The following is a 139,601-nucleotide window of genomic DNA, read 5'->3' as shown; positions in this document are numbered from 1 at the left end:
GCAGAAAATCCCAACTTTGATTTCTGGTTAATGCTGAGTTAGATCATTTTAGTGGACTGGCAAGTTGAGGTGCTACAATCGGCACCTGGGCTGCAATGGGAAATTTAGCAGGGTTCCCTCTCCTGAAAAAGAAAGATACTTGTGTGGGGATGTCAGTTAACAAAAAGATCAGGCTCAGTCAGATAACCTGATGGCACTTGACTGTCTGGCTCACACATGAAGGCTGGCCACTTGTGCAATGTATGAGGGTATTATTGGTGCCCAGCAGACAGTATTCCAGCATGTCAATGCATCTGGGAAGGACAATAAAGATAGGATTTCTGAAAATCAAATAATTAGACAAATATAGAACTCACTGATGAAACTCTGGTGTGTGTTTGATAGAATGTGTGTACGCCCAAGTTTTATGCAATGTAAATAAGAGAAGAGGACGAGCCGTGGAGCTTAATGCATTTAAATCTGATTTCTTATGTGTGTTTTAAAATGTCAGGTGGGAGATGGTGTGGGTGCCTTCCACTTTTCACCTCTCAAGTGACTGCTGATAGTGTTTATTTTAAAAAGTGTTTTAGTCCCTGAGTGTTTTAAAGGTCAAATAAACAGACAAATGACAGGCTTCCTCATATGTTTAAAAAGGAAGATAACAATACCCGAAAATGTTTGCAACCTCACCCACTCACACAGGCACACACACAAGAAAAGATAGAGATTAGAGGATGGCATGCATTTAAGTCTGATTGTTGTAAAAACAGTACATTTTGAAACCTTCTTGGTTTTCCAGGAGAAATTCTTAACAGTGCTGCAGGCTTGGTGTTCCTTTTCTCGGTTCACTGACGTATTGCAGATTCCTTTGTTTAAAGCTCAATCAAAGATGGTGGACAATCTTGGTAAAATTTCTCAGGTGGGGAGTTTTTAAGGTCACGTTTTTCAGCTTCTGCCTTGGTGGTTTAAAGATGTTGCAGGCAGGGTCTAATTCTTGGCTGGAATGGATCTCTCAGCTGCTGGCTTTCTCTCTCTCTGTATTTTTCAGAGAAATCCCTTTCTTCAAGGAAAAACCTTATCAGGTTTGATTTCGGTCAGATGATCATAGATGCTCTCCCCTGGTGTGTTCATACAATATCTTTGAACGTGTGGCCATTGCTACACAATGGGATTTGAATCTGGCTTATCATGATAAAGTGGTGTTATGTCCCACCTATTATCTTGGCTTTGAATCCAGAGTCTCCCTGTCTGCTAAGGCCTCTGCAATCCAAATTCTTGAAGATAGGAGACATTTAGCATTGAATGGCCTGTTTAGCATTTTAATGTGCCTTCCCTAGAACAATCCCAGATGTGATGATGGGTTTAGTCTCCAATAATCATGATGTACATTTGCTGTACAGGAGAGGTCACCTGACCTCTTACTCTATCTTGTCTGCAGCAAAAGGTGCCCATTTTTGGAGTTTAATTCACCAGTTTATTTTTTACAGTTCATAATTGTTCCAGTTCACTTTAACTCATAACTGTCCCTTTTGTGAGCGTGACATGTCACTGGAAGAACATTGCGAGAATGGTTTCACTGTGTACAGAAAGACAAACTATCATATGGCAATGCTAATATGTAGCTGCTTTGAAAATGCAAGATAAATTAAAATAATTATGAAAAAATAATGAGCAGACAGAATATTATGATGCTAACAAGAATAGTTATTTCAAACTGATATGGAGGATGATCAGTAACCATGAGTTGAATAGGGCTATATTATTTTGTTGCAAAGCTTAGGTAAAGAGCCAAGGCTCCTAGGTCAGTCATACTGAGCATAAAGTAAGATGGTTGTGGTTGCTGGAGGCCAATCATCTCAGCCTCAGGAAAGCAATGCAGGAGTTACTCAGGGTAGTGTCCCGGGCCCAACTATCTTCAGCTGCTTTATCAATGACCTTCCCTCCAACATAAGGTCAGAAGTGGGGATGTTCACTGATGATTACATAGCATTCAATACTGTTCACAACTCATCAGATACTGAAGCAGCTCGTACCACCAGGACCAAGACCTGGACAATATTCAGGCTTGGGCTGTTATGTGGCAAGCAACATTCGCACCATACACATGCCAGGCAATAGCCATCTCCGACAAAAGAGAATCCTCTCCCCTTGACATTCAACTGTATTACCATCAGTGCATACCCCACCATCAACTTCCTGAGGGTTATCATTGACCAGAAACTGAACTGGACCAACCATATAAATACTGTGGCTACAAGAGCATGTCAGAGGCTGGGAATTCTGTGGTATGTTAGTCACCTTCTAACTCTCCAAAGCCTGTCCACCATCTACAAGGCACAAGTCAGGAGTGTGATGGAATACTCTCCACTTGCCTGGATGGGTGTAGCTCAACACTCAAGAAGCTCAACACCATCCAAGACAAAGCAGCCTACTTGATTGGCGCCCCATTCACAAGCTTAAACATTCACTCCCTTCACCACCGGCGCACAATGACAGCAGTGTATACCATCTACAATTCGCCAAGCCTCCTTCGACAACACATTCCAAACCTGCGACCTCTACTATCCAGAAGAGCAAGGACAGCAGACAGTTAGGAACATTATCACCTGCTAGTTCCCCTCCAAGTCACACACCATCTTGAGTTGGAACTATATCACCGTACCTTCCCCGCCACTGGGTCAATATCCTGGAACTCTCTCCCTAATAGCACTGTGGTTGTACCTACACCAGATGGACTGCAGGGGTTCAAGAAGGTGGCTCACCACCACTTTCTCAAGGGTAATTCGGGATGGTCAATAAATGGTGGCCTTGCCAGCGATGCCCGCATTCCATGAACAAATTATAAAAAGGGCTCAACCAATGCTGACAAGTCAGAGGAAAGGTGTGATCTGGTGATGATCAAAACCAAGTTTAGAAATTAATATCATATAAATTGTGTCAGGAAGGGAAGACTGAGGGAGAGAGATATTTCCACAGGTTTGAGGTGCTGGGAAAGAAGCAGTTAAAGAAGTAGACTGTGCACGGGTTTCGATTTCAAAACCGTTAGGGATCAGGAAGGAGAATGAAACAATAATTTGGGTGCTCAGGAAGAACACAGAGAGGAAATAGAGAGAAAGGTTTTCATCATGTGAAGGCTAAATGTTAGAAATGAACAGCAAAGTTATGGCTGCTTGGCGTGGTGCAAGGTGCTGCCTAAGAGAGGGGGAAAAACATCAAATCATAAATTGGTTGAAACTGCAAAGAGATACCAACTGTTGGTGTAAAATTTTATACTGTTCTCTTGAAAATTTAAGAATATGTATGCTTTGGTATAGTTGCTCAGTTTTTCAGAGACTCGTGATGCTTGGCAGGGTCTAGTTTATCAGGGCAAACATGCATTCTCCTTGCTGGCCTCCTAAGCTCCACCCATCACTAACTCCAGCAGCCACACCCTGTCCTGCACTAAGTCCCGCTCAGCCATCACCCTCACAATCGACAATTTCTGTGGGGTCCTTGTCATTGCTATGGCATATTGTAAAACCATGATTGGACTCATTAGACTCCCATTGAAGTGTCAGCTTGTTTCAATTAGTATCACCACTGAATCAGAAGGTTGTGGGTGCAAGACCCATTCCAGGAGCGGAGTTCATAATCTAGGCTTACTGCTCAGTGCAGAATGGAGGGAATGTTGCATTGTCAGAGGTGCTGTCATCAGATGAGAGTCCAGATGGATATTAAAGATCTCATGGCATTATTCAAAGAGAAGAGTTCACTCCGCATTCAGACTAGTATTTCTCCTTCAACCAACACCACCAAAAACATGTTAACTGGCTATTCATTTCACTGTTGCCTCTGGGATCTTGCTGTGTGTAAAATGGCTACTAGATTTACCTACAAAAAACAGTAAATGCATTTCAAAGTACTTCTTTGTGAAGTGCTTTAAGACATTTCTGAGACATGTGATGAGGTGCCATGCAAATGAAATCCTTTCTTTCTAAAATAGGTATATCATAAAGGTAAGTAGAAGGGCATGACTGGCAGATGGGCAAATGACCTGCTACCGGGGCTCTGCCAATACTGCCCTTGAACTGGTTGCTGCCTCACTGGATATCAATTAGGTGTAGGAACCCTGAATTTATTTTCCCTTCCATAGCTCTGTGTGCTGAAGGACCTTACAGAGACCAGCTAACTCAGCACAGACCAGGGAGTCAACACACTCAGGGAAACCAGTAGATAAATTCCAGCCAACTTACACATCATAAAAAGTTTTATTGTCAAATAAAAATTTGTATTTATATAGTGCCCTTCCAGTAGAAGAAGACCCAAGCACTTCACAGAATGACTGAAAGTATGGTTGATAAGGTAGACAGAGATAGCAAGAAGCGGTGAGGGATGGGGTTGCATGACAGAGTTCCAGATAGTAAAACCAAGATGGTGGACAGCCTTGCCACTGATAGTGGAGTGTGGGGGAGGGGGAGGGGAGAATCTGAGGGCTGAAGAGCATATACTAGGACAAAAGATGCTTGCAGAGACAGAGTGGGATGAGGCCACTGTAAATGCATTGAAGGACAGGAATCCCATGGAATTTTACAAGTATGATAAGTGAATGGGACTTTATGAAGGATAGGATGTGGGTTTTGGAATTTTGGACAAGTTGGAGATTGGTGGACCTCAGGTGGCCAGTAAGGACAGCACTGGAAAAGTTGTACCGAGAGATAATAGTCTTTCAGCAACAGTGGGAGTGAGGTAAGGACAGAGGTAGGTGATGCTGTCGAAGTGAAACAAAATGATGATGGTAATGGTTGGGATATAGAGTGAAGCCAAGATTTAAAATTGATAAAGAGGAAGTATTGGATAGGCTGTCTGTACATAAAGTGAATAAAGCACCAGGACCAAATGAGATGCATCCAAGGATACTGAGTGAAGTGAGAGCGGAAATCGCAGAGGCACTGGCCATAATTTTTCAGTCTTCCTTAGACGCGGGGGTGGTGCCAGAGGACAGGAGAATTGCAAACGTTACACCCTTATTCAAAAAAGGGTGTAAAGATAAGCCCAGCAACTACAGGCCAGTCAGTTTAAATTCGGTGGTGGGGAAACTTCTAGAAAAAGTAATTCTGGCCAAAATCAATAGTCACATGGATTTTTTTTTAGGGGAAAATCATGTTTAACTAACTTGCTGGAATTTATTAAGGAGGTAACAGAGAGGGTTGATGAGGACAATGCAGGTGTACATGGACTTTCAAAAGGTGTTTGATCCAGTGCCACACAACAGACTTGTGAGCAAACTTGTAGCTCATGGAATGAAAGGGATGGAAGCAACTTGGATACAAAATTGGCTGAGTGACAGGAAACAAAGTGAAGTGGTTAATGAATGATTTTCGGGCTGGAGGAAGGTTTGTAGTGGACTTCCCCAGGGGTCAGTGTTGGAACCCTTGCTTTTCCTGATATATATTAATGACCTAGACCTTGGTGTACAGGGCACAATTTCAAAGTTTGCAGATGATACAAAACTTGGAAGCATTGTGAACTGTGAGGAGGATAGTGTAGAACTTCAAAAGGACATAGACAAGTTGGTGGAATGGGCAGACAGGTGGCAGATGAAGTTCAATGAAGAGAAATGTGAAGTGATTCATTTTGGTAGGAAGAACATGGAGAGACAATATAAAATAAAGACTACAATTCTAAAGTGGGTGCAGGAGCAGAGGGGCCTAGGTGTATATGTGCATAAATCATTGAAGGGGGCAGGACAGGTTGAGTAAGCGGTTAATAAAGCATACAGTATCCTGGGCATTATTAATAGAGGCATAGAGTACAAGAGCAAGCAAGTTATGGTGAACTTGTATCGGACACTAGTTCAGCCTCAGCTGGAGTATTGCATTCAGTTCTGGGCATTGTACTTTAGGAAAGACGTGAGGGCATTGGGGAGAGTACAGAAAAGATTCACGAGAATGGTTCCAGGGATGAGAAAGTTCAGTTATGAAGATAGATTTGACAAGTTAGGACTGTTTTCCTTGGAGAAGGGAAGGCTAAGAGGTGATTTTATAGAGGTATTCAAAATCATGAGGGGTCTGGACAGAGTAGATAGAGAGAAACTGTTCCCACTCATGAAAGGATCAAGAATGAGAGGGCACAGATTTAAAGTATTTGGTAAGAGAAGTAAAAGTGACATGAGGAAAACTTTTTCATGCAGCGAGTGGTTAAGGTCTGGAATGCGCTGCCTGAGAACGTGGTGGAGGCAGGTTCAATTGAAGCATTCAAAAAGGAATTAGACAGTTGTATGAAAAGGAAGAATGGGCAGGGTTACTGGGAGCAGGCGGGGGAATGGAACTGAAGGAATTGCTCTTTCAGAGAGCCAGTGTAGACATGATGGGCCAAATGGCCTGTAACAATTCTGTGATTCAGTGCCATTATAGGTTAGCCTGAGAAACTAGGGAGAGCAATGAAATTGGTGGTTATGTATGGTATAAACACTAGCTAGATTCCATGAACTGTTAATATTATAGCATATGCAAACAGGTATATTTGTCTGCTTTTTTATTCGAGGTGTGGACCTATGAGTTCTAGAAACACTCTGATGCATTACCTTAGTGGCCACATGGTATGTTGTAAGCCTATAAATTGTAAGTTTGTGGTTAATTTCACCATGGGAAGGGACATCATCAAAAGCAGGTCTGGTCCAGTCCTCAACATATGTGCACATTCACATACTTTTAAGTAGGGATTTGGTTCAGGATCGTGAGCCAGATTCCTTGCTCGATTTTCCCCTTCCTAGTCAGAATTACTGAGCCAATTGCAGCAATCCTGCTAACATCAGTCAACTCATCATAGGCAAGGGATCCAACTTGTGACCATCTTAGTCTCTATATAACACTCCAGGCAGTGCACTTAGCAAATGGTTTATCTTGGAAGCTCTTGCTAAACGTTAATGATTAACTTAATAATGACTTTGAGAAATTGACAAATTTCCCAATCTTGATCATTAAACAAAAAATAAACCATGATTCAAAAACATCTGTTATTACAAAATTCAAGTTTCTGTTTAAGTGGTGCTGGATGGCACTGTCGATGACCCCTTCCATCACTTTGCTGATGATCAAGAGTAAACTGTTAGGGCGGTAATTGGCTGGATTGGATTTGTCCTGCTTTTTGTGGATAGGACATACCCCTGGGGAATTTTCCACATTGTCAGGTAGATGCCAGTGTAGTAGCTGTACTGGAACGGCTTGGCTAGGAGTGCGGCTAGTTTTGCAGCACAAGTCTTCGTACTACAGCCAGGATGTTGTCTGCATCCAGTGCCTTCAGCTATTTCTTGATATCACATCGAGTGAATTGAATTGGCTGAAGACTGGCAACTGTCATCTGTGATGTTGGGGACCTCAAGAGGAGGCTGAGATAGATCATCCACTCGGCACTTCTGGCTGAAGATAGTTTCAAATGCTTCAGCCTTTTCTTTTGCACTGATGTGCTGGGCTCCCCCATCATTGAGGATGGGGATATTTGTGGAGCCTCTTCCTTATGTTAGTTGTTTAATTGTCCATCACCATCCACAACTGGATGTGGCAGGACTGCAGAGCTTTGATCTGATCCACTGGTTGAGGGGTCGCTTAGCTCGGTGTCTATTGCATGCTGCTTCCGCTGTTTGGCACGCAGATAGTCCTATGTTGTAGCTTCATCGGATTGAAACCTCATTTTTAGGTATACTTGGTGCTGCTCCTAGCATGCTCTCCTGCACTCCTCATTGAACCAGGGTTGATCCCCCGGCTTGATGGTAATGGTAGAGTGAGGGATATGCTGAGCCATAAGGTTACAGATTGTGTTTGAATACAATTCTGCTGCTGCTAATGGTTCACGGCGCCTCATGGATGCCCAGTTTTGAGCTGGAAGATCTGTTCTGAATTTATCCCATTTAGCATGGTGGTAGTGCCACACAACACGATGAAGGGTATCCTCAGTTTGAAGACAGTACTTTGTTTTCCCAAGGATTGTGCAGTGGTCACTCCTACCAATACTGTCATGGACAGATGCATCTACAATAGGTAGATTGGTGAAGACATGGTCCAGTAGACTTTTCCCTCTTGTTGGTTCCCTCACCATCAGCCACAGGCCCAGTCTGGCAGATATGTCCTTCAGGACTCATCCCCTTTGGTCAGTTGTGGTGCTACCAAGCCACTCTTTGTGATGGACATTCAAGTTCCCCACCCAGACTACATTCTGTGCCCTTGCCACTCTCAGTAGTTCTTCCAAATGGTGTTCAACATGGAGGAGCACTGACTCTTCAGCTGAGGGAGGGTGGTAGGTGGTAATCAGCAGGAGGTTTCCTTGCCCATGTTTGACCTGATGCCATGAGACTTCATTGGGTCTGGAGTCAATGTTGAGGGCTCCCAGGGCAACTCCCTCTCAACTGTATACCACTGTGCCACCGCCACCTCTGTTGGGTCTGTCCTGCCAGTGAGACAGGACATAACCAGGAATGATGATGGTGGTGTCTGGGACATCGGATGTATGATATTTTCCGTGAGCATGACTATGTCAGGCTGCTGCTTGACTAGTCTGTGGGATAACTCTCTCAATTTTGCCTCAAGTCTCCACATGTTAGTAAGGAGGACTTTGCAGGGTCAACGGGTCTGGGTTTGGTGTTGTCATTTCCGGTGCCTAGGTTGATGCCGGGTGTTCCATCCTTTTTTATTCCTTTCCAACTTTTGTGTAGCTGTTTTCTACAAATGAATGGCTTGCTAGGCCATTTCAGAGGGCATTTAAGAGTCAAGGACATTGCTGTGGGTCTGGAGTCACATGTAGGTCAGACCAGGTAAGGATGAAATATTTTTTCCTTCAAGGACCTCTTGATAATACACAACAACTTATATTTATATAGCGCCTTTAATATATTAAAATGCCCCAAGGCACTTCACAGGAGCATTATGAAACATAATATGACCAGGAGCCACATAACAAGATATTTGGTCAGATGATTAAAAGCTTGGTTTTAATGGGTGCCTTAAGGAAAAAAGGGAGGTGGAGAGGCAAAGAGCTGTAGGGGGGGAATTCCAGAGCTTGGGGCCTAGACAACTGAAAGCACAGCCGCCAATGGTGGAGCAATTAAAATCGGGGATGCTCAAGAGGCCAGAATTAATGAAGCGCAGATATCTTGATGGGTTGTGAGGCTGAAAGAAATTACAGAGATAGAGAGGGGTGAGGCCATGGAGGGATTTGAAAACAAGGATGAGAATTTTAAAATCAAAACGTTGCTTGACTGGGGGTCAATGTAGGTCAGCGAGCACATGGGTGATAGGTGAGCAGGACTTAGTGTGAGTTAAGACATGGTGAGCAGAGTCTTGGATGACCTCTAGTTTATAAATGGTAGGATTTGGGAGACCAGCCAAGATTGCATTGGAATAGGCAAGTCTAAAGGTAACGAAGGCAAGAATGAGGGTTTCAGCAGCAGATGAGCTGAGACGGGGTGAAGTCAAGCGGTTACAGAGATGCAAATAGGTGGTCTTAGTGAAGGCGCGAATATGTGGTCGCAAGATCATCGCAGGGTCAATACTGGTAAAAGTTGGTGATAATGACAGGTTTTGAACAAGTAGAGACAGGGATAGGGTGGGGGTGGGAAAGAATAAAAACCAAGGTATGTGATAGGGTGGAAGGCAGGAAAGATTCAATGACAAAAGGGATAATGGTGCAAGGCAATCGGAGATGGTAGTGGGACAAGTGAAGAAACAAAAGATGGGCCTGCAGGAGGTGTAAATGAGAAAAGCAGAATCATCACCAACGGTTGCTATTCAAAAAAAAATGAGATCAGAGGTTATGAACTGAAATTATTGAGCTCAGTGTTGAGTCCAGAAGGCTGTAAAGTGCCTAATTGAAAGATGAGGTGTTGTTTCTTGAGGTTGCATTGAGTTTCATTGGAACAATGTAGGAGACCGAGGACAGCGAGGTCAAAGTGAGAGTGATACATAGAATCAAAATGACAGGCGACCGGAAGCTCGAGGTCATGCTTGTGGTCTGAATGATGGTGTTCTGCAAAGTGGTCACCCAATCTGTGTTTGGCCTCGCCAGTGTAGAGGAGACCACATCGTGAGCAGAAAATACAGTACACTAAATTGAAAGAAGTACAGTCAAATCACTGTTTTGCCTGTAAGGAGCGTTTGGGGCCTTGGAAGGTGGGAGGTAAAAGTGCACGTGTTGCATCTTGTGCGTTTGCTGTGGGAAGGACAGGTACTGGAAATGGCAGAGGATGATCCATTGAATGTGGAGACCGTTTGGGTAGAGGGTGAGGACAAGGTGAACCCTTTCTGAGTGAAACGCCATAGCATACAAGGTTACGGGCCAAGTGCTGGAAAATGGGATTAGAATAGTTAGGTGCTTGATGGCCGGCACAGACACGATGGGCCAAAGGGCCTGTTTCTGTGCTGTATAACTTTATGACTCTATGAGGGATGGAAAGGGGTGAGAGCAGAAGTGTGGGAAATGGAACAAATGAATTCTGGTAACTTCTCTTTCATTTGCTGCTCTATCTTTAGGTCCCCTGTAAAGTGCCATGGGATGTTTTGTTCGATGAAAGTTAATGTACATGAAATCTATCAAGGCAAGCAGGTAGAACTCACATTCAATGATGCTACTTATATGAATGCTTCGTGTGCTTGAATCAAGTTCCCCTCTCTAGCAGGGTTAGCTTCTCTGTTCCAGTATCTGGGAGAGGAATTTTTCCTTGAGCAGGTCAAGTGTTTGTTTGTATGTATGCACAGTAATTTCTAACTTCATGTGTTTATATAGTGACTCCGCATAAATAAGGTCAGTGTGCATCACTGTATTCAGTTAGTTGTTCAGAGGTGCTCCTGTTGTCTTGATTACTCATTGGGCCACCATGACACTTTGACCTCAACAAGAAACATTAACTTCAGAAGAAGATGGGTAACGAGAGAGAACTGGGCTTGGATTTAGTGGTCAGCGGTGAAGCAAGGGAACTCATCGCTGACTTCACAGAAAGCTGCCACAAAGCTCTTGTCATCTCTGTGGCCTGATTTTCCCCTTTCCCGACAGCCAAGACATGCAGCATCGGTGATGTAAGCAAACAGGTAAGCAGCCAAACAAATTGAAGTATTCACACACAGCAAGCCAGGAGTTAAAAGCATCTGGTACCCTTCACTTCTAATTTAAACTTTCAGATCAAAATTAAATGGCTATGATTGGATTAAGATAGAGGCGAAAATATAGATTAGAACACTTCTAAGAAAAAAATATGGATTTTTTATCATTGTGAAGAAATTTGATATTCTACAAATACAAAGTTAGCTTTTTGGGGCCAAAAGGGTGTTTAGCAGTAATTATGAAATTAGTACACTGTTGTCATGAAGACCCCAACTGCCAAGAATGAGGCATATTAATTTCGTCATCTAAACATTAATTTTAAACTGTTACTGGACTGAAGAGATCAGCAATGGCTGAAAAAAATTTGCATTCTAAGAAACAGTTGCCTAGGAACTGTTTTACCAATGGAACTGCTCCCTGATCCAATTAATCCAAATGGATTTTGATCACCAGATACTGAAGGTGGAACAAGCCAGCATTCCTCCCCCCCGCCCCCAACCTGACTGTGGGTGTCTGCTAAGATGAAAGGACCCCCAACCCGACTGCGGGTGTCTGCTAAGATGAAAGGACCCCCAACCCCGTGTGGGTGTCTGCTAAGATGAAAGGAATTCACAAAATGCTGGAGAGTTTGTTAAAAAACATGACTAACCTGCTGGCCCAGGGTTTTTGAATTGTATTCACAGGACAGTTTGAAGACAGAGACTGCTTTGAAGACAACAAAGAAGGAAGGTCACACTCCCTGGCCCTCTCTCTCTCACAAAATTCCAGATCCACTGATGTCACTTAAACCTCAAGAGAGAAGACTCCTACATCAAAACAAGTTTGAAAGCGTGCACTGGGCCCCAATGCAACACCAAGATTTAACTGCAATCAAAGACTCTACATTGAACTCAAAGGACAGTAAATGACCTCGAGCTATTGCTTCAAACTTTTCCCCTTTATTCTTGCTCCTTTTCTGTCTCTATCTGCATGTGTGTTTATCGCGTATGCATGCTAGTGTGGTTGCATTGCGTATTCGTAGTAGTTTTAACCGAATTAGAGTTTTAAGGTTAATAAACTTACACCTTTCTTGTTTAAATCTAAGAAAACCTGTTTGGTTGATTTCTTTGCCTTACAATTGGACAGCAGTGAACAAGGATTCACTGAGGGGGAGCTAAAAACATGGCATTTTAAAAATTAAACCCTGTTACGGTCAAACCAGTTAAAGGCTGAAAGGGAATCCCTCGACCCCTTTCTCACCTGGTCGTAACAGAAATTTGGGGGCTAGCATCCGGATTCAACCCACAGACAAATGAGAAATTGGAAGTGGGAAGTCAAATTGATCCCAATCAAAAAAAGATTTTGTGGATGGCACAGTGGTTAGCACTGTAGCCTCACAGCTCCAACGACCTGGGGTCAGTTCTGGGTACTGCCTGTGTGGAATTTGCAAGTTCTCCCTGTGACTGCATGGGTTTCCTCCCACATGCCAAAGACTTGTGGGTTGATAGGTAAATTGGCCATTGTAAAAAAAAATTGCCCCTAGTGTAGGTAGGTGGTAGGAGAATTGAGGGAAGGTGGGGATGTGAGAGGGAAAAATGGGATTAATGTAGAATTAGTATAAATGGGTGGTTGATGGTTGGCGTGGACTTGGTGAGCCGAAGGGCCTGTTTTGGTGCTGTATCTCTCTATGACTCTATTTCAATACAGGTTTTCTTGTGGTTGTGTGTGACAGAATGCTAACATGTCTGCGACTGAAGTAAGTAACTCCCCAAGCCAGCGTGAAGGAACTTGGAATAAGTTAAAAGCACTGTCTGTGGAAGAGTTGAGAAAAATGGCTGAGCAGTGTGGGATCACTGTCTGTGCCAAGGCCAGAAAGTCTGAACTCCGAAGACCAACCATTTTTCCCTTGAATCTGAAGAAGCAGAAACAGGGTTAGAAATAGACTCCGGCAGGGTATTGCTAACAAAGATACAATTTGAACAGAGGAAACTTGAATTTGAAGAAAGAGAAAGATAAAGACAGGAGAAAGAAAAAGAGAGACATGGAAGCATTTTTTGTATCTTTTGAAAAACTGGCAAGACAGTTAAAGTGGCCAGCTGAGACTTGGACTCTCCTGCTACAAAGCAAGCTAACAGGAAAAGCTCATGAGGTTTAATCCCTGTTGCCAGATGAAAGTTCATCCAATTATGAACTGGCAGAAAATGCTATCCTTGGGGCATATGAGCTAGTACTAGAAGCCTATCGCCAAAAGTTTAGAACCCTCAAGAAGCAAGCTGATCAAGCTTACCTGGAGTTTGAGAGAAGTAAGCAGCTGGCTTTTGACCAGTGGCTGAGGGCTCTTAAAGTGCAGCCCAGCTATGAAAATCTCAGAGACGTAATTATGCTTGATGAATTTAAAAACTCTTTCCCACTCTCCATAAAGACACATGGAGAGGAACAGAAAGTTCATAGAGCCCGGCAAGCCACAGTTCTGGCTGATGAGTTTGCTCTCGTTTATAAGTCAGGTCCCCAGGGGAAAACCTTTCCTAGTTAACCCCACAAATCCAAAAAGGACAAAGGGTGGGAAGGTGATAGAATCCCAAGCAGTCCTGGCAGAGAAAGAAAAGCAGGAGACACAGGGGGCCCTCCTCCAGCCAAAAAGGATAGTGCTGGAAGTAGGAGTGAGACCTGGAGACCTGTGTGCTTCCATTGTAATAAAGCAGGTCATTTAAGAGCTGACTGCTGGAAACTACAGGGAAAGCCTGTAGGGTTAATCAGGGCACACCAGCTCAGTGAAGGAGAAAGGACCCTGATGGAAAGCACAGCTGAACAAGCTGTGGCTTTAACTGAAGTAATAATGAGACCCAGGAAGCTTACTGCTGCAAGTGCAGGAAAATTTAATAGGTTCCTGAAGGTTATCAGGATTTTGTGTCTGAAGGGAGAGTAACCACATACTCCTCGTGTGGGGCAAGCAAGCCCATCGTAATCCTCAGAGACACAGGGGCCACTAGATCCCTTTTACTGGGAAAAGGCCTGACCTTTTCCCCAAAGAATGCAGTAAATACAAGAATGTGGTGACTAGTATTGGCGGGCAGCGTACGCCTGTACCTTTACACAGGTGCACTTGGAGTACGACCTAGTTTCGGGACCGGTGACTGTAGGGATCGTCCTTAGTTTGCCTATAGACTGGGTTGACCTGCTCCTAGGTAATGATCTGGTGGGGGTGAATGTGGTAGCTTCCCCAGTAGTGAAAGAGAGACCGCAGGTGGTCAGAGAGACCGGGTGGTGGCAGGACATGTTCCCCTGCAGTTTCCCTGCATGTGTAGTGAATCAGGCCATGATCAAACCAGCTCCCCCAGAGGAGACTGCATTGGCATTGCAGGCGGATGACCATGAGGTCTGTCTGTCTGAGACTTTCTTTGGAAAGTTAGAAGACCCAGGGAATGAATTAAATGAATCTTCCCTGGCTGAGGCTCAGTGAGCTGACCCAGTACTGAGAGAGTTAGCAGAGGTTGCCCAGTCTGATAGTGAAGCAGAGGGAGTCCCTGATTGCTACTATTTAAAGAATGAGGTACTGATGAGGAAGTGGAGTTCACCTCATAGACCTGAGGACAAAGAGTGGACAGTGGTTCACCGGTTAGTGGTGCCGCAGAGGTACCGGAGAGAAATATTAAGAATGGGCCATGAGATTACAGCGGCTGTACACGTCGGTGTATGAAGAACCAAAGCCTGCATAAGACTGCAGTTTGACTGGCCAAAACTCCACAAAGATGTGGTGGAGTACTGTAGGAATTGCCACATGTGCCAGGTTGACGTGAAACCCCAAACTGCAGTGAAATATACACCCCTAAGTCCTGTATCAGTGTTTGGAGGACCCTCCAGCAGAGGGCTGGTGAACTGCAAGGGACCCCTGCCAAGAACAAAAGGGGACAGGGGACAAGTTAAAGGAAGTCCAGGAGGAATCCCCGATGAAAACCCCTATTGCCCGGTCAGCCAACCCCAAAATGTTTGAAACGTTAGATCCCACATCCTCCTATGTAAATGCAGACACCATTTCAACAGCATTTATAGGAACCTGCAGAGCCAAAGAAAGTCCTCAAGAGGGCAGAGAAACTGTGAGGGTGATGCATCACCTCGTCAAAGTGCCACAGGGGAGTGCAGTAGAATCTGGACAAATACCTGGAAGCAGGAGTGTCCCAGAGGACAAAGGGAAGATTAGCAGAGAATTCTGCCCCACAGTCAGGAGAAAAGGGAGCTATCCATCCCCTAAGGTGAAAAGTCCTTGCATGACTCATCATAGCATTAAAAGAGAGTTCAGAGTGGTTCCACCCACTGCCGATGCCCATAAGCAGAACACCAAACTAGGGCTAATTAAATCTAACCCTCCCACTGCAGACCTCAACAAGAACGACACCCTAGGCAGTCATGGAAATGTGCAAACTGAAAAATTTCCCCAAAAATCACATGTTTATTGGGATGTTAAAAAGGGCAGATTAAAGCAGCAATGCTACTAAGAAAAGACAGGCTGTAACAATTTTTAGGATTTCTGAATGAATGAGAATGAATGAGAGAGGTGCATGTGCGTTTTCCTGTTTCTACTCTTCTCCCTAGTCCCTTTTAATAAAATGTTCTTCTAAAAATCGCATTTAATTCCAGTGGGTGTGGAGGTGTCATGAAGACCCCAACTGCCAAGAATGAGGCATATTAATTTCATCATATAAACATTAATTTTAAACTGTTGCTGGATTGATGGGATCAGCAGTGGCTGGGAAAATTTGCATTCTAAGAAACAGTTGCCTAGGAAAAGACAATGGAACTGCTCCCTGATCCAATTAACCCAAATAGATTTTGACCACCAGACACTGAAGGTGGAACAAGCCAGCATTCCATTTCACCCGCCTCCCTCCAACCCCACGTGGGTGTCTGCTAAGATGAAAGGAATCCACAAAATGCAGGACAGTTTGTTAAGAAAACTAATCACATGATTAACCTGCTGGCCCAGGGTTTCTGAATTGTGCTCATAGGACAGTTTGAAGACAAAGACTACTTTGAAGACAACAGAAAAGGAAGGTCTCACTCCCTGGCCCTCTCTCTCTCTCACAAAATTCAGATCCGCTGAAGTCACTTGAACCTCAAGAGAGAAGGCCCCTGCATCAAAACAAGTTTCAAAGCGTGCACTGGGTCCCAATGCAACACCAAGATTTAACTGCAATCAAAGACTGTACATTGAGCTCAAAGGACAGTAAATGACCTCCAGCTATTGCTTCAAAATTTTCCCTTTATTCTTGCTCTTTTTCTGCCTCTATCTGCGTGTGTGTTTATCGCGTATGCATGCTAGCGTGGTTGCATCGCGTATTCGCAGTAGTTTTAACCGAATTAGAGTTTTAAGGTTAATAAACTTACACCTTTCTTGTTTAAATCTAAGAAAACCTGTCTGGTTGATTTCTTTACCTTACAATTGGACGGCAGTGAACAAGGATTCACAGAGGGGGAGCTAAAAACACGGCATTTTAAAAATTAAACCCTGTTACGGTCAAATCAGGCAAAGGCTGAGAGGGAATCCCTAGACCCCTTTCTCACCTGGTCGTAACACTGTTAAAAACCCAGTTACACCTCATTCAACAACCTGTAACTTTTCAAGGGTTTTTACAATAAGATAGTGGTGTAAGAGTGGAAGTTCTCGTCAATTCAATTGATTTCCATTGATCGTAGTTTGTGGACGGGCTAGGATAGTTGGGAGATTCCTCAACAGTACACCCTCTAGAGAAGCATAGAACCACTGACAGCAGCTTCTGGTTTCTGCATTATTCTGAGCATGTGCAGACTCCTGAAATTGATGCCAATTTTAGTGGAGTAATGATGGTGAAGTCCTTGAAGCGGCCAACACCCCCAGCTTATACACACTACTGAGTCAGCGGCGCTTGAGATGGCTTGGCCATGTGAGCCGCATGGAAGATGGCAGGATCCCCAAAGACACATTGTACAGCGAGCTCGCCACTGGTATCAGACCCACCGGCCGTCCATGTCTCCGCTATAAAGACGTCTGCAAACGCGACATGAAATCGTGTGACATTGATCACAAGTCGTGGGAGTCAGTTGCCAGCATTCGCCAGAGCTGGCGGGCAGCCATAAAGACAGGGCTAAATTGTGGCGAGTCGAAGAGACTTAGTAGTTGGCAGGAAAAAAGACAGAGGCACAAGGGGAGAGCCAACTGTGCAACAGCCCCGACAAACAAATTTCTCTGCAGCACCTGTGGAAGAGCTTGTCACTCCAGAATTGGCCTTTATAGCCACTCCAGGCGCTGCTTCACAAACCACTGACCACCTCCAGGCACGTATCCATTGTCTCTCGAGATAAGGAGGCCCAAAAGAAAAAAAAGAAATGATGGTGAATATTGACAGTTTTGCTGTCATTACCGCGGTAACATCCAGACCATATATTGTTTGAGATTGCCATAAACTCTAAAACTTGGGGACACCAACTCAAGCTCAGACGAACTAAAGTGCACAGTTTAGATGTAACTACCTTCCACGGCAGGCAGTGATGTGTGGAATAGACTGCACAGGTAAAGGCCTGCTCGGGTCTGGAAAAAAAAGCCAGACCCAAACCCAACAGAACCACATCTGACTTGGGTCCAACCTGGCCCGAGTCCTTCTATTTTTTCCCGCGCCCAGCCCGACCACCGGAATGTTCACTTCCTCCAGTTGCCAGCACTCGTTTTACATCCATAGTGCACTCACTGTACTTACCACTTTTGGATGGATGGAATGGACAGCCTTTGTTATCCTACTGAGTGAAAACCATAAGTGTGAAACCCCTCCCACCCCCAAAAATAAAGTGCATAAGTTGATTGGTGGTTGTGGGAACAGATGTCTGACATCTCAAATGTTCAAAATAACATCTGTGATCACCAAAAATAACAGAGAGCAATCCCAGTTTCACTTCTTTCAATCTTAAAACAAATTCCTTTTGAAGCCAAAATGTCAGCTTGGCATTCCGAACGACAAAGCTACGTATTCGAGATGCTCCTAACCACTCAGCTGAACCTATCCTCGCCATCCCTGAGAGGGCGACCAAAGCGTTTGGCAGAAATAGCCAATCATTATGAAGAACAAGGAAAAGAGCCAATGAGATGAGCCAGGGCGAAAAGAAAGCGCCAATCATCATTGTCCAGTTTGCAACCATCCAATCGGTAAAGGCGATGAGAGGGGTACGTGGCATTGTAGCTGCCGCATGCGTAATACCGTGCTACTGCCCACCACTACGCATGCGTGATGGTTTTCCCGTGCCACAGGGCGGAAGGGAAAGCGCATGAGCATATTCTTCCTTCCTCGGCCGCCTGCGCAGGCGCAGTGTAGGTGTCTGAGTTAAGATGGCGGTCAGTGAATTATTCAGTTCGTTAGCATTGCTGCAGTTTGTGATCACATTATGTTCTGGCCTTTACTTTCACATTGGCGAGACAGAGAAGAAATGCTTTATCGAGGAGATACCGGATGAGACCATGGTCATAGGTAAATGAAAGGGAGAGTGACTGTTCGTGCCACTTTGATTTAACCTGATTGACACATAAACTCTTGGGGGCGGAAAACTGGTGAGGTGTGGGCCGCGGGCTGGAGTTGAGCTGAGCTCTGTTGCCCTGACCAGACTCTCATATGAACAGTGGTTAGGGGTGCTTGCCACGCTAGTAAACAGGCCACATCTTCAGAAGGGGAAAGTTTGCTACTTTTTCATAAAACAGTGAGTGTCTGTAGCAAACTAGGGACTGAATTGGATTTCAGGAATCGGTGAGGTTATTAGGTTTCCGCATTTAACTCCCTTGAATGAGTTGCTGTGTGCTAACGTTTTAAAAAGCGTTTCTTGCAATAGTTAACTTTTAACTTTGGTTAACTGTTTTCAAGTGTCAGTATTTGTTTAGTACCCTTTATGCCAAAAAGTTTGAAAACCAGTACTATACATCGTCACCCTTTTTGGTGGAGGTAAGAAGCAGCATGACGTGTCATAAAAATTATTGACCACCTAACAGTGAGAGTAATACTAGTTTTGGTCACGAAAACTTAAAGGTTTGACCCTGAGAAGTGATAGTCATTGGGGTTAACTTTGACATCAAGGGACTAAAATGGGAGAACTTGTTCAGATTCAAAGATGAGCTCAGTTATTTAGGATAACCCAGGATGTACTGCAACCGGGGGTTGCCAACTCTGGATGTATGTCTGCAGGTTTCATTACATGACTTTCTGTCTCCAACTACCCTGCTCAGGCAAAGAGCCCTTTTTCCCATCTTCAGTACTTTTCTATTTAAAACTGGAAGAGTTCAAAGGAAATGAAAAAACACAACGATTGACTGGTTTTCTTTTCCTGGGTTGGTCACATGAGATTCTTTTATTTCTGCAGACTCTAGGATAATACTGAAGTGTTGGCAACCATACTGTAGCTTCCAACTTAAGATTCAATTCTTCCCTCCTCCCCTAACTTGTCTACATGGCTTACTTTTTCCTTGCTCCCTCCCCACTCAATTCTTGACCGTTCAACTCTCCTTCCTGGCTCTTATGCCAACTAACATTGCCAATGGCTTCACCTCCTTGTGTGCTGTCCTCCTTTGTTTCAAAACTATTATCTGCCTCCCTTGACTTCTCTAAGTTTTCCGACAATTGCACCATTTATGACCTTTTTCATTCGAAGTTCTTTGAACATATTGGTAGTTCTGTGCTTGCATGTCTCATAACTTCCTGCTTGTATCCCTGCACTCTGGCTTCTGCCCTCCTTGCAACCCTGAAATGGCTTTATATAAAGTCATATACGACATCTGATTTGAAGTGCTTTAACTCCCCTCGGTGTCTCTGCATCTGTTTGACACAATGCTAATTTAGCACTGCAGAACTTTGCTGTTTGAATGTAGCTAGGCAATTCCAGCAATCACTACTTCCCTCCCCACACTCCTTTGAATTCCTCCATGGATCTCACCTTGGCCCTTTCCTGTTCCTCATTTGTGTGATGGTCCTGGTAACATCGACTTCCATATGTATGCTGATGGCACCCAGCTATACCTCTCTTCCACTTCTCTCGATCCCTGTTTGTTCAGTATCCTTTCTTGGATTTCTTAGACTTCCTCGTGTCCAGCACTAGGAAGATTGAAGACATAAACTTTAGACTCTGCCACAAACTCTGTTCTCTAGCTATTTACTCCATCCTCCTTCACAGTCGGACGCAGCTAGAATATTTATGGTTTTCGTGTTCCTTTAGGCCTTGAGCTGTTTTTCCAACTCTATCCTCACCATTACAAGGACTACTGAGGTAAAAGTAGGCAATTTAGTCTGCCTTTTCCTGTACCTCATTCCCATCACTGCTTAAACATATCTTTGGCACCTCCAGACATGATGACTCTAATATGCTCCTCCCATAAACTCCCAACTCATACAGAACTCTGCTGCATGTCCTTATTTTAAAATGCTAAGCCCCAGTTTCCACCAGGCGGGCACGGTTAAATTTTCCCATCTTGTCTTTAAATATCTCTGTGGTCTTGCTGTGTCTATCTCTGCAGTTTGTTCCAGCCTGCATCACTCAAGATGTCTCTTACTCTGACTCCAAAATCTTGATGCATTTCTTTGCCTCTACTAGGTTTTTAGCTGAACTTTCAACCATCAAGGTTCTGTTGTTTGGAATTCTGTCTCTCGCCTCGTCACCTCTTCAAAGATCTCAAAACCCAACTCTGAAGTCTCTTAATTTCTCCCTTCCTGGCTGTGACCATTTTCTCTACATCTTTCTGTGAAGCACAGACCTTTTTACATGAAAGGTGCTTTATAAACAAAAGCTGTACTGAATAGGATAAAAAGTTAAATGTGGAAAACTGTTTCAAACTGAACCATCACAGTAAGGTGGGGGTGGGGGGGGTGGGGGATGGTGGTGGTAGTAGTTGGGCTTGTTGAGTGCTGATTCAGACTGGTGAACGGCATACTTAGAAATGATTCCAGGAAGTTCTTTAAACAAGTGATCAATGGACCTACAAGTAGTAGTGGAATCCTAAAAGAAGCCATTAGATGGAAGAACTATCTGTTGTTTGTGAATGGGTGAGCCTAAATAGGCTAATTGACTTTCCTTTGCATCTTATCTTCAGGGCTGAGACTTTTATTTCTACTGTTGCAAATATGTTTCCCTCAACCCCATAATGTTTCTCTCTGCTTAATTTGGGTGGTTAATTTGCAGAATTCTTTGTTTGCAACCTGTTTTAAATGAAAATGTGAAGAGTAAGCAGGGCCCATTCAGAGATCATGTCCTTTCTTTTGTAAGTTGTGGCTCCACAGAAAACAGATGATATTTATTGAACAAGGAACTGATCGGCCCAAATGATGCTCATTTTCTGGTCAGCGAACTTCTTCCCCTTCAAACAAAAGAACATTGCAATGTGTGAAGTTCTGTGCTGGACTTTTCAACCTGTGCCTTTTGGAAAAAGTGTTGGCTTGTTTTAATGTGCTACATTCATCCCTCGATATAAACGTGTCCACAGCACTTGCCTTGGAGTCATCGGGAGCTGCAAATACTGCCAAGTTTACTCATTCATTGGTAGATTTTCCTGTTTTGACACATTTTTGAGTGGAAAATTGATCTGGTCATTCTTCAGTGTTTGGCTTTGGATATGCTGGAAAAGCTGGCCCTTTGATCCAGTTTGCAGTGAAATGCTCTTTTTGTTTGAATGGAAAGCAAATTCCAAACTGCGTAGGATTCGGATAGAAGAAACGACACGCTAGCAAACAATTTAAAGCTGGTTTTATTTTTGAGATAAATTTCTGTTTTTAAAAAACAATGAAGTGGGGAGAACAAATGAAAATTAAAACTTAAAAATAGAATTTGCAAGAGGTTGAGAGTGGAGGTCTTTGCCATGCGTGTCTTATTTCCTGTTGGAAATTCCACTTTTCAATAGTAGTCCTGCTGGTAGTGAATTCTGACTGGAGATTTGTGTGTAACAAATTTGCATGACTGTACTGATGGTGCTTCATTGTACTTTGTCACTTTGTAACCTTGCATTTTACAATCTTGTGTTTCGAAAGTGCCTCTGTTTTGTTAAATATATTGAATGAGGATTCATTTTTGAAAGATTGAAGAAATGTTAAATTTTGGAGTTTTCAAAGGGGGTCATGTAAAGGCCACTTGACTTTGAAAAACAGTCCCTGGAAATGTTTTTTTAAAAGGGTCACAGAGGTCTTGTGAGGAAAACAAGCCTTTCTGGGAAACTGCCTGACTTCCAGCATCGTCAAGCCTTTATGGGAAACCATCTTACTTCCAGCTTAGTAAACAACGGAACTTTCAAGGAGTGGGGCCGCAACCTAGCTCAGCTTTCCAGCACCCCTCTAAAAGACCCGGAGAAGTCCACGGTGTCAACTCGTCTTGTCTCCTGTCTTTGAAGAAAAGCCTGCTAAATTAATTCTCAATGCTGCCTGAAAAGAACTGTTCTAAAAGATCTCAGTGAGCCGTCTGTGTGTCAGTTTTGGAACACAATATATCTCATCTGTTGTTTCTTCAAGAATGAGCAAGTGTTCAGCCTGTGTTTGTTCTGCGATAGAGCTCCAAATACAAAAATCTCTATTTTATTTTTCTGGTTAGTCTGTATGTGTGTGTGGTTTTTATAAAAAGAGTGTGCTGGAAATACTCAGCAGGTCTGGCAGCATCTGTGGAGAGAGCAGCAGAGTTAACATTTCAGGTCTGTGGTCTTTCATCAGAACTGGGTTTGCCGCTGATTTTTTCTAGCACTTTCTGTTACATTTCAATCTGTGTTTTTGCTTTGCTTCATTACAGATTAAGACTTGTTTTATAATCTGATAATTTTGTTTATTGAAGAAACCTGGTTGGCGTGTTTTTTATTCTGGGATAAAAATAGTCTATGACCATATCGGTAAGTGGGGAAAAAATTTAAATATGTTGTGACCCGTGGAGAAATGGAACTAGAAGAAACAATGCACTCCTTCCGTCTCAGTTGTAACACTTGCAAAACATTAAAAAGAAAGACTTGCACTTGTATAGTGCCTTTTGCAACCTCATGTCACAATGTGCTTTACAATTAATGAAGGACCATTGAAGTGCAGTCACTGTTGTAATTTAGGGAATGCAGCCACCAATTTGCACACAGCAAGCTCTCAAACAGCAATGTGATAATGATGAGATAATCTGTTTCTTCAGCTGGACGTTAGCCTAATTGTGAGTGTTGCAACCCTGGACAACCATCTACTTTTGCTTCCCTCAGTAAACCACTTCCTTTTGCTACATGGCTTTCTGGTCTATTGAATAGTATCTTCCTGTAGTACAGGCTGCATGTTCTTTAAAGTGCATTTTGTCCTCCACATAGTCCCTGAAGTTTTGCAAAGTTAGGGAAATCTCACTTGGATAGAAAGTTCCAAATTTGTAGAACGTTTCACATACATACATACATACATACTCTCACACTCACTCACTCCCCCCCTCCCTCCCCCCCTCCCTCCCCCCCTCCCTCCCCCCCTCCCTCCCCCCCTCCCTCCCCCCCTCCCTCCCCCCCTCCCTCCCCCCCTCCCTCCCCCCACTCCCTCCCCCACTCCCCACTCAGTTTTTGTGCAGGTTTTAGGTCTGCTAAGGGAACAATACACAGAAGTGTAGCTCTAGAACTGATGCACAGCTCAAGTGTGTGTAATGGGTTTTAGTAACTGGAAGAAGTGAGCTTTGCAGATAAATTACAAACAGGAAAACTGGTGTATTTTCTGCTTTGTTTATACTTACAAGAGCTGTACTGCTGTTGGCCGAATGCTGGGAAAAGTGCTTGTGATTGCAGAAAATGTCTGGACATCCCCCAACAGAGATGCAAGCTGTCTATTCAGAATGAAAATGAAATTCTAACTCCTCCAGTGATGCAGAAGGTGAAACCACTGCCTGCTGTTGTGCTAAACTCTGCAGAGCAGGAAGGTCTTTGGTTCATAGAAACATAGAAAATAGGAGCAGGAGTAGGCCATTTGGCCCTTCGAGCCTGCTCCGCCATTCATTATGATCATGGCTGATCATCCAACTCAGTAACCTGTTCCTGCTTTCCCCCCATATCCTTTGATTCCTTTCGTCCCAAGAGCTATATCTAACTCCTTCTTGAAAACATGCAATGTTTTGGCCTCAACTACGGTGGTAGTGAATTCCACAGGCTCATCACTCTCTGGGTGAAATAATTTCTCCCCATCTCAGTCCTGAAAGGTTTACCCCGTATCCTTAGACTGTGACCCCTGGTTCTGGACTCCCCCACCATTGGGAACATCCTTCCTGCATCTACCCTGTCAAGTCCTGTTAGAATTTTATAGGTTTCTATGATATCCCCCCCTCACTCTTCTGAACTCCAGCGAATACAATCCTAACTGACTCAGTCTCTCCTCATACGTCAGTCCCGCCATCCCAGGAATCAGTCTAGTAAACCTTCGCTGCACTTTGTCTGTGCCCAGTTAGCTGATCTGAACAGTTTAAAAAAAAAAAAGTAATCAGTCTGGTTTTGTAAAGGGCCTGATTAATATCCCGTAATGCCTAGTGGAAAGGCATGTATGTGGACTTGTGCGGATCAGGTTCTTTTGTGATGCCTTCTGCCTCTCTCTGCCCCATCATGTTTGAATAGACTGTGTTTGCTAACAATGCAACCACTAGGTGGTGCAGTACTGGCACAGGCGCAAATGCAGCCTCATCCACTGAAACTTGGTTTGAATAACCTGTGGGATCGCTGATCAAGCTTGCGTGTGATGACTCGTCAACTTGGCAAGTTACTGGATTGATTAGATTAGAGATACAGCACTGAAACAGGCCCTTCGGCCCACCGAGTCTGTGCCGAACATCAACCACCCATTTATACTAATCCTACACTAATCCCATATTCCTACCAAACATCCCCACCTGTTCCTATATTTCCCTACCACCTACCTATACGAGTGACAATTTATAATGGCCAATTTACCTATCAACCTGCAAGTCTTTTGGCTTGTGGGAGGAAACCGGTGCACCCGGAGAAAACCCACGCAGACACAGGGAGAACTTGCAAACTCCACACAGGCAGTACCCGGAATCGAACCCGGGTCCCTGGAGCTGTGAGGCTGCGGTGCTAACCACTGCACCACTGTGCCGCCCTTGTCTGTAAAACTTCACCCCAGTAAAAGTATGAGCCTTCAGGAGAGGGGAGGAAAATGCTCTTGTAGTCTGAAATGACCATGCTCTGATTCTGCCTCCTTTTCACCCACTCTTTTGTGAGTCCACAGGTTTGAGTATTTTAAGAAGATGCAGTCAGAATATTGCTGGTTGAAAGCTAAAAATCATTTGCATATTGACTCAGTTTAATAGATATCAGTAATTCAGTTAAATTTATACACCCCTCCTCTCCCAAACATCCTTAGCATGGGACGGTGGTGCCAGGGTTTGCTTAGTAACTGCTTACATCAATATGATCATGAATTGGTCGGCAGGAGGCTTGTTTCAGCAATGAACAATGCCGTGGACCTTTAGTTTGCTCCTCCTGCCTGACGTGACAGCTGCTGCCCTTTGAAAGGTTGTTTTAATTTAGCAGCTGATGGAATTAAGTCAGTTTATTTCCATTGAATTTTTCAGGTAATTACAAAACTCTGATGTATGACAAACAGAGGGAGGAATACCTGCCTTCTCCTCCGGGACTAGGAATGTTTGTGGAAGTGAAGGATCCTGATGATAAGGTACAGAAGATTCAAGCTAAGAAAGCCAAACCTGTTTGCTTACTTCAAGAGCCCTATCTACTGGTTTTAAGACATTTTCTTTGTACTTGATTTTTTTTGTACTTGATTTCCTTGCAAGTCAGTTTTGATACAGCATTAAAAAAACTTATCTATTCTGGAGTGAGATTTCCATTTGCTATATAATTTTTGCAAGAGCAAGCTTAAACAAATGAAAAGAACTCCATGATTGTGATGTGCCATTAGATAATTAATGTTAAGATTCAGTAGTATAATTTTTCACTGACAGGCCACATGTGAGATTGTTAACAATAATACCCACATGAACATTACAGTGCATTTAGGGCCTCTGAAGCTATAGGAGCTCCTCAGCTGTGCTTTTTAGTAAAAGGACTGTGAAACTCTCTATATATCTGACTGTCTCCAGTACCCACAGCACTCTGCGATTATTACGCATTCGTCCAGAAATGATTCCAAAATCCTACAACCGTTTTTAGGTTTTATCAGCAGATCAAGATTTAAAAAGGGAGGAATGGAGTTAAAATCAAGTACAGAACTAAAGGTTTAATATCTTTCTATCTTTTTATAGGTCATTCTGTCAAGACAGTATGCTTCTGAGGGAAGGTTCACATTCACCTCCCATATTCCAGGAGAGCACCAGATTTGCCTGCACTCCAATTCCACCAAGCTCTCTCTGTTTGCATCAGGAATGCTGGTAAGGAGAAAAATTGTAAGGATAATGGCGATTCAGAGGGGAAGAGAAGGATAAAGTCAATAAATATTGATTTGAGGTACCTTTTACATAGAATATACAGCACAGAAACAGGTCTTTATGCCCAACCAATCTAAGCTGGACTTTATGCTCCATACAAGCCTCCTGCCATCCTACTTCATCTAACCCCATAACATATCCTTCTAATCCTTTCTCGCTCGAATGCATTTATGCTATTCGCTTCAACTAATCACTGTGGTACAAGTTCCACATACTAACCACTCTCTGGGTAAAGAAGCTTCTTCTGAATTCTATATTGGATTTATTAGTGACTATCTTATATTTTTGGCCTTTAGTTTTGGACTACTTCACAAGTGGAAATGTCTTTTCTACATTTACCCAATCAAACCCTGTCATAATTTAAAAACCTCTTTTGGGTCACCCTCAGCCTTTTTTTTTTCAGGGTCTTTCCTGATGGTTATAACCTCCCAGTTCTGGTATCCTTGTAAATCATTTTATACATGTTCTCCAGTGTGTGTCATCCTTTTTGTGATATGGAGACCAGAACTGAACACATTACTGCAAGTGTGGTCTTGTCAAGGTTCTATACAAGTTTAGTATAGCCTCCCTCCCTATAAGGTAAAGGCCATTTTGCTTATTTTTCCCTCCATCCTTTAATGGCTAAGATCTGTTCTGATTTCATTGTGATAATTGTGACAAAATGTTAGTGTGAGGTTGATGTCTCTGCTTGCCTTACCATGGAGACAAATCAAATGCATTCTCTAATGGTTAAAATTCAACAAAAATGTTACTGTTCATTTTAATCTATTAATTAGTTCTGTATCATTCTCACTGTGGAGAAATCGTTGGATTCTTTACTACAACTATAGGCCGGTCAGTTGAACCTCGGGTTGGGAAAGCTTTTAAAAATCATAATTTGGGACAAAAGTAAGTCCCTTGGACAAATGTGAATTAATAAAGGAGGGTCAGCACAGATTTGTTAAGAGAAAATCATGTTTAATTAACTTGAGTTTTTTTTTTGAGGTAACAGGGTTGTTAAGGGTAATGCGGTTGGGCCTCCAAAAGACATTTGAGAAATTGCCGTGTAACAGGCTTGTCAGCAAAGTTAGAGTCTGTGGAATTAAAGGGTCAGTGGCAGCATGGATACGAAATTGGTTGAGTGACGGGAAACAGTACCTGTGAACAGTTGTTTTTCGGAGTGGAGGAAGATATATAGTGAGGTTCTCCAGGGTTGATGTTAGGGCCCCTTTTTTTGATATATATGTTGACTTGAGTGTGCAGAACCATTTCAAAATTTGCAGATGACACAAAACTTGGAAGTATTGTGAACTGAGAAGGGTAGTGATAGACTTCAAAAGGACATAGGCTGGTGGAATTGGTTGGGGGGAGGGGGGTGCAAGTGAAAGATGAAACTTAATGCAGAGGAGTGTGAAGTGATTCATTTTAGTAGGAAGAACAAGGAGAGGCAATGTAAAATAAAGGGTACAATTCTAAAGGGGAAGCAGAGGGACCTGGGGGTGTATAGGCACAAATCATTGAAGGTTGCAGGCAGGTTGAGAAAGTGGCTAATAAAGCATATGGGATCCTGGACTTTTTAAACAGGGGCATAGTGTACAAAAGCAAGGAAGTTATGATAAACCAGTATAAAACACTGATTTGGCCTCAACTGGGGTCCAGTTCTGGGCACCACACTTTATGAACGATGTTAAGGCATTAGAGAGGGTCACATGGATATATTGGAGAAGTTGGGGATATTCTCCTTGGAGAAGAGACGATTAAGAGGAAATTTGATAGAGGTGTTCAAAATGATAGGGAGAAACTGCTCCCATTGGTGAAAGGATCAAGAACCACAGGACACCAATTTAAGGTGATTGGCAAAAGGAGCAAAGGTGACATGAAGAAACACTTTTCAACGCAGTGAGTGGTTAGGATCTGGAATGCATTGTCTGAGAGTGTGATGGAGGCAAATTCAAGGGTGGCTATTAAAAAGGAAGGGGAGTGGGACTAGTCGAATTTCTCTTGCAGAGAGCTGGCACGGACATGACTGACCGACTGGCTCCTCCTGTGCTGTAATGATTCTGATTCTATGATTCTGAGTTGGGGAGGGAGAATGGCTATGATTTTACTTCGGATACATGATCCATTGCCTTCAAATGTCACAAACAATGGGACAGAATGGCCTTGGAACTCTGGCTATGAAAATGTGGAAATATTTTGGTGACCATGTTTGATAAGCTACCTAGTTTAAAATAACTTTTATCAGCTTCATGCTTGCTGTCAGTATGAGCCATGATGAGTAGTTTTTTAAAATATAAAGTTTCCCCCTTGAGATGTTGGTCTGAGATTGCCAACGCATTTCTTATATTTTGTTTCTATGACTTGAAGGGAGAGGCCTGAAATTGAAGAGAAAAAGGTCAGTCACACAAAATTCAGGCTGATGCCCCCTAACTGAGCCTGGGATTTTGTGACCAGAGCTTGACATTTGCATTAAATATTGAAGTTTCATGTAATATTTCACCAGTAGGTTTTAGGGCCATTCCTCCTTTGTTAGCAAAATGCTAGTCGTCTTGCCTCTTCCCTCGGCCTACTCCCTTTCAATCCCAATCCACCTATCAATAAAATAACCAGAGCATTGTCGAATCATGTTACTTAAAGAAATGTTGAAAAGTAGCATTGGGGCCCGAAATGTCAGTCTAAATTCCTTCCCTTGTATGGGACTGACCCATACAGACCAGGATGCTCCCAGATTTAGTTGAATATCTGCTAGGTTATTTATTGTTGCATTGAGGGCACCTTGAGCAATGAGTTTTCTCCCTGCAGCGGGTTCACTTGGACATCCAAGTTGGCGAACATGCCAATGATTATGTTGAGATTGCAGCGAAGGACAAGCTTTCAGAGCTCCAACTCCGTGTGAGGCAACTAATTGAACAGGTGGAGCAAATCCAGAAAGAGCAGAACTACCAGCGGGTAAGTAAGGGTGGAGGCGGAGGTTGTCTAGGACATAACTATTGGCATAAGTGAAGGGGCAAGGACATAACTGTTGGGTTAAATGGGGGCAGGGGCAGGGACATAACTACTGGAGGGAAGGATAAGGGCAACCAAAGTAGAAAGTGAGGGCAGGAGTACAATGACTCCAAGGGAGGGAAATAAAACTCAAGTGTTAGGTTTGAAGAAAGAAATAAACCATATGTATGTGGATTAGAGGTAGCAATAAAACTGGGTAGAAAAGTAGTAATGTACATCACGGAAGTGGGTAGGGAGTCTATAAGCCTAGCTTAGTATAACACTGCACTTCTTAAATGTGGATGTGGGGCTCAGTAACGATCCCCTGCTTATTGTTTAACAAATATTCAAAAACGTTTAAGTTGTCTTTTTTTTGTTTAAATATTTTTATAAAGACACTGTTGATTCTCTTACAGATTCCCGTATTTTAATTATTGTATGATATATAGATTGGTGCCCTACTTTTGAAAAAGCTGTAGATGTATTTGTGTAGCTGTGAGGCTTTTTTTCTGGGGAGCAGGAATATTAAAATACCTGCCTAGAGCAAGCATTTATGTTCAGAGTGGTATAATGTAATGAGTGATGCAAGATACAGCCTCCTATGCTGTAAATATTTGTCTAACCTGAATTTTTTTCTGTTCCAGTATCGTGAGGAACGTTTCCGGGTGACTAGTGAGAGCACCAATCAGCGAGTCCTGTGGTGGTCAATCGTGCAAACGCTGATTCTCATTCTGACTGGAATCTGGCAAATGAGGCATTTGAAAAGTTTCTTTGAGGCCAAGAAATTGGTATAGGTCATGATTGCAGTGACCTGTATTCGATTGATTTAAATACAGTAACAAGGCTGATTGGTCAAAGGCACATTTTCAATTACACAATTCAAGTCATGGCTCATTGGATTTAGCCCAGTTTTACAGCACCCCCCTCGCAACCGCTATGATGTGCAGTGCTTCCTACATAAGTGATTACACTTCAAACGTACTTCCTTGGCTGTAAAATGTTTTGGGTTGTCCTGAGGTGGTGAAAGACGCTATATAAATGCAAGTCTTTTTTCCAAATGGATCCTGACAAGTAATGGATAGCATCTTTGTTAGGTGTATTTTTGGAAAGATGTCTTGACAGCCGAAAAGGTTTCTCTGTCCAACCTATGTCACAGTTGGACTTGACTGCTTTGTTGCCTCTGGGACCCCAGCATCTTGCTAAGCCATTGTAAATCTGTTTTGTTTTCATCTCACCAAAACTTTGAATGCTTCAATAATGGAGTATTCAAAGTGGAGTTTTGAAGTATTTAAATGTGCTAAAGTATGTATTCCTTTTCCCCATATTCTGTAGCACTGAGTTTGTTAAATCCATTGGCTTATCTTAACATTTTTGAAACTATTAAGCACCAAGCAATGTTCTGTGAACTTCTCAAGGTTTAAATAGTCTATATTTTGTGTGACTTTTTTTCATTTAAACTATCCCTATGTATCGTGCAGTGACAGCCTCTGTGATCAGGTGTGATCATGGAGGTATGCTTTGAAATGTTACCAGACTAGGCCTGTCTGTGTGACTAAACAGGAGATAATTATTTATAATTCGCTGGTTGGAACTGAATTTCTCTGACTTTGGAACAGCAACACTGCAGAGCAATTTAGTGCTCTGATTTTCACGTAATGTTCTCAAATATAATTTATTGAATTGCCATTTGTCTTTGTAATTGGAAACATTGGTTTTGGTCATGTCAATCATTGAGGGATAGGATGAAGGAACCACTGTGTACATGTTACTGGGGGATGTCCTGTTTGAACTTGGGTATGAAAAGGTTCGTGTCATATTTGCCGAGCTGCACTCTATTCTGATTGCGTATAGGCAGCTGTAAATATTTGTACCATGACTGTTGGCGATCAGGGATCCAGTAGCGCACTGGCAGGAGCAGAAGCTGGAGATGTTCCTCTCACTCTAACTGCCTTCAAATTGTTAACATTTCGAGCATTAACCCAATAAACATTTGTACTGTAGGCTTGTAAAATTTTGAACTTTGCTGCTTTTTGTGGATTGATAGAAGTTGGATGGAAATATCATTAGATTGGTCAGGACTTTTTTCTTTATGGGATGTTTTTTCTCTCTTTTTCCCCTCTTTATTAAGGTAGGTAAATGAGTGTGGTGGTTGCAACTTTCTGCTGTTGTCATCAGGTGGTGCTTTCACTGTTCGATGATCTGACCCCATTGGGTTGCATTCATCAGGTTTTCCAGTTTGAGCATCTGGCAGAATACCAGGCACGGTGTCTAGGTCTGTTCATATTAATCCAGTAGACCAAGGCTATCCATATGATATAGGACATCCTGCTGAGTCTCTGTGAATTGATGCAAACTTCATCGAACTGTTTGTGCTTGATGGGAAACCAAGTTGATTGCTGTTATCCAGATATATCCTGTCTTGCTTCTTTGGCAATTTACTTGGATGTCTGGACATTCATGATCCACTGATGCCGGTATCTTGGCAGATTGCTCAAGGGAAAGCATCAGAACTATGGCTTTCCAGATGCAAACTGCTCTAAAAGCTGAGGTAATGGCCCCATCTCCGAGCAGTTTCTTTAGATTGCTTACTGCTTCCAAGCAAATGCTGTGATTGCTGTATTATAAACCATGCCTAACTATGACTGATGAGTTTTAAGCCCTGTTTTTAGTTTAAATTGTTCCTACCCTCTGAACTTTCTCATCAGCTGTATTGATAGGTTGAAAAAATTAAGTTAACAAATCTATGTGATACCTTCCCTTTCAAGGAAATAACTTTTCATTCATTATTTCCCCTGGAAGCCATTTTTCCTGCTTGGGAATCTTTTTTTGAAAAATACCACAAAAGGTGGCCATATCAGTTCATATTAATCCAGTAGACCCAAGATACTCTAGATTATGTGGTGCCTGCTGCTGAATATTGACATGACCCATGGGAGGCATGATCATCTCTACAGGTCTTCAGTGCATGTTATCAAGCTTCATGCACCTGGTTTTCTCAGCTGCCTCGAGGCAGCACTATCAAGGCTGTGCCACTCCATGGCAACTTTAGTTTTATAGTGTAATCAGCAGTCCAGGAGAATGCAGCACATTGAGCTGATTGTGATAGTGCTTACCTGAGACATGGGGAATAAGCGAAGAAAAGGCTTAATCCCAGAGGTCTGGCTAGGTCTGAAACAGTGATGGGCTCACAATTGACTTGAACCAACTGTTGGATTGACAAGTGGGTTCTCGTGTGTTGCAGACTTTTAATCTGATTTGCCAGGAAAGATGCTGTTGTAGTTAATGACATTTCTTGCATGTTCTCTTCAAAAGCACCTGTAAAGAAGCTGTCTGGATTGTAAAGTGCATGTTACATGGGCACTGTTTTACTTAGTTATCTGAAGGATAGGAAAGAGGTAGTTTAATCCATTACTTGCACCCCTGATATCTTTTAGATAAGAATTTTTATTGTAAATAACACCACAGATTTAAGGACTGTTCTTGGTGTAGTGAACTAAAAGTGGAAATGCACAAGAGAGCCAAAGTGTGCGCTGCTTGGAAACTATCCTTCTAATCTGTTAATCAGATAAAGGGTTGGAATGTGGACTGGGGTGACTATTGCAGATGTAGATGTTGACCTCTATATATGTTGTAATAATGCACCAGAGCCAATTCATTGTTTATACAAGTGTTGAAGAAATAAATAGTGCCTCAGAATGTAAATTTCTGCTTGTTACTTTTTCTTTAGGTTAATGTTTTCCATTCTTTTATTACATACTCTTAATTTCTTTTTATTTTTTTGAACTTGGTGCATTTTATGCAGAGATTACATTGCTTAATGAGATTTTTTCCCTCTGTATGTTGCAGTAATTGACATGTACATGTTCTTAATTACTACTACCATGGACCATTTTCATAAGTTCTCATTTTTGAAATAAACTGTTTCCACCTTTTATTAAGTTTCTCATTCTTCACGCTGGCTATCTCTGAATCAGGCATACATAATCTGCGTTTTTAAAAACAAAATCTTTGGTTTGATAAATCTATGCATGGGATTAATCAAAAGTGCATTGTAGCCCAATGACTGCATTAAACCACTATTGCCTGTTGTTTCCCAGTGGCTGACTACATAAGTGTGGGGTGCGATACTGAACCATACAGACCAAGTACTCAGTCATATCCCCAATCAGAGTTGAATTAACTGACCTTGACTGAGATGTGGTCGTAAGTGACCTCAGCACCCCTGGGCAAGCGAGGAAGGAAAATGTAGCCATGATTTTTGACTCCTAGCCACTGATCCCTGCTGGATTACACGTGGTTGTTGAGAGAGCAGGATTGGGCTCAGCTTTAAGCTTTTTCAAGTAAAATAGCCATCTGACCCTTGCTGTCCTGGCTCACTAATGAAAAAAGACGACTTGGTTGAGGTAATGGCGTGCTTTGAGCCCTCGTGGATCCCCAGGGAGAGGTGGGTAGAAAACTAGGAAAGGAAATCTGTGACTGTGTTGAATTTAAAATCAGAAATTCATTGATTTTAATACACTGGAATTTAAAAAACAGGTATATGTGGATAATGTTCTGCTTTGGTTTATGTTTGGATGAGGGGTTCTACACAATGGGATGCAGTGAGACCCAGGTGGATATATAGAAATTGTCTGGATTTGATGCACATTTCTGGATCTGACTGCACTCTGATTTAGACGTCTGTTCAGTATTTAAACTCTACAGTCAGAATTTCTGTATGATATTTTTAAAAAGCAATAAGATGCATTTGTAAATCACTTTTAAACTGATTTTATTTTTCACTTGAAAGGTTTAATAAAAGTGTTCATATATCCATCCTCCATTGTCCTCTTTGTGCCTGCAGCGTCCAATTTTTCAGTGTTCCCTAGAAAGTTTGCTGACCTGAGCTGTCTACGATTGCAGTCATAAAGTTTGCATTGGATGAGCCCTCTGCACCAACCTTGTTCCCATCAGTAAACAATCATGGCTACCTCTGGGACTATTTTTCTTTTAACAGATGCTGGCAAAATATTTGCTTATTGTACAAGACCTAGTTTGGGGGAGAGTTGTGACTGAGCTGAAATTCAGCCCAATCCGAAGGGGAGAGTTTCCTGATCTCCTGTAATGGCTGGAATTTAATGCCCCGAAACCCTGGGAGTGGGCTAGGAGGGGGGGTGGGTGGGTTCTGTGCCTGTCACCTACTCGCCCCTGCTGCCATTTTACCAGTGGTGGGGGAAATGGCCAACGGCCTGCCTGCCTGCCCCAGGCCAATTAATTGCCACTTAAGGGCCTCCTCCTGCTGCTGCTGGTATTTTACAGGACACCACCTGAAGAGGCCTCCTCAGTAAAACTGTGGGTTGGGGGCTGGGCTCACCTGATGGGACACCCTGTACCCTATGGATGGCCCCTGAGCAGCATGGGCTGCCCCTGCTGCAACTACCTTCTCACCCCCCCCCCCCCAACACGTCCTGCTTTCTGACTCTCATCCCCTCGCCAGGGGCCCATTGTCCCCAGCAAGGCCCAAACTCCACTTACCTTTTTGGAGGCTGCCGTCCATCGTCCTGTTCTTGATGGGTGCAGTCCCAGCATAGCCACTGGAGTGGTGGTGCTGCTGGGACTGAAGAGCTGCCAGGCCTCTGGCTGTCAGCTCTTGGAGGCGGGACATCCTGCCTCGGGTAGAAGTCTCGACTGAAGCCAGTTAAGGGTCTGGTCCACACACAATTGTTGTGTGGCTTCCAGGCATGGCAGAGGTGGGCTCTTTTCCCAACTTTTCAGCCAGTGGGTGGGCTACTGACTCAACATTAAATTCCAGCCAATATCATTTACATAAAATAAAAGCAAAATACTGCGGATGCTAGAAATCTGAAATAAAAACAAGAAATGCTGGAAATACTCAGCAGGTCTGGCAGCATCTGTGGAGAGAGAAGCAGAGTTAACGTTTCAGGTCAGTGACCCTTCTTCAGAACTGGCAAATATTAGAAATGTGAAAGGTTATAAGCAAGTAAAGTGAGGGTGGGGCAAGAGATAACAAAGGAGAAGGTGTAGATAGCACAAGGTCACAGAATAGCTGGGCAGAAGGTCATGGAGCAAAGGCAAACAATATGTTAATGGTGTGTTGAAAGACAAAGCATTAGTACAGATAGGGCGTTAATGGACTGAAAATTGAACAGCCGCAAGTACAAACATGAAAGAAAATGTGGGTAAGCAAACTGAACAAACTAAGATAAAATAAAACAGACACAAAAAATAAGTAAAATGGTGGGTGGGTGGGGCCGTCATGCTCTGAAATTATTGAACTCAATGTTCAGTCCGGCAGGCTGTAGTGTGCCTAATTGGTAAATGGTCAGCAATTCTGTGACCTTGGCCTATCTACACCTTCTCCTTTGTTATCTCTTGCCCCATCCCCGCTTTACTTGCTTATAACCTTTCACATTTCTAATATTTGCCAGTTCTGAAGATGGGTCACTGACCTGAAACGTTAACTCTGCCTCTCTCTCCACAGATGCTGCCAGACCTGCTGAGTATTTCCAGCATTTTTCATTTACATAAAATCAGCCTCGTAATCCTAACCTGTTTCCTAATGTGTGTATTGTGCACAACACAGCTGATCCAAAATTAGCATTAAAATATCTGATTTGGGAAAGCTTAATAGTACTGAAGTTGAAATTGGAAATGTTTCATTCCTCAGTACTGACTGCTTGATCTTTTAAACCTTAAAATTTTTAAAATTGAGCACAGTTTTTTCTCATTCTTGAAATGTGGGCATCACTTGCAAGATCATCATTTGGTACCCATTCTTAATTTCCCTTGAGAAAGTGGTGGCAAGCTGCCCAGTAGCTTTCTATGCCATTTCACAGGACAGTCACTAGATGTGGGTCTGGAGTAACATTTAGGCCAGACTTCCTTCCCTAAAGAATATTCGTGAACCAGCTGGGTTTTTAAACACTGGTAGTTGCATAGTCACTGATCCTAGTTTTCTATTTTTATTTCCTAGCTGTTTGCTGAATTCAATTCACAAACTGACCATGGTGGGATTGGAACACATGACTCTAGATTACTAGTCCAGTAGCATAGCCGCTGTGCTACCAGGCTGAGGTTTTAAACTATTGGTGCTCATAATATAGCATAGGGGCCATTGTGGCCTGCTATTTCCTGTGAATCTTGGCAGATTTGCTGCTTCATGTATATTTTGGTCTTTCATTCATAGGCACTCCATCTGTGGGTTGTTGGTTGGATTTGGGTGTGGTGCACCTCACCCTCTTCCTTGCTTGCCAGTAAAAGGTTAAAGAAAGGCTATAAAGCAAGGTTATTCTAGCTTCAACATGCAAAGTAGCAACTTTGAAACTGAACTGTTGGACTTCTAATTTCTTTCCTGAAGAAGCACCAGACTGCCCACAATCGTATGGTTGAAATTCAGAGTTCACCATGTGAGGACTTGTAGTTCCAGACCCTCATCCCCTCAATTTGTTTCAGCTTTTGAGAGTGTCATCTAAGCAAGATATCAATTGGAATTGTGGTTTAATTTGGATTGGACTGGTTGATCTACAACCATTAAATCAACAGCTTCCCAGACAAACATTCTTAAATAATTGGCAGGTACAATTTATTATTATTTCTGAGACTAATCTAGAACAGTGGTTGCATTGATATGCAGGTTCATAATGGAAAGAGACTTGAGCTCCAAGTGTGAGGGTGGAACTCTGGTGTTCATATAAGGAATCCTGCAGTTGTGTCTTTTGAGAGGTCATCCTCAATGTATTTTCTTGATTCTCAAGGTGCGCAGGACAACAAAAATCCACCCAGTTCAAGAACTGAACCTGGAACCTTCTCTGTACTAGTATTAAAGCTGGTGGTGCAGTACGGGGAACTTGTATGTGAATACAAAATTTAAAACCGAGTAACAGGCTATTTGGCCCAATAGGTCCATGCTCCACACCAACTTTCATCTCGCCATATCAACATCAACTGTCAACAGCATTATTAGATGAAGTGATTTATGTATAGACAGATAAAATTCCACTTAAGTTGTCAATTATAAGCAAAAAGCAGGGCAGTTAATAACAGAAAGGTAATAACACAGAAAGGCAAAACAGCAAACAAATCTCTCATTTTGGATGATCCCTCAGACTTGATGCAGTTTTTGTAGCTTGTGTGATCGACATCTTTTATTGCACAAATGTGATCTGTCTGGCACCACTCGTTACACTCACCCAAGTCATAACTGACAGAATTATATTCATAATACTTCTGCAGGTAACTCCTGTCCTGGCTCAATTTATCCAGCACAGTCTGCATGGATTCAACTGTGCCATCAGGTACCTGGAATGCTTCTGTTAAGCGGTATTCCTTTTCCCAACGTGGAGCCCAGGTGTTAGCGAAGGTTAAGTTTAAACAATAGGTCACCATGTCCTATGATGGGAGGAGAGGAAAAAGAGAAGCACGATAAGACCAAATAGTCACTTTGAGTTACAAAAGCATATTCCATTTTGAGAGCAGGAATGTACCACAGCTGTCTTAATGAGTAAATGCAGCACTTCGTGCAGTGCTAAATGAAACATTGACCAGAAACTAACAAATGGCAAAGCAAATGTGGAGATTGGAAAATGGAGATTACAGGCAGAAGCTGATCTGGAGCGGATTACAACCTGCTTTAATAGATGTTGAATGGAAGTGCTGCTGCAAGAGAAAGGCTTCCCTGTTTGGGAACTCTTAGTACCCTGACCAGATGAAAAGCTGTGCAGCATGCCTGGCAGGAGAAGGTGACCATGATCAGTGCTTGTCAGACCTGCAGGATCCAGAAACAGGCATGGAAGGAAGTGAAAAATCTTAAAACTTTCATTTGTTAACCATGTGTACCTGTATTCCAGCAGCGCACATGCAAGTTGCAACTTATAACTGAAGTCTTTAGCAAACTGACAGCTTACATGGGTTGCAAGCAGCAAATCATTTTAACAATCTAGCTGTATGATCAGCTATTGACCCACAGGATGAGCTGCAGGTTAGGGTTATGTATGTCTGACTTCAATCTCAAGACTGCTTGAACGACAATGCAGAACCTAGTACAAATGAACAGACCCAAACTGGAGGAAGACCTACAAATTATTAAGCTTTACTCCCTTTCAGAGGGCCACTGTGACATCCTTTCTTATAAAAGCCCTAAGGGGGAAGGTGAATCTAAAAGCTCAGGGCTAGTACCATCCTGCTAGGAATCCATTTGTGATTATTCTTTGCACAGCTTCTAGGGCTTGAATGCTTCTCTTGTCCTTGGGTGACCAAAACTAGACAAAGCGCTCTGAACCACGTCATCGTACAGTTTCAGCATGCTTCTCTTCAAGTTGTACTCATTTTGTTTTGCTATGTAGTTCTTTATTCTATTTGTTGATAGTTGCTCTGTAGTCATACAACTTTGAATGTGGGATAGAGGAATACAGGATAAGAATCAGGAGTTTTAGACGGCAGAAGGCAATTACCTCCATCTAAAGACATCCAAGAATAACAGGTAAACATTTGTGAATATACTTCTAATACCTCTGACTCGGGGGGTCGCTTAGCTCAGTTGGCTAGACGGCTAGTGTAGGATACAGAAAGATGTCAACAGTGCAGGTTCAATCCCTGTACCAGCCGTTGTAGTTCATGGAGGCCTGCCTCCTTGCCCTGCCCTACACTTGTGGAGTGGTGACCCTCAAGCTATATATCACCAACTGTCTCTCTAATGGGAAGAAATGCCTTTAGTCCTTTGGGACTATGGCTAGAACAACCTTTGATTCAACTACTCTTCTAGACATTGATGGTTTACTCATCACCTTCCCCTGTCTCAGAATCACAGAATTGTTGCAGCACAGAAGGAGACCACTTGACCATTGTGTCTGCACTGGCTCTCCAAATGGGTAATTCACCTAGTGGGAATCCAGATTTGGATAATTCCATTTCTGATTAGTACATAAAAATTAGTATTAACACTGTTGTTGGGAATGTGGTTTCAATACATATTCACACAGGACATGTATACCTTTTGTGTGTTTGTTGGTAAAATGGAAAGACAAAATGCAGTGTGTGAATGTTTTTTGATTACTGAGTGCTTAACTTCCTAAGTTACCAAGTGCTGGTATAACTGAAGATATTTGTTAAGTAAATATACACATATGAAATACATTTACATGTCTTGTTTGAGTACATGTAAGGCTTTTTTCTACTAAAATTAATGCATACAGCTAAAATGCTGCTGCTGTAGCCACATCTGTAGCTTGTCAGCAATTTCTATTGTACCGTGCTGCTCTCTAGATAAAAAGTGGTACTATGGGAACCCACGTGGCACTGGATTGTTTTAAGACTCTTTGATTTAGTCCTATTTAGGTCCCCTACCAGATCTCCTTTTCCATTACATTGCTTGTGTGCCCACCACAAACTCTATTCCCCAGCCACCAAGTACTTCCGTCTCCTTGGTCACTCTTGGAGGCTTAACCAGACTGATCAAAACCTTGGAATCCTATTTGCTCCTAAGAGAAGCCTCCAAACCCCATCTACTTCCACTCCCGTAACACCATCTGTCTTCACCCCTGCCTCAGCTCATCTGCTACTGAAACTCTCATCCAAGCCTTTGTTATCTCTAGAATTGACAGTTTTACTGATTTCCAGACTTCCATCTTCCACCCTCTATAAACTTAAACTCACCCAAAACTCTATTGCCCATATCCTAACTCATATAAGTCTCTTTCTCATGGTAGGAAAAGAAGTGCCCTTGGAGACTGTCCCATTTTAACAGTACTCTGACAATGGCCCTGATTTTGCATTAATAATAATGGTAAGGCTAACAACGCATATAAAAAATAGGAGCAGGAGTAGACCATACAGCCTATTGAGCCTGCCATACCTCATTTAATACAATCATGGCTGATCATCGGCTTCAACTCTGCTTTTCTGCCTGCTCCCCATATCCCTTGATTCGCTGACAGACGAATAATCTGTCTATTTCAGCTTTACAAAATTCAACGATAGAGCATCCACAACCCTCTGGGGGAAAGAATTCCAAAGATTCACAACCCTTTGAGTGAAGTAATTTCTCCTCATCTCAGTTCAAAACGATCGGCTCCTTATCGTGAAAATGTGCCTCGTGTTCTAGATTCCCCGACCAGCAGAAACAATCTCTCAGCATCTGCCCTGTCAAGCCCTTTCAGAATCTTGTATGTTTGAATGAGATCATCTCGCATTCTTCTAAACTCCAGAGAATATAGGCCCAATTTACTCAACCTTTCATCATAGGACAACCCTCTCATCCCACGGCCCAATCTATTGAACCTTTGCTGTACTGCCTCCAATGCAAGTATATTGTTACGACCAGGTGAGAAGGGTGCCTACTGTTCCCTCTCAGCGTTCACCTGGTCTTACCGCAACAGGGTTTAATTTTTGCTTTCAGCTTTCAGCTCTCCTTGGTGAATCTTTGTTCACTGCTTTTCAATTATAAGGCAAAGAAACCAGCATAAACAGGTTTTCTTAGGTTTAAAGAAGAAAGGTTGAAATTTATTAAACTTAAACTCTAATTCGGTTAATGCCTACGGGTACACGATGCGCCCACACTAGCATGCAAATGCGATACAAACATGCAGATAGAGACAGACCAGAGTAGAAGAAATAAAGTGGAAAAGTTTGAGGCAATCTCTGAAGAGGGTTTTTGTTACGGATCTTTGAGCTTGTAGGTAGATCTTGCTTTTCATTGGGGCCCGGTATTCTTCTTAAATCTTGTTCGCTGTAGGAGACTTTTCTCTCTTGGGGGTCATGTGTCTTCAGTGGATTTGGAGTTCCGTGACAAAAAGATGGGAGCAGACAGTAGGGGCTGTGACGAGCAAGCCAGGAGAGGTCTTTTCAGACCAGGAGCAAGCAGAGACTCTCAATTCAAACTTTTTGTACAATTCAGAAAAATATAGGTTGCCAAGCAGGTTAGTCATGTGACTAGCTGGTCTGACCACATCTGTTTGTGCATTCTCTGGTCTTAGCCAACCCTGGAATGTCTCTTCTTACACACAATACCTGGTGCTCAAAGTCCATTGTGGGTTAAATTGGAGCAGGGAATAGCCCCTTTGTCCTTCCCAGCACTGGCTGTTGGTATGCAAAAATGTTTTTCCAGTCAAGGGCCTGGTGATTTTTTAAACAAGTCCTTTCTTCACTTCAACAACAGTTTGAAATTTAATGGCCATATGGCAAAATTAATATGCCTCATTCTTGGCAGGTGGGAGTCTAGCATGACAATATCTTTTCTTAAATATGGAGACCAAAACTGTACACAGTACTCCCAGGTGTGGTCTCGGCGAAGCCCTGTACAACTGTAGCAATAGTATTTTTCTAGTACTCTAATCCTCTTGCAATAAAGGCCAACATGCCACTTGTGTTCCTAATTGTTTGCTGTACCTGCAAGCTAACTTTCTGTGTTCCTTGTACGTGTACACCCAAGTCCCTCTGAACATAAACATTTACAAATTTCACACCTTTTAAAAAAAATTCTGCTTTTCTATTCTTACTACCAAAGTGAATAACCTCACACTTCCCCACATTGTACTCCATTTGCCACCTTGTTGCTCACTTACCTAATCCATCTATATCTTGTTGCAGCCTCTTTGTGTCACCTTCACAGCTTGCATTCCCACCTAGTTTTCTATTGTTAGCAAACGTAGATACGTTACTCTCTATCTCTTTGTCTAAGTCATTAATATAGATTGTAAATAGTTGAGATCCTAGCACCGATCATTGCGGCACTCCACTAGTTACAGCTTGCCAGCTTGAAATTGCCCCATTTATCCTCACAGCAGATGGTGAAATTTGAATTCAATTAATTAAAAAATCTGGTCTAAAGCTAGTTTAATGGTGACCATGAAACCATTGTTGATTGTTGTAAAAACCCATCTGGTTCACTAATGTCCTTTAGGGAAGGAAATCTGCCATCCTTACCTGGTATGGACTACATGTGACGACAGACCCACAACAATGTGGTTGACTCTTAAATGCCCTCTGAAATGGTTTACCAAGACACTTAGTTCAAGGACAATTAGGGATGGGTAATCATTGCTGGCCTAGCCAGTGACACCCACATCCTGCAAAAAGATTTTAAAAAAATCCTCTATCCATGCTAACATATTACCCCACTCTATGAGCCCTTATCTTGCATAGTTACCTTTTGTGTGGCACCTTTTTGAATGCGATTTGGAAATCCAAGTATACTACATCTACTGGTTCCCCTTTATCTACCCTACATCCTCAAAAAACACTAATAAATTTGTCAAACATGATTTCCCTTTCATAAAACCATATTGACTAATCATACTATGCTTTTCTAAGTGCATTGTTAACACTTCCTTAATATTAGATTCCAGCATTTTCCCGACGACTGATGTCAGGCTACCTGGCCTGTAGTTCCCTGTTTTCTCTCTCCATCCTTTCTTGGATAGTGGTGTTACATTTGCTAACTTCCAATCTGCTGGGAATGTTCTAGAATCTAGGGGATTTTGGAAAATCATAACCAGTGCATCCACTATCTCTGCGGCTACCTCTTTTAGAATCCAAGGATGCAGGCCATAAGGTCCTAGGGATTTATCAGATTTTGGTCCCTTACATTTCTCCAATACTTATTCTCTGCTGATATCAATTACCTTAACTCCCTCACACTTATTAGTCCTGAGGTTATCCTCTAATTCTGGTATGTAACTTGTGTGTCCTACTGTTCAATATCTCTGCAATTTCCTCATTTCCCCTGATAATTTCTCCAAAGGAACTGCTCCCTCTTTCCCAGTGCCCCACGAATCGAAACCCCTTCTTTCACACCACTCTTTGAGCCACAGGTTTAATTCTCTGATCTGCTTGACCCTATGTGATAGATGTGTGGCTCAAGTAACAATCCAGAGATGATTATCTTTGAAATTCTGTGTTTTAATTTGGACCTTACCTCCTCAAACTCTCACAGCAGAACATCATTCCTACTTCCACCTATGTCGTTGGTTCCTACGTGGACCATGGCAACTGGATCCTCCCCCTCCCACTCCAGGTTCATCTCCAGCCATGAGGACATGTCCTTAACGGACACGCAACATGATCTTCGGAGCTCCCGGTCACAGCTACAGAGAACAGTATCTATCCCCCTGACAATACTGTCCCCTATCATTACCGCATTTCTTTTCACTTCCCCCACTTCATGGTATCCTGCACAAAGGTGTCATGGTCAGTTTGTTCACCACCCTACAGTCCTTGTTCTCATCCACACAGGTAGCAAGGATCTCATACCTGTTGGTCAGAGTCTAGGGTTGACACCCCTCAATCACTACATGCTGGATCCCTATGCCTTCCTAGCTCGCAGTCACACCCTCCTGTCCCTGATCATTGGCCAACTCTAAGATTCTACTTAATCTAAGGGGTGTGACTGCCTCCTGGAACAAAGTGTCCAGGTAATTCTCCTCCCTGATGCCCCGCAATGTCTGCAACTCAGATTCCAGCTCAATAATTCTGAGTCAATGTTGCTCAAGCTGCAGGCACTTACTGCAGATATGGTTGTCCAGGACTACAGTGCATTCCACAGATTCCCACATGTTGCAGTCACGGTACACCACCAGGCCTACCACATCTGTCTTTATTTGATTAGTTCAGTAGTTTCTAATTTAGTTAGCAAGATACAGTCTCCAAGCTTGGAGACAAAGAAACACTCACCAGCTACTGGAGGTGACACAAAAAGAATAAAAAGCCGCACCACCTTCCCCATCTGCACCAAATTCCCGACTTTGCACTTGGTCCACAAAGCACTCTGTTCCCAGATCATTCAGTGCGGTAGCAAACACTGTCAACTTTTATAGAGAGCTTATGACTCACACCCAAGTTACAGCTGCTAAGTCAGTTTCCTGCTACGATGTTTGACACTTATTCAGGCAACAGTTGATTGACAGTTAACTGCCACTGCCAGCTGTTAACTAGGTATCTTAACTAGCTTGCAGTTTTAAAGTTCTAAGTCAGAGTGTGACTCTTAATTTAAATTCCAGCTTGAGAAATACTTACCAGAATGATCCCACTTGCACCAAATTCCCAACTTAGCACTCGGTCCACAAAGCACTCTGTTCCCAGATCACTCTGTTATCCCCACACATGTGCATTTAGCAGGGAAATGCTGTTCAGAGATACCCTGCTCCTCCACAGGCTGTGCTGCAACAGTCCTCACCAATAGACTCGCCGTTATAATCAATGCAATGGTGTGAAGTTGTTGTGCTTGCCCACCAGTTACCCACTAAAGATGGCCGTCCCAAAAAAAGAAAGGGGACGGGGTTATAATCTTAACTTGTTGAACTCAATGTTGATTGGTGATTCTGCTCTTCCCATTTATACCTCCTCTAGCTACATATATTTCTTCACACGTCCTATTACCGTCTCCTTTTGCTTTGCACTATCATCCATTTTGCCATTTAATCTCTCCTGCCTTTCACCTTTTGTTCTTTCCTCCCCTCCCTCTTTCCCCTGCCTGGCTTAAGAACTGTTACATTTCTAAGCATTCCCAGTTCTGATAAAGGGTCACAGACCTGAAACGTTACCTCTGTTTCTCTCACCACAGATGCTGCCAGACCTGCTGACTATATCCAGCATTTTTTGTCTTTGTTATGGACCATTCTAACTTTGTTGCTGCAAGAAACAGTTTCTTGGACACTGAGGCAATTGCTGCATTCACAATATCACTTACTCAATGTCCCTTCCTACAAGCCTATATCATGGTAATATTGAAGCCAGAAAACATTTCCTTAAATGGACTATTTGGATGGATGATCACTCAAAGAGGCAGACTATACTCAATTTCAAAAACCTAGGGAAAGCACCTCTGCTTTAGTAATGGTGTTTATTATGACAACAGCACTGTTGGTAGTTGCTTAGGTGGTGCTGTTGCTAGGTTAAGGGTGCTAGCTCAAGAAAGAGACCTGGGACTAATTACTGATTACTCATTCAAAGTACAGAACTAGTCAGATGGCTTTTTAGGATTGTTTGCTCTGATAATTGAGTATAAAGTAAAGAACACTATACTTTGTATATATAAGTCCATATAAGATTTTGGTATGTCTGTACATGGAGCACGATGACCAGCTTTGGCAATTAGTGAATGATGTCAAGAATATTAAGCTTTTGGGGACAGTCCAGAGCAGGGCAACCAAAATGACCAAAAACTTAGCCTAAGATCTCTTAGTTATGAGAATAGGTTTAAAGAATTAAGGCTTTACCTCAGAGAAAAGCTTAGAGAGAAATTATTTTGGTATTTAAAAATCTTGAAGGGATTTGACTTAAGTCAGATTGAATGGGCCAGATTGTTAAAGGGCCGCAGGGGCGGGAGCTGGTGCGGGCGCAATTTTAAAATTGTGGTCCCAGAGGTTGCGTCGGGATTCCGACGTTTCTGGGACAGTTTATAATTTTCAAAGGGCCGGCGGGGAGGGGAGGGAATGGGAATGGAAAACCTGCTCGCTGCCAGCTGACTGCCCCTTAAAGGGCTTGTTAAGGAGTCCGAACAGTGCAGACTGTAATTTTTAAACTTTATTTCGGCAAAGCTGAACATCCTGGTACCTGTCAGTGCACAGCTGTTGGGAATACTGCAGGGCCAAATAAAGCTTATTTATCTTGAATAAAAGCAAAATACTGCAGATGCTGGAAATCTGAAATAAAAACAAGAAATGCTGGAACCACTCAGCAGGTCTGGCAGCATCTGTGGAAAGAGAAGCAGAGTTAACGTTTCGGGTCAGTGACCCTTTATTTATCTTCAAACTGTTTTTTAATGGATCTTCTTGCTCTGGTGTTAACACTGGATTTTCCTTTTCCCTGCATGGCCCCTTTCATCCTCGTCGATGCAGCTGGCCCTGTAAAGAATTGCCTGCTCTCTTCAGCAAGGCAGCAGCAGCTCCTTTTGCTGCCGGCGCCAGGCAGGCAGCTCCCGCCTCCTGGAGGCACTCCATGCCACGAATTGGGCACAGAGCTTGCTTCCGGCCCAATTAGTGCACTCATATTCAAAAACAACCTCGTGAGAGCAATGCAGCTGAGGCACGGCGTCAGGGCCCTTGAATTGATTCAGGTGTGGGGTTCCAAACCCTGATTTGAAAATCCGGCCCAATAAGTTCTTTAAGATAAATACAGATGATAGAACTATAAGGCACGTGTGAAAAATACACAGGCAAAGAGTTGGTTTAGGAGACAAATTACCTCATTTTGCAGAGCCATGGCACTCCAGAACAGACTGCCTGAACCTGTGATGAGTATGGATCCGCAACAGTTCTTTAAAAGGGAACGTGTTGGGTTCCTGAGTGAAGCAGACATTTCCCATTATGGAGGGTAAATTGCTAGTTAGTTGAGATTGTGAGGTGTACTGGACTAATGCGGTCTGCTGGACCGTTGTTGGATTGTCTTAGGGAGTTAAAGAGGAATTTCCAAGAGTTTTTCTGAATTGACTGTGGGTTTTTGCCTCTTTCAGTATATTGCGTGTTTAGGGGATAGGTCTGTGGTGTCACCATATCTGGGTAGGGTGGGTTGGATGGTCTTTTCCTAACTTTCTGTCGGTATACATGCGAGCCCCGACTTAACAGTTCATAGATTTAGCGTCGGTGCAAAAATGAAACCATGTCATACCTACGCTAAACCAGCAGTGCGAATGTACCAATGGGGTCAGGGGTGTGAGCACTTCTTGGTTGGTTGGGTGGAGAGACCGAGTCCAAGACAGCAGCAGCTTGTCGTCTTGAGTACTGTAAGGGAGCACTGAGGAAGAGTGGGAAAGTACACAAGGAGTTCTCTGCACCAGTGCATTAGCCAGGTGTTGTGTGGAACTTCCTGTAACACTTTCAAAACATTTCTTCTGCATGTGCAGATGGACCTTCAACTGAAATTGATAGAAAAAGTGGAGAACAGGAACTCCCTGTCCAATACTATAAGTTGGTATCACTATACTCCCCTGCATACTGTTACCCTTAAATCCCCAGCAAGAATAACATTTTAAAATAATATCCCAAGATTATAACTATTTAATTCACTGACTCTTTACAGAAAGTTGCTGTCTAGACAAGTTTGCCATTGTAAGTTCTGGTACGTACAATTCAGTAGATTGCTCAATGCAGTGACAGAGGTCAGTTGATTATCTAAGGGATGGTGTTTGCCATGCAAGACCCAGTACAAAGGTCCAGTTTGGGGGGTCCCTATATTTTACTAAACAATGATACAAAATACCACCTACTTCATCTGGTGTCAAATCCATACAAGTACAATGGTGGAGAGGCATGCTTGTGATACGGAATATAAAAATAGTTGACAAAATTATCAAAGAAAGATAACACAAGAGTAAATGACATTGATTGACTAAAAAAGGTCCTGAAACATTCATGTTATTTCTGTATATGAGCTGAATGACAATTCAGAAGCTAGCTTATCCTGCTTTAGCTGCACCAAGGTCCTGTATAATATCTGAGCAGTCCAGTGTTATTTACTATTCCTTAGAACTGAATTTTGTTTTCTTTTTCTCCCACCTGAGCCATGACAACAGGAAGGTGACTGCTGGGTGGAGGAAGGGGAAGGGTGAGGAGGGTGAATGGGGTTGGGAGAGTAGGAGAGGTAGAGGGGGAAGGGGGGTGGGATAGTTGCATGGGGGATGGTAGGTGGGAGAAGGTGAACAGGGATGACAAGCGGGGAGGACGAGTGGGGGAGGGTGAACGTGGGAGGGGGGTGGGGGAGAGTGGTGGAGTGTGAGGTGGAGTATTTGCGGGGAGAGAAAAAGGCCGATGTGGCAGGAGGTGAGTGAGAGTGGGGAAGGGGGAGAGTGGGGAATGAGGGAGGGGGTGAGATTGGAGTGGGGAGTGGAGGACAGTGACTGTGGGAACATGAGTGGAGGTTGGTGAGGAGGTGAGTGCTAAGGTTGGACTGTGTCCCCTGGAATACAACTCTTATTGCTCATACGACTTAGACGCACTCATTGATACCCACTCGTGTTCACTCACTCTCATTTTGGGATTTTTCCGAGGTGCCAGGGGTCCCGCTACTAGGGCCAGATGTGGGAGCGGGTGGGTGGTAACACTGCTTCAGTGGGTGGCAGGATCTGGGCCAATTAAGTGTATGCCGTTAGGCCTGCTGTCCAATTAAGAATGGTGACCTGCCCCGACTCCCAAGAGTTACTGAACCAATCAGAGGGCCAGCCGCTCAGCAGCAGCACCAGGAGCAGTGGCTACTGTTCGGCCTGCACCTGGATGAAGAGGACGCAGCGATGGATGGGTGCACTCACAACAAGGTAAGTGGGGTCTGGGGCCGCTGCGGCCAGCCAGCTAAAGTGAAAGTCCATCCTTTGAATCAGCACCTAAGGTTCAGCCAGGAGCTGAAGACCAGGTGTCCCTCCAGCAGGGACAGATTCCCACTAACATCTGCTGAGACTCACTGCCTCTTTTCTTGCTCTCTTTCCTTTACCAGAAACAAATAGTTTAAAAAATATAAAAAGCGGGCTGCCTATTTAATATGACAAAGAACCAGCAGGAAAATTAAACAACTGCGTTGATTGTGCTTGGTGCTATATTGCACACTAGTGTGTCTTATGAAGTGTAGGTGTCCTTTCACTGATCCGTATGGAGCCCTGTACAATTGCATGCTCCTAACACTGCCCCCAGTTGGCTCTCTAGTCAACTCAGGCAGTCTACCAGTAAAGTCTGAAAACTAGTGGATAACATGTTTGCTCTGACTTGCTGACAGAGCTGCTAGCTTTTACACACTGCAGAGAAATGATGGGATTTAGTTGCTAGGTTAATTATCCAATTCTGTTTGAATCAGATATTAAATATCAGGCCTTTTGGCTTCATGGCTGAGGAAATTCTGCGAACGTTTTTCTTTTTTCCCTCTCCCTCACACACACCATATGTCAGCCTCAGTTTGTCAGTATTGGCAGTTTGTTCAGTCATTCAAATCCCACCATGGCCTCTTCCCTCCCCAACTTTGTAACCTCTTCCATCCCTACAACCACAGAATCACAGAATAATACAGTGCAGAAGAGGCCCTTCGGCCCATCGAGTCTGCACCGATGTATTAAAACACCTGACCTGTCTACCTAATCCCATTTGCCAGCACTTGGCCCATAGCCTTGAATGTTATGACATGCCAAGTGCTCATCCAGGTATTTTTTAAAGGATGTGAGGCAACCTGCCTCTACCACCCTCCCAGGCAGGGCATTCCAGACCTTCACCACCCTCTGGGTAAAAAAAGTTTTTCCTTAAATCTCCCGCCCCTCACCTTAAACTTGTGACCCCTCGTAACTGACCCTTCAACTAAGGGGAACAGCTGCTCCCTATCCACCCTGTCCATGCCCCTCATAATCTTGTACACCTCGATCAGGTCACCCCTCAGTCTTCTCTGCTCCAGCAAAAACAACCCAAGCCTATCCAACCTCTCCTCATAGCTTAAATGTTCCATCCCAGGCAACACCCTGCTGAATCGCCTCTGCACCCCCTCCAATGCAATCACATCCTTCCTATAATGTGTCGACCAGAATTGCACACTGTACTCCAGCCGTGGCCTTACCAAAGTTCTATACAACTCCAACATGACCTCCCTGCTTTTGTAATCTATGCCTTGATTGATAAAGGCAAGTGTCCCATATGCCTTTTTCACCAATATAAAAGCAAAATGCTGCAGATGCTGGAAATCTGAAATAAAAACAAGAAATGCTGGAACCACTCAGCAGGTCTGGCAGCATCTGTGGAAAGAGAATGCCTTTTTCACCACCTTATTAACCTGCCCTTCTGCCTTCAGAGATCTCCGGACAAACACGCCAAGGTCCCTTTGTTCCTCGGAACTTCCCAGTGTCAGGCCATTCATTGAATACTTCCGTGTCACATTACTCCTTCCAAAGTGTATCACCTCACACTTTTCAGCGTTAAATTCCATCTGCCACTTTTCTGCCCATTTGACCGTCCCGTCTATATCTTCCTGTAACCTAAGACACTCCACCTCACTGTTAACCACTCGGCCAATCTTTGTGTCATCCGCGAACTTACTGATCCTACCCCCCACATAGTCATCTATGTCGTTTATATAAATGACAAACAATAGGGGACCCAGCACAGATCCCTGTGGTACGCCACTGGACACTGGCTTCCAGTCACTAAAACAGCCGTCTGTCATCACTCTCTGTCTCCTACAGCTAAGCCAATTTTGAATCCACCTTATCAAGTTACCTTGTATCCCATGTGCATTTGCTTTCTTGATAAGTCTCCCATGTGGGACCTTGTTAAAGGCTTTGCTGAAATCCATGTAAACTACATCAACTGCACTACCCTCATCTACACACCTGGTTACATGCTCAAAAAATTCAATCAAATTTGTTAGGCATGACCTCCCTCTGACAAAGCCATGCTGACTATTCCTAATCAAATTTTGCCTCTCCAACTGGAGATAGATTCTCTCCTTCAGAATTTTCTCCAATAATTTCCCTACCACTGACATGAGACTCACTGGTCTGTAGTTCCCTGGCTCATCTCTACAACCTTTCTTAAATAGTGGGATCACATTAGCTGTTCTCAAGTCCTCTGGCACCTTCCCCGTGGCCAGAGAGGAATTAAAAATTAGGGTCAGAGCCCCTGCAATCTCTACCCTCGCCTCCCACAGCATCCTGTGACACAAATCGTCTGGACCTGGAGATTTGTCCACTTTTAAGCCTTCCAAAACCTCCAATACCTTGTCACTCCCTCTGACAATTTGCTCAAGAACCTCACAGTCTCTCTCTCTAAGTTCCATATCTACATCCTCTTTCTCTTGGGTGAAGACAGATGTGAAGTATTCGTTCAACACCCACAAATTTCCCCCTTTGTCCCTAATGGGTCCTACTCTTTCCCTGGTTATCCTCTTCCCATTGATATACTTATAGAATATCTTGGGATTTTCCCTACTTTTACCAGCCAGAGCTTTCTCATATCCCCTCTTTGCTCTCCTAATTGCTTTCTTGAGCTCCATCCTACACTTTCTGTACTCCACTAATGCTTCCATTGATTTGCTCTTCTTGTATTTGCTAAAAGCCTCTCTTTTTCTTCTCATCGTACCCTGAATGCTTCTGGTCATCCATGGTTCTCTGGGCTTGTTGCTCCTACCTATTACCCTAGAGGGAACATGTTGGGCCTGTACCCTCCCCATTTCCTTTTTGAATGCCCCCCACTGCTCTTCTGTAGATTTCCCGACAAGTAACTCTTTCCAGTCTACCTTGGCCAGATCCTGCCTTATTTTACTAAAATTCGCTCTCCCCCAATCCAAAACCTTTTTTTGCAACTTGTCTATTTCTTTCTCCATAACAAGCTTAAATTGTCCCATGTTGTGGTCGCTATCACCAAAATGCTCCTCCACCAACACATCAACCACCTATCCGGCTTCATTCCCCAGAATTAGGTCCAGCACTGCACCCTCCCTTGTTGGATCCTCTACATATTGAGCTAAAAAGTTCTCCTGTATACATTTTAAGAACTCCACTCCATCTAAACCCTTAACACGATGACTATCCCAATTAATGTTGGGAAAGTTGAAATCACCTAATATAATTACCCAATTATTATTTTTACACACCTCTGTGAATTGCGCACATATTTGCTCCTCAATTTCCCGCTGACTATCTGGGGGTCTATAATAAACACCTAGCAATGTGGCTGTCCCTTTTTTATTCCTAAACTCTACCCATAAAGCTTCATTTGATGCCCCCTCCAAGAAATCATCTCTCCTTACTGCAGTAACTGACTCCTTAACTAATATTGCAATGCTCCCTCCTCTTTTACCCCCTCCTCTGTCTCGCCTGAAGATTCTATATCCTGGGATATTGAGCTGCCAATCCTGCCCCTCCCTCAACCATGTCTCCGTGATGGCTACTCTATCACAATTCCACGTGTCAATCCTTGCCCTTAACTCATCCGTTTTACCTGCAATACTCCTGGCATTAAAGTAGAGGCCTTCCATCCTGGTCTTACTCCCTTGAAACTTACTTCCGCTGTATTCCCTCTGACTTGTTCGCTTTCCTGTGTTTAGCTGCGTCCCTATTCTGCTAGGAGTCTGCATCCCCTCCTCCTGCCAAATTAGTATAAACTCCTCCCAACAGGACTAGCAAACCCGCCAGCAAGGATGTTAGTCCCCCTCTGGCTCAGATGTAGACCGTCCCGCTTGTACAGGTACCACCTTCCCCAGTAACGGTCCTAGTGGTCCAGGAATCTAAAACCCTCCCTCCTGCACCAACTCTTAAGCCACGCATTCATCTGTGCTATTCTCCTATTTCTACACTCACTGGCACGTGGCACTGGGAGTAATCCAGAGAATACAACCCGAGAGGTCCTGCTTTTTAGTCTACTGCCTAACTCCCTGAATTCTTGATGCAAGACCTCATCCCTCTTTCTACCTATGTCATTGGTACCAACATGTACCATGACCTCTGCCTTATCACCCTTCCCCTTCAGGATGCCCTGCAGCCGTTCAGTGACATCCCGTACCCTGGCACCAGGGAGGCAACACACCATCCTGGAGTCACGTTGACGGCCACAGTAGCGCCTATCTGTTCCCCTGACTATAGAATCTCCTATTACTATTGCTCTTCCTCTCTTTCCCTCTTCCTGTGTAGACATGCTGCTTGCGGTGCCAGAAGCTTGGCTCTGTCCGCACTCCCTGGAGGAACCAGCCTCATCAGCCTCCAAAATAGAATACCGATTTGCAAGCGGGACCCCAGGGGACTCCTGAACTACCTGTTTGATTCTCTTGGACTGCCTGGTGGTCACCCAATCCCTTCCTTCCTCAAGTCCCTTCAGCTGTGGTGTGACCACCTCTCTACACGTGCTATCCACAATGCTCTCAGACTCGCGGATGCTCCACAGTGTTTCCAGCCGCCGTTCCAGCTCTGAAACCCGAGCTTCCAGGAGCTGCAGCTGGACACACTTCCTGCACACATGCTGGTCCCGGGGACTGGAAATGTTCCCGGATTCCCACATGCAGCAAGAGAAGCAAACCACGTCTTCAAGCTCTCCTGCAATGACTAAACCCTTTAAATTTAAAACTTTAGAAGATTATAATTAAAAAAACAACTAAGTCTTGCTAAAACAATGACTTACAATTCAATCCACTTTGAAAAATATCCACCAGGACTTACTCACCAGTCAGCTGTGCTCTGAGATTTCTGCACTGCTCCAACTTAGACCTCAGGCTGAATTTTATGGGCAATCTGAGATGAGTTTGAAGGCGGGGGGTGTGGTAGGAGGGGCCATATAATTGCCACGGGGGGTGGTGGGGGCGGGGAGCAGAGGGCCTGTTGCCTCCCCATTGCAATGCAATTTTGTCGGGGACGAGATGGCATGAAGATGGCCAACCTGCCCAGAACCCAATTGAGGCCCTTAAGTACCCTAGTAAAACGAGACAACCTCCTTGTGGGCTGGGGGTGGGTGGGGTGTTGGCCCTCCTCAGTGGGAAATCTGTGGCCCATGGAAGGCCTCCACAGGAAAAACCTACACTTCCCTGTGCCACCTTCCCCCTGCATTAAATGCCCCCCAATCCACCACCCCGCTCACAGGGGCCTGCTGGTCCTGACATCCCGTTCTCCAGTGCTAGGCCTGGGTCCAAGGTCTCTTGCAGTACCGGCAGTGGCCACTGCTCCTGGTGGCTCTGCCAATACTGCTGAGCTGCTGGCCCTCTGATTGGCTGGCAGCTGTTGGAGGTGGGATCCCCATCTTTAAAGGGACGGGGATCCCAGCGTCGGGCTGTTCATTGGCCTGGCACCCTTGTATGGCTCTGGGGGGAAGCTCCGGCTGGCTGAGGTGGGATTCCCCCACATTATTGACCCAGTGCTGAAAGACCTGCTGTGGGCACAAAACTCAGTCCCTCGTGCATCTCCCACTCCTGTCACCTCAACATTGGTGGCCATACCTCAGCCATCTAGGCCGGGAGCTATGGAATTCCCTCCCTAAGCTGCTCAGCCTCTGAATTTCCCTCTCCTTAGCTGCTCCTTTAAACCTAGCTCTTTGACCAAGCTTGTGATCACCTGCCCTAATATCTCTTTATGCGGCTTTGTGTCAAATTTTGTCTGAGAACTCTCCTGTGAAGTGCCTTGGGATGTTTTACTGTGTTAAAGGTGCTGTATAAATGCAAATTGTTGTTGTTGTTGTTGTGCTTCTTCTCAGCCTGTTGCTGTTCTGATGTGCATATTTTGCAGCAAGGTTACTGCGTAGTAACCAGAAGCAGAAAACATAGCTAATCTTTCCAGCCCTTGGCACAGGAGTGCTGAGACCGCTTGTGATGCCCCAACCACAATCAGTGAAGGCACGAAGAATCACAGACAATGCAGCAAGTGACACCCACTAATACAGCCAGGGACCAGCGGCTGTTTTCAAATTTCTGTAAGCGGACATCGGCTGCATGCAAACAGGTTCCGAAACCAATATCATGCCTGATTTAGAAGCAAAGCAATTTCAATCCCTTAATCTGAATATATCCAGTGAAGTTAAAGTGCCTACAGGAACAGTGACCACCTTTTAATACCAGCCCATACCCACTCAACATGAAGCACCCAGCCAGGCCCAAGTGCAGGAGAAAAAAATGAGTTAACTCAGCAGTGGTTAGGGGGAAGATTGTCATGGGGTTCTCCTGCTGCAACTTCAGCAGAAACTCTGGAGCAATAGTGGAAGCAACTGCTATTGCTGTTTCACTAGAGTTGCACTGATTCACTAAAGTTATGGCAGGAGATGAGGGGAGCCCTCCCCATTGTGTAAATTCCAGGCGTAGGTGGGGTAAATAAGGAGTTCCACATTTTTAGACTGCATTACATTATTTCAAAGCACATAGAGATGACATTACAGATTCTGAGCCAGCCAGTCTAGTACGTATGAACTCTTACCAAGATCTGGAGAGTGTCTGTATTGTATTCAAAGAGGCGAATCCCAGGGTTTTGTGATCCATCCTGTAAGCCAGCCAAAGTGGTTTTCCAAGGGGTCACCGCAGGGGCAATAAACATGGCACTGACAGGAGAACCTGCAATGAAATATTTCTGTGATTTTTTAGTCTACAAGGCCAATAGTGAATTGGACACATATGAAATTTAATGTGGAGAAATCTGTGGGAGGAAGAATAAGGAGGTAATAAACACTCAATAGCAAAACCTTAAAAGAAATAGAAGAGGAAAAAGACTTTGGGTTTCAAATCCTCAAAAGTGGGAGGACAAGTTGATAAACAGTTTACAAAAAGACTGGAGCCTAAGTTTTATAATTGGTGTGTAGTGTACAAAACCATAGAGGTAATGCTAAACCCATACAAATCATTGGTTAGACGACAATTAGAATTTCTGTCCAGTATTGCATACTTTAACCTTAGGAAGGTGCAGAAGTAATGATTTCAACAACAAGAGTTGTTGTAAGAGATCTGTAGCTTATATCATCTATCTACAAAATATATGTTCTTCATGCAGTAGTAATATTCTTTAGGATAATACTATAGTACGAGAAAGAGAAAAAGTCCTTGATGGGCCAAAGACAGAATTTTTTTTATTCGTTCGGGGAATGTGGGTGTCGTTGGCTAGGCCAACATATATTACCCATCCCTAATTCCTTGAGAAGGTGCTGGTGAGCTGCCTTCTCCTTGGGGTGTAGGTACACCCACAATGCTATTAGGGAGTTTGACCCAGTGACAGTGAAGGAATGAAGATATAGTTCCAAGTCAGGATGGTGTGTGACTTGGAGGGGAACTTGTAGGTGGTGATGTTCCCATGCATCTGCTGCCCTTGTCCTTCTAGGTGGTAGAGGTCGCAGGCTTGGAAGGTGCTGTCGAAGCATCCTTGATGAGTTGCTGCAGTCCATTTTGTACATGGTATATACTGCTGCCACTGTGCATCAGTGGTGGATGGGGTGCCAATCAAGCTGACTGCTTTGTCCTGGATGGTGTCGAGTTTCTTGACTGTTGTTGGAGCTGCACCCATCCAGGCGAATGGACAGTATTCCATCACACTCCTGACATGTGCCTTGTAGATGGGGAAACAAGAGGTGAGTTACTCGCTGCAGAATTCCTAGCCTCTGACCTACTCTTGTAGCCACAGCATTTATGTGGCTAGTCCAGTTCAGTTTCTGGTCAATGGTAAAGGCCTGCTGCCTGAACCTAACCCGATAGGACCGGACGACATGTATCGGGTTTGGGTCAGGTCGGGTCGCTCTTCTGGGTCCGGCTTTCGGGCTTGGGTTGGGTCGGGCCGGGGCCGGGTCCGGGTCGGCACATACGGTATTAATTGGACTTGAAAGGTTGTTTAAAAAGAAACGGATTCAGAATCGGAAGGTAGGTAAAGTGAGCATTCCGGTGGTTGGGTTGTGTCGGGCGCGGGAAAAAATGGAGGGACTCGGGCTGGGTCGGGCTCGGGTCCGATGTGGTTCCGTCGGGTTCAGGTCAGGTTTTTTTCCCTGACCTGAGAAGGCCTTTAGTCAACGGTGACCCCCAGGATATTGATAGTGGGGGATTCAGCGTTGGTAATGCCATTGAACATCAAGGGGAGATGGTTAGATTCTCTCTTGTTTGAGATGGCCATTGCCTGGCACTTGTGTGGCACGAATGTTACTTGCCACTTATGAGTCCAAGCCTGGATGTTGTCCAGGTCTTGCTGTATATGGGCATGGGCTGCTTCAGTATCTGAGGAGTCTGGAATGGTGCTGAACATTGTGCATCAGCGAACATCCTCATTTCTGACCTTATGATGGAGGGAAGGTAATTGATAAAGCAGCTGAAAATGGTTGAGCCTAGGACACTACACTGAGGGACTCCTGCAGTGATGTCCTGGGACTGAGATGATTGACCTCCAACAGTCACAACCATCTTCCTTTGTGCTAGGTATGACTCTAACCAATGGAGAATTTTCCCCCTGATTCCCATTGACTCCAGTTTTGCTAGGGCTACTCGATGCCACACTCGGTCAAATGCTGTCTTGATGTCAAGGGCAGTTACTCCCACCTCACCTCTGGAGTTCAGCTCTTTAGTCCATGTTTGGATGAGGTCAGGAGCTGAGTGGCCGTGGCAGAATTCAAACTGAGAGTCAGTGAGCAGGTTATTGCTGAGCAAGTGCCGCTTGATAGCACTGTTAATGACCCCTCCCATCACTTTGCTGATGATCGGGAGTAGACTAATAGGGTGGTAATTGGCCGGGTTGGATTTGTCCTGCTTTTTCTGCACAAGGCATACCTGGTCAATTTTCCACATTGCCGGGTAGAATCCAGTGTTGTAACTGTACTGGAACAGCTTGGTTAGGGGTGTGGCTAGTTCTGGAGCACAAGTCTTCAGTACTACTGCCGGAATGTTGTCAGGGCCCAGTGCCTTCAGCCAGTTCTTGATATCACGCGGAATGAATTGGATTTGCTGAAGTCTTGCATCTGTGATGCTGGGGACTTCAGGAGGAGGGCGAGATGGATTATCCACTCAGTACTTTTGGCTGAAGATGGAGGCAAATGTCTTTTGTACTGATGTGCTGGGCTCCCCCATCATTGAGGATGGGGATATTTGTGGAGCCTCTTCCTCCGTCAGTTGTTTAACTGTCCACCACCATTCACGACTGGATGTGGCAGGACAGCAGAACCTAGATCTGATATGTTGGTTGTGGGAACGATTAGCCCTGTCTATTGCATGCTGCTTCGGCTGTTTGGCATGCAAGTAGTCCTGTGTTGTAGCTTCACCAGTCTGACACCTCATTTTTATGTATACCTAGTGCTGCTCCTGACATGCCCTCCTGCACTCTTCATTGAACCAGGGTTGGTCCCCTTGGCTTGATGATAATGGTAGAGTGCGGGATATGCTGGGCCCTGAGGTTACAGGTTGTGGTTGAATACAATTCTGCTGCTGCTAATGGCCCACAGCAGCTCATGGATGCCCAGTTTTGCGTTGCTAGATCTGTTTGAAATCTATCCCATTTAGCACGGTGGTAGTGCCACACAACACGATGGTGGGTACCCTCAATGTGAAGACAGGACTTTGTCTCCACAAGGATTGTGCAGTGTTCACTCCTACCAATACTGTCATGGAGATATATCTGTGACAGGTAGATTGGTGAGGACGAGGTCAAGTAGGTTTTTCCCTCACCACCTGCCGCAGACCCAGTCTAGCAGCTATCTCCTTTAGGACTAGGCCAGCTCGGTCAGTTGTGGTGCTACCGAGCCACTCTTGGCTATGGACATTCAAGCTCCCCCATCAGGAGTACATTTTTTGCCCTTGTTACCCTCAGTGCTTCTTCCAATTGGTTTCAACATGGAGAAGCACTGATTCATCAGTTGAGGGGGGTGTGGTCGGTGGTAATCAGCAGGAGGTTTCCTTACCCATGTTTGACCTGATGTCATGAGACTTCATGGGTTTCGGAGTCAAAGTTAAGGGCAACTCCCTCCCACCTGTATACCACTGCACTGCCACCTCTGGGATGGTGATGTCTGGGACATTGTCTGCAAGGTATGATTCTGTGAGTATGACTATGTCAGGCTGTTGCTTGACTAGTCTGTGGGACAGCTCTCCTAATTTTGGCACAAGTCCCCAGATGTTAGTAAGGAGGACTTTGCAGGGTTGACAGGTCTGGGTTTGCCATTGCTATTTCCAGTGCCGGGTGGTCCGTCTGGTTTCATTCCTCTTCTTAGACTAGTAGCAGTTTGATACAACTGAGTGGCCTGCTAGGCCATTTCAGAGGGCATTTAAGAGTCAACCACATTGCTGTGGGTCTGGAGCCACATGTAGGCCAGACAAGGTAAGGAAAGCAGATTTCCTCCCCCAAAGGGCATTAATAAACAAGAAGAGTTTTTATAACAATCGACAATGGTTTCATGGTCACCACTAGACTTTTCATTCCAGATTTCTTAATTGAATTCAAATTCTACCATCTGCCGTGGTGGGATTCAAACCCATGACCCCAGAGCACTAGCCTGGGGCTCTGGGTTACTAATCTAGTGACATCACCACTATGCCACCACCTCCCCTTTGGTCAGAGTTAAGAAACAATAAAAGAACTATTTTGCCGCTTGCTGTATTTTGTAGGTCACCAAATAGTGGGAAGGAGTTAGAGGAGCAGATTTGCAAGAAAATTACTGAGAGGTGCATGAACTAAAGAGTAGTGATAATGAGATGCTCTAACAACATCAATATTGAATGGGGCAGTGACTATGTTAAGGGGAGAAAAGGGAGGAATTTCTGGTGTGTTCAGGAGAATTTTCTTGATTGGTATGTTTCCTGCACAATGAGGAAGGAGGCATTGCCAGATGTAGTCCTGGGGAATGAAGTGGTGAATGTCACAGTGAGGGTGCATCTTGGCAATAGCGATCATAGTATCAAAAAGGTTTAGATTAGTTATGGAGAAGGACACTGAGCAATCCAGATTAAAAATACTTAACTGGAGGAGGGCTAATTTCGTTGAATTGAGGAGGGTTCTGGCCTGGGTAAATTGGAGTCAAAGACTGGTAGAAATGTAATGGTGCAATGGGTGGCCTTTAATGAGGAAATAGTTTGGGTGCAGGCTAAGTAAATTCCCAGAGGGGAAAAGGGAGGACACCCAAAATATGAGCTCCCTGGATGATGAAGTTAGAGAGTAGGATAAAGCAGAAAAAGGAGGCATCTGACTTGCCTTCAGGAGCGGAGAGCAGTCGGACCTGTGTGGAAACAACCGGGAGCGGATAAATCCAATGTGAGGCTCAGGGCCTTCACTTACCTTCGGGAGTGGAGAGCAGTTGGACCTGTGTGGAAACAACCAGAACCGGGAGTGGATAAATCCAGCGCGAGGCTCGGGGCCTTCACTTACCTTCAGGAGCGGAGAGCAGTCAGATCTGTGTGGAAACAACCAGAACCGGGAGCGGATAAATCCAGTGCGAGGCTCGGGGCCTTCACTTACCTTCGGGAGTGGAGAGCAGTTGGACCTGTGTGGAAACAGCCAGAACCGGGAGTGGATGAATCCAACGCGAGGCTCGGGGCCTTCACTTACCTTCGGGAGTGGAGAGCAATCGGACCTCTTCCAGCACGCTAGAGTTTTGAAAAAAAGAGGGAAAAAAAAGCCAACAGTGACGTCACAGTAAAGCTGCAAGATGATTGGTTGGTGAGTCACTGCTGTTAGGGAATAGCTCTAAATAGCTGGGTAAGTATCTAAGGTAAGAAAGATCAACAGTTTATTTTCATATATAGTAAGTAGTGTTTTTAGGGCGTTCTGTAGTAACGAGGACCAGGGAAGAAGGGCCCTAGAGTAATTGATATTATTTGATATTAAGATCTTACAAAAGGTTTAATTTAAAGGATTAAGTCATGGCAGGAGAGCTCAAAGCCATGGTGTGCTCCTCGTGCTCTATGTGGGAAGTCGGGAACAATTCCAGTGCCCGGGACCAGCATGTCTGCAGGAAGTGTCTCCAGCTGCAGCTCCTGGAAGTCCGGGTTCGGAGCTGGAGTGGCAGCTGGGGTCACTGTGGAGCATCCATGAGGCGGAGAGTATTGTGGATAGTACGCATAGAGAGGTGGTCACACCGCAGGCTCAGACCCCACAGGCAGGAGGGGAATGGGTGACCACCAGGCAGAGCAAGAGGACTAGGCAGGCAGTGCAGGAATATCCTGTGGCTATTCCCCTGCAAAACAGATATACTGCTTTGGATACTGTTGGGAGGAATGGCCTCTCAGGGGAAAGCAGCAACAGCCCAATTCGTTGCACCATGGTTGGCTCTGCTGCACAGGGGAGGAGTAAAAAGTGTGGGAATGCAATAGTTATAGGGGATTCAATTGTAAGGGGAATAGATAGGCGTTTCTGTGGCTGCAAAATAGACTCCAGGATGAGACATCTTGACAAATATATGAATAGGAAGGGAATAGAGGGATATGGGCCCCGGAAGTGCAGAAGGTGTTAGTTTAGGCAGGCATCAAGATCGGTGCAGGCTTGGAGGGCCGAATGGCCTGTTCCTGTGCTGTACTGTTCTTTGTTCTTTGATGGTATGTTGCCTCCCTGGTGCTAGGGTCAAGGATGTCTCAGAGCGGTTACAGGACATTCTGAAGGGGTAGGGTGAACAACTAGTGGTCATGGTACACATTGGTACAAACGACATAGGTAAAAAAAAAGGATGCTGTCCTAAAAGCAGCATATAGGGAGTTAGGAAGTAAGTTGAAAAGCAGGACCTCAAAGGTAGTGATCTCAGAATTACTACCAGTGCCACGTGCTAGTCAGAGTAGAAATAGCAGGATACATCGGATGAATACGTGTCTGAAGAGATGGTGTGAGGGGGAGGGTTTTAGATTCCTGGGACATTGGGACAGGTTCTGAGGAGGTGAGACCAGTACAAACTGGATGGGCTACACCTGGGCAAGACTGGGACTGATGTCCTAGGGGGAGTATTTGCGAGAGTGATTGGGGAGGGTTTAAACTAAAATGGCAGCAGATGGGAACCTTTGCAAGGAGTCAGAGGAGGGGGGGATCAAAGACAAGAACAAAAGACAGCAAGGGGAATAAGAAAAGTGATAGGCAGAGAAATCAAGGGCCAGAATCAAACAGGGCCACAGTGAAAAATAGTGAGAAGGAGCCAAGTAATGTTAATGCAGCCTTAAGGCTTTGTGCCTGAACGCGCGGAGCATTCGCAATAAAATGGATGAATTAATTGCGCAAATAGATGTAAACGGGTATGATATAGTGGAGATTACGGAGACATGGCTGCAAGGTGACCAGGGATGGGAAATGATCATCCAGGGGTATTCAGTATTTAGGAAGGACAAACAAAAAGTAAAAGGCGGTGGAGTTGCATTGCTGGTTAAAGAGGAAATTAACGCAATTGTGAGGAAAGATATTAGCTCAGACGAGGTGGAATCTGTATGGGTAGAGCTGAGAAACACTAAGGGGCAAAAAACGTTAGTGAGGGGTTGTATATAGACCCCCAAACTGTAGTGGTGATTTTGGGAATGGCATGAAACAGAAAATTAGAGACGCATGCGATAAAGAAACATCTGTAATTATGGGTGACTTTCATCTGCATATAGATTGGGCAAATCAAATTAGTCACAATACCGTAGAGGAGGAATTCTTGGAGTGTATATGGGATAGTTTTCTAGATCAATACGTTGAGGAACCAACCACAGAACAGGCCATCCTAGACTGGGTATTGTATAATGAGAGAGGAATAATTGACAATCTAGTTGTGCGCGACCCCTTGGGGATGAGCAACCATAATATGATAGAATTCTTCATTAAGATGGAGGGTGACATAGCTGATTCTGAGACTAGGGTCCTGAATCTTAGTAAAGGAAACTACGAAGGTATGAGTTGGCTATGATGGATTGGGAAATGTTACTCAAAGGGATGACGGTGGATAGGCAATGGCAAACATTTAAAGAGCGCAAGGATGAACTGCAACAATTGTTTATTCCTGTCTGGCGCAAAAGTAAAACGGGAAAGGTAGCCAAACCATGGCTTACAATGGAACTTAGAGATAGCATTTGATCCAAAGAAGAGGCATATAAATTTGCCAGGAAAAACAACAGACCTGAGGATTGGGAGCAGTTTAGAATTCAGCAAAGAAGGACCAAGGGATTGATTAAGAAGAGGAAAATAGAGCACGAGAGCAAGCTTGCGGGGAATATAAAAACTGACTAAAAGTTTCTACAGGTATGTGAAGAGAAAAAGATTAGTGAAGACAAATGTAGATCCCTTACAGTCAGAAACAGGGGAATTTATTATGGGGAACAAAGAAATGGCTGACCAACTAAATGCATACTTTGGTTCTGTCTTCATAAAGGAGGACACAAATATCATACCAGAAATGTTGGGGAACACAGGGTTTAGTGAGAAAGAAGAACTGAAGGAAAGCACTATTAGTAGAGAAATGGTGGTGGGGAAATTGATGGGATTGAAGGCCGATAAATCCCCAGGGCCTGATGGTCTGCATCCAAGAGTACTTAAGGAAGTGGCCCTAGAAATAGTGGATGGTCATCTTCCAAGATTCTATAGATTCTGAAACAGTTCCTACAGATTGGAGGGTAGCTAATGTAACCCAACTATTTAAAAAGGGAGGTAGAGATAAAGCAGGGAATTATAGACCAGTCAGCCTGACGTCGGTTGTGGGGAAAATTTTAGAATCCATTATCAAAGATTTTATAGCAGAGCACTTGGAGAACAGTGGTAGAATCAGACAGAGTCAGCATGGATGTACGAAAGGGAAATCATGCTTGACAAATCTACTTGAATTCTTCGAGGATTTAACTAGTAGAGCTGATGAGGGGGAGCCAGTGGATGTGGTTTATTTGGACTTTCAGAAGGCTTTCGACAAAGTCCCACATAAGAGATTAGCATGTAAAATTAAAGCGCATGGGATTGGGGGTAGTGTATTGCGATGGATGGAAAATTGGTTGGCAGACAGGAAACAAAGAGTAGGGATAAATGGGTCTTTTTCCGAAAGGCAGGCAGTGACTAGTGGGGTACCGCAGGGATCGGTGCTCGGACCCCAGCTATTCACAATATATATTAATAATTTAGATGAGGGAACTAAATGTAATATCTCCAAATTTGCAGATGACACAAAACTGGGTGGGAGGCTGAGTTGTGAGGAGGTTGCAGAGAGGCTTCAGGGTGATTTGGACAAGTTGAGTGAGTGGGCAAAAGCATGGCAGATGCAGTATAATGTGGATAAATGTGAGGTTATCCACTTTGGTAGCAAAAATAGGAAGGCAGATATAAACAGCTATAAACTGAGAGAGGGAATATGCAACGAGACCTGGGTGTTCTCGTACACCAGTCACTGAAGGTAAGCATGCAGGTGCAACAGGCGGTAAAAAAGGCAAATGGTATGTTGGTCTTCATAGCGAGAGGATTCGAGTATAGGAGCAGGGATGTCTTGCTGCAATTATACAGGGCCTTGGTGAGGCCACACCTGGAATATTGTGTGTAGTTTTGGTCTCCTTATCTGAGGAAGGATGTTCTTGCTATAGAGGGAGTGCAGCGAAGGTTTACCATACTGATTCCTGGGATGGCGGGAGTGACGTATGAGGAGAGATTGAGTCGGTTAGAATTATATTCGCTGGAGTTTAGAAGAGTGAGGGGGGATCTCATAGAAACCTATAAAATTCTAACAGGACTTGACAGGGTAGATGCAGGAAGGATGTTCCCGATGGTGGGGGAGTCCAGAACCAGGGGTCACAGTCTAAGGATATGGGGTAAACCTTTCAGGACCGAGATGAGGAGAAATTTCTTCACCCAGAGAGTGGTGAGCCTGTGGAATTCGCTACCACAGAAAGCAGTTGAGGCCAAAACATTGTATGTTTTCAAGAAGGAGTTAGATATATCTCTTGGGTTTAAAGGGGCGAAAGCAGGAACAGGCTACTGAGTTGGATGATCAGCCATGATCATAATGAATGGCGGAGCAGGCTCGAAGGGCGAATGGCCTACTCCTGCTCCTATTTTCTATGTATGTTTCTATGATAGATGTCAGCTTAATAATAAAGGGAGAATCAGACTGAATATGAAAAGTGCAAAGAAGAAGTGAAAAGGAAATGAAAGGCAAAATAGACAGTACAAGAATAGGGTGGCAGCTAATATAAAATGGAATCCGAAGACCTTCTATTAGTATAGAATCAATAAAAGGGATGTCAGAGAAACAGTAGGGCTGATTAGGTATAAAAATGGAGATCTATTGGTGGAAACAGAAAGCATGGCTGAGATAGTAAATGAATATTGTGCATCCGTGTTTACCAAGAGGACTTTGCCAAAGCTATGGTAAGCGAGGAGATTGTTGGAATACTAGATGAGATAAAAACAGATAAAGACGAGGTACTGGAAAGTCTGGCAGTACTCAATTGTCCTTTAAAAGAGCCAGGACATGGGACCAACTGGATTGTTCTTCAAAAGAGCTGGCGCAGACTCAATGGGATGAATAGCCTCCTTCTGTTTGATGAATAAATAACATAATTTTCCAGATAAGGTAGCAGATGTAAGGAGACTGGCAGAGTTCAAAATTCAGCTGGGAGAATTATGTACCAAAGGAAAGAATCTGATGGACAAATGGCCTTTTCTCATCCTTTATTTCTCGTGTTAGCTTCTCGTGTAATATGGGACTAGACCTTTAATCCAGCCCAACCTGGTGGGATCTAAGTCTTCCCTCTCTGCTGGTGCTAAGTATCCTATCTGAAAGGAGCTTGAAGTTATTCTCAACTAAATGTCCTGTGATTGCACATTTCAGAATTGTCACTCGGTTGTCATTCTCAGCTTAGAGAGGCCACAAGGATGACTGGAGTAGGAAATGCCAGTATCATGTCAGTGTAGTTGGAGGTATCGTGATGATGCTACTTAGAGGGAGCTTTACTCATAACGTACTTGACCTTGGAGTGCTTGATGCTGGCACTGAATGGCAAAAATGGACGAGTTCTATTTCTCTGTGCTCACATTGTGTTCTCCTTAATAGACACAAAACTACATCAAAGCAATAAAATGATGTGTGCTGAAAAACCTTGAATTACACAACAACTCCAGCAGTCTCTATGTAATGCCTTGAATCAGTACTGCATTTACAACAGCTAAACTTGCATCTCTTGTGTGATTAGTGCTATATGCTTTAGGATCAAGGTGAATTGTTGCTGAGGATCATGAAGGTGGACTGGGAGACTAGCTGAACAGGAGTGTACATGGGCTACCCTACCTTGGCTCACTTGACATTAACTGCACAGCCTATTTGCTTGCCATATTTTTTGACTTTCTCCATATAAAACTCAAATTATATATTGATCAGAATTTAACTTTAATAGAAAAAGACAAATCTTACTGTACCATTGTTAGAGTAGAAGATTTTAAAGCTGTCACGATGTTGATGTCCAAAAAACTGTCCTGCTATCACTTGGCTGTGCTTTTGGATGATTTCGATATACCGTTTGTTGAAATGTTCCTGGAACCAATATGTTCCTCTTTTCTTTTCAAAGAATCCTGGTGGTACATGGCCAATGATGTAAACCTGCCACAGAGAATGTCAATTATTAGTTTTATTTGCCTCTCCTCCTTTTCTGAAGGCTCAAACCTATAGACCTCAGGTGCCTTATTCTAGTGGCAACCCATCATGCACGGGCCTAGGTATCAACTTATTACTGATATTCCCTACATATAATCTTTTGCAAAAGAAAGACATTGGATAGTGATCAGGAGTGGGAATCTTGGTATAATTTGTCCACTCCACAGCATTCGCACAGCCCAGGGATTTAACCTGGAACCTATATGGCTCAGTGCCACAGCATGTGGTGCATTTACCCTCTGAGCCTTCAAGGTTGTCCTTTCAGTTGCCATTTTAATAAGTATCTAGCTTAGAATATTGTTCTTTCATCTATGATATTTGTTACTTTTAATGAGACTCAGGATCAATGCAGATCTGACGTGAACACAAGAACACTGCCCTTCATTTCTGTTCCATAGAGTTCCATTGGACCAAACCTTTCCCGTGCAGTGTACGGAGCCACAATGAAGCAAATCCCATCTTGGACATTCCCCCTGTACAGAATCCCATTGAATCAAATCTTCCTTCCATGGATGGTCATTGTATAGAATCCATGGAAATTGGCAAATATGAACTCTGGGATGTCTGCTTGCTTCTATCATTTATCTCTTTGCTGTTTGTGGGACATTGCTATATGCAAATTGGCTGCTGCATTTCCTGCATTACAACAACGATTACACTTCAAGAAATACTTCATTGGCTGTAAGACACTTTGGGACTTCATGAGGTCATGAAAGGCACTGTACAAATGCAAGTCTTTCTTTTCTTTGGAACACTGTGGGTGTTTTACACTTTGGTGTTTTATCATGCGGAGAGATCCAACATCCAATAGAGACAATCTCTTACTTTCTCGCCTGCTGTTGAGGCTCTGGAGAGGATGTCATCAAACCACTGGAACTGGTCGGCAGGGTCACTCAGGTCTGCAGTCAGTGCATTCTTGTTGTAGTAGAAGTTTGTGTTCAGGATGATCATTCGATGTCCCACCCTATTCAGCATCTTCTCTGTGTAAAAGGCACCTACACATTAAAGTGGGAAGCAAATTAGCATGCACATTGGAGAAAATATAAAGAGTTTGACAGGAAACAGACAAGTGTTCACATCGGTCGGTGATGAACTCCATTAAACTGCAGACAGTAGATTGCCATTATGCAGTACGCTCAATACCTGCCTTTCCAAAGCCATGGACCCTTGGTGGGTTATGGTTCCCTTGGCTCCAGCAGCCCTCCTGGTACTTCACCCGACAGGCCATTTTTCATGCATGAACAGATTTAGAGAATTTGGTAAGAGAAGCAAAAGTGACATGAGGAAAACTTTTTCACGCAGCGAGTGGTTAAGGTCTGGAATGTGCTGCCTGAAAGTGTGGTGGAGGGAGGTTCAACTGTAGCATTCAAAAGGGAATTGGACTGTTATATGAAAAGGAACAATGTGCAGGGTTACAGAGAGAAGGCGGGGGAATGGCACTAAGTGAATTGATTTTTCAGAGAGCAGGTATGGACACGATGGGCCGAATGACCTCCTTCTGCACTGTAACAATTCTGTGATTCCTGGATCAAGAAATGAACGAACTAGAGAAACAAACTACCAAAATTAAGATTGTACTGGGCAACGAGGGCGTGAAAAAGATCAATATGTCGGGTTTGTCAGCTGAGTGTCAGAAGGACCGTAGCAAGATATGGAGATCCCTGGAGCAGCAATCAGTGAAGATAAATTTCCAAGTACACAGGCTTGAGTTCATGACCTACCAACAAAGGCAAGATGAGTCCATTGACCAATTTGTTGCAAGGTGCTGAGACAAATCTCAATATTGTGACTTCGCAGATATCGAACTGTCAGAACGGTTATAGAGCTAGTATGAGGGGCATAGATAGGGTAGATAGGATGAAGAAACTTTTTCCCTTAGTGCAGGTTTCAATAACCAGGGGGCAGAGATTTAAGGTAAGGGTCAGGAGGTTTACAGGGGATTTGAGAAAAAGATTTTCACCCAGAGTGGTCGGAATCTGGAACACACTGCCTGAAGGGGTGGTAGAGGCAGGAACCCTCACAACATTTAAAAAGTATTTAGATGAGCACTTGAAACGCCATAACATACAAGGCTACAGTCCAAGTGCTGGAAAATGGGATTAGAATAGATAGGCTTGATGGCCGGCACGGACATGGTGGGCCGAAGGGCCTGTTTCTGTGCTGTATGACTCTATGACTCTATAACGTGTCTGGCAGGCTTTTTGACTCTGGAGAGCATTATAGCCATGTCTGATTGTGTATTCACCTGAATTCCACACAACTGCAGGAGTCACTGGAGAATAGTCATGAGCGCAAATGAAAACAGAAAATGCTGGAAATACTCAGCAAGTCCGTTAGCATCTGTGTAGAGAGAAACAGAGTTAATGTTTCAGGTCTGCGTACCTTCATCAGAACAGGTCTCAGACCTGAAACATTAACTCTGTTTCTCTCTACACAGATGCTGCCAGACCTGCAGAGTATTTCTGGCACTTTCTGTTCTCATTTCAGAGTTCCAGCATCGGCAGTATTTTGCTCTTAGTCAAGAGCGAAATCTTGACTTATTTCTTCTTCTCTTCCCTAGCTGAGGGGCTGCCTAATTGTATTGCCCCTCAGACACTGTCCTAGTGTGTATTTCTCACTGGGCTTGCCAATTCAAGAGGTGGAGGGGGACCTCAAGCCAAAGCTTAACCACATCCATGCTTATCCTGAGACTTGTTACCGCAATGCACATCAACCAATAAAGTCTGTGCTGCAGATAACATGGTACAAATGAATTGCTAGATGAAAAAAATACCGAGATCCATCTAGTTTACTATCAACCTCACTAGATACAGAAGAGGTACCAGACGACTGGAGGTCTGCGTACATTGTACCATTGTTTAAAAAGGGTGCGAGGGATAGGCCAAATAATTCTAGGCCGGCCAGTCTGACCTCGGTGGTGGATAAATTGTTAGAATCTATTCTGAGGGACAGGATAAACTGCCACTTAGAAAGGCATGGATTAATCAGGAATAGTCAACATGGATTTGTTAGGAGGTCATGTCTTACTAACTTAATTGAGTTTTTTGAGGAAGTAACAATGAGGATTGATGAGGGTGGTGCAGTGGATGTGGTCGACATGGATTTTAGTAAGGCATTTGACAAGGTCCCTCATTGACAGACTAGTTAAAAAAATAAAAGCCCATGGGAGACAGGGGAAACAGGACAGGAAACAAAGGGTAATGCTTGATGGATGTTTTTGCAAATGGAAAGCGGTTTCCAGTGACGTTCCACAGGGCTCAGTGTTGGGCCCCTTGCTGTTTGTGGTATATATTGATGATTTGGACTTAAATGTGGGAGGCATGATTGGGAAATTTGCTAATGACACAAAAATTGGCCGTGTCGTTGATAGTGAAGAGGATAGATGTAGACTTCAGAATGATATCAATGGTTTGGCTGAGTGGGTGGAAAAGTGGCAAATAGAATTCAATCCAGAGTAATGAGGTAATGGATTTGGTGAGGGCAAATAAAGCGAGGGAATACACAATAAACGGGAAGATATAGAGAGGTAGAAGAAGTGAGAGACCTTGGAGTGTATGTCCACAGGTTCGTGAAAGTGACAGGACAGGCAGATAGAGTGGTGAAGAAGGCATATGGAATGCTTTCCTTTATTGGCCGATGTATAGAATTCAAAAGCAGGGATGTAATGATGGAACTGTATAAAAAGTTGGTTAGGCCACAGCTGGAGTATTGCATACAGTTCTGGTCACCGCATTACAGGAAGGACATAATAGCTCTTGAGAGAGTACAGAGGAGATTTACAAGAATGCTGCCAGGGCTTGAAAGTTGCAGCTTTGATGAAAGATTGGATCGGCTAGTGTTGTTTTCCTTAGAACAGAGGAGGCTGAGGGGCACTTAATTGAGGTGTACACAATTATGAGGGGCCTTTTTCCCCTCGCGGAGAGGTCAATTACCAAGGGGCACAGATTTGAGGTAATTGGTAGAAGGATTAGAGGGGACATGAGGAAAAACATTTTCACCCAGAGGGTGGTGGATGTCTGGAATTCACTGCCAGGAATGTGGCGGAGGCAGAAACCCTCAATTCTTTTAAAAGGTACTTGGACATGCATTTGAAGAACAAGGTTATGGACCAGGTGCTGGAGGTGGGATTAGACTGGGCGGCTAGTTTCTTTGGCCAGCACAGACTGTATGGTTCTGTGGTTCTAACCATCCTCACACCATACAATGATAATAGAGTCGTTCACTAATTATAGCAGTCAATCTCTATTAATTAGTCTACAACAGAGCCAAACATGACATGAGGAAACTCCAATGGTGGACAGCTTTGGAAACCATTGGTCCAACGTCACCCGTTTTTTCTTAATCATACTATATTTACCAGATGCCTTGTCTCAAATTACTCATATGCCATATCCCAGAATATAATTTTTCTGAAAGAAATCTAATTTGAATTTAAATGAATTAATACTAACTACTTCCACCATCTCCCAGGGAGTCTTTTTTCATAGACTGATCATTCACTGACTGAAATATTGCGCCCAATTGTAATTAACTCAAAACCCATTTACTTACACAGTGTTAAAATTGGGCCCATTGTTTCCATTGATAAGCTTTGAATTGCCCCCCCCGCTTCAAGCTCAGGCCATGTCCTTTGATTCTACTTGTTCTGGACAAGGTGAAATAGCTTGTCATGGTCTACATTGTCTAGTCTCTTTAGAATCCTATAAACAATTATATCAGCTCTCAACCTTCTCCGAACCAGTGAGAACATGCCTAATTTACATAACGGGTCCTCAAATCCAATCTTTCCATCCCCGGAATCATTCTGGTTCCTCTCTTCCATAACCTTTCACAATAGCTGCAATATCCTTTCTGTACTGCGGTGACCAGAACTGTACACAGTATTCTAAGTGCATCGCACCCATGATTTACAAAGTGACAGGATTACCTCACTATTTTGACTCAATATTGACCGTTTAGTACATCCCAACATCTGATAGGCTTTACTCACTGCTACTGAGCATTGTTGTGATAGCTCCAATTTATTCCCAAATCGGAAGGATCCCCAGATCTCTTTTATATTCCATACACGCTATTTTCTTTCCATTTTAGTGGAGATGGCCTGTTTTTACTGGTGTTTCATTCTACTAGGCTTCTTGAAGGGCTTCATTTAAAATGAAGTTTATGCCCATGTGCCTACTCACAATCTGCATGCAATTTATCTGTGGACCCACACAGGCGCTTGAAAACATTTTCTGTTGCTACCACGTCTTTAAATCTTGAGAACAATTCGGTGTTGAACAGGAGATAAAGGAAGGTTGGCAGATAGGATGTGGGAGGAAGACGCAGTGCCGGAGGCAAATGGTTCATGAATAATTTGGCTCATTACAGTCGATACATTTTTACATTGTGATGCTGCAGTCAAAAGTGCTGTCATTACTTTTTTGGGTAATGCAAATGATGTTTCAAGAAAAGCTAAAAAAAAAAGCATTTATAACAACTCTACAGTGGCTGTACCCCCTTTAAATGTGCAAACTATACCTTTCAGGAAGGTGGGAACTGATGCTGCATCCAACCATTGGGTCCACAGCTCTGCAGTTCGATTATAAATCACGTGGCCAGTGGCAGGAAACTGGCTCTTTGGATGGATGTCATGGTTTCCCATTGCAGCATAAACCTTGGTACCTAAATGAGGAATAATAAACAAAATAACTATCATCTAGATGTTGTACAATTGGCTCCACTGATTTGCATCTCTGGGACTGATTTCTTTATTCTCTCTCCTGAAGGTATGGTTACAGTATATGGCTGCACAGGTAGGGGGTGCCCTCCAGTACCTCATCCAAATGGCCATCCTGCATGTGTGGGCCCAAACAACCCTGTGGACTGTACGAGCACAGGGAAAGGAGAAGGACTGTCATAGTCACACCTCATTCAGGCTTCACCCAACATCCAATAGGTGTACGGTGTTTATGTCACGCGATAGCATTCAAGATATTAGTCCAGTTGAAGAATGTATAGAAGTTTTTAGTAATCTCTTCATCTAGTCAATTTATTATTTTATCTCAATGTGCCTCCATTTTGGAGAGTTATTATGGTGTTATAAACAATGTATGGAATTAAGATTTGATGTTGAGTCTCCTCCCCCCTCCCATGGCTAGTCCAGTATTGAACTGAGCCATGAACAAGAAGTGGCACGTGCTAAATTTGTTGAGCGCTGTCTACTTGCAATGGTGATGCTACAGTTGACCTTAATACATCTGGACTAGGGAGAAGAAAGAAAAAGAGTCATTTTTTTCCCCCTCTTGATTTCTTTCTGAAACATTTTTTTTTGTGGCCAAGTCACAGTAAAATCAGACTCGGCTGTTATGTCTGCCACAGTTGGCTTTGGTCAGCAGCACGCACTTCTTCTGCTGTGATCAGTTCTGATTGACTCACGTTAAAATGATTTTTTTTTTGGCTTAGCCACTTTGTACTAGTCGACATTTTGTAGTCTATTACTTTCTGTTTCTGCTGGATTCATTAGCGTGCTGTCTCAGCAAAGATCTCTACCTCCTGGTGCCAACCTGCAAAGGGGCAGAAGCAGTGGGGCGCAGTCATACTCGTCTGTCATTTCACCCCAGTGAAGCCTGTTCATTGCAGGCCAAGGCAGTGTTACCACTCACCTGGGAACACATGCTGTATGAGCTGCGACACATTCCCAATCATCCGGAGCACTGCTTCATCACTGAGCTTCTCATTGGGAATGTGCGGTGTGTCATCCCTAGAGAAGAAGGAAAATAAGGGAATTGGACATTAATCCAATTGGCTAGAAGGAAGATTCTGGTAAATACCTGATCTAATAAAATTTGTTATCTGGATTCAGTGTGTCTCCATTTTGGGACGTTACGAACATATGAACATGTGAATTAGGAGCAGGAGTAGGCCACTCAACCCCTTGAGCCTGCTCCGCCATTCAACATGATCATGGCTGATCTGATTGTAACCTTGCCTCCACATTCCCGCCTACCCCAATAACCTTTCACCCCCTTGCTTATCAAGAATCTATCTACCTCTGCTTAAAAATATTCAAAGACTCTGCTTCCACCACTTTTTGAGGAAGAGAGTTCCAAAGACTCATGATCCTCAGAGAAAAAAATTCTCCTTAACTCTGTCTTAAATGGGCGACCCCTTATTTTTAAACAGTGACCCCTAGTTCTAGATTCTCCCACAAGAGGAAACATCCTTTCCACATCCACCCGGTTAAGATCCTCAGGATCTTATATGTTTCAATCAAGTCGCCTCTTACTCTTCTAAACTCCAGCAGATACAAGCTTAGCCTGTCCAATCATTCCTCATAAGTCAACCCACCCATTCCAGGTATTAGTCTAGTAAACCTTCTCTGAACAGCTTCCAACGCATTTACATCCTTCCTTAAATAAGGAGACCAATACTGTACACAGTACTCCAGATGTGGTTTCACCAATGCCCTGTATAACCGAAGCATAACCTCCCTACTTTTGTATTCAATTCCCCTCATAATAAATGACAACATTCAATTAACTTTCCTAATTATTTGCTGTACCTGCATACTAACCTTTTGTGATTCATGCACAATTAGGGATGGGCAATAAATGCTGACCTATCCAGCAATGTCCACATCACATGAATGAATAAAAATAAAATACACACCCAGATCCCTCTGCATCGCAGAGCTCTGCAAACTCTCACCATTTCGATAATATGCTTCTTTTTTATTCTTTCTGCCAAAATGGACAATTTCACATTTTCCCACATTATACTCCATTGCCAGATTTTTGCCCACTCAATTAACCTATCCATATCCCTTTGTAGCCTCCTTATGTCCTCTTCACAACTTACTTACACATCTTGACACATCTAGTCCTGCTGTATGACTTATGATAGAAGTAAACAGGATAGAGAAAGTAAACCCAGAACAATACTCCCAGATGTGCCTGGGCAGCAAGACAAGAGACCACAGGTTCAGGGTTATAAAGGACAAGCCTAGGACAGATGCCAGGAAACAGTTCTTTACAGAGATCAACAGCTGACATAATTTGCCAAGAAAGGTGAGTGAGGTCAGCACACTGGGCTCGAAAAGATAGCTAGATGCTGTGATCATGCCTGATCTGTAATTTAACTCCATATGGGGCCTTTAGCCCATATCCCTAAGTACCTTTTGTTAACAGAAATTTATCAATCTCAGATTTAAAATTAACAATTGATCTTGCATCAATTGCCCTTTGCAGAAGAGAGTTCCAAATTTCTACAATCATTTGCATGTTATAAGTATTTCCTAACTTCACATCTGAAAGGCCTGGCTCTAATTTTTAGACTATGTCCCCTAGTCCTAGATACCCCGACCAGTGGAAAAAGTTTCTCTTTATCTATCCTATCTGTTGCCCTTAGTATCTTGAAATCTTTTGATCAAATCATCCCTTATTCTTCTAAATGCCAGGGAATACAACCCTAGTTTGTGTAATCTCTCCTAATTATTTAACCCTTGGGGTTCAGGTATCATTCTAGTAAATGGATACTCCAAGGCCAATACATCTTTCCTCAGTTGTGGTGCCCAGAATTGCTTACAGTAGTTCAGGTGTGGTATAGCCAGGACGTTGCATCGCTGAAGCATGACTTCTAACATTCTAGTCCTCTAGATATTAAGGCCAGCATTCCATTAGCCTTTTTGATTATTATTTGTACCTGTTCATGGCATTTTAATGATCTATGTACCTGGATCCCCAAGTCTCTTTGGACCTCCACTGTTTCTTGCTTTTCGCTATTTAGAAAGTACATTGTTCTATTCTTTTTAGGTTCAAAGTGAATGACCTTACACTGAAATTGAAACAAATTGAGATCCATTTGCCACAGTTTTGCCCATTCACTGAATCTATTAATATCTCTTATGATGTTGAGCTTCCATATACACTTCTTATAATGCTGCTTATCTTTGTGTCTCTATCCCGTCATCCAAGTCTTTAACACACTGCACATTTGTAATAATAATTCCAGGCATCTGCAGATAGGCCATCTATCAAAGGAGGTTAAATAGACAGCAAAAGCACACCACCACAGCTGGGATAAATACTTGTCCTTTTCTTTATAAGTCTTCTAACAGATCAATATAGATGTCTCATTTGATCCAGTCTCATTCAGAAATACAACTCAAGAGGCTACATACATAAGGAATGTGGAGATGGGAATGGTAGCTGTCTTCAGAGTATGCTGAAAGTTAAGGTTCTCTATGAGGGTAGTATAAAGGGAACTCTAAAGTGCAATGTAAGAACAGCAAAGGTGAACGGAATGATTTTCCAGCTTGGCATTAATGTGGGTTATGAATGGACTGACTGGGAACGAAGATTTAAAAACGCTTTGCATTTAACAGCATTGTTACCCCCTCACTTTGCCATGTGGACCATAACAAGCTATTTCACTTTGATCAGAACAGTAGAAGCAGTGGACATGGCCTAGAATTGAAGCAGGGTAAATCCAAAACTAATCTTCAGAAACAATTTTTCAGGAAGCAATTGGTAAATTTATGGAATAAGGCTCCCCAAGGAGATGATGAAAGTTATATTTCTTTCAGGGAATAACATTTTGGGATGCAATATATGAGTAATTTGAGACATGGTATGTGGTCAATGTAGCATGTGTGGGAGGAACATATGATTTTGGACCTATGCTTCCAAAGCTCTCCACCACTGGGATTTTCCTCATGTCATTTCTGAGTCTGCTGTAGACTAATTTATAGCCATCATTAGTCAACAACTCCATCACCATTGTATAATGCAACTACCGGGATGGTAGAAGATGAACAAGATGCACCTTAGTCTTTTTACGTTTAACAATTTGTGTGTTCCTATACAAGCATGCATTCAACTGTCACACATTCACAGACAGAATCACAGAATTGTTACAGTGCAGAAGTAGGTCATTCGGCCCATCATGTCTGCACCAGCTCTCTGAATGAGCAATTCACCTAATGCCATTCTCCTGCCTTCTCCCCGTAATCCAGCATATTCTTTCTTTTCAGATAACAATCTAATTCTCATTTGAATGCATTTGTTACAAGAGTTTCCATATATTTTTGTTAAAACTTGGAATCTATCTTTTTAAACTGAATCAAGAGGCTGACCTTTGGGTATTTTGTTGAAAGGTATTTCAACAAAGGTTGACCAGTAAATAAGTTTGTACTGGAAAGCAGGTGATTTCAAGTAAACACCACAAGGGGGTTTGACTTAAGAGCTATTTTGTGTTGTGACAAGAGAGAATTTATGATTAGCATGGGACTTGCATGGAAAAAGTTTTGGTTTCACTCTGAACTGTTAAAAGATGCTGGGTTTTGGATTAAAAGATGCATTTGAATTTGATATAGACCTGCCAGGAGTTCAGAAGAAAACTGTTACCTCCCTTTGAAGAATCCCTGCTATTGAAAATCAAAAGCCTGTATGAAGTGGTACTCTTGTTTCCTGTATTTTTGAAGACAACCTGAATGCTTGCAGAAACTTTGCATCTTTAAAAGGACTTTGCATCGAATGTGTCTGAGAACTGACACGTTTGTTGCTGCACATCTGCTATAAGACCTATGTGAAGCATTATGCAGTTGAATTTCTTTGAACGCCTACCCATACAGACTGTTTCTCAACCTCGCCTGGAAAAATTTCTAGTGGCAGCCAACTATTTGACTTTGGGACACCTCGCCAAAACAAAGGACTTCCAACTCTTCACTTCAGTGTAAATTGTTTTTTATTCCTTCTATTTCTTTGTAACAGCTGTAAACAAAAATCCCTTTTTTTCCCCCGGTTAATCGATTTTTGGATGTATGCACGTGAGGGGTAAGATAAAAAAATACGGGGCTTTAATATTTCAATTTGCGTATATATTTACTTCATTATTGGTTAAGCCTTGGTTTATAATAAACAGATAATTTTGTTGTTTATTGGAGAAACCTGGTTGGTGTGCTTTATTTTGGGGACAAATAGAGTATCTAATTGGCTGTTTCGGTAAGTGGGAAAATTTATTGGTATGTTGTGATGTGTGGAGAAGTGGGACTGAATTAACAGTGCATTCCTTCCACCTTGGTCGGAACACATTCCAGACCTTAACTACTCAATGCGTGAAAAAATTATTCCTCACATTGCTTTTGCTTCTTTTGCCAATTACTTTAAATCTGTGCCCTTTTGTTCTCAATCCTTTCACGATAATGTGTATATACCTACCCTGTCCAAATGATAAAGTTTGGATTCGGAGAGATATCCTTCATGGCATAAATCGATGAATTGATCAGAGCCCAAGGAGAGTCACAAAGGTAACTACCCCATTTCCCAGGATTCCTCACAGGCTCCGAAGCAGAAGGGCACACTTCCCATGGATTGTTGGTTACTTTGTAATCAGGATCCCAGTGCACATCTGTGATGTGCCAAAAATAACCTGAAAGCAAAAAGTACACCTCATGACTGAAAGGACAAAGTTATTTCTGCATGTCTGGTCCAGAGCCAGGAGGTGTCAAAATTGATTGAGTCTGATTTAATGCCACTAATCCAGATAATTAATTCAATAATGTTGGACAGCATGATTTGTTCTCATCCTCTGTGTAATACACATCTCCTCGCTTTGTTACTGAAGAGGCTTGAGGACAAAATATAGCCCAACACTTTCAGTGCAGTACTGAGGGAGTGCTGCACTGGTTCAAGTACCATCTTTTGGATAAAACATGAAACCGAGGCTTCAACTGCCCTTCCAGGTGGACACAAAATATCCCATGGCACTATTACGAAGAAGAGCAGGGGAGTTCTACCTGGCCAATAATTTTCCCTCAACCAACATTGCTATAACTGATTATCTGGTTATTATCACATTATTGTTTGTGGGAGCTTGCTGTGTGCAAATTGGCCACTCCATTTCCTACATTATAACAGTGACTACACTTCAAAAGTACTTCATTGACTGTAAAGTGCATTTGGATGTTCTGTGGTCATGAAAGGTGCTATCTAAATGCAAGTCTTTGTACTTTCTGTTTTTTCAATGTGTAACTCTCAATGTCTCCCCATTACACTGTGTTTAACACACTCCCTGTCTTTTTCTCATCTCCTGTGTAATACACTTCGCCTCTCTTTATTTCACTGTGTGCAAAACATGTCATTGTCTCTCTTACCCTCTCTGTAGCACACTTTAACTTTCCATTGCTCTGTGTATCATACTCCCTGTCTCTCTCACCCTCTGTGTAGCACACTTCCAGCTCTTTGTTATCCTGCATATCACATTCCCTGTCTCTCTCTTCACCTTGATATAACACATCCCTGCCGGTTGCTGAGTGATGCATTGCCCTTTCTGTTGTATCCTTCATATAGGCAACATTTTTTATTCATTTATGGGACGTGGGCGTCGCTGGCCAGGCCAGCATTTATTGCCCGTCCCTAATTGCCCTTGAGAAGGTGGTGGTGAGCTGCCTTCTTGAACCACTGCAGTCCATGTGGGGTAGGTATACCCACAGTGCTGTTGGGAAAAGCCTGCTAAATAAATTAAATCCTTCATCCCTTATCTTGTCCTTCGCCTGACAGATAGAATTGAGCAGGAGTGCTGGGGAGCAGTGTGCCCTTCCTGACTTTCCCCGTTCCAAGCTGAGGGGGACTAAGCCAGTTGCTGTGTCCCGGTTGCAGCTCATCGCTGTTAAGCAAGTTGAAATGTCAGAAATGCTTCATTCTCACCTGTCGGGGATACAGCAGCACCGGAATTCACCAAAAGCAGAAGGAAAGTGAGGAGAGTCATGGCTGAGCAGGAAATGCAGTTTGACGGCAGTGAGTGACTCCTGGACTTTACGGCCTGGGCCATTTCTTGTCACCTATGAGATTCTGCCGTTATAAATAGAATGCAACAGGAACTGAAAGTTACAGAAAGGGCGCTAACTTTTCCTGGGACTGTGAACTCCAAAGGTTGCTGAGATGTTCCCTGGAGTAGAATCGGGCTCCCACAGTGTGAAAGCATCTGGATTTATGGGAAGTGGTTTAATTGTATCCTAGTTGCGAAATCTGGATCCAGGTTCAGAGTTCGCACAGGACGCGATTTTAAAGAAATGGATTTTCTATTTGGATTATGGAATTTAAACCGGGACAAGCGGCAGGTTTTGACTGGTTCACTCACTTTTCAATTCCTTCACTTTGTTCCGACTTCGCGATTCGGTAAAAAACCTGGAGATAGTTCTCCAACCTGTAGATTGACTTCTCAAACATTGGGGCATGGAAACATACAGAGGGAGAGAGGAAAAACACACCAAAACGCTGAGCCAGACACAAACACACAGATACTCTGATACATTGGAAGAGATAGGGACACAATGAGACACACACAAGGAGAGAGACACCCACAGAAACACACACTGAAAGAGAGAGACATACACAATGAAACAGAGAAACTCAAACAGGGAGATAGGCACACAGACGTTGAAGCACCTGGAGACTGTGGCCATTAATAATAACATAGGAGCAGGAGTAGGTCATTCAGCCCTTCGAGCCTTCTCTGCCATTCTAGATCATGGCTGATCCTCTACCTCAACACCATATTCCCGCACTATCCCCATATCCCTTGATGTCATTAGCAACTAGAAATCTATTGATCTCTGTCTTGAATTTACTCAGTGACTGAGCTTCCACCACTCTTTGGGGCAGAGAATTCTAAAGAATCACCACCCTCTGAGCGAAGAAATTCCTCCTCATCTCAGTCCTAAATGGCTTGCCCTTTATTCTGAGATTGTGTCCGACAGAATCACAGAATTGTTACAGCGTAGGAGGCGGCCATTCGGCCCATCGGGTCCGCACCCACTCTCTGAATGAGCAATTCACCTAGTTCCATTCCCCTGCCTTCTCCCCATAACCCTGCACATTCTTCCTTTTCATATAACTGTCTAATTCCCTTGTGAATGCTTCAATTGAACCTGCCTCCACCGCGTTCTCAGGCAGTGCATTCCAGAGCTTAACCACTCGCTGCGTGAAAATGTTTTTCCTTGTGTCACTTTTGCTTCTTTTACCAATTACTTAAAATCTGTGCCATCTCTTTCTCGATCCTTTCACAAGTGGGAACAGTTTCTCTCTATCTACTCTGTCCAGACCCCTCATGATTTTGAATACCTCTGTCAAATCTCCTCTCAGCCTTCTCCAATCTATCTTCATCCCTGGAACCATTCTCGTGACTCTTTTCTGTACTCTCGACAATGCCCTCACACTTTTCCTAAAGTGTGGCACTCAGAACTGGACGCAATAGTGCAGCTGAGGCTGAACTAGTGCCTTATACAAGTTTAGCATAACTTCTTTGCTCTTGTACTCTATGCCCCTATTAATAAACCCCAGGATACTGTATGCTTTATTAACCGCACTCTCAACCTGTCCTCCCACCTTCAATGACTTATGCACGTATACACCCAGGTCCCTCTGCTCCTGCACCCACTTTACAATTGTACCCTTTATTCTATATTGTCTCTCCATGTTCTTCCTACCAAAATGAATCACTTCACATTTCTCTGCATTGAACTTCATCTGCCACCTGTCTGCCCATTCCACCAACTTGATTATGTACTTTTGAAGTTCTGTCCTCCTCACAGTTCACAATGCTTCCAAGTTTTGTATCATCCGCAAACTTTGAAATTGTGCCCTGTACACCAAGGTCTAGGTCATCAGGAAAAGCAAGGGCTCCAACACTGACTCCTGGGGAACTCCACTATAAACCTTCCTCCAGTCCGAAAAACATCCATTAACCACTACTCTTTGTTTCCTGTCACTCAGCTAATTCCGTAGCCATGTTGCTACCGTCCTTTTTATTCCATGAGCTATAATTTTGCTCACAGGTCCGTTGTGTGGCACTATATCAAACACCTTTTGAAAGTCCATGTATACCACACACAGTGGTGCTGTGGTTAGCACTGCAGCCTCACAGCTCCAGTGATCCAGGTTCAGTTCTGGGTACTGTCTGTGTGGCGTTTGCAAGTTCTCCCTGTGACCGTGTGGGTTTCTGCCGGGTGCTCCAGTTTCTGCCTCCAGCCAAAGACTTGCACGTTGATAGGTAAATTGGCCATTGTAAATTGCCCCTAGTGTAAGTAGGTGGTAGAAGAATTGAGGGAAGGTGGGGATGTGGTAGGGAATATAGGTTTAATGTAGGATTAATAGAAATGGGTGGTTGATGGTTGGCACAGACACAGTGGGCCGAAGCGCCTGTTTCAGTGCTATATTTCTCTATGACCGTATCAACTGGATTGCCCTCATCAACCATCTCTGTTACCTTCTCAAAACTCCAGCAAGTTAGTTAAACATGATTTTCTCTTGAGAAATCCATGCTGGTTTTCTTTAATTAACCCACATTTGTCCATGTAACTATTAATTTTGTCCCAAATTATTATTTCTAGAAGTTTCCCCACCACCGAAGTTAAACTGTCTGGTCTGTAGTTGCTGGGCTTATCTTTACACCCTTTTTTGAACAAGGGCGTAGTGTTTATAATTCTCTAGTCCTCTGGCACCACCCCCGAATCTAAGGAAGACTGAAAAATTGTGGCCAGTGCCTCCACAATTTTGACCCTCACTTCCCTCAATATTCTTGGATGCATCTCATCCAGTCCTGGTGCTTTATCCACTTTAAGTACAGACAGCCTATCTAATATGTCCTCCTTATCAATTTTAAACCCTTCTAGTGTTTGAATTACCTCCTCTTTCACCATTGCCTGGGTTGCATCTTCTTGGTAAAGACAGATGCAAAGTATTCATTTAACACCTCAACTATGGCCTCTGGCTCCATGCGTAAATGGCTCCACTCCTCTTTTCACCACCCTTTTACTATTTATATGTCTACAGAAAACTTTGAGATTCCCTTTAATGTTAACTGCCAGTCTCTTATCATGCCCTCTCTTTGCTTCTCTTATTTGCTTTTTCACTTCCTCTCTGGACCTTCCATATTCAGCCTGCTTCTCATTAGTATTTTCTACCTGGCATCTTCCATAAGCACACTTTTTCTTCTTGATCTTTATCTCTACCTCTTTTGTCATCCAGGGAGCTCTGGATTTGTTTACCCTACCTTTCCCCTTCGAGGGAACATACCTTGACTGTGCCCGAACTTTCTCTTCTTCGAAAGTAGCCCATTGTTCAGCTACTGTTTGTCCTGCCAACATTTGACTCCAACTTATTCGCTCCAGCTCCATTCTTACCCCATTGAAGTTGGCTTTCCGCCAGTTAATTATTCTTACTCTGGACTGTTCTTCGTCCTTGTCCTGCTGCACTGAAGGCGGGGGTGGGGGGGGGGGGGGAGGGGGGAGGGGGGGACAGCGGTTGGTGGAGGGAAGACTGGGAGAGCCATAGTGATAGGAGATTCGATTGTAAGGGGAACAGACAGGCGTTTCTGTGGCCGCAAACGAGACTCCAGGATGGTATGTTGCCTGCCTGATGCTAGGGTCAAGGATGTCTGAGCGGCTGCAGGACATTCTGAAGGGGGAGGATGGACAGCCAGTGGTCGTGGTACATGTTGGTACTGACAACACAGGTAAAAAAGGGATGAGGTCCTGCAAGATGAATTTAAGGAGTTAGGAGCTAAATTAAAAAGCAAGACCTCAAGGGTAGTAATGTCAGGATTACTTCCTGTGCCACATGTTAGTGAGTATAGGAACAGGAGAATAGACCAGGTGAGTGCATGGCAGGAGAAATTATGCAGGAGGGAGGGATTTAGATTCCTGGGACATCGGGACAGGTTCTGGGGAAGGTGGGACCTGCACAAGTGGGACGGGTTACACCCAGGCAGGACCGGAACCAATGTCCTCGCAGGGGCGTTTGCTAGTGCTGTTGGGGAGGATTTAAACTAGAATGGCAGGGGGATGGGAACCTGAGCGGGGAAAATCAGGAGGAGGAAACAAGGATAGAAAGGAAAGACAGGAAACGAAAAGGCAAAAGTGGAAGGCACAGAAATCAAGGGCAAGAAACAAATAGGGCCATAATGCTAAGATGACGAAAAATGTTAAAAAGACAAGCCTAAAGGCATTGTGTCTCAATGCGCGGAGTATTTGCAATAAGGTAGGCAAATTAACCATGCAAATAGATGTAAATGGATACGATACAGTTGCAATTACAGAGACATGGCTGCAGAGTGACCAAGGATGGGAACTGAACATCCAAGGGTATTCAAAATTTAGGAAGGACAGGCAAAAAAGGAAAGGAGGTGGAGTAGCATTGTTAGGAAAAGAGGAAATCAATACAATAGTGAGCAAGGAAATTAGCTCAGAGAATCCTGATGTGGAATCTGTATGGGTGGAGCAAAGGAACACCAAGGGGCAGAAAACATTGGTGGGGGTTGTATATAGACCCCCAAACAGCTGTGGTGATGTAGAGGATGGTATTAAACAGGAAATTAGAGACGCACGCAATAAGGGTACAACTATTTTTATGGGTGATTTTAATCTACATTTAGATTGGGCAAACCAAATTAGCAATAATACTGTATCGGAGGAATTCCTGGAGTGCGTACGTGATGGTTTTTTGGACCAATACGTTGAGGAACCAACTAGAGAACAGGCCATCCTAGACTGGGTGTTGTGTAATGAAAAAGGATTAGTTAACAATCTTGTTGTGCGGGATCCCTTGGGGAAGAGCGACCATAACATGATAGAATTCTTCATTAAGATGGAGAGTGAGAAAGTTGATTCTGAGACTAGGGTCCTGAATCTAAATAAAGGAAAGTATGAAGGTATGAGGCACGAGTTGGCTATGATAGATTGGGGAACGTTACTTAAATGGTTGACAGTGGATAGGCAATGGCTAGCATTTAAAGAGCGCATGGATGATTTACAACAATTATTCATTCCTGTCTGGTGCAAAAATAAAACAGGAAGGGTGGCTCAACCGTGGCTTACAAAAGAAATTAGGGATAGTTTCAAGGAGGAGAAATATAAAATGGCCAGAACAAGCAACAAACCTGAGGATTGGGAACAGTTTAGAATTCAGCAAAGGAGGACAAAAGGGTTGATTAAGAAGGGGAAAATAGAGTATGAGAGTAAGCTTGCAGAGAACATAAAAACTGACTGTAAAAGCTTCTATAGATATGTGAAGACAAATGTGGGTTACATTACAGTCAGAAACGGGAGAATTTATAATGGGGAACAAATAAATGGCAGACCAATTAAGTACATACTTTGGTTATGTCTTCATAAAGGAGGACACAAATTACCTCCCAGAAATGTTGGGGTCTAGTGAGAAGGAGGAACCGTATGAAATCAGTATTAGTAGGGAAATAGTGTTAGGGAAATTGATGGGATTGAAGGCCGATAAATCCCCAGGGCCTGATATCCCAGAGTACTTAAGGACGTGACCCTAGAAATAGTAGATGCATTGCTGGCCATTTTTCAAAATTCTATAGACTCTGGAACAGTTCCAACAGATTGAAGGGTAGCTAATGTAACCCTGCTATTTAAAAAAGGAGGTAGAGAGAAAACAGGAAATTATAGACCAGTTAGCCTGATATCAGTAGTGGGGAAAATGCTGGAGTCCATCATAAAAGATGTAATAGCAGAGCACTCGGAAAACAGTGACAGGATCGGACAAAGTCAACATGGATTTACGAAAGGGAAATCATGCTTGACAAATCTACTGGAATTTTTTGAGGATGTAACTAGTAGAATAGATAAGGGAGAACCAGTGGATGTGGTGTATTTGGACTTTCAAAAGGCTTTCGATAAGGTCCCACATAAGAGATTAGCATGCAAAATTAAAGCACATGGGATTGGGGGTAAGATACTGACATGGATAGAGAACTGGTTGGCAGACATAGAACAGAGAGTAGGAATAAATAGGTCTTTTTCTGAGTGGCAGGCAGTGACTAGTGGGGTACCGCAGGGATCAGTGCTAGGACCCCAACTGTTCAGAATATATATTAATGATATAGATGAGGGAATTAAATGTAATATATCCAAGTTTGCAGATGATACAAAGCTGGGTGGGAGTGTGGGGTGTGAGGAGGATGCAGAGAAGCTCCAGTGTGATTTGGACAGGTTGAGTGAGGGCAAATACATGGCAGATGCAGTATAATGTGGATAAATGTGAGGTTATCCACTTTGGAGGCAAAAACAAGAAGGCAGATTATTATCTGAATGGTGATAGATTGGGAAAGGTGAAGGTACAGCGAGACCTGGGTTCCTTGTGCACCAGTCACTGAAAGTAAACATGAAGGTGCAGCAGGCAGTTAAGTCGGCAAATGGTATGTTGGCCTTCACAGCGAGAGGATTCAAGTACAGGATCAGGGATGTCTTGCTGCAATTATACAAGGCCTTGGTGAGACCACACCTTGAGTATTGTGTGCAGTTTTGGTCTCCTTATCTGAGGAAGGATGTTCTTGCAATGGAGGGAGTGCAGCGAAATTTCACCAGACTGATTCCTGGGATGGCAGGACTGACGTATGAAGAGAGATTGGGTCGATTAGGCTTGCATTCGCTAGAGTTCAGAAGAATGAGAGGGAATCTCTTAGAAACCTACAAAATTCTAATGGGACTGGACAGACTAGATGCAGGAAAGATGTTCCCGATGGCGGGGGAGTCCAGGACCAGTGGTCACAGTCTAAGGATAAGGGTTAAGCCATTTAGGACTGAGATGAGGAGAGATTTCTTCACCCAGAGAGTGGTGAACCTGTGGAATTCTCTACTATGGAAAGCAGTTGAGGCCAAATCATTAAATATATTCAAGAAAGAGTTAGATATAGTTCTGAGGGCTAAAGGGATCAAGGGATATGGGGAGAAAGTGGGAACAGGGTACTGAGTTTGGATGTTCAGCCATGATCATATTAAATGGCGGAGCAGGCTCGAAGGGCTGAATGGTCTACTCCTGCTCCTATTTTGCTATGTTTCTATGGTCAGCCTAAACCGTATGATGCAATGATCACTATCCCCTAAATGATTTCCTACTGATACTTGATCTACTTGGCCCACCTCATTCGCAAGAACCAGGTCTAGCACTGCCTCCTTTCTCATTGGGCTAGAAACATACTGCCATAGAAAATTTAAGACACAAAATTTGAGAAAATGAGACATACCAGAGAGTGATACCAACACACAGGGAGAGACAGATAGTGAAATACATTGGGGGAGAGAGACACACACAAACATTAAGAAGCATGCACTAGATGGGGACACATGCACTGAAGCACTCAGGTAGACAGACAGTTGGAAACTGAGAAAGAGACAAACATGTGCACCCTGAAACACATGGAGAGTGATGCACATGAAACACACAAACAGAGACAAGCACATCCTGACCATGGGTACACAACCAGCCAGAATTTGCTGTCACTATAATGGCGAGGATAATGGTGCTCGCCATTATTTGTGGGTAAATGGTACAGCAAAGTTGGATGAGGAGCAGATATGTAGTTAAATATGAATATCCAATATCTCACCCTTAGCCTTGCTGATTTTTTTTGGAACTTACTGCATTTGCCGATTAAATGACCATTAAATATACAACAGGAAGTTAAATCTTGCCATTACAAGTGTAAGTACCCTTTCCCTTTTAACTATGTGAAAAGTGTTAATGACTGACAATCAAACTCTCTGGCACTGAAAATGAAGTCTCATGTCTTGGGGTTTTGAATTTTAAAAATGTCAAATTTTATATTTTTATTTTCTTACTTTTCCTGTCTGATTTCACCTTTAATTCATCCTCTTCTCAGTTCTTCCTGTGTTTATTTCCTAATTCTTAAATCTCATTGGTTAAGGCGATGCCCTGTTGCTTGCCCTGTTCACTCAGGTCCCAGATGCCTTTGTTGCACTTTGTTTCAGCAACTTTGTGGGCAAAAAATGTTTTGGGCTGAATAGTATAGGGGCAAGTCTAACTAATGGTAGACGTTGTGAGATGCTTTGCCACAGCATATTCTGGCCCATTATGTTTCTCATTCTAATTTACTCCTAGTGCATCACAAATGTAAAAGCAGGATATTCAGGGCTGCAGCATCACTTGCCCCCATTATCGTAAATTATATTAGGTGCCCGAGGCTAAATTGTGTTTGGAGACTTGGGTGGGTGAGCAGGGAAGAGATCAAGTTTGGGACAGAAAACTGTTAGAAACTGCTTTTTTTCCATTGATAGTGCCATGGGATTTTTTACATTCACCTGAGAGGGTCTCGGTTTAACATCTTACCTGATACCCACGACAATGCAGCAATTCCTCAGTACTCAGTGTCATCTTAGATCTTGTGCTTAAATCTATGGAGTGGGACTTAAATCCACAACCTTGTTCTTCTGTCTCAGAGGTGAAATTGCTATCCACTGAGCCACAGCTGACACTATGATTTAAAGAGAATACACTCAGTTCACTTGTATTCTAGAGATGTCAGCACAGTGTTATGGACCAGCAACAGAATGCCAAACACCACAAGCTGTTTTACAATGAAGCACTGTTGTTGGCCCCTGGTACCTGACACTCTGGCTGACCCAGAGACAGGCTGAGACCTGGCTGAATGTTTCCTAGCTTATTTTATTATCAAATTATCAGGCTGAATATAGAAGGTTCAGAGGGGAAGTGAAAAAACAAATAAGAGAAGCAAAGAGAGAGTACAAGAAGAGACTCATGGCTAGCTTAAAAGGGAATCTAAAAGTCTTCTATTGACGTATAATTAGAAAAAAACGGGGGTAAAAGGAGGATTGGGGCCAATTAGGGACCTAAAAGAGGATTTACACATGGAGGCAGAAGGCATGGCAGAGGTACTAAATGAGTACTTTGCATCTGTCTTCACCAAGGAAGAAGATGCTGCCCAAGTCATAGTGAAAGAGGACGTGGTTGAGACACTGGATGGGCCAAAAATTGATAAAGAGGAGGTTTTAGATAGGCTGTCTGTACTTAAAGTTGATAAATCACCAGGACTGGATGAGGTACATCTGAGGATACTTAGGGAAGTAAGCGTGGAAATTGCAGAGGCGCAGCTCATCATTTTCCAATCCTCTTTAGATACAAGTGTGGTGCTGGAGGACTGGCGCATTGCAAATGTTCCAGTCTTGTTCAAAAAAAGGTGTAAGGATAAACCCAGCAACTACAGAACAGTCAGTTTAACATCCATGGTGGGAAAGCTTTTAGAAACAATAATTTGTGACAAAATAGTCGCTTGGACAAATGTGGATTAATTAAGGAAGGCCAGCATAGGTTTGTCCAGTGCAAATTGAGCTTAACTAACTTGCTTGAGTTTTTGATGAAGTAACAGAGAAGATTGATGAGGGTAATGCAGTGGATGTGGTGTGCATGGGCTTCCAAAAGGCATTTGATAATGTAGCACATAACAGGCTTGTCAGCAAAGTTACAGCCCATGGAATAAAAGGGACAGTAGCAGCATGGATATGAATTTGGCTGAGTGACAGGAGAGAGTCATTGTGAACAGTTGTTTTTCAGAGTGGAGGAAGGGATATAATGGGGTTCCCCAGGGGTCAGTGTTCGGATCCCTGCTTTTCTTGATATATATTAATGACCTGGACTTGGGTACAGGGCACAATTTCAAAATTTGCGAATGACACAAAACTTGGAAGCATTGTGAACTGTGAGGAGGATATGGATAGACTTCAAGAGGACATTGGCTGGTGGAATGGGCTGACAAGTGGCAGATGAAATTTAATGCAGAGAAGTGTCAAGTGATTCATGTTGATGGGAAGAATGAAGAGGGACAATATAAATTAAAGGGTGCAATTCTAATGGAGTGCAGGAGCAGAGGGACTTGGATATGTGCACACAACATTGAAGGTTGCAGGGCAGGTTGAGGAAATAGTGAATGAAGCATATGGGATCCTGGGCTTTATAAATAGGGACATAGAGTACAAAAACAAGGAAGTTATGATAAAACTGCATAAAACATAGAAGATTAAGAGATTTTATAGGGGGGTTCAAAATCATGAGGGATCTGGACAGAGTAGATAGGGAGAAACTATTCCCATTGGCCGAAGGATACAGAACCAGAAGACCAGTTTGAGGTGATTGGCAAAAGAAGCAACAGCGACATGAAGAACACCTTTTTTACGAGTGGTTATGATCTGGAATGCACTGCCTGAGAGTGAGGTGGAGGCAGATTCAACCGAGACCTTCAAAAGAGAATTGGATAATTATCAGAAGAGAAAAAGATTTGCTGGACAATGGGGAAAAGGCGGGGGGGAGTGGGAGGAGGTGAGTCATTCTTACAGAGAGCTGACATAGACACGACAGGCTGGATGGCCTCCTTCTGTGCTGTAACCATTCTATGATTCTGTGATTCTAGAATAAAATATTTTCTAACATTTGAACTTGCAAGCACCTGCAAATTAAAATGTAAAGCGTTTACTTGGAAATGATTTTAAAGGTGGATCTTTGCACTATTAGTGGGCTGTAATAAGTTATAGGTTCAGTCCAATAGTCTGAATCTGCTGTTAGCTGTGATTTCACACACTGTAGAGGAACTCTGTCATCTGGTGGTAGGAGTTGGGATAACACCTGCAATTTCCCACATTGAAAGAAAGCTTGTTTAATACGGTCTAAAAACAAGAAATGCTGGAAGTACTCAGCAGGTCTGGCAGCATCTGTGCAGAGGGAAGCAGAGTTAACGTTTCAGGTCAGAGACCCTTCTTCAGAACTGACAAATATTAGAAATGTGAAAGGTTTTAAGCAAGTAAAGCGAGGGGTGGGTGTTGATAGGACAAGGTCACAGAGAATAACTGACCAGAAGGTCATGGAACAAAGGCAAATGGTATGTTAATGGTCTGCTGAAAGACAAAGCATTAGTACAGAGAGGGTGTGAATGCTGAGTATTTCCAGCATTTCTTGTTTTTATTTCAGATTTCCAGCATCTGCAGTATTTTGCTTTTATTTTATTGCTTAATATGGTGCCTTGCATGACCTCCAGGATGTTCCAAAATGCTTTACAGCTAATGAGGTACTTTTGAAGTGTCGGCACAGTTGTCGTGCAGGAAATGCACAGCCAATTTGTGCACAGCAAAAGTTCCAAAAACAGCAATGTGATAATGACCAAATCTGTTTTAGGTTGATGGTTAGATATTGGCCAGGACACTGCCGTTCTTCAAAATAGTGCCATTGGATATTTTATGTCCACCTAAACGGTCAGTTGGGGTCTCAACTTAACATCTCATCTGAAAGATGGAACCTCCGACAGTGGAGCACTCTCTCAGTACTGCACTGGAGTGTCAGTCCAGATTTTGTGTTCAAATCTCTGGAGTGGGACATCAACCCACAACGTTCTGACTCAGAGGGGACTGTTTATCCACTCAGCCATGGCTGACATATATTTTGTATGCACAAAAAAAGTTTGGTTGGTGAACGCTGTGGCACTTTAAAAAGGTGACACATCGCTGAGGTTGATGGAGGGCTGCCAATGAACGGGCCAGTCCCTTAGGCACCTGAGCACACAGTCTAGGCCAACATTTCATAAGTTTACAAGATAATTATGGTATGGAAGGTTATTTGTCTGAACTTAATTAATCATCCATAATGATCTTAACAACCCCCTCCCACACCCTCACCTGCACCTTTTTGCAGCATCCAATTGGTTCTTAAATGATTCTGGGTTTTTACACTTACTCTGTTCCGAAGTTATTTCCATGTGTCGATCACTCTTTATGTGAAGAAGAATTTCTTAATATCAGTTCCAAATTCACCTTTTACTGTTTTAACCTGTTGGCTCTTGGTCCTGCTCTCACAATTTAGTTTAAATTAATTTTGCAAATTTACCTTTTCCAGATCACTTACTATTTTATAAACCTCTATAAGATCACCTCTTAGTCGCTGCCTCCTTTCAAGACTGAAAAGCCCACATTTCTCCAGTTTTTTCTCATAACTCAGACCAGGGATTAGCCTTGCAGCTCTCCTCTGCACTGAGTCCAACACAAGAATCCCTTGTGTGATCAACACTGTCCCAGACTTGTATTCTACTGTTTTGGCCATGTGGTTCAACATTCTCTTAGCTTTGTTGATGGCTGCTCTGAATTAATTGTGTCAAGTCTACTAGGGGTACTGGATCTTTTTCAACTTTATCCTTAGCCATTTCTGGAGTACGTCTGGTGCTTACTTTCCTTCCATTGCTCTGCTCACTTTCATATTTTGCCCCAAGTTATTCTGTAATTTTTGAGCTGCCTCTTTTAATTCCACTGTTCCTCCTAGTTTGGTATTGTCTGTAACTTTGATCATTTTGCATTGGGTTTCTAAATCTATGCCACTGATATAACTGTCATAGAAAACCCCTTTTCTAACTTGTACCTGGTGTTTTCTACCCTTCAGTATCCATGCGCTGAATCCTCACAGCATTGAGCTTAACTGACAGCCTTATGTGTGGATCTTTGTCAAGTGCCTTCTGAAAGTCAAGAATGTAATACAAAAAGCTAAAGAACCAAGCCAATGGGTCAGCAATGTAATGATGAGTCAAACCAAACAGTGACAATATTAGGAGGAGTGATCAAAAGCTTAGTAAAAATGGTAGGTTTTAATGAAGGTCAAAGGAGGCAAGGGAGTTGGAAAGGCGAAGGAGTCTGTGGTGGTGGGGGGCGGGGGGAGTGGAGGGAGGGCATTCCAGAACATATCACCATGCTGAAGGCATGGCCACCAATGGTCTGATGATGTATGTGGCCAATACATTAAGACAACCAACTTACTTGAAATCAACAGAACAGATGAAAAAATGATCAATAACCTTGTCTTGCCATGTCACAGATGAGGTGTTAACAAAAGCTGAGAAAGTGCAATGTTTACAAGAACTGAAATTCCTGATAGCGATAGTTGAGAAAAATTGTTCCGTAGGTACAGCAACATTGGGAGTCCCAAGGTAAATCAACTATTGAGAAAGGATTATACCTGACAGCCGAGAAAGCTTATGTTGACAGGAATCCATCAAAGCCACTGATGCAGTTGAAGATTCCTAAAGGTTAGGAACAGAAGCTTTGATTTGGCCTGGTATGCTGGCATGAATTGCAGATATCACTAGCTGATGTCCAGCATGCTGCACATAGTGAAATAGAATACCCAAAGAGCCATTGAAAGCACATGAAATTCAGAGGAGACCATGGTGCCAAGTTATAGTGACATTTCTGAATTGCATTCCAATTGCCATTTAATTATTGTAAACCACCTTTCAACATTTTTCAAAGTCAGTAAGATAGTCAGCACTAGCGGTCAAGGTAATTAATATGTTTTATTCTTTGGTAAAATTCCTTTGGATCAAGAGGAACAGGTGTGCTGCTCTTCCTGCCCCTGGGAAGAAATCCTCAGCCTTCCTCTCCCTCCCCACACTGGCATCTTTTTGGGAATTCTCTGGTCCCTTGGAGCTCCAGCAATGGCCGTCTACTGCCCCAATTCTCACTCCCACCTGTTAGCCTTTGCGCTGCTCCCCCCGGCTTTGGGCAGGAGACCAATTCCAAATATTAAAATGAGGATCGGCAGTTAAAATCATCCAGACCACTTTCGTGTTTCCAGATATCAATCCTGTTCTCCTGTTAGAATCGGCCTCTATCTCCTTTGTTATTCAGCTTCAGCATTGCTGGGCATTGCTGGCAAGATCAGCATTTATTACCCAACACTGACTGCTCTTGAGAAGGTGGTGGTGAGTTGCCTTCTTGAACCACTTAAATCTGATGTTATGCTTTATAGTGACTTGTTACAACTGGCGAGGCCACTTCAGAGGACAGTTAGTAGTCAAATACGTTGGTGTGGGATTGGAGTCACATATAGGCCAGACCAGGTAAGGATGGCCTGTTTCCTTCACTAAAGAGTGTTAGTAAATCAGTTGGGAGGTTTACAATAATCTAACAATTTCATGGTCACATTTACTATATTATTTCCTTTTTTAAAAAAACTTAAGTTCAAATACTGAAACTGCCATAGTGGGATTTGATCTCACATTTTCTGTGAGTATCAGTCCAGGTCTCTGAATTACTAGTTCAGTAATAGAACTGCATGCTTATATCCTTCCCTGTGCTTGGCGAAACAAATAAACTTTTTGACTAAAAGGAAAAATGAAAGACTTGCATTTATATAGCACCTATCATGACCTCAGGACATCCCAAAGCATTTTACAGCCAATTAAATAAGTTGCAAGTACAATCAGTATTATGTGGGAAGCATGGCACAGTCAGCTGCCACAAGCAGTAATGTGATAATAAACAGATAATCTGATTTTAGCGCTGATTGAGGGATAAATATTGGCCAGGCCACCAGGTAGAGGTCTTCAGCTCTGCTTCAAAATTGTGACATGGGATATTTTTATGTGCGCCTGTGAGGTTAGATGCCAACCAAAAAGACAGCACCCCCGACAGTGCATCACTCCCTCAGTACTACACTGGGAGTGTCAGCATAGATTATGTGCTCAAGTCTCTGGTGTGAGAATATGAACTCACAACCTTGTGATGCAGGGTGAGAGTGTTCCCACTGAGCCTGGGCCAACACCTGAATAGAGTTTGAGACATGGTGCAGTTGGTCTTCTGATAGTTCCAGTAGGCTACAAACCTATAGACATCTCAGGACATCAGAGAGTACAGCAGTGCTCTCCCCTTCCCTCCTCTGCAGAAAATAAGGTTGCGCAAACTTTATAATGTGCCTTTCATGTCCTCAGAACATCCCAAACTGTTCACAGCCAATGAAGTGCCGTTGTCGCTAGAATGTAGGCAAACACAGGAGTCTTGACTCCTTGCTGCAATACATAGCCATAGGCATCAGGCCCCCTCCAGTAACTTGTACAAGTGGATTTTTAAAGGGGAACAGATAGGGTCGATTGGGAGAAGCTATTTCTACTAGTTTGGGAGTCTAGGACTAGGGGGCATTGTCCAAAAATTAGAACCAGGTCTTTCAGGAGTGAAATTAAGAAACACTTCTTCACAAAAAAAGGGTGGTAGAAGTTTAGAATTCTCTTTTGCAAATGGAAATTGATGCTAGATCAATTGTTAATTTTAAAACCAAGATTAATAGATTTTTGTTAATCAAAGGTATTGGGGGATATGGGAAAAATGTGGGCATATGGAGTTAAGTCACAGATCAGCCATGATCTCATTGAGTGATGGGACAGGCAGAGGTAGGCACCGACATGTTGCACCACAGACATTTGACAAAATTATTGACTCAGCCACGGACGTGGGGGCAATTAATCTGTAAATAATCTGTATATAAACCTAATGCCAGCAAAACACAGTCTGATTTAAAACACATTTCTCCCTATTTAGTGAGATACCTGGCATTGTTTTTGCTTGCACAAGTAGTCAATGTCACTCTTGATATAGCGATACAGAGAATTCGGATAGATGTCCATTTATCAGGAGTGATCATGTTCTCTCTCTCCCACCTTCTCTGTGTCCATCCCCCTCTCCCCCAATCTGTGTCCATTCCCCTCTCCTCCCTCCCCTCTGTGTCCATCCCCCTCTCCCCTCTCTGTGTGTCCACCCTGCTCTCTCCCTGTGTCCATCCCCCTCTCCATCCACTTTGTGTCCAACCCACTCTCCCCCCCCTCACCGTGTTCAACCCCCTCCCCTATCTGTGTGTCCATCCCCCTCTCTCCCCATCTGAGTCCATGCCCCTTTCCACCCACTGTGTCCATCCACCTCTCCCCCCACCTCTGCTCCCCGGGCCAGTGCTTGTTTAAAGGGCTGCCTGACTCTCAGCATGCTCCCTCCGCTCTGTGCTGAGCCGTGCCTCTAGCTGTGTGTTGGCCTTTCCTGTTCTCCCCTTCGCCTCTCTCTCTCCCCTGCAGCAGCCATTCCCGTTCAGTCCCTGAACTGCGTGAAAACAGCAGGGGCAACCGATCCCAGTGTGACTGCGCTGTAAACCGCCAGTCAGCGCTTATCTCGCCCAGGCAGCCCGCTGTCAATCATAGACAGTGACCTATCACAGACAAGTGGCTTCCATCTGTCAGGCCCAGGTCCCGCCTCCACCTGATATACACTTTAATAGAAGAGCCATCAATCAAAGTCGAGCCACAGCAGCCCACTGTCAGTCAGAGAATTGGTGGGCTGGATGGAAACCATGGACCTCAAAACATTTTACCGCGGACACTGGTGTCCGTGTACGGACAAGTTGCCGACCCCTGGGGACAGGCTCGAGAAGTTAAATGGTCTACTCCTGTTGCTTTGTTCCTATGTTCCTATTTTATCCATGTATGAATCTTTTCAGCAGCAGCAAGACATTCCTTCACAGTAATCTTCATACTTGAGTGGGATTGATTGGCTCAACCCCTCAATGTTTTCAATTTAAAATTCTCATCCTTCTGTTTAAATCCCTTATGGCTCTTGCTGCTACCTGTCCCTGTTACCTCCTCAAGCCCCAAATTCCACCCCTCCAAAACTCTCTGTTCCTCTGTACCTGCCTCTAATGTTTTGCTCCCTTCTCTTTGCCCCACCATTGGCGGCTTTGCCTTTAGCTGTGTAGGTCCCATGCTCCCTAAACCCCTCTACCTGCTGCTTCTCCTTTAAGTTACTCCTTCAAACCCACCACATTGATCAAACATTATATCACCACATCCTAATCACTCCCTCTTTTTCTTATCATTCATTTTTCTTATATGCATTTGTGAATCTCCTTAGAATGCTTTTCGATGTTAAAGGCGCTAACTAAATGCTTCTCCCCATTTGCTGCTGCCTAATATCGGGACACTCATACCAGCAGCCATTACTGCACATCAATCATGAACCAGAATCCCGGGTGGTTTATCCACTCCCAAGCCCAGTGTCAGCTATGGCTCAGTGGGTAACACTCCAGTCTCTGAGTCAGAAGGTTGTGGGTTTAAATTCCCATTCCTGGGACTTGAGCACCTAATCTAGGCTGACACTCTAGTGCAGTAATGCAGGAGTGCTGCACTGTCAAAGGTGTTGACTTTTGGATGGGGTGTTAAACCGAGGTGCCATCTTTCCTTCCAGGTGGATGTAAAAGATCCTGTGGCACTGCTACAGACAGGTGGTAAGGGGTGTGGGTGGTTCCCACTGTTCACCTCCTAACTGACTGCAATTGTGTTTTGTTAAAAGTGGTGAGTTAGTCCCTGAGTGTTTTTAGGGTCAAATAAACAGAAAAATGAAAAAAAACAAAAAACTGAGGCACACATTATTTCGCCACATGAACATTAAAACTTTGAAAATTGCAATCTCTGACTGGAAAGACATTTCCATGGTAACAGACAATGTTGAAACAATGGAGACTCTTCAGTTGCTCTCCAATACACAGTCAGATTAGTTTTAGTCACATGGCTAGCTGGCTGGGGCAGAGAAATTTGAGCCTCCAACAGGGGATGTGAAGAGACTGTTCCATATAAGGAACTAGTTACATGACTACAACAAAAACAAGAAATGCTGGATTCACTCAGCAGGTCTGGCAGCATCTGTGGAAAGAGAAGTAGAGTTAACGTTTCGGGTCAGTGACCCTTCTTCGGAACTGTTCCGAAGAAGGGTCACTGACCCGAAACGTTAACTCTACTTCTCTTTCCACAGATGCTGCCAGACCTGCTGAGTGAATCCAGCATTTCTTGTTTTTGTTTCAGATTTCCAGCATCCGCAGTATTTTGCTTTTATTTTAGTTACATGACTAACCTGCTGAGCAACCTGGGAGCTTCATGAATTTGAACTCCCAGACAAAGGGTTTTGAGGCAGAATGCCATGTGCTGTCCTGGAACTAAGAACACCTCCTGCCTTCCTGCCTATCTCTCAGGGAACTGAAACCATTGAAGACATGTGAAACGCAAAGAGTGAAAGGTTTGCCACATGAACAATTTTAAGAAGATTACTGGGCCCCCAACGAAACGCAAGAATATAACTTCAATCAAGGACTACAGAGAGCTCCAGAAACAGTAACAAGATTCTGGCTCAAACTGTTCTACTTATCTCTTCTACTCTTTTCTGTCCCTATCTTGCATGTTTATATTGCATGTGCATGCTAGCATGTGCGTGTCGTATATCCGCAGGCGTGAACCGTATTAGAGTTAAAGTTAAGGTTTAATAAGTTTCATCTTTCTGCTTTAAACTAAAGAAAGCCTGTTTGTGCTCAGTTATTTGCCTGATAATTGGAAACCTTCTTTGGAAAATTAAGAGATCCAGGAAATGAATTAAATGGATTTTCCCTAGAGGAGGCTCAACGAGCCAACCCAGTATTGTGAGGGTTAGCACAAGCTGCCCAGTCTGAAATTGAAGCAGAGGGAGTCCCTGACTGCTACTTTTTAAAGAATGAGGTATTGATGAGGCAATGGAGCCCTCCTCACAGACCTGAGAGCAAGGAGTGGACAGTAGTTCACAAGTTAGTGGCGACACAGAGGTACCGGGGAGAAATATTAAGAAGGGCCCACGAGACTACCGTGGCTTCATATGCCGGTATATGAAAGACCAAAGCCCGCATAAGACAGCAGTTTGACTAGCCTAAACACCACAAAGATGTGGTGGAGTACTGCGGGAGTTGCCACATGTGCCAGGTTGAGGGGAAACCCCAACCTACAGTGAAACCTGTACCTCCAATTCCTGTGTTAGGAGGACCCACCAGCAGAGGGCTGGTGAACTGTAAGAGACCCCCGCCGAGAACAAAAAGCGACAGGCAGGCACATGGCTGTCAAAAGCTTAGAAAGAGAAGGGGAAAAAGTGACCCAGAGGACAGGTTAAAGGAAGTCTAGGAAGAATCCCAGATAAAAACCCCTACTGCCCAATCAACCAACCCAGAAGAATGTGAAAAGTTAGACCCCACATCCTCCTATGTAAATACAGACTCTAGAAGCACCCCACCAGAGTTGCTAACAGCATTTACAGGAACTTGCAGAGACAAAGAGAGACCTCTAGGGGGCAGAGAAACCATGATGGTAATGCCTCACCTAGTTGAAGGGTCACCGCAAAATGCAATTAAGTCTGCACAAATACCTGCAGGTAGGCGTGTCCCAGAGAACAAAGGAAAGAGTAACAGAGACTCCTCCCCCACAGTCAGAGGAAAAGGGAACCACCCATCCTCTGAAGCCAAAAGTCTTTGCATGAATCAGGTAGTTCAGGTTAGACCCGCCACCCCCCCCCCCCCACCCCACTAACTCTCCTGGAGAAAAAAGGTGGAATTAAAGCAGATCTGGCCCCCCAGAACAGACCATTTTTTATGAGCTTCAAATGAATGAGAGAAATGCATGATTTTCTTTCTGTATCTTACATTTCTCTCAACCTCTGTAATAAAATGCGCCATTTTCTTCAAATCGCATTTCATTCCCTTGGGTGTGGAGGTGTCAGGCAAACCCCCCACCTGCCAAGACTGAGGCACACATTACTTCGCCACATGAACATTAAAACTTTAAAAATTGCAATCCCTGACTGGAAAGACATTTCCATGGTAACAGGCCATGTTGAAACAATGGAGACTCTGCAGTTGCTCTCCAATACACACGTGGTCAGACTAGTTTTAGTCACATGGCTAGCTGGCTGGGGGCGATAAATTTGAGCCTCCAACAGGGGATGTGAAGAGACTGTTCCATATAAGGAACTAGTCCCATGGCGCAGTGGTTAGCACCGCAGCCTCACAGCTCCAGGGACCCGGGTTCAATTCTGGGTACTGCCTGTGTGGAGTTTGCAAGTTCTCCCTGTGACTTCCTCCGGGTGCTCTGGTTTCCTCCCACATGCCAAAGACTTGCAGGTTGGTAGGTAAATTGGCCATTATAAATTGCCCCTAGTATAGGTAGGTGGTAGGGAAATATAGGGACAGGTGGGGATGTGGTAGGAATATGGAATTAGTGTAGGATTAGTATAAATGGATGGTTAATGGTTGGCACAGACGCGGTGGGCCGAAGGGCCTGTTTCAGTGCTGTATCTCTAAATAAATAAATAAATGACTAACCTGCTGAGCACCCTGGGAGCTTTTTGAATTTGAACTCCCAGACAAAGGGTTTTGAGGCAGAACGCCGTGTGCTCTCCAGGAACTAAGAACACCTCCTGCCTGCGTATTTCTCAGGGAACTGAAATCACTGAAGACATGTGAAACGCAAAGAGTGAAAGATTTGCCACGTGAACAAAGTTTTAAGAAGATTACTGGGCCCCAACGAAACGCAAGAATATAGCTTCAGTCAAGGACTACAGCAAGCTCGAGAAACAGTAGCAAGATATTGGCTCAAACTGTTCTTCTTATCTCTTCCTCTTCTCTTTTCTGTCCCTATCTTGTATGTTTATATAACGTGTGCATGCTAGCGTGAGCGGATCGTATATCAGCAGGCGTGAACCGTATTAGAGTTAAGTTTAAGGTTTAATAAATTTCATCTTTCTGCTTTATACCAAAGAAAGCCTGTTTGTACTCAGTTATTTGCCTGATAATTGGAAACTGTGAACGTGCATTCACAAAAAGGGGAGCTCAAAACACAGTGTGTTTAAGATTAAACCCTGTTGCATTAAGACCAGGTGAAGACAGCAAGAGACCCCCTAGACACATTGCTCACCTGTTCGTAAAAAGTTTAAAGTTCAAAATGAGGTAGGTGTTCATGATTTACAGTATATCTGTTGAATTTTCTCAGGAGGACAGTCTCTTTTAAAGTTGCAAGCTTGGGAGTCTTGAACTTGTTGATGTGCTGTAAATTTTCTGGTGGTTAAAAGTTCGGACTGGAGGTAGTGGTCACTTTAAGTTCTCTGCTGCAGCAAATTGAAGTATAGAATTAGCAGCAGAGCTTCTTCTTGCTCGGCTGGATCTCTTTCCACAACCTCTGGCTGGACAGCTTTCTGAAGGTGTTGGCTTGATCTACCCTTTCTGTCCAGAGGACTATCTTTTAAGCTAAAAATCCATCACATTAGGGTTTCTGTTTGGAGACACATGGCCTTCTCCCCTGGTGTGACCACACAATGGACCAGGATATGGCATCCATGTCTATCAATTGATGTTTGGATGCGTACCATTCTGTTATGTTGTGGATACTTCACATCTATTCAGTTTTGGTTTATGCTGTAAGTTAGTCTGTCTCTAGAACCCTTTGTTTGTTCGTTCATGTGGATTAAGAGTCATTAACATAAAATAGTACTCCTTTCAATTTCAAAAAGGTTCGCCCCAAGCTATTTCAGATGAGGTTAATGAGTTCCCTCTTGGCAGTCAAGTTTGTTTATTTCCAGTACAGGAGGGGTCACGAGACCATTACTCCATTTTGACTGTTGTATAAGTGTCCATGTTCTTGTGGTTTTGCTTAGCAGTTGACTATTTAAATTCATAATTCTTCCATTTCATTGTTTATTTCATCACGACTCCTTCTGTGCATGACAGCACTATGCAAAGAACAGCAGCAGAATTCTTCTTGGTTAACTGACCAATATTCACTCCTCAATGAACATCACTAAAACAGATTGTCTGGTCATTATCTCATTGCTATTTGTGGGAGCTTGCATTTTTTAATTCATTCACATGATAGGGGAGCCACTGGCTAGGCCAGCATTTATTGCCCATCCCTAATTGCCTTGAGAAGGTGGTGGGGAGCTGCCTTCTTGAACCACTGCAGTCCATGTGGGGTAGGTACACCCAAAGTGCTGTTAGGAAGGGAGTTCCAGGATTTTAACCCAGCGACAGTGAAGGAACAGCGATATAATTCCAAGTCAGGATGGTGTGTGGCTTGGAGGGAAACTTGCAGGTGGTGGTGTTCCCATGCATCTGCTGCCCTTGTCTTTCTAGGTGGTAGAGGTCATGGATTTGGATGGTGCTGTTGAAGGAGTCTTGGTGAGTTGCAGCAGTGCATTTGTAGATGGTACACACTGCTGCCACTGTGCGTCGCTGGTGGAGGGAGTGAATATTTGTGGACAGGGTTCCAATCAAGCGGGCTGCTTTGTCCTGGATGGTGTCGAGCTTCTTGAGTGTTGTTGGAGCTGCACCCATCCAGACAAGTGGAGAGTATTCCATCACGCACCTGACTTGTGCCTTGTAAATGGTGGACAGGCTTTGGAGAGTCAGGAGGGTTACTTCTCTCAGAATTCCCAGCCTCTGACCTGCTCTTCTAGCCACGGTATTTATATAGCTGGTCCAATTAAGATTCTGGTCAATGGTAACCCCCAGGATGTTGATGGTAGGGGATTCAGCGAAGGCGGTTTCGCTACATTACAACAGTGACTACATTTCAAAAGTACTTTATTGGCTGTAAAGAGCTCTGGGGCTTCCTAAAGTTGTGTAAAACACTATATAAATGCAAGTCTTTATTTTTTAAATACAGATTGGGGCCCAAACTGAGATCTATTGACACTTGACTGTTCACTGGGTAAACCCAGGGAGCTGACTGGCACTTTAGCGGACATTTAAAAAAAGTGTTTGAATGAATGGCATTCTGCATGCTCAGGGTGAGTGCTAATCACATGACTGTGGGAGCAATTCCCTGACAGTAATGAAGTGCTGCTCATACTGATGGTAATTTAAAAAAAATCACTTTCCATGTAGCTGGGAGCAGGAAACTCACTTATTTCACTCTTTCCTGTGTCGAGGACCTTCTGAATGACTTCACTGGCTGCCCTGGGTACAATAGGGCCTGTGTTCTCTGCTATTATTAATAGACTCCACTTCCTGTCATATCCATTTGCCAGCCAGTCAAATATAAACGGCTTAACATACGCTTGCTGTTTTTGAGCAGCCAGTGATTCGAGGCTTATAGTTTCCACATCTGCCAATACATTCGCAGCCTCTGACCTTGCAGCAGCCTCTGAGCAGCACATTAAAGTTCCTGAACATAACTTCACTCAGACTTTTACTTTTTATAAGCAGGGGAATATTCAGGAAATGTAATCTTTCATGGAGCTTAACAATAGGAGCCTCAGAGGCCACTAAATTTTAACCAGAGATTCAGACTACCCAGTCCCTAAAACCATTTGTCTGTTAATGGTAGGTCAGAGTTCACCCAAACTTCTTCCTACAAGAGGTGATGAAATTAATCAGTCCATCAGCAACCAATCATCCAGGCTGATGGATTGATCCCCTCAGCTTCCTCCCCTACCCCTCCTTTTCCTTTCTGTTGAGAATGGTCCAATTTTAAAATTTAACAGTAATATCACCACACTTTCTCCACTCCCCCACTTTGGAAACTGCCAATGTGGACCTTTCCTTCACTTTCCCCAAGGTGCTGACTCCCCACCGAGGGCAGTTCCACAAGCACCAGGCACCTACTGGCACTCAGCCCAAGTGGCCATTTCTCAGGTGTGACTGTGAATGTAGGCAGCCTGTTCAACTGCATAGGGCATCATCACCAAGTTTCATTCTCTGCCTCCCGACATCCACAAAGGCCAAAGGAAACAGGTCAGCATGGGTTTGAAGCACGGGATCACTGCAGGCCGAGGACCTGGCTGGCCTTCACCAGATGAGTGACATCTCAGTTTTAAGAGCTTCCTGGGAGACCCCAATCTGAATGAACATCCTTGGTGATTCAACTGTGAACATAACTCAAACTGGTCACATAATCTGACAGCTGGAATGTTACATGTGGGCTATTTGTGATGGCAATAGATAGAATCACAGAAAGTTTATGGCACAGAAAGAGGCCACTTGGCCCATTGTGTCTGTGCCAGCTGAAAAACAAGCCACCCAGTCTAATCCCACCTTCCAGCATTTGGTCTCTCGCCCTGCAGATTACTGCACTTGAGGTGCATATCCAGACTCCTTTTGAACGAGTTGAGGGTTTCTGCCTCTTCTATCCTCTCGGGCAGTGAATTTCAGACCCCCAACACCCTCTGGGTGAAAAAAGGTTTCTTTATCTCCCCTGTAATCTTTCTACTAATCATTTTAAATCTATGTCCCTAGTCACTGACCTCTCTGTTAAGGTAAATAGGCCCTTCACATCCACTCTATCCAGGCCCCTCACAATCTAGTTCATTTCAATCAAATCTCCCCTCAGCCTTCTCTGTTCCAAGGAGAACAACCCTAGCCTATCCAATCTTTCCTCATAGCTGCATTTATCCAGTCCCAGCAACATCCTTGTTAATCTTCTCTGTGCCCTTTCTAGTGCAATTACATCCTTTCTGTAATGAGGTGACCAAAACTTCACACAATACTCAAGTTGTGGCCTAACCAATGATTTATACAGTTCTAGCATAATCTCCCTGCTCTTATATTCTGTACCTTGGCTAATAAAGGAAAGGATTCCATATGCCTTCTGAACCACCTTATCGACCTGTCCTGCTACCTTCAGGGATCTGTGGACATGCACTCCAAGGTCCCTCACTTCCTCCACACTTCTCAGTATTCTCCCATTAATCGTGTATTCCTTTGCCTTGTTTGGCCTCCCCAAATACATCACCTCACACTTCTCCAGGTTGAATTCCAGTTGCCACTTTTCTGCCCACCTAACCAGTCCATCGATATTTTCCTGCAGTCTACAGCTATCTTCCTCGCTATTTACCACACGACTAATCTTTGTGTCATCTGCAAACTTCTTGATCATGCCCCCTACATTTACATCCAAATTGTTAATATTACCACAAAAAGCAGGGCACCCAGTACTGAGCCCTGCTGGACGCCACTGGAAACAGTCCTCCGGTCGCAATAACACCCGTCAACACTTTGTTTCCTGCCACTGAGCTAATTTTGTATCTACTTTGCTACATCTCCCTGGATCCCATGGGATTTTTTTTTAACTAGTCTGCCATGTGGGACCTTGTCAAAAGCCTTGCTAAAACTGCACTACCCTTATCAATCTTCCTTGTTATTTTTTCAAAAAATTCGAAAAAGTTAGTCGGACAAGATCTTCGCTTAACAAATCCATGCCGACTATCCTTGATTAATCTGTGCCCATCTAAGTGACAGTTTATCCTGTCTCTCAGAATTGATTCCAATAATTTGCCCACTACTGAGGTTAGACTGACTGGCCTGTAATTATTCGGTCTATCCCTCGCTCTCTTTTTAAACAGAGGTACAACGTTAGCAGTCCTCCAATCCTCCGGTACCACACCTGTATCCAGTGAGGACTGGAAAATGATGGACAGACTTTCCGCTATTTCCTCTCTGGCTTCTTTTAATAGCCTGGTGTACATTTCATCCAGCCCCCTGATGATTTATCAACTTTCAAGGATGCTAATCCCATTAATACTACCTCTCTCTCTACGTTTATCACATCCAATACTTCACACACCTCTTCCTTAACTACAATATTTGCATTGCCCCCTCATTTGTGAAGATAGACGGAAAGTATTCATTAAGAACCATACCAACATCTTCTGCCCCCACACATAGGTTACCTTTTTATTTTTTATGAGCCCTACTCTTTCCTTAGTTATCTTCTTACTCTAATTGTATTGATAAAACATCTTTGGGTTCACCTTGATTTTGCTTGCCAATATTCTTTCATGCCCTCTCTTTGCTTTCCAAATTTCCTTTTTGATTTCACCCCTCCACTTTCTATACTCCTCTTGGCTTTCTGTAGTGTTGAGTTCTCGATGTCGGACATAAACTTTCCATTTCTGCCTTATCTTACCCTGTTGGCTCCTTGACATCCATGGGGTTCTAGATTTGGCCGCATCACCCTTTTTCTTTGTGGGAACATGTTTACTCTGAAACCCTTTAAATGCCTCCCACTGTTCTGACACTGATTTACCTTCAAGTAACTGTTTCCAGTCCACTTTTGCTAAATCTCTCCTTAGCTTAGTAAAATTGGCCTTGCCCCAATTGAGAACTCTAACTCCTGTTCTATCTCTGTCATTTTCCATAATTATGTTAATATTGACTGAATTATGATCACTACCACCAGAATGCTCTCCCACTGCCACTCCTTCCACCTGTCCATCTTCATTTCCTAAAACTAAGTCTAAAACTGTGACCCTGTCTTGTTGGACTTGCTACATACTGGCTAAAAATGTTCTCCTGAATGCAGCTCAAGAATTCTGCTTCCTCAATTCCTTTCATATTAAAACTATCCCAGTTAATATTGGGTTAATTAAAATCCCCTATTATTACTGCCCTATTGTTTTTGCATGTCTCAGAGATTTGCCTACATATCTGCTCTTCTATCTCCCTCTGACTCTTTGGGGGTCTATAGTACACTCCCAGCAGTGTGAGTCCCTCTTTTTTGTTCCTTAGCTTGAAATATATGGCCTCATTTGATGAACCTTCCAACATATCACAGCTGTAATAGTTTCTTTGACCAAAATTGCCACTCCCCCTTCTTTCTTATCCCTCTCTCTATCACGTCTGAAAACCCTGTAACGAGGAACGTTGAGCTGCCATTCCTGTCCCTCCTTAAGCCATGTTTCTGTAATAGCTATGATATCATACTGCCACGTGTCTATCTGTGCCCTCAGCTCATCTGCTTTATTTGCTATACTTCTTGCGTTGAAATAGATACCCTTGAGCACTACCAAACTCTTTTTTTTATTTTCTAACCTTTGTTTCCTCTGCCTTCCAGACTCATTCATTCATTTTCTGCCTTCCATTTTCATTTCTGATTTTGTCCCACCCCCCCCGCCAAACTAGTTTAAACCCTCCCCAACAGCACTAGCAAAACGTCCCGCAAGGAACTCAGTCCCGGCTCTGTTGCAACCCGTCCGGCCTGTACAGATCCCATCTCCCCCAGAGCCAGTCCCAATGTCCCAAGAATCTAAAGTTCTCCCTCCTGCACCATCTTTCCAGCCACGCATTCATCTGTCTTGTATTCTATTCTTGTATTCACTTGCGTGTGGCACTGGGAGTAATTTGGAAATTACTACTTTTGAGGTCCTGCTTGCTAATTTCTTACCTAGCTCAGTAAACTCTTTCTGCAGGACCACATCCCTCTTTCTACCTATGTTGTTGGTACCAATGTGGACCACGACTGCTGGCTGTTCACCCTCCCCACTCAGGATGCTCTGCAGCCGCTCAGTGACATCCTTGACCCTGACACCAGAGAGGCAACACACCATCCTGGATTCACATCAGCATGCACAGAAATGCCTGTCTGTTCCCCTTACTATTGAATCTCCTATCACTATTGCTCTTCCAGTCTTCCTTGTGGCCAATGGTGGTTCAATTAAAATTAGGAGGTGCTCGAGGCCAGAATTGGAGGAATGCAGAGATCTCAGAGGGTTATAGGACTGGAGGAAGCCACAGAGAGGGGGGTGGGGTGGGGGGGTGGGGGGGGGGTGGGGGGGGGGGGGGTGGGGGGGGGGGAAGGGGTAGCATGGCCATGGAGGGTTTTGAAAGCAAGGATGTGAATTATAAAATTGAGGAGCTGGTGGATTGGGAACCAATGTAGGTCAGTATGCAGAGGGAAGATGGGTAAACAGGACTTGCTGCAAGTTAGGATATAGACAGCAGAGTTTGGAATGAGTTCAAGTTCATGGAGAGCGGAAGATGGGAAATCAGCCAGAAGAATACTGGAATAGTCAAGTCTGGAGGTAACAAGGGCATGGATGAGGGTTTCAGCACCAATGTAGAAAATGCAATGGCCAATTGGCACCCTCAAGCAGCAATGTTTTCATGACCAGATAATCTGTTTTAATGATGTTGGTTGAGTGATAATATTGGTCAGAACATCAGGAGAACTCTCCTGCTCTTCTTTGAATAGTGCCATGGGAACTTCTACATTACAAATATCCCATTGCTGTTGAGTTCCCAATCACAGAAGTGCTGCTGTCAGGAGCCAGGGAGTAGCAGTGAATTTCTTCCCCAGACAGCAAAGAAAAGTCAGAAGGACAAGACTCATCAAGGCACTGTCTGCACCCATTAGAGGAGAATCACCAGGGCACTATCTGCACCCACTAGAGGAGAAACACTAGGGCACTATCTGCACCCACTAGAGGAGAAACACTAGGGCACTATCTGCACCCACTAGAGGAAAATCACCAGGGCACCATCTGCACCCACTAGAGGAGAATCACCAGGGCAGCATCTGCACTCACTAGAGTAGAATCACCAGGGCACCATCTGCACCCACTAGAGGAGAATCACCAGGGCAGCCTCTGCACTCACGAGAGGCGAATCACCAGGGCACCATCTGCACCCATTAGAGGAGACTCACCAGGGCACATTCCGCACCCACGAGAGGAGAATCACCAGGGCAGCATCTGCACTCACTAGAGTAGAATCACCAGGGCACCATCTGCACCCACTAGAGGAGAATCACGAGGGCAGCATCTGCACTCACCAGAGTAGAATCACCAGGGCACCATCTGCACTCACGAGAGGAGAAACACCAGGGCACCATCTGCACTAACGAGAGGAGAATCACCAGGGCAGCATCTGCACTCACTGGAGGAGAATCACTAGGGCAGCATCTGCACAACCTGGAGGAGAATCACCAGGGCACCATCTGCACTCACTAGAGGAGAATCAACAGGGCACCATCTGCACTCACTAGAGGAGAAACACCAGGGCACCATCTGCACTCACGAGAGGAGAATCACCAGGGCAGCATCTGCACTCACTGGAGGAGAATCACTAGGGCAGCATCTGCACTCACCAGAGGAGAATCACCAGGGCACCATCTGCACCCACTCGAGGAGACTCAGCAGGGCACCATCTGCACAACCAAGAGGAGAATCACCAGGGCAGCACCAGCACTCACTGGAGTAGATCCACCAGGGCACCATCTGCACTCACAAGAGGAGAATCACCAGGGCACCATCTGCACAACCTGGAGGAGAATCACCAGGGCAGCATCTTCACTCACTGGAGGAGAATCACCAGGGCACCATCTGCACCCACTAGAGGAGAATCACCAGGGCAGCAGCTTCGCCCACCAGTGGAGACTCACCAGGGTACCATCTGCACAACCTAGAGGAGAATCAACAGGGCAGCATCTGCACATCCCTAGAGGCGAATCACCAGGGCACCATTTGCACAACCTAGAGGAGAATCACCAGGGCAAGATCTGCACTCACTAGAGGAGAATCACCAGGGCACCATCTGCACCCACTAGAGGAGAATCACCAGGGCAGCATCTGCACTCACTGGAGGAGAATCACCAGGGCACCAACTGCACTCACTAGAGGAGAATCACCAGGGCAACATCTGCAGTCAGTAGAGGAGAATCACTTGGGCACCAACTGCACTCACTAGAGGAGATTCACCTGGGCAGCATCTGCACTCACTGGAGTAGAACCACCAGGGCACCATCTGCACCCACCAGTGGAGAACCACCAGGGCACCATCTGCACCCACCAGTGGAGACTCACAAGGGTACCATCTGCACAACCTAGAGGAGAATCACCAGGGCAGCATCTGCACTCACCAGAGGAGAATCACCAGGGCACCATCGGCACAACCTAGAGGAGAATCACCAGGGCAGCATCTGCACTCACTAGAGGAGAATCACCAGGGCACCATCTGCACTCACTGGAGGAGAATCACTGGGGCAGCATCTGCACTCACTGGAGGAGAATCACCAAGGCACCATCTGCACCCACTAGAGGAGAATCACCAGGGCACCATCTGCACAACCCTAGAGGAGAATCACCAGGGCACCATCTGCACTGACGAGAGGAGAATCACCAGGGCACCATTTGCACCCACTAGAGGAGAATCACCAGGGCAGCATCTGCACTCACTGGAGGAGAATCACCAGGGCACCAACTGCACTCACTAGAGGAGAATCACCAGGGCAACATCTGCAGTCAGTAGAGGAGAATCACTAGGGCACCAACTGCACTCACTAGAGGAGATTCACCTGGGCAGCATCTGCACTCACTAGAGTAGAACCACCAGGGCACCATCTGCACCCACCAGTGGAGAACCACCAGGGCACCATCTGCACCCACCAGTGGAGACTCACAAGGGTACCATCTGCACAACCTAGAGGAGAATCACCAGGGCAGCATCTGCACTCACCAGAGGAGAATCACCAGGGCACCATCGGCACAACCTAGAGGAGAATCACCAGGGCAGCATCTTCACTCACAAGAGGAGAATCACCAGGGCACCATCTGCACCCACGAGAGGAGAATCACCAGGGCAGCATCTGCACCCACCAGTGGAGACTCACCAGGGTACCGTCTGCACAACCTAGAGGAGAATCACCAGGGCAGCATCTGCACAACCCTAGAGGAGAATCACCAGGGCACCATCTGCACAACCGAGAGGAGAATCACCAGGGCAAGATCTGCACTCACTAGAGGAGAATCATCAGGGCACCATCTGCACCCACTAGAGGAGAATAACGAGGGCAGCATCTGCACTCACTAGAGGCGAATCACCAGGGCACCATCCGCACCCACTAGAGGAGAATCACCAGGGCACCATCTGCACCCACTTGTGGAGAAACACCAGGGCACCATCTGCACTCACGAGAGGAGAATCACCAGGGCAGCATGTGCACTCACTAGAGGAGAATCACCAGGGCAGCATCTGCACTCAGTAGAGGAGAATCACCAGGGCAGCATCTGCACTCACTAGAGGAGAATCACCAGGGCTCCATCTGCACTCACTGGAGGAGAATCACCAGGGCAGCATCTGCACTCACTAGAGGAGAATCACCAAGGCACCATCTGCACCCACTAGAGGAGAATCACCAGGGCACCAGCTGCACTCACTAGAGGAGAATCACCAGGGCACCATCTGCACTCACGAGAGGTGAATCACCAGGGCACCATCTGCACTCACTGGAGGGGATTCACCAGGTCAGCATCTGCACTCACTAGAGGAGAATCACCAGGGCACCATCTACACAACCTAGAGGTGAATCACCAGGGCACCATCTGCACTCACTAGAGCAGAATCACCAGGGCAGTATCTGCACCCACTAGTGGAGAATCACCAGGGCAGCATCTGCACAACCTGGAGGAGAATCACCAGGGCAGCATCTGCACCCACGAGTGGAGAATCACCAGGGCAGCATCTGCACCCACTAGAGGAGAATCACCAGGGCAGCATCTGCTCCCACTAAAGGAGAATCACCAGGGCACCATCTGCACAACCTAGAGGAGAATCACCAGGGCAGCATCTGCACCCACGAGAGGAGAATCACCAGGGCAGCATCTGCACCCACTAGTGCAGAATCACCAGGGCAGCATCTGCACTCACCAGAGGAGAATCACCAGGGCACTATCTACACCCACTAGAGGAGAATCACCAGGGCAGCATCTGCACCCACTCGGGGAGAATCACCAGGGCACCATCTGCACCCACTAGAGGAGACTCACCAGGGCACCATCTGCACAATCTAGAGGAGACTCACCAGGGCACCATCTGCACCCAATAGAGGAGACTCACCAGGGCACCATCTGCACCCACTAGAGGAGACTCACCAAGGCACCATGTGCACCCACTAGAGGAGAATCACCAGGGCACCATCTCCACTCACTGGAGGAGACTCACCAAGGCACCATCTGCACCCACTAGAGGAGAATCACCAGGGCACCATCTGCACTCACTAGAGGACAATCACCATGGCACCCTCTGCACCCACTAGAGGAGAATCACCAGGGCACCATCTGCACCCACGAGAGGAGACTCACCAAGGCACCATGTGCACCCACTAGAGGAGAATCACCAGGGCACCTTCTGCACAACTCTAGAGGAGAATCACCAGGGCAGCATCTGCACTCACTAGAGGAGAATCACCGGGCACCATCTGCACAACCCAGAGCAGACTCACCAGGGCAGCATCTGCCCTCACCAGAGGAGAATCACCAGGGCAGCATCTGCACTCGCCAGAGGTGAATCACCAGGGCACCATATTCAGCCACTAAAGGAGTCTCACCAGTGCACCATCAGCACTCACTGGAGGAAAATCACCAGGGCACCATCTGCACAACTCTAGAGGAGAATCACCAGGGCAGCATTTGCACTCACTGGAGGAGAATCACCAGGGCACCATCTGCACCCACTAGATGAGACTCACCAGGGCACCATCTGCACCCACTAGAGGAGAATCACCAGCGCACCATCTGCACCCACGAGAGGAGAATCAGCAGGGCAGCATCTGCACTCACTAGAGGAGAATCACCAGGGCACCAACTGCACCCACTAGAGGAGATTCACCAGGGCACCATTTGCACCCACTAGAGGAGAATCACCAGGGCAGCATCTGCACTCACTAGAGGAGAATCACCAGGGCAGCATTTGCACTCACTAGAGGAGAATCACCAGGGCAGCATATGTACTCACTAGAGGAGAATCACCAGGGCAGCATCTGCACTCACTGGAGGAGAATCACCAGGGCAGCATTTGCACTCGCTAGAGGAGACTCACCAGGGCACCATCTGCACTCACTAGAGGAGAATCACCAGGGCACCATCTGCACAACTTTAGAGGAGAATCACAAGGGCAGCATCTGCACTCACGAGAGGAGCATCAGCAGGGCAGCATCTGCACTCACTGGAGGAGAATCACCAGGGCACCATCTGCACAACCTGGCGGAGAATTACCAGGGCACCATCTGCACTCTGTAGAGGAGAATCACCAGGGCACCATCTGCACTCTCTAGAGGAGAATCACCAGGGCAGCATTTGCACTCACTAGAGGAGAATCACCAGGGCAGCATCTGCACCCACTCGAGGAGAGTCACCAAGGCACCATCTGTACCCACTCGAGGAGAGTCACCAAGGCACCATCTGCACCCACTGGAGGAGATTTACCAAGGCACCATCTGCACCCACTAGAGGAGAATCACCAGGGCACCTTCTGCACGAATCTAGAGTAGAATCACCAGGGCAGCATCTGTACTCACTCGAGGAGAATCACCAGGGCACCTTCTGCACAAATCTAGAGTAGAATCACCAGGGCAGCATCTGTACTCACTAGAGGAGAATCACCAGGGCACCTTCTGCACAAATCTAGAGTAGAATCACCAGGGCAGCATCTGTACTCACTAGAGGAGAATCACCAGGGCACCATCTGCTCAACTTTAGAGGAGAATCACCAGGGCAGCATCTGCACTCACTAGAGGAGAATCACCAGGGCAGCATCTGTACTCACTAGAGGAGAATCACCAGGGCACCATCTGCACAACTTTAGAGGAGAATCACCAGGGCAGCATCTGCACTCACTAGAGGAGAATCACCAGGCCACCATCTGCACTCACTAGAGGAGAATCACCAGGGCACCTTCTGCACAACCTGGAGGAGAATCACCAGGGCAGCATCTGCACTCACTAGTGGAGAATCACCAGGCCACCATCTGCACTCACTAGAGGAGAATCACCAGGGCACCTTCTGCACTCACGAGAGGAGCATCAGCAGGGCAACATCTGCACTCACTGGAGGAGAATCACCAGGGCACCATCTGCACACCCTGGAGGAGAATCACCAGGGCAGCATCTGCACTCTGTAGAAGAGAATCACCAGGGCACCATCTGCACTCTGTCGAGGAGAATCACCAGGGCACCATCTGCACTCACTAGTGGAGAATCAGCAGGGCACCATCTGCACACAGTCGAGGAGAGTCACCGAGGCACCATCTGCACCCACTCGAGGAGAGTCACCAGGGCACCATCTGCACCCACTAGAGGAGAATCACCAGGGCACCTTCTGCACAAATCTAGAGTAGAATCACCAGGGCAGCATCTGTACTCACTCGAGGAGAGTCACCGAGGCACCATCTGCACCCACTCGAGGAGAGTCACCAGAGCACCATCTGCACCCACTAGAGGAGAATCACCAGGGCACCTTCTGCACAAATCTAGAGTAGAATCACCAGGGCAGCATCTGTACTCACTCGAGGAGAATCACCAGGGCACCTTCTGCACAAATCTAGAGTAGAATCACCAGGGCAGCATCTGTACTCACTAGAGGAGAATCACCAGGGCACCATCTGCACAACTTTAGAGGAGAATCACCAGGGCAGCATCTGCACTCACTAGAGGAGAATCACGAGGGCACCATCTGCACAACCTGGAGGAGAATCACCAGGGCAGCATCTGCACTCACTAGTGGAGAATCACCAGGCCACCATCTGCACTCACTAGAGGAGAATCACCAGGGCACCTTCTGCACTCAAGAGAGGAGCATCAGCAGGGCAACATCTGCACTCACTGGAGGAGAATCACCAGCGCACCATCTGCACTCTGTCGAGGAGAATCACCAGGGCACCATCTGCACTCACTAGTGGAGAATCAGCAGGGCACCATCTGCACACAGTCGAGGAGAGTCACCGAGGCAACATCTGCACCCACTCGAGGAGAGTCACCAGGGCACCATCTGCACCCACTAGAGGAGAATCACCAGGGCAGCATCTGCACAACCTAGAGGAGAATCACCAGGGCACCATCTGCACTCACTAGAGCAGAATCACCAGGGCACCATCTGCACAACCTAGAGGAGAATCACCAGGGCACCATCTGCACTCACTAGAGCAGAATCACCAGGGCAGCATCTGCACCCACTAGAGGAGAATCACCAGGGCACCATCTGCACTCACTAGTGGAGAATCACCAGGGCACCATCTGCGCCCACTAGAGGAGAATCACCAGGGCACCATTTGCACAACCTAGAGGAGAATCACCAGGGCAAGATCTGCACTCACTAGAGGAGAATCACCAGGGCACCATCTGCACCCACTAGAGGAGAATCACCAGGGCAGCATCTGCACTCACTGGAGGAGAATCACCAGGGCACCAACTGCACTCACTAGAGGAGAATCACCAGGGCAACATCTGCAGTCAGTAGAGGAGAATCACTTGGGCACCAACTGCACTCACTAGAGGAGATTCACCTGGGCAGCATCTGCACTCACTGGAGTAGAACCACCAGGGCACCATCTGCACCCACCAGTGGAGAACCACCAGGGCACCATCTGCACCCACCAGTGGAGACTCACAAGGGTACCATCTGCACAACCTAGAGGAGAATCACCAGGGCAGCATCTGCACTCACCAGAGGAGAATCACCAGGGCACCATCGGCACAACCTAGAGGAGAATCACCAGGGCAGCATCTGCACTCACTAGAGGAGAATCACCAGGGCACCATCTGCACTCACTGGAGGAGAATCACTGGGGCAGCATCTGCACTCACTGGAGGAGAATCACCAAGGCACCATCTGCACCCACTAGAGGAGAATCACCAGGGCACCATCTGCACAACCCTAGAGGAGAATCACCAGGGCACCATCTGCACTGACGAGAGGAGAATCACCAGGGCACCATTTGCACCCACTAGAGGAGAATCACCAGGGCAGCATCTGCACTCACTGGAGGAGAATCACCAGGGCACCAACTGCACTCACTAGAGGAGAATCACCAGGGCAACATCTGCAGTCAGTAGAGGAGAATCACTAGGGCACCAACTGCACTCACTAGAGGAGATTCACCTGGGCAGCATCTGCACTCACTAGAGTAGAACCACCAGGGCACCATCTGCACCCACCAGTGGAGAACCACCAGGGCACCATCTGCACCCACCAGTGGAGACTCACAAGGGTACCATCTGCACAACCTAGAGGAGAATCACCAGGGCAGCATCTGCACTCACCAGAGGAGAATCACCAGGGCACCATCGGCACAACCTAGAGGAGAATCACCAGGGCAGCATCTTCACTCACAAGAGGAGAATCACCAGGGCACCATCTGCACCCACGAGAGGAGAATCACCAGGGCAGCATCTGCACCCACCAGTGGAGACTCACCAGGGTACCGTCTGCACAACCTAGAGGAGAATCACCAGGGCAGCATCTGCACAACCCTAGAGGAGAATCACCAGGGCACCATCTGCACAACCGAGAGGAGAATCACCAGGGCAAGATCTGCACTCACTAGAGGAGAATCATCAGGGCACCATCTGCACCCACTAGAGGAGAATAACGAGGGCAGCATCTGCACTCACTAGAGGCGAATCACCAGGGCACCATCCGCACCCACTAGAGGAGAATCACCAGGGCACCATCTGCACCCACTTGTGGAGAAACACCAGGGCACCATCTGCACTCACGAGAGGAGAATCACCAGGGCAGCATGTGCACTCACTAGAGGAGAATCACCAGGGCAGCATCTGCACTCAGTAGAGGAGAATCACCAGGGCAGCATCTGCACTCACTAGAGGAGAATCACCAGGGCTCCATCTGCACTCACTGGAGGAGAATCACCAGGGCAGCATCTGCACTCACTAGAGGAGAATCACCAAGGCACCATCTGCACCCACTAGAGGAGAATCACCAGGGCACCAGCTGCACTCACTAGAGGAGAATCACCAGGGCACCATCTGCACTCACGAGAGGTGAATCACCAGGGCACCATCTGCACTCACTGGAGGGGATTCACCAGGTCAGCATCTGCACTCACTAGAGGAGAATCACCAGGGCACCATCTACACAACCTAGAGGTGAATCACCAGGGCACCATCTGCACTCACTAGAGCAGAATCACCAGGGCAGTATCTGCACCCACTAGTGGAGAATCACCAGGGCAGCATCTGCACAACCTGGAGGAGAATCACCAGGGCAGCATCTGCACCCACGAGTGGAGAATCACCAGGGCAGCATCTGCACCCACTAGAGGAGAATCACCAGGGCAGCATCTGCTCCCACTAAAGGAGAATCACCAGGGCACCATCTGCACAACCTAGAGGAGAATCACCAGGGCAGCATCTGCACCCACGAGAGGAGAATCACCAGGGCAGCATCTGCACCCACTAGTGCAGAATCACCAGGGCAGCATCTGCACTCACCAGAGGAGAATCACCAGGGCACTATCTACACCCACTAGAGGAGAATCACCAGGGCAGCATCTGCACCCACTCGGGGAGAATCACCAGGGCACCATCTGCACCCACTAGAGGAGACTCACCAGGGCACCATCTGCACAATCTAGAGGAGACTCACCAGGGCACCATCTGCACCCAATAGAGGAGACTCACCAGGGCACCATCTGCACCCACTAGAGGAGACTCACCAAGGCACCATGTGCACCCACTAGAGGAGAATCACCAGGGCACCACATCCACTCACTGGAGGAGACTCACCAAGGCACCATCTGCACCCACTAGAGGAGAATCACCAGGGCACCATCTGCACTCACTAGAGGACAATCACCATGGCACCCTCTGCACCCACTAGAGGAGAATCACCAGGGCACCATCTGCACCCACGAGAGGAGACTCACCAAGGCACCATGTGCACCCACTAGAGGAGAATCACCAGGGCACCTTCTGCACAACTCTAGAGGAGAATCACCAGGGCAGCATCTGCACTCACTAGAGGAGAATCACCGGGCACCATCTGCACAACCCAGAGCAGACTCACCAGGGCAGCATCTGCCCTCACCAGAGGAGAATCACCAGGGCAGCATCTGCACTCGCCAGAGGTGAATCACCAGGGCACCATATTCAGCCACTAAAGGAGTCTCACCAGTGCACCATCAGCACTCACTGGAGGAAAATCACCAGGGCACCATCTGCACAACTCTAGAGGAGAATCACCAGGGCAGCATTTGCACTCACTGGAGGAGAATCACCAGGGCACCATCTGCACCCACTAGATGAGACTCACCAGGGCACCATCTGCACCCACTAGAGGAGAATCACCAGCGCACCATCTGCACCCACGAGAGGAGAATCAGCAGGGCAGCATCTGCACTCACTAGAGGAGAATCACCAGGGCACCAACTGCACCCACTAGAGGAGATTCACCAGGGCACCATTTGCACCCACTAGAGGAGAATCACCAGGGCAGCATCTGCACTCACTAGAGGAGAATCACCAGGGCAGCATTTGCACTCACTAGAGGAGAATCACCAGGGCAGCATATGTACTCACTAGAGGAGAATCACCAGGGCAGCATCTGCACTCACTGGAGGAGAATCACCAGGGCAGCATTTGCACTCGCTAGAGGAGACTCACCAGGGCACCATCTGCACTCACTAGAGGAGAATCACCAGGGCACCATCTGCACAACTTTAGAGGAGAATCACAAGGGCAGCATCTGCACTCACGAGAGGAGCATCAGCAGGGCAGCATCTGCACTCACTGGAGGAGAATCACCAGGGCACCATCTGCACAACCTGGCGGAGAATTACCAGGGCACCATCTGCACTCTGTAGAGGAGAATCACCAGGGCACCATCTGCACTCTCTAGAGGAGAATCACCAGGGCAGCATTTGCACTCACTAGAGGAGAATCACCAGGGCAGCATCTGCACCCACTCGAGGAGAGTCACCAAGGCACCATCTGTACCCACTCGAGGAGAGTCACCAAGGCACCATCTGCACCCACTGGAGGAGATTTACCAAGGCACCATCTGCACCCACTAGAGGAGAATCACCAGGGCACCTTCTGCACGAATCTAGAGTAGAATCACCAGGGCAGCATCTGTACTCACTCGAGGAGAATCACCAGGGCACCTTCTGCACAAATCTAGAGTAGAATCACCAGGGCAGCATCTGTACTCACTAGAGGAGAATCACCAGGGCACCTTCTGCACAAATCTAGAGTAGAATCACCAGGGCAGCATCTGTACTCACTAGAGGAGAATCACCAGGGCACCATCTGCACAACTTTAGAGGAGAATCACCAGGGCAGCATCTGCACTCACTAGAGGAGAATCACCAGGGCAGCATCTGTACTCACTAGAGGAGAATCACCAGGGCACCATCTGCACAACTTTAGAGGAGAATCACCAGGGCAGCATCTGCACTCACTAGAGGAGAATCACCAGGCCACCATCTGCACTCACTAGAGGAGAATCACCAGGGCACCTTCTGCACAACCTGGAGGAGAATCACCAGGGCAGCATCTACACTCACTAGTGGAGAATCACCAGGCCACCATCTGCACTCACTAGAGGAGAATCACCAGGGCACCTTCTGCACTCACGAGAGGAGCATCAGCAGGGCAACATCTGCACTCACTGGAGGAGAATCACCAGGGCACCATCTGCACACCCTGGAGGAGAATCACCAGGGCAGCATCTGCACTCTGTAGAAGAGAATCACCAGGGCACCATCTGCACTCTGTCGAGGAGAATCACCAGGGCACCATCTGCACTCACTAGTGGAGAATCAGCAGGGCACCATCTGCACACAGTCGAGGAGAGTCACCGAGGCACCATCTGCACCCACTCGAGGAGAGTCACCAGGGCACCATCTGCACCCACTAGAGGAGAATCACCAGGGCACCTTCTGCACAAATCTAGAGTAGAATCACCAGGGCAGCATCTGTACTCACTCGAGGAGAGTCACCGAGGCACCATCTGCACCCACTCGAGGAGAGTCACCAGAGCACCATCTGCACCCACTAGAGGAGAATCACCAGGGCACCTTCTGCACAAATCTAGAGTAGAATCACCAGGGCAGCATCTGTCCTCACTCGAGGAGAATCACCAGGGCACCTTCTGCACAAATCTAGAGTAGAATCACCAGGGCAGCATCTGTACTCACTAGAGGAGAATCACCAGGGCACCATCTGCACAACTTTAGAGGAGAATCACCAGGGCAGCATCTGCACTCACTAGAGGAGAATCACGAGGGCACCATCTGCACAACCTGGAGGAGAATCACCAGGGCAGCATCTGCACTCACTAGTGGAGAATCACCAGGCCACCATCTGCACTCACTAGAGGAGAATCACCAGGGCACCTTCTGCACTCAAGAGAGGAGCATCAGCAGGGCAACATCTGCACTCACTGGAGGAGAATCACCAGCGCACCATCTGCACTCTGTCGAGGAGAATCACCAGGGCACCATCTGCACTCACTAGTGGAGAATCAGCAGGGCACCATCTGCACACAGTCGAGGAGAGTCACCGAGGCACCATCTGCACCCACTCGAGGAGAGTCACCAGGGCACCATCTGCACCCACTAGAGGAGAATCACCAGGGCAGCATCTGCACAACCTAGAGGAGAATCACCAGGGCACCATCTGCACTCACTAGAGCAGAATCACCAGGGCACCATCTGCACAACCTAGAGGAGAATCACCAGGGCACCATCTGCACTCACTAGAGCAGAATCACCAGGGCAGCATCTGCACCCACTAGAGGAGAATCACCAGGGCACCATCTGCACTCACTAGTGGAGAATCACCAGGGCACCATCTGCGCCCACTAGAGGAGAATCACCAGGGCACCATCTGCACCCACTAAAGGAGACTCACCAAGGCACCATCTGCGCCCACTGGAGGAGAATCACCAGGGCACCATCTGCACTCACAAGAGGAGACTCACCAAGGCACCATCTGCACCCACTAGAGGAGAATCACCAGGGCACCATCTGCACTCACTAGAGGAGAATCACCAGGGCACCATCTACACTCACTAGAGGAGAATCACCAGGGCACCAGCTGCACCCACTAGAGGAGAATCACCAGGGCACCATCTGCACCCACTAGAGGAGGCTCACCAAGGCACCATCTGCACCCACTAGAGGAGAATCACCAGGGCACCTTCTGCACAACTTCAGAGGAGAATCACCAGGGCAGCATCTGCACTCACTAGAGGAGAATCACCAGGGCACCATCTGCACAACCCAGAGGAGAATCACCAGGGCAGCATCTGCACTCACTGGAGGAGAATCACCAGGGCAGCATCTGCACAACCTAAAGGAGACTCACCAGGGCACCATCTGCACTGACGAGAGGAGAATCACCAGGGCACCATCTGCACAACCTCGAGGAGAATCACCAGGGCACCATCTGCACTCACTAGAGGAGAATCACCAGGGCACCATCTGCACTCACAAGAGGAGACTCACCAAGGCACCATCTGCACCCACTAGAGGAGAATCACCAGGGCACCATCTGCACTCACTAGAGGAGAATCACCAGGGCACCATCTGCACTCACTAGAGGAGAATCACCAGGGCACCAGCTGCACCCACTAGAGTAGAATCACCAGGGCACCATCTGCACCCACTAGAGGAGAATCACCAGGGCACCATCTGCACCCACTAGAGGAGACTCACCAAGGCACCATCTGCACCCTCTAGAGGAGAATCACCAGGGCACCTTCTGCACAACCCAGAGCAGACTCACCCGGGCCGCATCTGCCCTCACTAGAGGACAATCACCAGGGCAGCATCTGCACTCGCTAGAGGTGAATCAACAGGGCACCATCTTCAGCCACTAAAGGAGACGCACCAGTGCACCATCAGCACTCACCAGAGGAGAATCACCAGGGCACCATCTGCACAACTCTAGAGGAGAATCACAAGGGCAGCATTTGCACTCACTGGAGGAGCATCAGCAGGGCAGCATCTGCACTCACTAGAGGAGAATCACCAGGGCACCATCTGCACCCACTGGAGGAGAATCACCAGCGCCCCATCTGCACCCACTGTAGGAGAATCACCAGCGCACCATCTGCACCCACTGGAGGAGTATCAGCAGGGCAGCATCTGCACTCACTAGAGGAGAATCACCAGGGCACCAACTGCATCCACTAGAGGAGATTCACCAGGGCACCATTTGCACCCACTAGAAGAGAATCACCAGGGCAGCATCTGCACTCTCCAGAGGAGAATCACCAGGGCAGCATCTGCACTCACTAGAGGAGAATCACCAGGGCACCATCTGCACTCTCTGGAGGAGAATCACCAGGGCAGCATCTGCACTCACTAGAGGAGAATCACCAGGGCAGCATTTGCACTCACTAGAGGAGAATCACCAGGGCAGCATCTGCACTCACTGGAGGAGAATCACCAGGGCACCATCTGCACTCACTAGAGGAGAATCACCAGGGCACCATCTGCACAACTTTAGAGGAGAATCACCAGGGCAGCATCTGCACTCACGAGAGGAGAATCACCAGGCCACCATCTGCACTCACTAGAGGAGAATCACCAGGGCACCATCTGCACTCACGAGAGGAGCATCAGCAGGGCAGCATCTGCACTCACTGGAGGAGAATCACCAGGGCACCATCTGCACAACCTGGAGGAGAATTACCTGGGCACCAGCTGCACTCTGTAGAGGAGAATCACCAGGGCAGCATCTGCACTCACTCGAGGAGAATCACCAGGGCACCATCTGCACTCTCTGGAGGAGAATCTCCAGGGCAGCATCTGCACTCACTAGAGGAGAATCACCAGGGCAGCATTTGCACTCACTAGAGGAGAATCACCAGGGCAGCATTTGCACTCACTAGAGGAGAATCACCAGGGCAGCATCTGCACTCACTGGAGGAGAATCACCAGGGCAGCATTTGCACTCACTAGAGGAGACTCACCAGGGCACCATCTGCACTCACTAGAGGAGAATCACCAGGGCACCATCTGCACAACTTTAGAGGAGAATCACCAGGGCAGCATCTGCACTCACTAGAGGAGAATCACCAGGCCACCATCTGCACTCACTAGAGGAGAATCACCAGGGCACCATCTGCACTCACGAGAGGAGCATCAGCAGGGCAGCATCTGCACTCACTGGAGGAGAATCACCAGGGCACCATCTGCACAACCTGGAGGAGAATTACCTGGGCACCATCTGCACTCTGGAGAGGAGAATCACCAGAGCACCATCTGCACTCTCTAGAGGAGAATCACCAGGGCAGCATTTGCACTCACTAGAGGAGAATCACCAGGGCACCATCTGCACCCACTCGAGGAGAGTCACCAAGGCACCATCTGTACCCACTGGAGGAGAATCAGCAGGGCAGCATCTGCACACACTAGAGGAGAATCACCAGGGCACCAACTGCATCCACTAGAGGAGATTCACCAGGGCACCATTTGCACCCACTAGAAGAGAATCACCAGGGCAGCATCTGCACTCTCCAGAGGAGAATCACCAGGGCAGCATCTGAACTCACTAGAGGAGAATCACCAGGGCACCATCTGCACTCTCTGGAGGAGAATCACCAGGGCAGCATCTGCACTCACTAGAGGAGAATCACCAGGGCAGCATTTGCACTCACTAGAGGAGAATCACCAGGGCAGCATTTGCACTCACTAGAGGAGAATCACCAGGGCAGCATCTGCACTCACTGGATGAGAATCACCAGGGCAGCATTTGCACTCACTAGAGGAGACTCACCAGGGCACCATCTGCACTCACTAGAGGAGAATCACCAGGGCACCATCTGCACAACTTTAGAGGAGAATCACCAGGGCAGCATCTGCACTCACTAGAGGAGAATCACCAGGCCACCATCTGCACTCACTAGAGGAGAATCACCAGGGCACCATCTGCACTCACTAGAGGAGAATCACCAGGGAACCATCTGCACTCACGAGAGGAGCATCAGCAGGGCAGCATCTGCACTCACTGGAGGAGAATCACCAGGGCACCATCTGCACAACCTGGAGGAGAATTACCTGGGCACCAGCTGCACTCTGTAGAGGAGAATCACCAGGGCAGCATCTGCACTCACTCGAGGAGAATCACCAGGGCACCATCTGCACTCTCTGGAGGAGAATCACCAGGGCAGCATCTGCACTCACTAGAGGAGAATCACCAGGGCAGCATTTGCACTCACTAGAGGAGAATCACCAGGGCAGCATCTGCACTCACTGGAGGAGAATCACCAGGGCAGCATTTGCACTCACTAGAGGAGACTCACCAGGGCACCATCTGCACTCACTAGAGGAGAATCACCAGGGCACCATCTGCACAACTTTAGAGGAGAATCACCAGGGCAGCATCTGCACTCACTAGAGGAGAATCACCAGGCCACCATCTGCACTCACTAGAGGAGAATCACCAGGGCACCATCTGCACTCACGAGAGGAGCATCAGCAGGGCAGCATCTGCACTCACTGGAGGAGAATCACCAGGGCACCATCTGCAAAACCTGGAGGAGAATTACCTGGGCACCATCTGCACTCTGGAGAGGAGAATCACCAGGGCAGCATTTGCACTCACTAGAGGAGAATCACCAGGGCACCATCTGCACCCACTCGAGGAGAGTCACCAAGGCACCATCTGCACCCACTAGAGGAGAATCACCAGGGCAGCATCTGCACAACCTAGAGGTGAATCACCAGGGCACCATCTGTACTCACTAGAGCAGAATCACCAGGGCACCATCTGCACAACCTGGAGGAGAATCACCAGGGCACCATCTGCACAACCTTGAGGAGAATCACCAGGGCACCATCTGCGCCCACTAGAGGAGAATCACCAGGGCACCATCTGCACCCACTAGTGGAGACTCTCCGTGGCACCATCTGCACTCACTAGAGGGGAATCACCAGGGCACCATCTGCACTCACTAGAGGAGACTCACCAAGGCACCATCTGCAGCCACTAGAGGAGAATCACCAGGGCACCATCTGCACCCAGGAGAGGAGAAACACCAGGGCACCATCTGCACAAATCTAGAGGAGACTCACCAGGGCACCATCTGCACACACTAGAGGAGAATCACCAAGGCACCATCTGCAGCCACTAGAGGAGAATCACCAGGGCACCATCCGCACCCACCAGAGGAGAATCATCAAGGCACCATCTGCACCCACTGGAGGAGAATCACCAGGGCACCATCTGCACCCACTGGAGGAGATTCACCAAGGCACCATCTGCACCCACTAGAGGAGAATCACCAGGGCACCTTCTGCACAAATCTAGAGTAGAATCACCAGGGCAGCATCTGTACTCACACGACGAGAATCACCAGGGCACCTTCTGCACAAATCTAGAGTAGAATCACCAGGGCAGCATCTGCACCCACTGGAGGAGATTCACCAAGGCACCATCTGCACCCACTAGAGGAGAATCACCAGGGCACCTTCTGCACAAATCTAGAGTAGAATCACCAGGGCAGCATCTGTACTCACTCGACGAGAATCACCAGGGCACCTTCTGCACAAATCTAGAGGAGAATCACCAGGGCACCATCTGCACAACTTTAGAGGAGAATCACCAGGGCAGCATCTGCACTCACTAGAGGAGAATCACCAGGGCACCATCTGCACAACCTGGAGGAGAATCACCAGGGCAGCATCTGCACTCACTAGTGGAGAATCACCAGGCCACCATCTGCACTCACTAGAGGAGAATCACCAGGGCACCTTCTGCACTCACGAGAGGAGCATCAGCAGGGCAACATCTGCACTCACTGGAGGAGAATCACCAGGGCACCATCTGCACACCCTGGAGGAGAATCACCAGGGCAGCATCTGCACTCTGTAGAAGAGAATCACCAGGGCACCATCTGCACTCTGTCGAGGAGAATCACAAGGGCACCAGCTGCACTCACGAGTGGAGAATCAGCAGGGCACCATCTGCACACAGTCGAGCAGAGTCACCGAGGCACCATCTGCACCCACTCGAGGAGAGTCACCAGGGCACCATCTGCACCCACTAGAGGAGAATCACCAGGGCAGCATCTGCACAACCTAGAGGAGAATCACCAGGGCACCATCTGCACTCACTAGAGCAGAATCACCAGGGCACCATCTGCACAACCTAGAGCAGAATCACCAGGGCGGCATCTGCACCCACTAGAGGAGAATCACCAGGGCACCATCTGCACTCACTAGAGGAGAATCACCAGGGCACCATCTGCGCCCACTAGTTGAGAATCAACAGGGCACCATCTGCACCCACTAAAGGAGACTCACCAAGGCACCATCTGCGCCCACTGGAGGAGAATCACCAGGGCACCATCTGCACTCACAAGAGGAGACTCACCAAGGCACCATCTGCACCCACTAGAGGAGAATCACCAGGGCACCATCTGCACTCACTAGAGGAGAATCACCAGGGCACCAGCTGCACCCACTAGAGGAGAATCACCAGGGCACCATCTGCACCCACTAGAGGAGACTCACCAAGGCACCATCTGCACAACTCTAGAGGAGAATCACCAGGGCAGCATCTGCACTCACTAGAGGAGAATCACCAGGGCACCATCTGCACAACCCAGAGGAGAATCACCAGGGCAGCATCTGCACTCACTGGAGGAGAATCACCAGGGCAGCATCTGCACAACCTAAAGGAGACTCACCAGGGCACCATCTGCACTGACGAGAGGAGAATCACCAGGGCACCATCTGCACAACCTCGAGGAGAATCACCAGGGCACCATCTGCACTCACTAGAGGAGAATCACCAGGGCACCATCTGCACTCACAAGAGGAGACTCACCAAGGCACCATCTGCACCCACTAGAGGAGAATCACCAGGGCACCATCTGCACTCACTAGAGGAGAATCACCAGGGCACCAGCTGCACCCACTAGAGGAGAATCACCAGGGCACCATCTGCACCCACTAGAGGAGAATCACCAGGGCACCATCTGCACCCACTGGAGGAGACTCACCAAGGCACCATCTGCACCCTCTAGAGGAGAATCACCAGGGCACCTTCTGCACAACTCTAGAGGAGAATCACCAGGGCAGCATCTGCACTCACTAGAGGAGAATCACCAGGGCAGCATCTGCACAACCTAGAGGAGAATCACCAGGGCACCATCTGCGCCCACTAGAGGAGAATCACCAGGGCACCATCTGCACCCACTAGTGGAGACTCACCATGGCACCATCTGCACTCACTAGAGGGGAATCACTAGGGCACCATCTGCACTCACTAGAGGAGACTCACCAAGGCACCATCTGCAGCCACTAGAGGAGAATCACCAGGGCACCATCTGCACCCATGAGAGGAGAATCACCAGGGCACCATCTGCACTCACTAGTGGAGAATCACCAGGGTACCATCTGCACACAGTCGAGGAGAGTCACCGAGGCACCATCTGCACCCACTCGAGGAGAGTCACCAGGGCACCATCTGCACCCTCTAGAGGAGAATCACCCGGGCAGCATCTGCACAACCTAGAGGAGAATCACCAGGGCACCATCTGCACTCACTAGAGCAGAATCACCAGGGCACCATCTGCACAACCTAGAGGAGAATCAACAGGGCAACACCTGCACTCACTAGAGCAGAATCACCAGGGCAGCATCTGCACCCACTAGAGGAGAACCACCAGGGCACCATCTGCATTCACTAGAGGAGAATCACCAGGGCACCATCTGCGCCCACTAGAGGAGAATCACCAGGGCACCATCTGCACCCACTAAAGGAGACTCACCAAGGCACCATCTGCGCCCACTGGAGGAGAATCACCAGGGCACCATCTGCACTCACAAGAGGAGAATCACCAGGTCACCATCTGCACCCACTAGAGGAGAATCACCAGGGCACCATCTGCACTCACTAGAGGAGAATCACCAGGGCACCATCTACACTCACTAGAGGAGAATCACCAGGGCACCAGCTGCACCCACTAGAGGAGAATCACCAGGGCACCATCTGCACCCACTAGAGGAGACTCACCAAGGCACCATCTGCACCCACTAGAGGAGAATCACCAGGGCACCTTCTGCACAACTCTAGAGGAGAATCACCAGGGCAGCATCTGCACTCACTAGAGGAGAATCACCAGGGCACCATCTGCACAACCCAGAGGAGAATCACCAGGGCAGCATCTGCACTCACTGGAGGAGAATCACCAGGGCAGCATCTGCACAACCTAAAGGAGACTCACCAGGGCACCATCTGCACTGACGAGAGGAGAATCACCAGGGCACCATCTGCACAACCTCGAGGAGAATCACCAGGGCACCATCTGCACTCACTAGAGGAGAATCACCAGGGCACCTTCTGCACTCACAAGAGGAGACTCACCAAGGCACCATCTGCACCCACTAGAGGAGAATCACCAGGGCACCATCTGTAGTCACTAGAGGAGAATCACCAGGGCACCATCTGCACTCACTAGAGGAGAATCACCAGGGCACCAGCTGCACCCACTAGAGGAGAATCACCAGGGCACCATCTGCACCCACTAGAGGAGCATCAGCAGGGCAGCATCTGCACCCACTAGAGGAGACTCACCAAGGCACCATCTGCACCCTCTAGAGGAGAATCACCAGGGCACCTTCTGCACAACTCTAGAGGAGAATCACCAGGGCAGCATATGCACTCACTAGAGGAGAATCACCAGGGCACCATGTGCACAACCCAGAGGAGAATCACCAAGGCAGCATCTGCACTCACTGGAGGTGAATCACCAGGGCAGCATCTGCACTCACTAGAGGAGAATCACCAGGGCAACATCTGCACAACCTAGAGGAGAATCACCAGGGCACCATCTGCGCCCACTTGAGGAGAATCACCAGGGCACCATCTGCACCCACTAGTGGAGACTCACCATGGCACCATCTGCACTCACTAGAGGAGAATCACTAGGGCACCATCTGCACTCACTAGAGGAGACTCACCAAGGCACCATCTGCAGCCACTAGAGGAGAATCACCAGGGCACCATCTGCACCCACGAGGGGAGAATCACCAGGGCACCATCTGCACCCACTAGAGGAGACTCGCCAGGGCACCATCTGCACCCACTAGAGGAGAATCACCAAGGCACCATCTGCACCCACTGGAGGAGAATCACCAGGGCACCATCCGCACCCACCAGAGGAGAATCACCAAGGCACCATCTGCACCCACTGGAGGAGAATCACCAGGGCACCATCTGCACCCACTGGAGGAGATTCACCAAGGCACCATCTGCACCCACTAGAGGAGAATCACCAGGGCACCTTCTGCACAAATCTAGAGCAGAATCACCAGGGCAGCATCTGTACTCACTCGAGGAGAATCACCAGGGCACCTTCTGCACAAATCTAGAGTAGAATCACCAGGGCAGCATCTGTACTCACTAGAGGAGAATCACCAAGGCACCATCTGCACAACTTTAGAGGAGAATCACCAGGGCAGTATCTGCACTCACTAGAGGAGAATCACCAGGGCACCATCTGCACAACTTTAGAGGAGAATCACCAGGGCAGCATCTGCACTCACTAGAGGAGAATCACCAGGGCACCATCTGCATAACCTGGAAGAGAATCACCAGGGCAGCATCTGCACTCACTAGTGGAGAATCACCAGGCCACCATCTGCACTCACTGGAGGAGAATCACCAGGGCACCTTCTGCACTCACGTGAGGAGCATCAGCAGGGCAGCATCCGCACTCACTGGAGGAGAATCACCAGGGCACCATCTGCATTCACTAGAGGAGAATCACCAGGGCACCATCTGCGCCCACTAGAGGAGAATCACCAGGGCACCATCTGCACCCACTAAAGGAGACTCACCAAGGCACCATCTGCGCCCACTGGAGGAGAATCACCAGGGCACCATCTGCACTCACAAGAGGAGAATCACCAGGTCACCATCTGCACCCACTAGAGGAGAATCACCAGGGCACCATCTGCACTCACTAGAGGAGAATCACCAGGGCACCATCTACACTCACTAGAGGAGAATCACCAGGGCACCAGCTGCACCCACTAGAGGAGAATCACCAGGGCACCATCTGCACCCACTAGAGGAGACTCACCAAGGCACCATCTGCACCCACTAGAGGAGAATCACCAGGGCACCTTCTGCACAACTCTAGAGGAGAATCACCAGGGCAGCATCTGCACTCACTAGAGGAGAATCACCAGGGCACCATCTGCACAACCCAGAGGAGAATCACCAGGGCAGCATCTGCACTCACTGGAGGAGAATCACCAGGGCAGCATCTGCACAACCTAAAGGAGACTCACCAGGGCACCATCTGCACTGACGAGAGGAGAATCACCAGGGCACCATCTGCACAACCTCGAGGAGAATCACCAGGGCACCATCTGCACTCACTAGAGGAGAATCACCAGGGCACCTTCTGCACTCACAAGAGGAGACTCACCAAGGCACCATCTGCACCCACTAGAGGAGAATCACCAGGGCACCATCTGTAGTCACTGGAGGAGAATCACCAGGGCACCATCTGCACTCACTAGAGGAGAATCACCAGGGCACCAGCTGCACCCACTAGAGGAGAATCACCAGGGCACCATCTGCACCCACTAGAGGAGCATCAGCAGGGCAGCATCTGCACCCACTAGAGGAGACTCACCAAGGCACCATCTGCACCCTCTAGAGGAGAATCACCAGGGCACCTTCTGCACAACTCTAGAGGAGAATCACCAGGGCAGCATATGCACTCACTAGAGGAGAATCACCAGGGCACCATCTGCACAACCCAGAGGAGAATCACCAAGGCAGCATCTGCACTCACTGGAGGTGAATCACCAGGGCAGCATCTGCACTCACTAGAGGAGAATCACCAGGGCAACATCTGCACAACCTAGAGGAGAATCACGAGGGCACCATCTGCGCCCACTTGAGGAGAATCACCAGGGCACCATCTGCACCCACTAGTGGAGACTCACCATGGCACCATCTGCACTCACTAGAGGGGAATCACTAGGGCACCATCTGCACTCACTAGAGGAGACTCACCAAGGCACCATCTGCAGCCACTAGAGGAGAATCACCAGGGCACCATCTGCACCCACGAGGGGAGAATCACCAGGGCACCATCTGCACCCACTAGAGGAGACTCACCAGGGCACCATCTGCACCCACTAGAGGAGAATCACCAAGGCACCATCTGCACCCACTGGAGGAGAATCACCAGGGCACCATCCGCACCCACCAGAGGAGAATCACCAAGGCACCATCTGCACCCACTGGAGGAGAATCACCAGGGCACCATCTGCACCCACTGGAGGAGATTCACCAAGGCACCATCTGCACCCACTAGAGGAGAATCACCAGGGCACCTTCTGCACAAATCTAGAGCAGAATCACCAGGGCAGCATCTGTACTCACTCGAGGAGAATCACCAGGGCACCTTCTGCACAAATCTAGAGTAGAATCACCAGGGCAGCATCTGTACTCACTAGAGGAGAATCACCAAGGCACCATCTGCACAACTTTAGAGGAGAATCACCAGGGCAGTATCTGCACTCACTAGAGGAGAATCACCAGGGCACCATCTGCACAACTTTAGAGGAGAATCACCAGGGCAGCATCTGCACTCACTAGAGGAGAATCACCAGGGCACCATCTGCATAACCTGGAAGAGAATCACCAGGGCAGCATCTGCACTCACTAGTGGAGAATCACCAGGCCACCATCTGCACTCACTGGAGGAGAATCACCAGGGCACCATCTGCACTCACGTGAGGAGCATCAGCAGGGCAGCATCCGCACTCACTGGAGGAGAATCACCAGGGCACCATCTGCACAACCTGGAGGAGAATCACCAGGGCAGCATCTGCACTCTGTAGAGGATAATCACCAGGGCACCATCTTCACCCACTCGAGGAGAGTCACCGAGGCACCATCTGCACCCACTCGAGGAGAGTCACCAAGGCACCATCTGCACCCACTAGAGGAGAATCACCAGGGCAGCATCTGCACAACCTGGAGGAGAATCACCAGGGCACCATCTGCACTCACTAGAGCAGAATCACCAGGGCACCATCTGCACAACCTAGAGGAGAATCACCAGGGCACCATCTGCACTCACTAGAGGAGAATCCCCAGGGCACCATCTGCACTCACTGGAGGAGAATCAGCAGGGCACCATCTGCACCCACTAGAGGAGACTTACCAGGGCACCATCTGCACCCAATAGAGGAGACTCACCAGGGCACCATCTGCACCCACTAGAGGAGACTCACCAAGGCACCATCTGCACCCACTGGAGGAGAATCACCAGGGCACCATCTGCACTCACTGGAGGAGACTCACCAAGGCACCATCTGCACCCACTAGAGGAGAATCACCAGGGCACCATCTGCACTCACTCGAGGAGAGTCACCAAGGCACCATCTGCACCCACTAGAGGAGAATCACCAGGGCAGCATCTGCACAACCTGGAGGAGAATCACCAGGGCACCATCTGCACTCACTAGAGCAGAATCACCAGGGCACCATCTGCACAACCTAGAGGAGACTCACCAGGGCACCATCTGCACCCAATAGAGGAGACTCACCAGGGCACCATCTGCACCCACTAGAGGAGACTCACCAAGGCACCATCTGCACCCACTGGAGGAGAATCACCAGGGCACCATATGCACTCACTGGAGGAGACTCACCAAGGCACCATCTGCACCCACTGGAGGAGAATCACCAGGGCACCATCTGCACTCACTAGAGGAGAATCACCAGGGCACCATCTGCACCCACTGGAGGAGAATCACCAGGGCACCATCTGCACCCACCAGAGGAGACTCACCAAGGCACCATCTGCACCCACTAGAGGAGAATCACCAGGGCACCATCTGCACTCACTAGAGGAGAATCACCAGGGCACCATCTGCACCCACTGGAGGAGAATCACCAGGGCACCATCTGCACCCACCAGAGGAGACTCACCAAGGCACCATCTGCACCCACTAGAGGAGAATCACCAGGGCACCATGTGCACCCACTAGAGGAGAATCACCAGGGCACCTTCTGCACAACTCCAGAGGAGAATCACCAGGGCAGCATCTGCACTCACTAGAGGAGAATCACCGGGCACCATCTGCACAACCCAGAGCAGACTCACCCGGGCAGCATCTGCCCTCACTAGAGGAGAATCACCAGGGCAGCATCTGCACTCGCTAGAGGTGAATCACCAGGGCACCATCTTCAGCCACTAAAGGAGACTCACCAGTGCACCATCAGCACTCACCAGAGGAGAATCACCAGGGCACCATCTGCACAACTCTAGAGGAGAATCACCAGGGCAGCATTTGCACTCACTGGAGGAGCATCAGCAGGGCAGCATCTGCACTCACTAGAGGAGAATCACCAGGGCACCATCTGCACCCACTAGAGGAGACTCACCAGGGCACCATCTGCACCCACTAGAGGAGAATCACCAGCGCACCATCTGCACCCTCTGGAGGAGAATCAGCAGGGCAGCATCTGCACTCACTAGAGGAGAATCACCAGGGCACCAACTGCACCCACTAGAGGAGATTCACCAGGGCACCATTTGCACCCACTAGAGGAGAATCACCAGGGCAGCATCTGCACTCTCCAGAGGAGAATCACCAGGGCAGCATCTGCACTCACTAGAGTAGAATCACCAGGGCACCATCTGCACTCTCTGGAGGAGGATCACCAGGGCAGCATCTGCACTCACTAGAGGAGAATCACCAGGGCAGCATTTGCACTCACTAGAGGCGAATCACCAGGGCAGCATTTGCACTCACTAGAGTAGAATCACCAGGGCAGCATCTGCACTCACTGGAGGAGAATCAGCAGGGCACCATCTGCACTCACTAGAGGAGAATCACCAGGGCACCATCTGCACAACTTTAGAGGAGAATCACCAGGGCAGCATCTGCACGCACTAGAGGAGAATCACCAGGCCACCATCTGCACTCACTAGAGGAGAATCACCAGGGCACCATCTGCACTCACGAGAGGAGCATCAGCACGGCAGCATCTGCACTCACTGGAGGAGAATCACCAGGGCACCATCTGCACAACCTGAAGGAGAATTACCAGGGCACCATCTGCACTCTGTAGAGGAGAATCACCAGGGCACCATCTGCACTCTCTAGAGGAGAATCACCAGGGCAGCATTTGCACTCACTAGAGGAGAATCACCAGGGCAGCATCTGCACTCTGTGGAGGAGAATCACCAGGGCACCACCTGCACTCACCAGTGGAGAATCACCAGGGCACCATCTGCACCCACTCGAGGAGAGTCACCAAGGCACCATCTGCACCCACTAGAGGAGAATCACCAGGTCAGCATCTGCACAACCTAGAGGAGAATCACCAGGGCACCATCTGCACTCACTAGAGCAGAATCACCAGGGCACCATCTGCACAACCTGGAGGAGAATCACCAGGGCACCATCTGCACTCACTAGTGCAGAATCACCAGGGCAGCATCTGCACTCACTAGAGGAGAATCACCAGGGCACCATCTGCACCCACTAGTGGAGACTCACCATGGCACCATCTTCACTCACTACAGGGGAATCACCAGGGCACCATCTGCACTCACTCGAGGAGACTCACCAAGGCACCATCTGCACCCACTAGAGGAGAATCACCAGGGCAGCATCTGCACAACCTGGAGGAGAATCACCAGGGCACCATCTGCACTCTGTAGAGGATAATCACCAGGGCACCATCTTCACCCACTCGAGGAGAGTCACCGAGGCACCATCTGCACCCACTCGAGGAGAGTCACCAAGGCACCATCTGCACCCACTAGAGGAGAATCACCAGGGCAGCATCTGCACAACCTGGAGGAGAATCACCAGGGCACCATCTGCACTCACTAGAGCAGAATCACCAGGGCACCATCTGCACAACCTAGAGGAGAATCACCAGGGCACCATCTGCACTCACTAGAGGAGAATCCCCAGGGCACCATCTGCACTCACTGGAGGAGAATCAGCAGGGCACCATCTGCACCCACTAGAGGAGACTTACCAGGGCACCATCTGCACCCAATAGAGGAGACTCACCAGGGCACCATCTGCACCCACTAGAGGAGACTCACCAAGGCACCATCTGCACCCACTGGAGGAGAATCACCAGGGCACCATCTGCACTCACTGGAGGAGACTCACCAAGGCACCATCTGCACCCACTAGAGGAGAATCACCAGGGCACCATCTGCACTCACTCGAGGAGAGTCACCAAGGCACCATCTGCACCCACTAGAGGAGAATCACCAGGGCAGCATCTGCACAACCTGGAGGAGAATCACCAGGGCACCATCTGCACTCACTAGAGCAGAATCACCAGGGCACCATCTGCACAACCTAGAGGAGACTCACCAGGGCACCATCTGCACCCAATAGAGGAGACTCACCAGGGCACCATCTGCACCCACTAGAGGAGACTCACCAAGGCACCATCTGCACCCACTGGAGGAGAATCACCAGGGCACCATATGCACTCACTGGAGGAGACTCACCAAGGCACCATCTGCACCCACTGGAGGAGAATCACCAGGGCACCATCTGCACTCACTAGAGGAGAATCACCAGGGCACCATCTGCACCCACTGGAGGAGAATCACCAGGGCACCATCTGCACCCACCAGAGGAGACTCACCAAGGCACCATCTGCACCCACTAGAGGAGAATCACCAGGGCACCATCTGCACTCACTAGAGGAGAATCACCAGGGCACCATCTGCACCCACTGGAGGAGAATCACCAGGGCACCATCTGCACCCACCAGAGGAGACTCACCAAGGCACCATCTGCACCCACTAGAGGAGAATCACCAGGGCACCATGTGCACCCACTAGAGGAGAATCACCAGGGCACCTTCTGCACAACTCCAGAGGAGAATCACCAGGGCAGCATCTGCACTCACTAGAGGAGAATCACCGGGCACCATCTGCACAACCCAGAGCAGACTCACCCGGGCAGCATCTGCCCTCACTAGAGGAGAATCACCAGGGCAGCATCTGCACTCGCTAGAGGTGAATCACCAGGGCACCATCTTCAGCCACTAAAGGAGACTCACCAGTGCACCATCAGCACTCACCAGAGGAGAATCACCAGGGCACCATCTGCACAACTCTAGAGGAGAATCACCAGGGCAGCATTTGCACTCACTGGAGGAGCATCAGCAGGGCAGCATCTGCACTCACTAGAGGAGAATCACCAGGGCACCATCTGCACCCACTAGAGGAGACTCACCAGGGCACCATCTGCACCCACTAGAGGAGAATCACCAGCGCACCATCTGCACCCTCTGGAGGAGAATCAGCAGGGCAGCATCTGCACTCACTAGAGGAGAATCACCAGGGCACCAACTGCACCCACTAGAGGAGATTCACCAGGGCACCATTTGCACCCACTAGAGGAGAATCACCAGGGCAGCATCTGCACTCTCCAGAGGAGAATCACCAGGGCAGCATCTGCACTCACTAGAGTAGAATCACCAGGGCACCATCTGCACTCTCTGGAGGAGGATCACCAGGGCAGCATCTGCACTCACTAGAGGAGAATCACCAGGGCAGCATTTGCACTCACTAGAGGCGAATCACCAGGGCAGCATTTGCACTCACTAGAGTAGAATCACCAGGGCAGCATCTGCACTCACTGGAGGAGAATCAGCAGGGCACCATCTGCACTCACTAGAGGAGAATCACCAGGGCACCATCTGCACAACTTTAGAGGAGAATCACCAGGGCAGCATCTGCACGCACTAGAGGAGAATCACCAGGCCACCATCTGCACTCACTAGAGGAGAATCACCAGGGCACCATCTGCACTCACGAGAGGAGCATCAGCACGGCAGCATCTGCACTCACTGGAGGAGAATCACCAGGGCACCATCTGCACAACCTGAAGGAGAATTACCAGGGCACCATCTGCACTCTGTAGAGGAGAATCACCAGGGCACCATCTGCACTCTCTAGAGGAGAATCACCAGGGCAGCATTTGCACTCACTAGAGGAGAATCACCAGGGCAGCATCTGCACTCTGTGGAGGAGAATCACCAGGGCACCACCTGCACTCACCAGTGGAGAATCACCAGGGCACCATCTGCACCCACTCGAGGAGAGTCACCAAGGCACCATCTGCACCCACTAGAGGAGAATCACCAGGTCAGCATCTGCACAACCTAGAGGAGAATCACCAGGGCACCATCTGCACTCACTAGAGCAGAATCACCAGGGCACCATCTGCACAACCTGGAGGAGAATCACCAGGGCACCATCTGCACTCACTAGTGCAGAATCACCAGGGCAGCATCTGCACTCACTAGAGGAGAATCACCAGGGCACCATCTGCACCCACTAGTGGAGACTCACCATGGCACCATCTTCACTCACTACAGGGGAATCACCAGGGCACCATCTGCACTCACTCGAGGAGACTCACCAAGGCACCATCTGCAGCCACTAGAGGAGAATCACCAGGGCACCATCTGCACCCACGAGAGGAGAATCACCAGGGCACCATCTGCACCCACGAGAGGAGACTCACCAGGGCACCATCTGCACCCATTAGAGGAGAATCACCAAGGCACCATCTGCTCCCACTGGAGGAGAATCACCAGGGCACCATCCGCACCCACCAGAGGAGAATCACCAAGGCACCATCTGCACCCACTGGAGGAGAATCACCAGGGCACCATCTGCACCCACTGGAGGAGATTCACCAAGGCACCATCTGCACCCACCAGAGGAGAATCACCAGGGCACCTTCTGCACAAATCTAGAGTAGAATCACCAGGACAGCATCTGTACTCACTCGAGGAGAATCACCAGGGCACCTTCTGCACAAATCTAGAGTAGAATCACCAGGGCAGCATCTGTACTCACTAGAGGAGAATCACCAGGGCACCATCTGCACAACTTTAGAGGAGAATCACCAGGGCAGCATCTGCACTCACTAGAGGAGAATCACCAGGGCACCATCTGCACAACCTGGAGGAGAATCACCAGGGCAGCATCTGCACTCACTAGTGGAGAATCACCAGGCCACCATCTGCACTCACTAGAGGAGAATCACCAGGGCACCTTCTGCACTCACGAGAGGAGCATCAGCAGGGCAACATCTGCACTCACTAGAGGAGAATCCCCAGTGCACCATCTGCACTCACTGGAGGAGAATCAGCAGGGCACCATCTGCACCCACTAGAGGAGACTCACCAGGGCACCATCTGCACCCACTAGAGGAGACTCACCAGGGCACCATCTGCACCCAATAGAGGAGACTCACCAGGGCACCATCTGCACCCACTAGAGGAGACTCACCAAGGCACCATCTGCACCCACTGGAGGAGAATCACCAGGGCACCATCTGCACTCACTGGAGGAGACTCACCAAGGCTCCATCTGCACCCACTAGAGGAGAATCACCAGGGCACCATCTGCACTCACTAGAGGAGAATCACCAGGGCACCATCTGCACCCACTGGAGGAGAATCACCAGGGCACCATCTGCACCCACCAGAGGAGACTCACCAAGGCACCATCTGCACCCACTAGAGGAGAATCACCAGGGCACCATCTGCACCCACGAGAGGAGACTCACCAAGGCACCATGTGCACCCACTAGAGGAGAATCACCAGGGCACCTTCTGCACAACTCCAGAGGAGAATCACCAGGGCAGCATCTGCACCCACTGGAGGAGAATCACCAGGGCAGCATCTGCACCCACCAGAGGAGACTCACCAAGGCACCATCTGCACCCACTAGAGGAGAATCACCAGGGCACCATCTGCACCCACGAGAGGAGAATCACCAGGGCACCATCTGCACCCACTAGAGGAGACTCACCAGGGCACCATCTGCACCCACTAGAGGAGAATCACCAAGGCACCATCTGCTCCCACTGGAGGAGAATCACCAGGGAACCATCCGCACCCACCAGAGGAGAATCACCAAGGCACCTTCTGCACCCACTGGAGGAGAATCACCAGGGCACCATCTGCACCCACTGGAGGAGATTCACCAAGGCACCATCTGCACCCACTAGAGGAGAATCACCAGGGCACCTTCTGCACAAATCTATAGTAGAATCACCAGGGCAGCATCTGTACTCACTCGAGGAGAATCACCAGGGCACCTTCTGCACAAATCTAGAGTAGAATCACCAGGGCAGCATCTGTACTCACTAGAGGCGAATCACCAGGGCACCATCTGCACAACTTTAGAGGAGAATCACCAGGGCAGCATCTGCACTCACTAGAGCAGAATCACCAGGGCACCATCTGCACAACCTGGAGGAGAATCACCAGGGCAGCATCTGCACTCACTAGTGGAGAATCACCAGGCCACCATCTGCACTCACTAGAGGAGAATCACCAGGGCACCTTCTGCACTCACGAGAGGAGCATCAGCAGGGCAACATCTGCACTCACTGGAGGAGAATCACCAGGGCACCATCTGCACACCCTGGAGGAGAATCACCAGGGCAGCATCTGCACTCTGCAGAAGAGAATCACCAGGGCACCATCTGCACTCTGTCGAGGAGAATCACCAGGGCACCATCTGCACTCACTAGTGGAGAATCACCAGGGCACCATCTGCACCCACTCGAGGAGAGTCACCGAGGCACCATCTGCACCCACTTGAGGAGAGTCACCAAGGCACCATCTGCACCCACTAGAGGAGAGTCACCAGGGCAGCATCTGCATAACCTAGAGGAGAATCACCAGGGCACCATCTGCACTCACTCGAGCAGAATCACCAGGGCACCATCTGCACAACCTAGAGGAGAATCACCAGGGCACCATCTGCACTCACTAGAGCAGAATCACCAGCGCAGCATCTGCACCCACTAGAGGAGAATCACCAGGGCACCATCTGCACTCACTAGAGGAGAATCACCAGGGCACCATCTGCGCCCACTAGTGGAGAATCACCAGGGCACCATCTGCACCCACTAGAGGAGACTCACCAAGGCACCATCTGCGCCCACTGGAGGAGAATCACCAGGGCACCATCTGCACTCACAAGAGGAGACTCACCAAGGCACCATCTGCACCCACTAGAGGAGAATCACCAGGGCACCATCTGCACTCACTAGAGGAGAATCACCAGGGCACCATCTGCACTCACTAGAGGAGAATCACCACGGCACCAGCTGCACCCACTAGAGGAGAATCACCAGGGCACCATCTGCACCTACTAGAGTAGACTCACCAAGGCACCATCTGCACCCACTGGAGGAGAATCACCAGGGCACCTTCTGCACAACTCTAGAGGAGAATCACCAGGGCAGCATCTGCACTCACTAGAGGAGAATCACCAGGGCACCATCTGCACAACCCAGAGGAGAATCACCAGGGCAGCATCTGCACTCACTGGAGGAGAATCACCAGGGCAGCATCGGCACAACCTAAAGGAGACTCACCAGGGCAACATCTGCACTGACGAGAGGAGAATCACCAGGGCACCATCTGCACAACCTAGAGGAGAATCACCAGGGCAGCATCTGCACTCACTAGAGGAGAATCACCAGGGCACCATCTGCACTCACAAGAGGAGACTCACCAAGGCACCATCTGCACCCACTAGAGGAGAATCACCAGGGCACCATCTGCACTCACTGGAGGAGAATCACCAGGGCACCATCTGCACTCACTAGAGGAGAATCACCAGGCCACCAGCTACACCCACTAGAGGAGAATCACCAGGGCACCATCTGCACCCACTAGAGGAGAATCACCAGGGCACCATCTGCACCCACTAGAGGAGACTCACCAGGGCAGCATCTGCACTCACTAGAGGAGAGTCACCGAGGCACCATCTGCACCCACGCGAGGAGAGTCACCAAGGCACCATCTGCACCCACTAGAGGAGAATCAACAGGGCAGCATCTGCACAACCTGGAGGAGAATCACCAGAGCACCATCTGCACTCTCTAGAGCAGAATCACCAGGGCACCATCTGCACTCACTAGAGGGGAATCACTAGGGCACCATCTGCGCCCACTCGAGGAGAATCACCAGGGCACCATCTGCACAACCTAGAGGAGAATCACCAGGGTACCATCTGCACCCACTAGAGGAGAATCACCAGGGCACCATCTGCACACACTAGTGGAGACTCACCATGGCACCATCTGCACTCACTAGAGGGGAATCACTAGGGCACCATCTGCACTCACTAGAGGAGACTCACCAAGGCACCATCTGCAGCCACTAGAGGAGAATCACCAGGGCGCCATCTGCACCCACGAGAGGAGAATCAC

General features: G+C 46.4%; 2 protein-coding genes across 2 annotated transcripts; one reads left to right on the top strand and one right to left on the bottom strand.

Moving 5' to 3' along the window:
* Positions 1 to 18,341: 18,341 nt before the first annotated feature.
* Positions 18,342 to 34,236, top strand: LOC137375801 (transmembrane emp24 domain-containing protein 9-like). The gene is made up of 5 exons (XM_068043270.1): positions 18,342 to 18,515; positions 25,588 to 25,688; positions 26,275 to 26,400; positions 29,239 to 29,385; positions 30,066 to 34,236. Exons 1-5 carry the CDS (start codon positions 18,377 to 18,379, stop codon positions 30,213 to 30,215), a joined length of 663 nt encoding a protein of 220 aa, XP_067899371.1. The 5' UTR covers positions 18,342 to 18,376; the 3' UTR covers positions 30,216 to 34,236.
* A 1,660-nt stretch (positions 34,237 to 35,896) lies between these two features.
* LOC137375560 (acid sphingomyelinase-like phosphodiesterase 3b) lies at positions 35,897 to 79,366 on the bottom strand. Its single transcript, XM_068042908.1, has 8 exons — positions 79,061 to 79,366; positions 77,573 to 77,783; positions 73,019 to 73,116; positions 71,895 to 72,038; positions 67,200 to 67,369; positions 66,140 to 66,320; positions 55,262 to 55,395; positions 35,897 to 37,809 (listed from the first exon to the last, which is right to left on the bottom strand). Exons 1-8 carry the CDS (start codon positions 79,182 to 79,184, stop codon positions 37,429 to 37,431), a joined length of 1,443 nt encoding a protein of 480 aa, XP_067899009.1. The 5' UTR covers positions 79,185 to 79,366; the 3' UTR covers positions 35,897 to 37,428.
* Between the last annotated feature and the right edge of the window lie 60,235 nt (positions 79,367 to 139,601).

This window comes from Heterodontus francisci, chromosome 12 (assembly GCF_036365525.1).
Source record: "Heterodontus francisci isolate sHetFra1 chromosome 12, sHetFra1.hap1, whole genome shotgun sequence".
Taxonomy (NCBI): domain Eukaryota; kingdom Metazoa; phylum Chordata; class Chondrichthyes; order Heterodontiformes; family Heterodontidae; genus Heterodontus; species Heterodontus francisci.
This window is presented reverse-complemented; position numbering and strand designations above follow the sequence as displayed.

Bases quoted from the DNA above. Each gene is read 5' to 3' on its own strand.
- LOC137375801 (XM_068043270.1), top strand. From the start codon at position 18,377: ATGGCGGTCAGTGAATTATTCAGTTCGTTAGCATTGCTGCAGTTTGTG. The intron at 25,689-26,274 runs GTACAGAAGATT...ATCTTTTTATAG, and splicing joins TGAAGGATCCTGATGATAAG to GTCATTCTGTCAAGACAGTA. The intron at 26,401-29,238 runs GTAAGGAGAAAA...TTCTCCCTGCAG, and splicing joins TGTTTGCATCAGGAATGCTG to CGGGTTCACTTGGACATCCA.
- LOC137375560 (XM_068042908.1), bottom strand. From the start codon at position 79,184: ATGGCCCAGGCCGTAAAGTCCAGGAGTCACTCACTGCCGTCAAACTGC. The intron at 77,784-79,060 runs GTGAGAATGAAG...TTTTGCTTTCAG, and splicing joins TGCTGCTGTATCCCCGACAG to GTTATTTTTGGCACATCACA. The intron at 73,117-77,572 runs GTAGGTATATAC...CTTCTTCTCTAG, and splicing joins AACTTTATCATTTGGACAGG to GGATGACACACCGCACATTC.